General features: G+C 60.9%; 13 protein-coding genes and 3 long non-coding RNA genes across 28 annotated transcripts in view; 3 read left to right on the forward strand and 13 right to left on the reverse strand.

The window, feature by feature from the left end:
• Positions 1–4,427: 4,427 nt before the first annotated feature.
• On the reverse strand, positions 4,428–8,643 carry LOC136789202 (uncharacterized). Its single transcript, XM_066989179.1, has 16 exons — positions 8,508–8,643; positions 8,315–8,394; positions 8,095–8,229; positions 7,909–7,988; positions 7,668–7,779; positions 7,459–7,548; positions 7,030–7,134; positions 6,753–6,905; positions 6,495–6,649; positions 6,100–6,391; positions 5,837–6,013; positions 5,581–5,736; positions 5,395–5,496; positions 5,174–5,276; positions 5,016–5,075; positions 4,428–4,800 (listed from the first exon to the last, which is right to left on the reverse strand). The coding sequence occupies exons 1-16, from the start codon at positions 8,641–8,643 to the stop codon at positions 4,544–4,546; spliced, it is 2,193 nt and encodes a 730-aa protein (XP_066845280.1). The 3' UTR covers positions 4,428–4,543.
• A 3,845-nt stretch (positions 8,644–12,488) lies between these two features.
• On the reverse strand, positions 12,489–16,706 carry LOC136789203 (uncharacterized). Its single transcript, XM_066989180.1, has 16 exons — positions 16,571–16,706; positions 16,378–16,457; positions 16,158–16,292; positions 15,971–16,050; positions 15,730–15,841; positions 15,521–15,610; positions 15,092–15,196; positions 14,814–14,966; positions 14,556–14,710; positions 14,161–14,452; positions 13,898–14,074; positions 13,642–13,797; positions 13,456–13,557; positions 13,235–13,337; positions 13,077–13,136; positions 12,489–12,861 (listed from the first exon to the last, which is right to left on the reverse strand). The coding sequence occupies exons 1-16, from the start codon at positions 16,704–16,706 to the stop codon at positions 12,605–12,607; spliced, it is 2,193 nt and encodes a 730-aa protein (XP_066845281.1). The 3' UTR covers positions 12,489–12,604.
• Positions 16,707–23,883: 7,177 nt separating this feature from the next.
• Positions 23,884–28,940, reverse strand: LOC136789204 (uncharacterized). The gene is made up of 13 exons (XM_066989181.1): positions 27,821–28,940; positions 27,628–27,707; positions 27,408–27,542; positions 27,221–27,300; positions 26,981–27,092; positions 26,671–26,860; positions 26,367–26,470; positions 26,089–26,241; positions 25,831–25,985; positions 25,435–25,726; positions 24,511–25,348; positions 24,353–24,412; positions 23,884–24,140 (listed from the first exon to the last, which is right to left on the reverse strand). Exons 1-13 carry the CDS (start codon positions 27,954–27,956, stop codon positions 23,884–23,886), a joined length of 2,592 nt encoding a protein of 863 aa, XP_066845282.1. The 5' UTR covers positions 27,957–28,940.
• An 8,200-nt stretch (positions 28,941–37,140) lies between these two features.
• Positions 37,141–42,274, reverse strand: LOC136789241 (uncharacterized). Of its 2 annotated transcripts, XM_066989230.1 has the most exons (16): positions 41,177–42,272; positions 40,984–41,063; positions 40,764–40,898; positions 40,577–40,656; positions 40,336–40,447; positions 40,127–40,216; positions 39,742–39,846; positions 39,465–39,617; positions 39,208–39,362; positions 38,813–39,104; positions 38,550–38,726; positions 38,294–38,449; positions 38,108–38,209; positions 37,887–37,989; positions 37,729–37,788; positions 37,141–37,513 (listed from the first exon to the last, which is right to left on the reverse strand). In XM_066989230.1, exons 1-16 carry the CDS (start codon positions 41,445–41,447, stop codon positions 37,257–37,259), a joined length of 2,328 nt encoding a protein of 775 aa, XP_066845331.1. In that variant the 5' UTR covers positions 41,448–42,272; the 3' UTR covers positions 37,141–37,256. The 2 variants fall into 2 exon arrangements, with proteins under 2 accessions (XP_066845331.1, XP_066845332.1); XM_066989231.1 differs by lacking the exon at positions 40,127–40,216 and having other exon boundaries at positions 41,177–42,274.
• A 4,166-nt stretch (positions 42,275–46,440) lies between these two features.
• LOC136789242 (uncharacterized) lies at positions 46,441–51,571 on the reverse strand. 2 transcript variants are annotated; one of them, XM_066989232.1, is made up of 16 exons: positions 50,477–51,569; positions 50,284–50,363; positions 50,064–50,198; positions 49,878–49,957; positions 49,637–49,748; positions 49,428–49,517; positions 49,043–49,147; positions 48,765–48,917; positions 48,508–48,662; positions 48,113–48,404; positions 47,850–48,026; positions 47,594–47,749; positions 47,408–47,509; positions 47,187–47,289; positions 47,029–47,088; positions 46,441–46,813 (listed from the first exon to the last, which is right to left on the reverse strand). In XM_066989232.1, exons 1-16 carry the CDS (start codon positions 50,745–50,747, stop codon positions 46,557–46,559), a joined length of 2,328 nt encoding a protein of 775 aa, XP_066845333.1. In that variant the 5' UTR covers positions 50,748–51,569; the 3' UTR covers positions 46,441–46,556. The 2 variants fall into 2 exon arrangements, with proteins under 2 accessions (XP_066845333.1, XP_066845334.1); XM_066989233.1 differs by lacking the exon at positions 49,428–49,517 and having other exon boundaries at positions 50,477–51,571.
• An 8,226-nt stretch (positions 51,572–59,797) lies between these two features.
• Positions 59,798–65,891, reverse strand: LOC136789240 (uncharacterized). Of its 2 annotated transcripts, XM_066989228.1 has the most exons (16): positions 63,830–65,891; positions 63,637–63,716; positions 63,417–63,551; positions 63,231–63,310; positions 62,990–63,101; positions 62,781–62,870; positions 62,396–62,500; positions 62,119–62,271; positions 61,862–62,016; positions 61,467–61,758; positions 61,204–61,380; positions 60,948–61,103; positions 60,762–60,863; positions 60,541–60,643; positions 60,383–60,442; positions 59,798–60,167 (listed from the first exon to the last, which is right to left on the reverse strand). In XM_066989228.1, exons 1-16 carry the CDS (start codon positions 64,098–64,100, stop codon positions 59,911–59,913), a joined length of 2,328 nt encoding a protein of 775 aa, XP_066845329.1. In that variant the 5' UTR covers positions 64,101–65,891; the 3' UTR covers positions 59,798–59,910. The 2 variants fall into 2 exon arrangements, with proteins under 2 accessions (XP_066845329.1, XP_066845330.1); XM_066989229.1 differs by lacking the exon at positions 62,781–62,870.
• A 3,251-nt stretch (positions 65,892–69,142) lies between these two features.
• On the reverse strand, positions 69,143–71,443 carry LOC106029604 (maestro heat-like repeat-containing protein family member 7). The gene is made up of 8 exons (XM_048056553.2): positions 71,210–71,443; positions 70,815–71,106; positions 70,552–70,728; positions 70,296–70,451; positions 70,110–70,211; positions 69,889–69,991; positions 69,731–69,790; positions 69,143–69,515 (listed from the first exon to the last, which is right to left on the reverse strand). Exons 1-8 carry the CDS (start codon positions 71,242–71,244, stop codon positions 69,259–69,261), a joined length of 1,182 nt encoding a protein of 393 aa, XP_047912510.2. The 5' UTR covers positions 71,245–71,443; the 3' UTR covers positions 69,143–69,258.
• A 1,855-nt stretch (positions 71,444–73,298) lies between these two features.
• On the forward strand, positions 73,299–83,538 carry LOC136789261 (mucin-3A-like). 10 transcript variants are annotated; one of them, XR_010828111.1, is made up of 12 exons: positions 73,299–73,489; positions 78,654–78,970; positions 79,120–79,227; positions 79,308–79,435; positions 80,014–80,287; positions 80,374–80,442; positions 80,567–80,729; positions 80,812–80,964; positions 81,594–81,697; positions 81,801–81,860; positions 81,964–82,007; positions 82,146–83,538. XR_010828111.1 is itself a non-coding variant. In XM_066989294.1 (11 exons), the coding sequence occupies exons 2-10, from the start codon at positions 78,952–78,954 to the stop codon at positions 81,975–81,977; spliced, it is 1,032 nt and encodes a 343-aa protein (XP_066845395.1). In that variant the 5' UTR covers positions 74,965–75,104; positions 78,654–78,951; the 3' UTR covers positions 81,978–82,007; positions 82,146–83,538. The 10 variants fall into 10 exon arrangements, 3 of the variants coding, with proteins under 3 accessions (XP_066845395.1, XP_066845394.1, XP_066845396.1); XR_010828108.1 differs by lacking the exon at positions 73,299–73,489 and adding an exon at positions 74,865–75,099; XR_010828106.1 differs by lacking the exon at positions 73,299–73,489 and adding an exon at positions 74,870–75,104 and having other exon boundaries at positions 78,657–78,970.
• On the reverse strand, positions 74,257–75,959 carry LOC136789290 (uncharacterized). Its single transcript, XR_010828133.1, has 2 exons — positions 75,576–75,959; positions 74,257–75,013 (listed from the first exon to the last, which is right to left on the reverse strand). It is a non-coding gene; the product is annotated as an uncharacterized lncRNA (long non-coding RNA).
• Positions 83,539–86,080: 2,542 nt separating the features above from the next.
• Positions 86,081–88,975, forward strand: LOC136789256 (zinc finger HIT domain-containing protein 2-like). Its single transcript, XM_066989288.1, has one exon. It carries the CDS (start codon positions 86,272–86,274, stop codon positions 87,778–87,780), a length of 1,509 nt encoding a protein of 502 aa, XP_066845389.1. The 5' UTR covers positions 86,081–86,271; the 3' UTR covers positions 87,781–88,975.
• Positions 88,976–89,491: 516 nt separating this feature from the next.
• Positions 89,492–90,918, reverse strand: LOC136789289 (uncharacterized). The gene is made up of 2 exons (XR_010828131.1): positions 90,836–90,918; positions 89,492–89,846 (listed from the first exon to the last, which is right to left on the reverse strand). It is a non-coding gene; the product is annotated as an uncharacterized lncRNA (long non-coding RNA).
• A 182-nt stretch (positions 90,919–91,100) lies between these two features.
• LOC136789291 (uncharacterized) lies at positions 91,101–92,548 on the reverse strand. The gene is made up of 3 exons (XR_010828134.1): positions 92,483–92,548; positions 91,691–91,729; positions 91,101–91,156 (listed from the first exon to the last, which is right to left on the reverse strand). It is a non-coding gene; the product is annotated as an uncharacterized lncRNA (long non-coding RNA).
• Positions 92,549–93,810: 1,262 nt separating this feature from the next.
• On the forward strand, positions 93,811–102,394 carry LOC136789260 (zinc finger protein-like 1). Its single transcript, XM_066989292.1, is given in 9 exon segments — positions 93,811–93,963; positions 95,500–95,615; positions 95,707–95,774; positions 95,776–95,816; positions 98,752–98,796; positions 98,799–98,941; positions 99,902–99,983; positions 101,454–101,562; positions 102,021–102,394. Coding segments are annotated over 8 exon segments (759 nt in total). The 5' UTR covers positions 93,811–93,963; positions 95,500–95,513; the 3' UTR covers positions 102,190–102,394.
• A 1,429-nt stretch (positions 102,395–103,823) lies between these two features.
• Positions 103,824–114,699, reverse strand: LOC136789205 (EGF-containing fibulin-like extracellular matrix protein 2). Its single transcript, XM_066989182.1, has 13 exons — positions 114,696–114,699; positions 113,410–113,450; positions 111,743–111,887; positions 111,281–111,357; positions 110,861–110,909; positions 110,102–110,337; positions 109,043–109,160; positions 108,478–108,594; positions 107,721–107,840; positions 106,872–106,988; positions 106,104–106,235; positions 105,689–105,864; positions 103,824–104,526 (listed from the first exon to the last, which is right to left on the reverse strand). The coding sequence occupies exons 1-13, from the start codon at positions 114,697–114,699 to the stop codon at positions 104,299–104,301; spliced, it is 1,560 nt and encodes a 519-aa protein (XP_066845283.1). The 3' UTR covers positions 103,824–104,298.
• A 43-nt stretch (positions 114,700–114,742) lies between these two features.
• On the reverse strand, positions 114,743–124,899 carry LOC136789277 (acidic fibroblast growth factor intracellular-binding protein-like). The gene is given in 11 exon segments (XM_066989314.1): positions 114,743–115,684; positions 116,856–116,953; positions 117,828–117,914; positions 118,747–118,781; positions 118,784–118,809; positions 119,467–119,575; positions 120,560–120,704; positions 121,239–121,328; positions 121,577–121,703; positions 123,142–123,331; positions 124,756–124,899. Coding segments are annotated over 11 exon segments (1,062 nt in total). The 5' UTR covers positions 124,841–124,899; the 3' UTR covers positions 114,743–115,614.
• A 1,016-nt stretch (positions 124,900–125,915) lies between these two features.
• The window catches only part of LOC136789206 (collagen alpha-1(I) chain-like), an 11,771-nt gene continuing 7,703 nt past the window's right edge, over positions 125,916–129,983 (reverse strand). Inside the window, exons 12-16 of the mRNA XM_066989183.1 lie at position 129,983; positions 129,047–129,165; positions 128,012–128,162; positions 127,444–127,574; positions 125,916–126,054 (exon numbers count right to left, since the gene is read on the reverse strand). The exon at position 129,983 is cut by the window's right edge and continues 82 nt beyond it. Coding sequence (XP_066845284.1) covers positions 125,916–126,054; positions 127,444–127,574; positions 128,012–128,162; positions 129,047–129,165; position 129,983 — 541 coding nt within the window. The remainder of the gene's footprint in view (positions 126,055–127,443; positions 127,575–128,011; positions 128,163–129,046; positions 129,166–129,982) is intronic.

Here is a 129,983-nt window from a genome sequence, read left to right on the forward strand (position 1 = left end):
AAGCTCCAAACCTTCTTTTAATCTAGCCCTTTCTTTTTAATACCCCAAAGCCTCACTGCAGTCCTTAAACCTGACTTGGAAGCCTCAATGGAGGCTTTTAAAACCCTTTTTTTTTTTTTTCAGGTCTAAGCCCATTTGTGACGGCTTGAGGACAAGCCCAGAGTAAAACCTCCACCTCAAAGGGGGTTCTTTCCAACCTTAAAGATTTTATCAATTCAGGCTAAAAAAACCTTTTAAGGGACCACAAACTGGCCGCCCTCCCTGAGAGCCCCCTCAGCCTCCCTCCTGTGCCATGAGGGGGGAGCCGAGGCTGTGCCCCCCTTTTTGGGGTCTCCTCAAAAAGAAAAACGAAATTCTGGAGGACTGGGGGGGAAAGCAGTGTTTTGTGGTTGTAGAACACGCGGTAAACACAAGATTTCAAGGATTTGGGTGGTCAAAATGAGGGGTCACACCCCAGCCCCGTTTTGAGAGAAAAAAAGTTTTATTTTGGTAAATTTTGTTTTGAAAGGGGAAAGTTTTGAGCAGTTAAAGTTTATTTTGGTCAAGTTTCATTTGGGGAAAACCCACCCTTTTCAGACCAAAAGCACCGTTGGAGGTCAGAAAACCTCCTTAGACCGTGCCTGGAGGAGTTTAAAAGGTTTAGGGGCGTGCTTTCATGGGGGATTTCTCCAGATTAGGCTGAGAGATCTTTCCAGCCTTAAAGATTTTATCGTTTCAAGCTGAAAAAAAAACCTTTTTTAAGGGACCACAAAATGGCCGCCCTCCCTGAGGGCTCCCTCAGCCTCCCTGCTGGGCCCGGACTGTGCCGTGAGGGGGGAGCCGAGGCTGTGCCCCCCTTTTTGGGGTCCCCTCGAAAAAAAATCGAAATTCTGAAGGACTCGGGGGTGGAAAACGGGGTTTTGTAGTTTTATGGCACGCAGTAAAGAGCAAAAGTTCAAGGATTTGGGTGGACAAATGAGGGGTCACACCCCAGCCCCATTTTGAGAGGAGAGAGTTTTCTTTGGGTAAATTTTGTTTTGAGAGGAAAAACTTTTGATAGGACAAAGTTTACTTTGGTCAAGTTTTATTTTGGGAAAATCCACCCTTTTCAGCCCAAAAGCTCTGTTGGAGGTCAGAAAACCTCCTTGGAGGTCCAGAGTTTAAAAGGTTTAGGGGCGTGCTTTCATGGGGCATTTCTCCAAATTAGGTTGAGAGATCTTTCCAACCTTCAAGATTTTATAATTTCATGTGAAAAAAAAACTCTTTTTTTAAGGTCCAAACCCCACTTTTTTAAATCCAATCCTCCCTTTTCAAGACCCCAAATTCTCACTGCAGGATTAAACCTTCCTTTTTCACACCAAATCCCAATTTTCAGTGCTAGGGGACCCTGTCTTTAGGGTCCGAAGCCTCATTTTGGGGTTTTAAAACCTTTCCTTTCAGTTCTAAGTCCATTTGTGAGGGCTCAAGGCCGAGCCTGGGGGAAAACCTGCGCCCCATGGGGGGGGATTCTGCTGCCTTGGGTGGTTTGGGGGAGATTTAGGGGTTTTGGGGTGTTCTGGGAGGCTTTTAGGGGGGTTTTGAGGGGACCTTGTGAAACTTTATTTTCGGGGGGGGGGGGGGATCCTCGAGCATTGCGTTGAACCTCGAGTCCCACATTCAGATTTTGGGACCAGATGACCCTGGAGGTCTCTTCCAACCCTAACGACTGAGGACTGTAATTAGCAGAGCCCCCCCCGTTCCCAGAGCCCCCCCATTCCCTGACACGTCCCCGCGTCCCCCCCAGAAGCCACGGGCAGCCATCTCTCCTCAGCCCCTCTGTGCTCCGTGAGGGACCACAAAATGGCCGCCCTCCCTGAGGGCCCCTCAGCCTCCCTGCTGGGCCTGGCCTGCGCCGTGAGGGGGCAGCCGAGGCTGTGCCCCCCTTTTTGGGGTCTCCTCGAAAAAAAAAAGAAATTCTGAACGACTGGGGTGGAAAGCGGTGTTTTGTGGTTTTAGAGCACGTGGTAAAGAGCAAAATTTCAAGGATTTGGGTGGAAAAATGAGGGGTCACACCCCAGCCCCTTTCTGAGACGATAAAGTTTTTATTTTGGGTGGTAAAATCCACCCTTTTCAGACCAAAAGCACTGTTGGAGGTCAGAAAACCTCCTTAGACCGTGCCTGGAGGAGTTTGAAAGGTTTAGGGGCGTGCTTTCATGGGGGATTTCTCCAGATTAGGCTGAGAGATCTTTCCAACCTTCAAGATTTTATCATTTCAGGCTAAAAAAAAAAACTTTTTTAAGGGACCACAAAATGGCCGCCCTCCCTGAGGGCTCCCTCAGCCTCCCTCCTGTGCCAGGAGGGGGGAGCCAAGGCTGTGCCCCCCTTTTTGGCATCTCCATGGCCGGGGGGCTCTTCGTCACCCCGGGGGCTCCTCCTCACCCTGGGGGGCTCCCGACCAGACAGGATCTGCAAAGTGGGCACTGGCCAAGTGCTCCTGGCTGCAGCTCTGGGGTTTGGCACCCCCCCAGGAAAGCCCCGAGGCTCTAAAGCAAAGCTCTGAGCCCCGCAGGGAATCCCAAAGCCCCCAGTGGGAGCTCTGAGCCTTTTGTGTGGTGCAGCTGCCATTTTGTGTGGTGCGGCTGCCATTTTGTGTGGTGCGGCCGCCATTTTGTGAGGCGAGGCTGCCATTTTGCATCGCAATTCCAACTGCCCCCCCCTTAAATACTGGCCCCTCCCCTAATTACCACCCCCCTAATTACCCTTTCCCCACCCCAATTACTGTCCCAGGCAGTTGTGTAATGCCACAGAGCGGGGGATCGAGGGGTGCGGGGGTTTTCCTGCATCGAGACTGCTTGAGGTAGCTGAGGGAGCCGCCAGGTCCCAGCAGCCACAGAATCTCACAGAATGACAGAATCTCACAGAATGACAGAATTTGAGGGATCGGGAGGGGCCTCAAAAGACCATCTAGTCCAATCCGTGTCCCTGGTGGATGAGGGAAAGGCTGCTGATGTCGTCTGCTCAGCCTTCAGCGAGGCCTTTGGTGCGGTCTCCCACAATATTCTCCTGGAGAAGCTGCAGCCCAGGGCTTGGACAAGTACACTCCTTACAGAAAAAGAATGTTTTTCTTTAAAAATATGGTTAAAAACTGGCTGGAGGGCCCGGCCCAGAGAGTGGTGGTGGTGAAGGGAGAGAAATCGAGCTGGTCGTGAGTGGTGTTTGCCCAGTGGGGCCCACCCTCGTTAATAGCTTTATTAATTATTTGGATGAGGGAACTGAGGGAATTACCCTCAGGAAGGTTGCAAATGACACCATGTCCTGCCTCGGAGTACTGCATTCACCTCGGAGTACCGCGTCCAACCCCCGAGCACTGTGTTCAGATTTGGGCCCCTCGCTACCAGAAGGACATCGAGGCCCTGGAGCGTGGCCAGAGGCAGGGCAACAAAGCTGGGGAAGGTTCTGGAACACGTCCTGCGAGGAGTGGCCGAGGGAACCTGGGTTTGTTTGGCCTGGAGAAGGCTCCGGGGAGACCTCCTTGCTCTCTACAGCTCCCCGACTACGTTCTGGGATGGAGTCGAAGGATACGGTCCATGAACGCGTGGCTATGGGCCCGGTGCCTCAGGCAGGGCTTTGGGTTCTTTTTGGGGTCATCCGAGGCGCGGTGGGACAGCCCCCGTACGCCCAGCGTGCTCCTGCACGGGTTGATGTCCTTCTTGGGAGGACGAGGAGCGAGTAGAAGGTCTGGGGGTGAGAACTAAGGGGCAGGGGGATTTCAGTGACCCCGACGTCTCCTGGAAGGCCTACGCAGCCCAGGCGGTTCCTCTGGTTGACCGAGGACTCCAAGGCGCCAACGAGGAGAGGAGCTGCCGGGCCTCGTCCTCGCTAACGAGGGGCTCGCGGAGGCGGCAAAAGTTGCGGGCAGCGACCTCGGACTTCGGCAGGGTCGGACTTCGGCCTTTTCGAGCATTTCCCAGGGGAAATCCCACGGGACGAGGTACTCGAAGGCAGAGGATCGAGAGAGTTGGGTGGAATTCAAGGATCAGGGGCAGCGCGTCCCAGGGGGTGGGAGGCAGAGGACGGGGAGCTGCGGGGTTGGGCGGGGCCCACTCGAGGGGAAGAGGAGCGTCTGCGGAGGACAGAAGGAGAAGGAGCTGCTGGGCCAACCCGAGTGGCAGATGACCACAAGCCAGCACCGTGCCCCGCTGGCCTTCTTGGCCTTCGTCCTCTTCCTGGGGGTGCTCAGGAGGTCGGGAGAGGTCCTCGTCCTCCTCTGCTCTGCCCCGGCGAGGCCGCGTGGGGGACATCGCGTCCAGTTCCGGGCCCTGAGCTCCGGGAGGACGGGAGCTGCTCGAGGGAGGCTGGCGCGGAGCTGTGAGGATGATGGAGGCTGCGGAGCGCCTCCCTTAGGAGGAGAGGCCGAGGGGGTCTTTAGCTCGGAGGACGCCGAGGGGTGAACGCAGGAGGCACCGGACAAACATGGGGACGAAATTTATTTGTGGTGAGGGCGGCAAAACGTGGAGCAGGCTGCCCGGGGGGGGTGCGGAGGCTCCTCTGCAGGCATCCGAACCCCCTGCGGCCGTGAGGTGAGCTAGTCGTCCTTGCTCTGGCAGGGGGATGGGTCCTTGGACGTCCCTTCAGAGCCGGAACCTTCTGGGCTCTCCTCGGGCTGGGGCTCGGTCTTCGGCCTCTGGCGGCGCCTTCGAGGCCAGCAGCAGAGCGCCGCCAGCGGGTTCCACGGCACCGGCAGCCGCCGGAGCCACTTGCGATGCTGCAGCAGGGCCTGGATGGTGCGGGAGGTCTCCGCGCGCACCGAGGGCGCCGCGTCGTGCATCATGGGCTGCAGGACTGCGGGAGGACGGAGAGAGGCTGGAGCCTCCGCTCGGGCCGCGGAGACCCCTCCGGGAGCCCCCCAGCCGGGAGGAACGCGGGGAGCAGCCGCTCCGAGCGCCCCGCGGCCCCCCCGATTCGTTCCCCCCCCCAGCCTCCACCGCGCCTCCCCCGGGGCGGAGGCCCGGCCTCCAGTCCTCCCCCGCCCGGCCTCCAGTGCTCCCCTCACTCACTGTCGATGATTTCGCGCAGCTTCTCTTCGCTCTGGTCCTGGAGGAGCTCCGCGGCGAGCCCTAGGAGCAAAGCCGCCCGTCAGCCTCCGCCCCGGGCAGGGCGAGGGGAGGCCGCGGGGCCTCTTGCGGAGGCCGCTGGGGCAGGGAGGTGGCCTCACCGATGAACCTCACGGTCTCCTCGCGCACGGATGCCTGAGGGTCCTCCAGGTACGCCCGGCTCTGCTGTAGGCGCTTCTCTACCCGGTCTCGATCCTGCTGCAGCTGGAGAGGCCGCGAGGCTCGGTGAGCCTCCCCGGCCCCGTTTCTCCCCCCCCCACCCACCCACCTCGGGGAGCCCCCGAGAGCCCCCCGCCAGCCTCGCCGCGGAGGCCGCCCTCACCAGGCACGCTCTGATCCTCCAGGTCTGCTCCATGTGGGCCACGTCCTTCAGCTCATCCCACCACAAGAGCTCCGCCGCCGCCATGAGGGCTTCTTGGGAGGCCTGCGAGGCAGCGGAGGCACGGGGCTCGGCGCCGGCTCCTCGCGCCCTCCGGCCTCGCCGCGAGCCTCCGTCGCCGGCGCTTACCTTGGCCACGCTGTGGGTCTCGTCGCTCATGCGCAGGTAGAGCGGGACGAGGATCTTGCGCACCTTCTTCCACATCTGCGTCTTGTGCCTCCACAGCACGCGCTCCATGGCCGCCTTGAAGAGCTTCATGGAGCTCTCCCGCACCGCGGCGGCCTCCTGGGGAAGAGGAAGAGGAAGGGGGACGGGGCGTTTCGGCTGCGTGGCTCCGGCACGGGGCGGGCGCCGCGGGGCCGCGGAGGCTCGTCCTCCCGCTTACGTTGTCCAGGAGAGGCTTGACCACGTCGACCAGCTCGAGGGCGGTGAGGCTGGCCGCCTTCTTCTCCACGATGCCGAGGATGTTGCCGCAGACCGCCAGGGCCGCCGCCGTGATGTGGGGCTTGCCGAACTGCAGGGTCTCCAGCACGTCCGGCAGCAGGCACTGCCCTGCCTTGGCCTGCGCCGAAAACACCGGGGCGTGAGGAGGCCGCCGCGCCGCCAGCCGAGGCCGGGAGCGGGGAGGGGAAGAGGGCGGAGGCTCACCAGCTGCGGCCTCTCCATCAGCGCCGCCAGGCCTTTGAGCGCCAGCCAGAGCAGGTGGAAGTTGGCGGTCCTGAGGCAGCGCTGCAGGCACTCCACGTCCCGCAGCTCCTTGGGGACGGGGTCTTCGGGGCGCTGGGCGTAGAGGAGGCTGAGGCGGACGAGGCTGAGGTCCTCGGCCACCCCGAGGAACTCGCGGATGTTCCTGTCGTGCAGCAGCAGGTGGAGCTCGTGCAGGAGCCGCTTCGCCATGGCGGGCACGGCAAACATCACCTCCCACATGTCCATCGAGGCGCTGCGGGCACGGAGAGGGCGTTATCGGCGGGGGCCCCGCGGGGTTATCGGGGGAGCCCCGGGGGCTGCGGTTTGGGGTGCCCTGGAGGCTCGGGGGCCGGTACCTTTCTTGGGACGGGCAGATGAAGAGCACGGTCATGAGCACGGAGCGGGGGAAGCACTCCGTGAGGAGGACGAGCAGCTCCAGGAGCCTCTTCCGCACGTCGGGCGCCGGCTGCTTCTTCAGCGTTTTGAAGAAGAAGTTGACGAAGTGCGGGACCTGCCGGGGGGACGCGGGGGGGGTGAAAAGCGGCCTCCTTTCCTTCCCTGCCGGGGGGGGCGTCGAGGCCGGGGGAGGGGGCTCAGGGCGGGGGGGCTCTCACGTCCGCCAGCCAGCTGATGGGGTCTCGGGTGGTCGCGTCGAGCAGAAAGGAGACCCAGTGCTGGTCCTCGTCGCACACGCCTTCTGTCACAAGCTGCAGGCAGGTGAGGATGAGGTCCGTCCTCTGCGAGATCTTCAGGTACCTCCCGAAGGGCTGCGGAAGGCGAGGAGGAGGTTGAAGAGGAGGCCGGGGAGGGAGGAGGCCCCGGCCTCGAGGCTCTGGGGGCTGCGGGGAAAGGGGGGGGAACGACGCGGCCGGGGGTGGCCGAGCCGCTCACCTCCAGCGAGGAGCACTTGGCCAGGAACTCGCCCAGCTTGCAGACCCTTTCCATGGCTCTCCTGCGGGCGAGGGCGTTCGCGGAGGTGCAGAAACGCATCAGGGCCTGCGAGGAGAAAAGCGAGCTGCCGGCGGGGCTCGGGAGGGCTGGGGGCTGGGGGGGAGCCCCTCAGGGAGAAGGGGAGCCCCTCGGGGTGGGGGGGAGCCCCTCAGGGAGAAGGGGAGCCCCTCGGGGTGGGGGAGAGACCCTCAGAGAGAAGGGGAGCCCCTCGGGGTGGGGGGGAGCCCCTCAGGGAGAAGGGGAGCCCCTCGGGGTGGGGGGGAGCAACCTGGGGTGAGGAGGAGCCCCTCGGGGTGACGAGAAGCCCCCCAGGACGACGAGAAGCCCCCCAGGACGACGAGAAGCCCCCCAGCCGGGCGCGGGACAGACCTGCACGACGCTCTGCAGCTTCTCCGGGAGCTTGGTGGCCGGCGGGCTGAGCAGCAGCAGCTGCAGCATGCTGTCCACGGCGTGCATGGTCTGCGAGTGGGGGGGGAACGAGCGTGGGGTGAGCGTGGGGCTGGGGGCGCCCCGGGAAGGGCCCTGGGGAACCCCCCGGGGAGGGGAGGGAGGGGAGGGGAGGGGGCGCCGGCACCCACCATCACATAGAAGCGCGCGTTCAGCTTCTCCTTGGGGGGCAGCAGGAAGACGCTCTGGAAGCAGGTGTCGAGCAGCCGCAGCATCTCCCTCACCTTGATCACCTGCACCGTGCTGCGAGGAGAGGGGGGGGGAGTGAGGCCGCAGCTGAGGCCCGGCCTCGAGGAGAGGGCGCGAGGCGAGGCCCGGCCTCCCGAACCCAAGAACCCTCGGTCGAGGCCGGAGGCGGCCCCGGGCGCGTACCTCAAGGCGGCGACGGCCAGCATGGCTTGCTCTCGCACCGGAGACTGCAGCTGGTCCTGGGGCTCCGACGCCAGCACGATCTGCGGGAGGGGAGCGGGACGGGAGCTGGCACCCGGCCCCCAGCCCCCGGCGGCACCCAAGGTTGCAGCAGCCCCCCCCCGGCCGCCCGCCTCCCCCCCTTCTCACCTCGATGTGCCTGGCCACGTCGGTGCGGCGACAGAAGCAGTCGAGGCCCGCCGACAGCCCCTTCTCGCGGGCGGTGGTGCAGACGCTGCAGACGCTCTCCAGAAACTTCATTTTCTGCTCCTCGCTCAGGTGGCTCTGCGGGAGACCCCCGGTGAGGGGGGGGAGCCCCGGCCGGGAGCCCCCCCCCCAGCCCCCAAGCATCCACGGGGGTCGCCTTTACCTTTTGCTTGTTGGTTACAAAGGTGTCAATGGTGGTCACGGCCTCCTCTTCCTCCTGGTACACGGCCAGGTCGTCGAAGGCTGGGGGAGAGACAGCGAAGGGGGCCATGAGGGGAGAGCGGCGGCAGGGGCGGCGGCGAGCCCCCCCCCGGGGGAGCTCGGCGCATTCGTGGCGGGGGTTTCTCTGCACTCACGGCCCGGCAGCGGCACGACCTCCTCCTCCTCCTCCTCCTGCTTCACCTCGAGGAAGTCGGAGGATTCCTCAATGGGGGTGGCCCAGCTGTCCACCCAGGCCAAGCGGGGCCGCTCGGGGGGGGGTTTGTCTGCCATGGTGAGGGGGGCGCGAAGGGAGGGAATGAAGCTCCACGCGGGGTGGGTCTCCGGCTCGCTCCCTCTCGCTCCTGCCCTGTCCTGACAGGCACTGGGGGGGGCGGCGAGGCGGCAACGGCTTTTATGTCGTGACATGGCGCGGGTCACTAAGGGACCACCCCCAGGTCACAAAGGGACCCTAACAACAGCACCCGCCCGGCCATGAGACCCCAAAAAGGGGGGGGCACGGCCTCAGCTCCCCCACCCCACACCCTCGTCAGCCTCCCATAAAAGGCCCCAGAACACCCCAAAACCCCTAAATCTCCCCCAAACCACCCAAGGCAGCAGAATCCCCCCCATGGGGCGCAGGTTTTCCCCCAGGCTCGGCCTTGAGCCCTCACAAATGGACTTAGAACTGAAAGAAAAGGTTTTAAAACCCCAAAATGAGGCTTCGGACCCTAAAGACAGGGTCCCCTAGCACTGAAAATTGGGATTTGGTGTGAAAAAGGAGGGTTTAATCCTGCAGTGAGAATTTGGGGTCTTGAAAAGGGAGGGTTGGATTTTAAAAAGTGGGGTTTGCACCTTAAAAAAAGAGGTTTATAGCCAAAAATTACAAAATCTTTAAGGTTGGAAAGATCTCTTAACCTAATTTTGGAGAAATCCCCCATGAAAGCATGCCCTTAAACCTTTTAAAGTCCTCCAGGCATGGTCCAAGGAGGACCTCCAAGGAGGTTTTCTGGTCTCAAACAGAGCTTTTGGGCTGAAAAGGGTGGATTTTCCCAAAATAAAACTTGACCAAAATAAACTTTGTCCTCTCAAAACTTAATCCTCTCAAAACTTTATTCTCTCAAAACCAAATTTACCAAAATAAAACTTTATTCTCTCAAAACAGGGCTGGGGTGTGACCCCTCATTTTTCCACCCAAATCCTTGAACTTTTGCTCTTTACTGTGTGCCGTAAACCCACAAAACCCCGTTTTCCACCCCAGTCCTTCAGAATTTCGATTTGTTTTCGAGGCGACCCCAAAAAGGGGGGCACAGCCTCGGCTCCCCCCTCACGGCGCAGGCCGGGCCCAGCAGGGAGGCTGAGGGGCCCTCAGGGAGGGCGGCCATTTTGTGGTCCCTCACGGAGCACAGAGGGGCTGAGGAGAGATGGCTGCCCGTGGCTTCTGGGGGGGACGCGGGGACGTGTCAGGGAGTGGGGGGGCTCTGGGAACGGGAGGGCCTCTGCTAATTACAGTCCTCAGTCGTTAGGGTTGGAAGAGACCTCCAGGGTCATCTGGTCCCAAAAACTGAATGTGGGGCTCGAGGTTCAACGCAGTGCTCGAGGATCCCCCCCACCCCCGAAAATAAAGCTTCAAAAAGCACCCCCCCCCCAAAAAAAAGCACAAGGTCCCCTCAAAACCCCCATAAAAGGCCCCAGAACACCCCAAAACCCCTAAATCTCCCCCAAACCACCCAAGGCAGCAGAATCCCCCCCATGGGGCGCAGGTTTTCCCCCAGGCTCGGCCTTGAGCCCTCACAAATGGACTTAGAACTGAAAGGAAAGGTTTTAAAACCCCAAAATGAGGCTTCGGACCCTAAAGACAGGGTCCCCTAGCACTGAAAATTGGGATTTGGTGTGAAAAAGGAGGGTTTAATCCTGCAGTGAGAATTTGGGGTCTTGAAAAGGGAGGGTTGGATTTTAAAAAGTGGGGTTTGCACCTTAAAAAAAGAGGTTTATAGCCAAAAATTACAAAATCTTTAAGGTTGGGAAGGACTCTTAACCTAATTTTGGAGAAATCCCCCATGAAAGCATGCCCTTAAACCTTTTAAAGTCCTCCAGGCATGGTCCAAGGAGGACCTCCAAGGAGGTTTTCTGGTCTCAAACAGAGCTTTTGGGCTGAAAAGGGTGGATTTTCCCAAAATAAAACTTGACCAAAATAAACTTTGTCCTCTCAAAACTTAATCCTCTCAAAACTTTATTCTCTCAAAACCAAATTTACCAAAATAAAACTTTATTCTCTCAAAACAGGGCTGGGGTGTGACCCCTCATTTTTCCACCCAAATCCTTGAACTTTTGCTCTTTACTGTGTGCCGTAAACCCACAAAACCCCGTTTTCAACCCCAGTCCTTCAGAATTTCGATTTGTTTTCGAGGCGACCCCAAAAAGGGGGGCACAGCCTCGGCTCCCCCCTCACGGCGCAGGCCGGGCCCAGCAGGGAGGCTGAGGGGCCCTCAGGGAGGGCGGCCATTTTGTGGTCCCTCACGGAGCACAGAGGGGCTGAGGAGAGATGGCTGCCCGTGGCTTCTGGGGGGGACGCGGGGACGTGTCAGGGAATGGGGGGGCTCTGGGAACGGGGGGGGCTCTGCTAATTACAGTCCTCAGTCGTTAGGGTTGGAAGAGACCTCCAGGGTCATCTGGTCCCAAAAACTGAATGTGGGACTCGAGGTTGAACGCAGTGCTCGAGGATCCCTCCCCACCCCCCCCGAAAATAAAGCTTCACAAAGCACCCCCCCCCAAAAAAAAGCACAAAGCTCCCCTCAAAACCCCCCTAAAAGCCTCCCAGAACACCGCAAAACCCCTAAATCTCCCCCAAACCACCCAAGGCAGCAGAATCCCCCCCATGGGGCGCAGGGTTTCCCCCAGGCTCGGCCTTGAGCCCTCACAAATGGACTTAGAACTGAAAGGAAAGGTTTTAAAACCCCAAAATGAGGCTTCGGACCCTAAAGACAGGGTCCCCTAGCACTGAAAATTGGGATTTGGTGTGAAAAAGGAGGGTTTAATCCTGCAGTGAGAATTTGGGGTCTTGAAAAGGGAGGGTTGGATTTTAAAAAGTGGGGTTTGTACCTTAAAAAAAGAGTTTTTTTTTCACATGAAATTATAAAATCTTGAAGGTTGGAAAGATCTCTCAACCTAATCTGGAGAAATCCCCCATGAAAGCACGCCCCTAAACCTTTTAAACTCTGGACCTCCAAGGAGGTTTTCTGACCTCCAACAGAGCTTTTGGGCTGAAAAGGGTGGATTTTCCCAAAATAAACCTTGACCAAAGTAAACTTTGTCCTCTCAAAACTTTATCCTCTCAAAACAAAATTTACCCAAAGAAAACTCTCTCCTCTCAAAATGGGGCTGGGGTGTGACCCCTCATTTGTCCACCCAAATCCTTGAACTTTTGCTCTTTACTGCGTGCCATAAAACTACAAAACCCCGTTTTCCACCCCCGAGTCCTTCAGAATTTCGATTTCTTTTTCGAGGAGACCCCAAAAAGGGGGGCACAGCCTCGGCTCCCCCCTCACGGTGCAGGCGGGCCCAGCAGGGAGGCTGAGGGAGCCCTCAGGGAGGGCGGCCATTTTGTGGTCCCTTAAAGAGGTTTATTTTCAGCTTGAAACGATAAAATCTTTAAGGTTGGAAAGATCTCTCAGCCTAATTTGGAGAAATCCCCCATGAAAGCGCGCCCCTAAACCTTTCAAACTCCTCCAGGCACGGTCTAAGGAGGTTTTCTGACCTCCAGCGGTGCTTTTGGTCTGAAAAGGGTGGATTTTACCACCCAAAATGAAACGTGACCAAAATAAACTTTGTCCTATCAAAACCTTAACTGCTCAAATCTTAAAAAAAAAAAAGTGGGGTTTGGACCGTAAAAAAAAAAAAAAAGAGTAGGGTTTTTTTTTTTTTTTTCACATGAAATTATAAAGTCTTTAAGGTTGGGCTCCCCCCGTCTCCTTGGAGGCCACCTCAGCAGGCACCAAAGGAGGAGGCAGGGCACAGGAGGGAGGCCGGCGCGGAGCTGTGAGGATGATGGAGGCTGCGGAGCGCCTCCCTTAGGAGGAGAGGCCGAGGGGGTCTTTAGCTCGGAGGACGCCGAGGGGTGAACGCAGGAGGCACCGGACAAACATGGGGACGAAATTTATTTGTGGTGAGGGCGGCAAAACGTGGAGCAGGCTGCCCGGGGGGGGTGCGGAGGCTCCTCTGCAGGCATCCGAACCCCCTGCGGCCGTGAGGTGAGCTAGTCGTCCTTGCTCTGGCAGGGGGATGGGTCCTTGGACGTCCCTTCAGAGCCGGAACCTTCTGGGCTCTCCTCGGGCTGGGGCTCGGTCTTCGGCCTCTGGCGGCGCCTTCGAGGCCAGCAGCAGAGCGCCGCCAGCGGGTTCCACGGCACCGGCAGCCGCCGGAGCCACTTGCGATGCTGCAGCAGGGCCTGGATGGTGCGGGAGGTCTCCGCGCGCACCGAGGGCGCCGCGTCGTGCATCATGGGCTGCAGGACTGCGGGAGGACGGAGAGAGGCTGGAGCCTCCGCTCGGGCCGCGGAGACCCCTCCGGGAGCCCCCCAGCCGGGAGGAACGCGGGGAGCAGCCGCTCCGAGCGCCCCGCGGCCCCCCCGATTCGTTCCCCCCCCCAGCCTCCACCGCGCCTCCCCCGGGGCGGAGGCCCGGCCTCCAGTCCTCCCCCGCCCGGCCTCCAGTGCTCCCCTCACTCACTGTCGATGATTTCGCGCAGCTTCTCTTCGCTCTGGTCCTGGAGGAGCTCCGCGGCGAGCCCTAGGAGCAAAGCCGCCCGTCAGCCTCCGCCCCGGGCAGGGCGAGGGGAGGCCGCGGGGCCTCTTGCGGAGGCCGCTGGGGCAGGGAGGTGGCCTCACCGATGAACCTCACGGTCTCCTCGCGCACGGATGCCTGAGGGTCCTCCAGGTACGCCCGGCTCTGCTGTAGGCGCTTCTCTACCCGGTCTCGATCCTGCTGCAGCTGGAGAGGCCGCGAGGCTCGGTGAGCCTCCCCGGCCCCGTTTCTTCCCCCCCCACCCACCCACCTCGGGGAGCCCCCGAGAGCCCCCCGCCAGCCTCGCCGCGGAGGCCGCCCTCACCAGGCACGCTCTGATCCTCCAGGTCTGCTCCATGTGGGCCACGTCCTTCAGCTCATCCCACCACAAGAGCTCCGCCGCCGCCATGAGGGCTTCTTGGGAGGCCTGCGAGGCAGCGGAGGCACGGGGCTCGGCGCCGGCTCCTCGCGCCCTCCGGCCTCGCCGCGAGCCTCCGTCGCCGGCGCTTACCTTGGCCACGCTGTGGGTCTCGTCGCTCATGCGCAGGTAGAGCGGGACGAGGATCTTGCGCACCTTCTTCCACATCTGCGTCTTGTGCCTCCACAGCACGCGCTCCATGGCCGCCTTGAAGAGCTTCATGGAGCTCTCCCGCACCGCGGCGGCCTCCTGGGGAAGAGGAAGAGGAAGGGGGACGGGGGGTTTCGGCTGCGTGGCTCCGGCACGGGGCGGGCGCCGCGGGGCCGCGGAGGCTCGTCCTCCCGCTTACGTTGTCCAGGAGAGGCTTGACCACGTCGACCAGCTCGAGGGCGGTGAGGCTGGCCGCCTTCTTCTCCACGATGCCGAGGATGTTGCCGCAGACCGCCAGGGCCGCCGCCGTGATGTGGGGCTTGCCGAACTGCAGGGTCTCCAGCACGTCCGGCAGCAGGCACTGCCCTGCCTTGGCCTGCGCCGAAAACACCGGGGCGTGAGGAGGCCGCCGCGCCGCCAGCCGAGGCCGGGAGCGGGGAGGGGAAGAGGGCGGAGGCTCACCAGCTGCGGCCTCTCCATCAGCGCCGCCAGGCCTTTGAGCGCCAGCCAGAGCAGGTGGAAGTTGGCGGTCCTGAGGCAGCGCTGCAGGCACTCCACGTCCCGCAGCTCCTTGGGGACGGGGTCTTCGGGGCGCTGGGCGTAGAGGAGGCTGAGGCGGACGAGGCTGAGGTCCTCGGCCACCCCGAGGAACTCGCGGATGTTCCTGTCGTGCAGCAGCAGGTGGAGCTCGTGCAGGAGCCGCTTCGCCATGGCGGGCACGGCAAACATCACCTCCCACATGTCCATCGAGGCGCTGCGGGCACGGAGAGGGCGTTATCGGCGGGGGCCCCGCGGGGTTATCGGGGGAGCCCCGGGGGCTGCGGTTTGGGGCGCCCTGGAGGCTCGGGGGCCGGTACCTTTCTTGGGACGGGCAGATGAAGAGCACGGTCATGAGCACGGAGCGGGGGAAGCACTCCGTGAGGAGGACGAGCAGCTCCAGGAGCCTCTTCCGCACGTCGGGCGCCGGCTGCTTCTTCAGCGTTTTGAAGAAGAAGTTGACGAAGTGCGGGACCTGCCGGGGGGACGCGAGGGGGTGAAAAGCGGCCTCCTTTCCTTCCCTGCCGGGGGGGGGCGTCGAGGCCGGGGGAGGGGGCTCAGGGCGGGGGGGCTCTCACGTCCGCCAGCCAGCTGATGGGGTCTCGGGTGGTCGCGTCGAGCAGAAAGGAGACCCAGTGCTGGTCCTCGTCGCACACGCCTTCTGTCACAAGCTGCAGGCAGGTGAGGATGAGGTCCGTCCTCTGCGAGATCTTCAGGTACCTCCCGAAGGGCTGCGGAAGGCGAGGAGGAGGTTGAAGAGGAGGCCGGGGAGGGAGGAGGCCCCGGCCTCGAGGCTCTGGGGGCTGCGGGGAAAGGGGGGGGGAACGACGCGGCCGGGGGTGGCCGAGCCGCTCACCTCCAGCGAGGAGCACTTGGCCAGGAACTCGCCCAGCTTGCAGACCCTTTCCATGGCTCTCCTGCGGGCGAGGGCGTTCGCGGAGGTGCAGAAACGCATCAGGGCCTGCGAGGAGAAAAGCGAGCTGCCGGCGGGGCTCGGGAGGGCTGGGGGCTGGGGGGGAGCCCCTCAGGGAGAAGGGGAGCCCCTCGGGGTGGGGGGGAGCCCCTCAGGGAGAAGGGGAGCCCCTCGGGGTGGGGGAGAGACCCTCAGAGAGAAGGGGAGCCCCTCGGGGTGGGGGGGAGCCCCTCAGGGAGAAGGGGAGCCCCTCGGGGTGGGGGGGAGCAACCTGGGGTGAGGAGGAGCCCCTCGGGGTGACGAGAAGCCCCCCAGGACGACGAGAAGCCCCCCAGGACGACGAGAAGCCCCCCAGCCGGGCGCGGGACAGACCTGCACGACGCTCTGCAGCTTCTCCGGGAGCTTGGTGGCCGGCGGGCTGAGCAGCAGCAGCTGCAGCATGCTGTCCACGGCGTGCATGGTCTGCGAGTGGGGGGGGAACGAGCGTGGGGTGAGCGTGGGGCTGGGGGCGCCCCGGGAAGGGCCCTGGGGAACCCCCCGGGGAGGGGAGGGAGGGGAGGGGAGGGGGCGCCGGCACCCACCATCACATAGAAGCGCGCGTTCAGCTTCTCCTTGGGGGGCAGCAGGAAGACGCTCTGGAAGCAGGTGTCGAGCAGCCGCAGCATCTCCCTCACCTTGATCACCTGCACCGTGCTGCGAGGAGAGGGGGGGGGAGTGAGGCCGCAGCTGAGGCCCGGCCTCGAGGAGAGGGCGCGAGGCGAGGCCCGGCCTCCCGAACCCAAGAACCCTCGGTCGAGGCCGGAGGCGGCCCCGGGCGCGTACCTCAAGGCGGCGACGGCCAGCATGGCTTGCTCTCGCACCGGAGACTGCAGCTGGTCCTGGGGCTCCGACGCCAGCACGATCTGCGGGAGGGGAGCGGGACGGGAGCTGGCACCCGGCCCCCAGCCCCCGGCGGCACCCAAGGTTGCAGCAGCCCCCCCCCGGCCGCCCGCCTCCCCCCCCTTCTCACCTCGATGTGCCTGGCCACGTCGGTGCGGCGACAGAAGCAGTCGAGGCCCGCCGACAGCCCCTTCTCGCGGGCGGTGGTGCAGACGCTGCAGACGCTCTCCAGAAACTTCATTTTCTGCTCCTCGCTCAGGTGGCTCTGCGGGAGACCCCCGGTGAGGGGGGGGAGCCCCGGCCGGGAGCCCCCCCCCCAGCCCCCAAGCATCCACGGGGGTCGCCTTTACCTTTTGCTTGTTGGTTACAAAGGTGTCAATGGTGGTCACGGCCTCCTCTTCCTCCTGGTACACGGCCAGGTCGTCGAAGGCTGGGGGAGAGACAGCGAAGGGGGCCATGAGGGGAGAGCGGCGGCAGGGGCGGCGGCGAGCCCCCCCCCGGGGGAGCTCGGCGCATTCGTGGCGGGGGTTTCTCTGCACTCACGGCCCGGCAGCGGCACGACCTCCTCCTCCTCCTCCTCCTGCTTCACCTCGAGGAAGTCGGAGGATTCCTCAATGGGGGTGGCCCAGCTGTCCACCCAGGCCAAGCGGGGCCGCTCGGGGGGGGGTTTGTCTGCCATGGTGAGGGGGGCGCGAAGGGAGGGAATGAAGCTCCACGCGGGGTGGGTCTCCGGCTCGCTCCCTCTCGCTCCTGCCCTGTCCTGACAGGCACTGGGGGGGGCGGCGAGGCGGCAACGGCTTTTATGTCGTGACATGGCGCGGGTCACTAAGGGACCACCCCCAGGTCACAAAGGGACCCTAACAACAGCACCCGCCCGGCCATGAGACCCCAAAAAGGGGGGGGCACGGCCTCAGCTCCCCCACCCCACACCCTCGTCAGCCTCCCATAAAAGGCCCCAGAACACCCCAAAACCCCTAAATCTCCCCCAAACCACCCAAGGCAGCAGAATCCCCCCCATGGGGCGCAGGGTTTCCCCCAGGCTCGGCCTTGAGCCCTCACAAATGGACTTAGAACTGAAAGGAAAGGTTTTAAAACCCCAAAATGAGGCTTCGGACCCTAAAGACAGGGTCCCCTAGCACTGAAAATTGGGATTTGGTGTGAAAAAGGAGGGTTTAATCCTGCAGTGAGAATTTGGGGTCTTGAAAAGGGAGGGTTGGATTTTAAAAAGTGGGGTTTGCACCTTAAAAAAAGAGGTTTATAGCCAAAAATTACAAAATCTTTAAGGTTGGAAAGATCTCTTAACCTAATTTTGGAGAAATCCCCCATGAAAGCATGCCCTTAAACCTTTTAAAGTCCTCCAGGCATGGTCCAAGGAGGACCTCCAAGGAGGTTTTCTGGTCTCAAACAGAGCTTTTGGGCTGAAAAGGGTGGGTTTTCCCAAAATAAAACTTGACCAAAATAAACTTTGTCCTCTCAAAACTTAATCCTCTCAAAACTTTATTCTCTCAAAACCAAATTTACCAAAATAAAACTTTATTCTCTCAAAACAGGGCTGGGGTGTGACCCCTCATTTTTCCACCCAAATCCTTGAACTTTTGCTCTTTACTGTGTGCCGTAAACCCACAAAACCCCGTTTTCCACCCCAGTCCTTCAGAATTTCGATTTGTTTTCGAGGCGACCCCAAAAAGGGGGGCACAGCCTCGGCTCCCCCCTCACGGCGCAGGCCGGGCCCAGCAGGGAGGCTGAGGGGCCCTCAGGGAGGGCGGCCATTTTGTGGTCCCTCACGGAGCACAGAGGGGAGCACAGAGAGGTTTTAAAACCCCAAAATGAGGCTTCCGACCCTAAAGACAGGGTCCCCTAGCACTGAAAACTGGGATTTGGTGTGAAAAAGGAGGGTTTAATCCTGCAGTGAGAATTTGGGGTCTTGAAAAGGGAGGGTTGGATTTTAAAAAGTGGGGTTTGCACCTTAAAAAAAGAGGTTTATAGCCAAAAATTACAAAATCTTTAAGGTTGGAAAGATCTCTCAACCTAATCTGGAGAAATCCCCCATGAAAGCACGCCCCTAAACCTTTCAAACTCCTCCAGGCACGGTCTAAGGAGGTTTTCTGACCTCCAACGGTGCTTTTGGTCTGAAAAGGGTGGATTTTCCCAAAATGAAAATTGACCAAAATAAACTTTGTCCTATCAAAACTTTAACTGCTCAAAACTTTCTCCTCTCAAAACAAAATTTACCAAAATAAAACTTTATTCTCTCAAAACGGGGCTAGGGTTCGACCCCTCATTTTGACCACCCAAAATCCTTGAAATTTTGTGTTTACCGCGTGCTCTACAACCACAAAACCCCGCTTTCCACCACAGTCCTTCAGAATTTCGATTATTTTTCGAGGAGACCCCAAAAAGGGGGGCACAGCCTCGGCTCCCCCCTCACGGCGCAGGCCGGGCCCAGCAGGGAGGCTGAGGGGCCCTCAGGGAGGGCGGCCATTTTGTGGTCCCTCACGGAGCACAGAGGGGCTGAGGAGAGATGGCTGCCCGTGGCTTCTGGGGGGGACGCGGGGACGTGTCAGGGAATGGGGGGGCTCTGGGAACAGGGGGGGGCCTCTGCTAATTACAGTCCTCAGTCGTTAGGGTTGGAAGAGACCTCCAGGGTCATCTGGTCCCAAAAACTGAATGTGGGACTCGAGGTTCAACGCAGTGCTCGAGGATCCCCCCCACCCCCGAAAATAAAGCTTCAAAAAGCACCCCCCCCCCAAAAAAAAGCACAAGGTCCCCTCAAAACCCCCATAAAAGGCCCCAGAACACCCCAAAACCCCTAAATCTCCCCCAAACCACCCAAGGCAGCAGAATCCCCCCCATGGGGCGCAGGTTTTCCCCCAGGCTCGGCCTTGAGCCCTCACAAATGGACTTAGAACTGAAAGGAAAGGTTTTAAAACCCCAAAATGAGGCTTCGGACCCTAAAGACAGGGTCCCCTAGCACTGAAAATTGGGATTTGGTGTGAAAAAGGAGGGTGTAATCCTGCAGTGAGAATTTGGGGTCTTGAAAAGGGAGGGTTGGATTTTAAAAAGTGGGGTTTGCACCTTAAAAAAAGAGGTTTATAGCCAAAAATTACAAAATCTTTAAGGTTGGGAAGGACTCTTAACCTAATTTTGGAGAAATCCCCCATGAAAGCATGCCCTTAAACCTTTTAAAGTCCTCCAGGCATGGTCCAAGGAGGACCTCCAAGGAGGTTTTCTGGTCTCAAACAGAGCTTTTGGGCTGAAAAGGGTGGATTTTCCCAAAATAAAACTTGACCAAAATAAACTTTGTCCTCTCAAAACTTAATCCTCTCAAAACTTTATTCTCTCAAAACCAAATTTACCAAAATAAAACTTTATTCTCTCAAAACAGGGCTGGGGTGTGACCCCTCATTTTTCCACCCAAATCCTTGAACTTTTGCTCTTTACTGTGTGCCGTAAACCCACAAAACCCCGTTTTCCACCCCAGTCGTTCAGAATTTCTTTTTTTTTTCGAGGAGACCCCAAAAAGGGGGGCACAGCCTCGGCTCCCCCCTCACGGCGCAGGCCGGGCCCAGCAGGGAGGCTGAGGGGCCCTCAGGGAGGGCGGCCATTTTGTGGTCCCTCACGGAGCACAGAGGGGCTGAGGAGAGATGGCTGCCCGTGGCTTCTGGGGGGGACGCGGGGACGTGTCAGGGAATGGGGGGGCTCTGGGAACGGGAGGGCCTCTGCTAATTACAGTCCTCAGTCGTTAGGGTTGGAAGAGACCTCCAGGGTCATCTGGTCCCAAAAACTGAATGTGGGTCTCGAGGTTCAACGCAGTGCTCGAGGATCCCCCCCACCCCCGAAAATAAAGCTTCAAAAAGCACCCCCCCCCCCAAAAAAAAAGCACAAGGTCCCCTCAAAACCCCCATAAAAGGCCCCAGAACACCCCAAAACCCCTAAATCTCCCCCAAACCACCCAAGGCAGCAGAATCCCCCCCATGGGGCGCAGGTTTTCCCCCAGGCTCGGCCTTGAGCCCTCACAAATGGACTTAGAACTGAAAGGAAAGGTTTTAAAACCCCAAAATGAGGCTTCGGACCCTAAAGACAGGGTCCCCTAGCACTGAAAATTGGGATTTGGTGTGAAAAAGGAGGGTGTAATCCTGCAGTGAGAATTTGGGGTCTTGAAAAGGGAGGGTTGGATTTTAAAAAGTGGGGTTTGCACCTTAAAAAAAGAGGTTTATAGCCAAAAATTACAAAATCTTTAAGGTTGGGAAGGACTCTTAACCTAATTTTGGAGAAATCCCCCATGAAAGCATGCCCTTAAACCTTTTAAAGTCCTCCAGGCATGGTCCAAGGAGGACCTCCAAGGAGGTTTTCTGGTCTCAAACAGAGCTTTTGGGCTGAAAAGGGTGGATTTTCCCAAAATAAAACTTGACCAAAATAAACTTTGTCCTCTCAAAACTTAATCCTCTCAAAACTTTATTCTCTCAAAACCAAATTTACCAAATAAAACTTTATTCTCTCAAAACAGGGCTGGGGTGTGACCCCTCATTTTTCCACCCAAATCCTTGAACTTTTGCTCTTTACTGTGTGCCGTAAACCCACAAAACCCCGTTTTCCACCCCAGTCGTTCAGAATTTCTTTTTTTTTTCGAGGAGACCCCAAAAAGGGGGGCACAGCCTCGGCTCCCCCCTCACGGCGCAGGCCGGGCCCAGCAGGGAGGCTGAGGGGCCCTCAGGGAGGGCGGCCATTTTGTGGTCCCTCACGGAGCACAGAGGGGCTGAGGAGAGATGGCTGCCCGTGGCTTCTGGGGGGGACGCGGGGACGTGTCAGGGAATGGGGGGGCTCTGGGAACGGGAGGGCCTCTGCTAATTACAGTCCTCAGTCGTTAGGGTTGGAAGAGACCTCCAGGGTCATCTGGTCCCAAAAACTGAATGTGGGTCTCGAGGTTCAACGCAGTGCTCGAGGATCCCCCCCACCCCCGAAAATAAAGCTTCAAAAAGCACCCCCCCCCCAAAAAAAAAGCACAAGGTCCCCTCAAAACCCCCATAAAAGGCCCCAGAACACCCCAAAACCCCTAAATCTCCCCCAAACCACCCAAGGCAGCAGAATCCCCCCCATGGGGCGCAGGTTTTCCCCCAGGCTCGGCCTTGAGCCCTCACAAATGGACTTAGAACTGAAAGGAAAGGTTTTAAAACCCCAAAATGAGGCTTCGGACCCTAAAGACAGGGTCCCCTAGCACTGAAAATTGGGATTTGGTGTGAAAAAGGAGGGTTTAATCCTGCAGTGAGAATTTGGGGTCTTGAAAAGGGAGGGTTGGATTTTAAAAAGTGGGGTTTGCACCTTAAAAAAAGAGGTTTATAGCCAAAAATTACAAAATCTTTAAGGTTGGGAAGATCTCTTAACCTAATTTTGGAGAAATCCCCCATGAAAGCATGCCCTTAAACCTTTTAAAGTCCTCCAGGCATGGTCCAAGGAGGACCTCCAAGGAGGTTTTCTGGTCTCAAACAGAGCTTTTGGGCTGAAAAGGGTGGATTTTCCCAAAATAAAACTTGACCAAAATAAACTTTGTCCTCTCAAAACTTAATCCTCTCAAAACTTTATTCTCTCAAAACCAAATTTACCAAAATAAAACTTTATTCTCTCAAAACAGGGCTGGGGTGTGACCCCTCATTTTTCCACCCAAATCCTTGAACTTTTGCTCTTTACTGTGTGCCGTAAACCCACAAAACCCCGTTTTCCACCCCAGTCCTTCAGAATTTCGATTTGTTTTCGAGGCAACCCCAAAAAGGGGGGCACAGCCTCGGCTCCCCCCTCACGGCGCAGGCCGGGCCCAGCAGGGAGGCTGAGGGGCCCTCAGGGAGGGCGGCCATTTTGTGGTCCCTCACGGAGCACAGAGGGGCTGAGGAGAGATGGCTGCCCGTGGCTTCTGGGGGGGACGCGGGGACGTGTCAGGGAATGGGGGGGCTCTGGGAACGGGGGGGGCTCTGCTAATTACAGTCCTCAGTCGTTAGGGTTGGAAGAGACCTCCAGGGTCATCTGGTCCCAAAAACTGAATGTGGGACTCGAGGTTGAACGCAGTGCTCGAGGATCCCTCCCCACCCCCCCCGAAAATAAAGCTTCACAAAGCACCCCCCCCCAAAAAAAAAGCACAAAGCTCCCCTCAAAACCCCCCTAAAAGCCTCCCAGAACACCGCAAAACCCCTAAATCTCCCCCAAACCACCCAAGGCAGCAGAATCCCCCCCATGGGGCGCAGGGTTTCCCCCAGGCTCGGCCTTGAGCCCTCACAAATGGACTTAGAACTGAAAGGAAAGGTTTTAAAACCCCAAAATGAGGCTTCGGACCCTAAAGACAGGGTCCCCTAGCACTGAAAATTGGGATTTGGTGTGAAAAAGGAGGGTTTAATCCTGCAGTGAGAATTTGGGGTCTTGAAAAGGGAGGGTTGGATTTTAAAAAGTGGGGTTTGTACCTTAAAAAAAGAGTTTTTTTTTCACATGAAATTATAAAATCTTGAAGGTTGGAAAGATCTCTCAACCTAATCTGGAGAAATCCCCCATGAAAGCACGCCCCTAAACCTTTTAAACTCTGGACACTCCAAGGAGGTTTTCTGACCTCCAACAGAGCTTTTGGGCTGAAAAGGGTGGATTTTCCCAAAATAAACCTTGACCAAAGTAAACTTTGTCCTCATCAAAACTTTATTGACCTTAAAAAAAAAAAAAAAAGAGTAGTTTTTTTGTTTGTTTGCTTGTTAGCCTGAAATGATAAAATCTTGAAGGTTGGAAAGATCTCTCAACCTAATCTGGAGAAATCCCCCATGAAAGCACGCCCCTAAACCTTTTAAACTCTGGACCTCCAAGGAGGTTTTCTGACCTCCAACAGAGCTTTTGGGCTGAAAAGGGTGGATTTTCCCAAAATAAACCTTGACCAAAGTAAACTTTGTCCTCTCAAAACTTTATCCTCTCAAAACAAAATTTACCCAAAGAAAACTCTCTCCTCTCAAAATGGGGCTGGGTGTGACCCCTCATTTGTCCACCCAAATCCTTGAACTTTTGCTCTTTACTGCGTGCCATAAAACTACAAAACCCCGTTTTCCACCCCCGAGTCCTTCAGAATTTCGATTTCTTTTTCGAGGAGACCCCAAAAAGGGGGGCACAGCCTCGGCTCCCCCCTCACGGTGCAGGCGGGCCCAGCAGGGAGGCTGAGGGGGCCCTCAGGGAGGGCGGCCATTTTGTGGTCCCTTAAAGAGGTTTATTTTCAGCTTGAAACGATAAAATCTTTAAGGTTGGAAAGATCTCTCAGCCTAATTTGGAGAAATCCCCCATGAAAGCGCGCCCCTAAACCTTTCAAACTCCTCCAGGCACGGTCTAAGGAGGTTTTCTGACCTCCAGCGGTGCTTTTGGTCTGAAAAGTGTGGATTTTACCACCCAAAATGAAACGTGACCAAATAAACTTTGTCCTATCAAAACTTTAACTGCTCAAAACTTACAAAAAAAAAAAGTGGGGTGTTGGACCGTAAAAAAAAAAAAAAGAGTAGGGTTTTTTTTTTTTTTTTCACATGAAATTATAGAGTCTTTAAGGTTGGGCTCCCCCCGTCTCCTTGGAGGCCACCTCAGCAGGCACCAAAGGAGGAGGCCGGGCACAGGAGGGAGGCCGGCGCGGAGCTGTGAGGATGATGGAGGCTGCGGAGCGCCTCCCTTAGGAGGAGAGGCCGAGGGGGTCTTTAGCTCGGAGGACGCCGAGGGGTGAACGCAGGAGGCACCGGACAAACATGGGGACGAAATTTATTTGTGGTGAGGGCGGCAAAACGTGGAGCAGGCTGCCCGGGGGGGTGCGGAGGCTCCTCTGCAGGCATCCGAACCCCCTGCGGCCGTGAGGTGAGCTAGTCGTCCTTGCTCTGGCAGGGGGATGGGTCCTTGGACGTCCCTTCAGAGCCGGAACCTTCTGGGCTCTCCTCGGGCTGGGGCTCGGTCTTCGGCCTCTGGCGGCGCCTTCGAGGCCAGCAGCAGAGCGCCGCCAGCGGGTTCCACGGCACCGGCAGCCGCCGGAGCCACTTGCGATGCTGCAGCAGGGCCTGGATGGTGCGGGAGGTCTCCGCGCGCACCGAGGGCGCCGCGTCGTGCATCATGGGCTGCAGGACTGCGGGAGGACGGAGAGAGGCTGGAGCCTCCGCCGGGCCGCGGAGACCCCTCCGGGAGCCCCCAGCCGGGAGGAACGCGGGGAGCAGCCGCTCCGAGCGCCCCGCGGCCCCCCCGATTCGTTCCCCCCCCAGCCTCCACCGCGCCTCCCCCGGGGCGGAGGCCCGGCCTCCAGTCCTCCCCCGCCCGGCCTCCAGTGCTCCCCTCACTCACTGTCGATGATTTCGCGCAGCTTCTCTTCGCTCTGGTCCTGGAGGAGCTCCGCGGCGAGCCCTAGGAGCAAAGCCGCCCGTCAGCCTCCGCCCCGGGCAGGGCGAGGGGAGGCCGCGGGGCCTCTTGCGGAGGCCGCTGGGGCAGGGAGGTGGCCTCACCGATGAACCTCACGGTCTCCTCGCGCACGGATGCCTGAGGGTCCTCCAGGTACGCCCGGCTCTGCTGTAGGCGCTTCTCTACCCGGTCTCGATCCTGCTGCAGCTGGAGAGGCCGCGAGGCTCGGTGAGCCTCCCCGGCCCCGTTTCTTCCCCCCCACCCACCCACCTCGGGGAACCCCCGAGAGCCCCCCGCCAGCCTCGCCGCGGAGGCCGCCCTCACCAGGCACGCTCTGATCCTCCAGGTCTGCTCCATGTGGGCCACGTCCTTCAGCTCATCCCACCACAAGAGCTCCGCCGCCGCCATGAGGGCTTCTTGGGAGGCCTGCGAGGCAGCGGAGGCACGGGGCTCGGCGCCGGCTCCTCGCGCCCTCCGGCCTCGCCGCGAGCCTCCGTCGCCGGCGCTTACCTTGGCCACGCTGTGGGTCTCGTCGCTCATGCGCAGGTAGAGCGGGACGAGGATCTTGCGCACCTTCTTCCACATCTGCGTCTTGTGCCTCCACAGCACGCGCTCCATGGCCGCCTTGAAGAGCTTCATGGAGCTCTCCCGCACCGCGGCGGCCTCCTGGGGAAGAGGAAGAGGAAGGGGGACGGGGGTTTCGGCTGCGTGGCTCCGGCACGGGCGGGCGCCGCGGGGCCGCGGAGGCTCGTCCTCCCGCTTACGTTGTCCAGGAGAGGCTTGACCACGTCGACCAGCTCGAGGGCGGTGAGGCTGGCCGCCTTCCTTCTCCACGATGCCGAGGATGTTGCCGCAGACCGCCAGGGCCGCCGCCGTGATGTGGGGCTTGCCGAACTGCAGGGTCTCCAGCACGTCCGGCAGCAGGCACTGCCCTGCCTTGGCCTGCGCCGAAAACACCGGGGCGTGAGGAGGCCGCCGCGCCGCCAGCCGAGGCCGGGAGCGGGGAGGGGAAGAGGGCGGAGGCTCACCAGCTGCGGCCTCTCCATCAGCGCCGCCAGGCCTTTGAGCGCCAGCCAGAGCAGGTGGAAGTTGGCGGTCCTGAGGCAGCGCTGCAGGCACTCCACGTCCCGCAGCTCCTTGGGGACGGGGTCTTCGGGGCGCTGGGCGTAGAGGAGGCTGAGGCGGACGAGGCTGAGGTCCTCGGCCACCCCGAGGAACTCGCGGATGTTCCTGTCGTGCAGCAGCAGGTGGAGCTCGTGCAGGAGCCGCTTCGCCATGGCGGGCACGGCAAACATCACCTCCCACATGTCCATCGAGGCGCTGCGGGCACGGAGAGGGCGTTATCGGCGGGGGCCCCGCGGGGGTTATCGGGGGAGCCCTGGGGGCTGCGGTTTGGGGTGCCCTGGAGGCTCGGGGGCCGGTACCTTTCTTGGGACGGGCAGATGAAGAGCACGGTCATGAGCACGGAGCGGGGGAAGCACTCCGTGAGGAGGACGAGCAGCTCCAGGAGCCTCTTCCGCACGTCGGGCGCCGGCTGCTTCTTCAGCGTTTTGAAGAAGAAGTTGACGAAGTGCGGGACCTGCCGGGGGGACGCGGGGGGGTGAAAAGCGGCCTCCTTTCCTTCCCTGCCGGGGGGGGCGTCGAGGGCCGGGGGAGGGGGCTCAGGGCGGGGGGGCTCTCACGTCCGCCAGCCAGCTGATGGGGTCTCGGGTGGTCGCGTCGAGCAGAAAGGAGACCCAGTGCTGGTCCTCATCGCACACGCCTTCTGTCACAAGCTGCAGGCAGGTGAGGATGAGGTCCGTCCTCTGCGAGATCTTCAGGTACCTCCCGAAGGGCTGCGGAAGGCGAGGAGGAGGTTGAAGAGGAGGCCGGGGAGGGAGGAGGCCCCGGCCTCGAGGCTCTGGGGGCTGCGGGGAAAGGGGGGGGGAACGACGCGGCCGGGGGTGGCCGAGCCGCTCACCTCCAGCGAGGAGCACTTGGCCAGGAACTCGCCCAGCTTGCAGACCCTTTCCATGGCTCTCCTGCGGGCGAGGGCGTTCGCGGAGGTGCAGAACGCATCAGGGCCTGCGAGGAGAAAAGCGAGCTGCCGGCGGGGCTCGGGAGGGCTGGGGGCTGGGGGCTGGGGGGGCTGGGGGGGAGCCCCTCAGGGAGAAGGGGAGCCCCTCGGGGTGGGGGAGAGACCCTCAGAGAGAAGGGGAGCCCCTCGGGGTGGGGGGGAGCCCCTCAGGGAGAAGGGGAGCCCCCTCGGGGTGGGGGGGAGCAACCTGGGGTGAGGAGGAGCCCCTCGGGGTGACGAGAAGCCCCCAGGGTGACGAGAAGCCCCCCAGGACGACGAGAAGCCCCCCAGCCGGGCGCGGGACAGACCTGCACGACGCTCTGCAGCTTCTCCGGGAGCTTGGTGGCCGGCGGGCTGAGCAGCAGCAGCTGCAGCATGCTGTCCACGGCGTGCATGGTCTGCGAGTGGGGGGGGGAACGAGCGTGGGGTGAGCGTGGGGCTGGGGGCGCCCCGGGAAGGGCCCTGGGGAACCCCCCGGGGAGGGGAGGGAGGGGAGGGGAGGGGGCGCCGGCACCCACCATCACATAGAAGCGCGCGTTCAGCTTCTCCTTGGGGGGCAGCAGGAAGACGCTCTGGAAGCAGGTGTCGAGCAGCCGCAGCATCTCCCTCACCTTGATCACCTGCACCGTGCTGCGAGGAGAGGGGGGGGGAGTGAGGCCGCAGCTGAGGCCCGGCCTCGAGGAGAGGGCGCGAGGCGAGGCCGGCCTCCCGAACCCAAGAACCCTCGGTCGAGGCCGGAGGCGGCCCCGGGCGCGTACCTCAAGGCGGCGACGGCCAGCATGGCTTGCTCTCGCACCGGAGACTGCAGCTGGTCCTGGGGCTCCGACGCCAGCACGATCTGCGGGAGGGGAGCGGGACGGGAGCTGGCACCCGGCCCCCCAGCCCCCGGCGGCACCCAAGGTTGCAGCAGCCCCCCCCCGGCCGCCCGCCTCACCCCCTTCTCACCTCGATGTGCCTGGCCACGTCGGTGCGGCGACAGAAGCAGTCGAGGCCCGCCGACAGCCCCTTCTCGCGGGCGGTGGTGCAGACGCTGCAGACGCTCTCCAGAAACTTCATTTTCTGCTCCTCGCTCAGGTGGCTCTGCGGGAGACCCCCGGTGAGGGTGGGGAGCCCCGGCCGGGAGCCCCCCCCCCAGCCCCCAAGCATCCACGGGGGTCGCCTTTACCTTTTGCTTGTTGGTTACAAAGGCGTCAATGGTGGTCACGGCCTCCTCTTCCTCCTGGTACACGGCCAGGTCGTCGAAGGCTGGGGGAGAGACAGCGAAGGGGGCCATGAGGGGAGAGCGGCGGCAGGGGCGGCGGCGAGCCCCCCCCCGGGGGAGCTCGGCGCGTTCGTGGCGGGGGTTTCTCTGCACTCACGGCCCGGCAGCGGCACGACCTCCTCCTCCTCCTCCTCCTGCTTCACCTCGAGGAAGTCGGAGGATTCCTCAATGGGGGTGGCCCAGCTGTCCACCCAGGCCAAGCGGGGCCGCTCGGGGGGGGGTTTGTCTGCCATGGTGAGGGGGGGCGCGAAGGGAGGGAATGAAGCTCCACGCGGGGTGGGTCTCCGGCTCGCTCCCTCTCGCTCCTGCCCTGTCCTGACAGGCACTGGGGGGGGCGGCGAGGCGGCGACGGCTTTTATGTCGTGACATGGCGCGGGTCTCAAAGGGACCCTAACAACAGCACCCGCCCGGCCATGAGACCCCAAAAAGGGGGGGGCACGGCCTCAGCTCCCCCACCCCACACCCTCGTCAGCCTCCCATAAAAGCCCCCAGAACACCCCAAAACCCCTAAATCTCCCCCAAAATCTTTAAGGCTGGAAAGATCTCTCAACCTAATCTGGAGAAATCCCCCATGAAAGCGCGCCCCTAAACCTTTCAAACTCCTCCAGGCACGCTCTAAGGAGGTTTTCTGACCTCCAACGGAGCTTTTGAGTTGAAAAGGGTGGATTTTCCCAAAATAAAAATTTGCCAAAGTAAAACCATGTCTTCTGAAAACTTTGTCCTCTCAAAACTTTATCCTCTCAAAACAAAATTTACCAAAATAAAACTTTCTCCTCTCAAAATGGGTTAGGGGTTCGACCCCTCATTTTGACCACCCAAATCCTTGAACTTTTGTGTTTCCCACGTGCTCTACAACCACAAAACCCCATTTTTCACTCCCCAGTCCTTCAGAATTCCGATTTTTTTTCGAGGAGACCCCAAAAAGGGGGGCACAGCCTCGGCTCCCCCCTCACGGCGCAGGCCGGGCCCAGCAGGGAGGCTGAGGGGCCCTCAGGGAGGGCGGCCATTTTGGGGTCCCTCACGGAGCACAGAGGGGAGCACAGAGAGGTTTTAAAACCCCAAAATGAGGCTTCCGACCCTAAAGACAGGGTCCCCTAGCACTGAAAATTGGGATTTGCTGTGAAAAAGGAGGGTTTAATCTTGCAGTGAGAATTTGGGGTCTTGAAAAGGGAGGGTTGGATTTTAAAAAGTGGGGTTTGCACCTTAAAAAAAGAGGTTTATAGCCAAAAATTACAAAAAGGTTGGAAAGATCTCTTAACCTAATTTTGGAGAAATCCCCCATGAAAGCATGCCCTTAAACCTTTTAAAGTCCTCCAGGCATGGTCCAAGGAGGACCTCCAAGGAGGTTTTCTGGTCTCAAACAGAGCTTTTGGGCTGAAAAGGGTGGGTTTTCCCAAAATAAAACTTGACCAAAATAAACTTTGTCCTCTCAAAACTTAATCCTCTCAAAACTTTATTCTCTCAAAACCAAATTTACCAAAATAAAACTTTATTCTCTCAAAACAGGGCTGGGGTGTGACCCCTCATTTTTCCACCCAAATCCTTGAACTTTTGCTCTTTACTGTGTGCCGTAAACCCACAAAACCCCGTTTTCCACCCTAGTCCTTCAGAATTTCGATTTGTTTTCGAGGCGACCCCAAAAAGGGGGGCACAGCCTCGGCTCCCCCCTCACGGTGCAGGCCGGGCCCAGCAGGGAGGCTGAGGGGGCCCTCAGGGAGGGCGGCCATTCTGTGGTCCCTCACGGAGCACAGAGGGGAGCACAGAGAGGTTTTAAAACCCCAAAATGAGGCCTCGGACCCTAAAGACAGGGTCCCCTAGCACTGAAAATTGGGATTTTTTGTGAAAAAGGAGGGTTTAATCCTGCAGTGAGAATTTGGGGTCTTGAAAAGGGAGGGTTGGATTTTAAAAAGTGGGGTTTGCACCTTAAAAAAAAAAAAAAAAGAGTAGTTTTTTTGGTTTGTTTGTTTGTTTGTTTTTCACATGAAATTATAAAGTCTTTAAGGTTGGGCTCCCCCCGTCTCGTTGGAGGCCACCTCAGCAGGCGCCAAAGGAGGAGGCCGGGCACAGGAGGGAGGCTGAGGGAGCCCTCAGGGAGGGTGGCCATTTTGTGGTCCCTTAAAAAGATTTTTTTTAGCCTGAAATGATAAAATCTTTAAGGTTGGAAAGATCTCTCAACCTAATCTGGAGAAATCCCCCATGAAAGCGCGCCCCTAAACCTTTCAAACTCCTCCAGGCACGGTCTAAGGAGGTTTTCTGACCTCCAACGGTGCTTTTGGTCTGAAAAGGGTGGATTTTCCCAAAATGAAAATTGACCAAAATAAACTTTGTCCTATCAAAACTTTAACTGCTCAAAACTTTCTCCTCTCAAAACGAAATTTACCAAAATAAAACTTTATTCTCTCAAAACGGGGCTGGGGTTTGATCCCTCATTTGTCCACCCAAATCCCTGAACTTTTGTGTTTCCCACGTGCTCTACAACCACAAAACCCCATTTTTCACTCCCCAGTCCTTCAAAATTTCGATCTTTTTTGAAGAAGACCCCAAAAAGGGGGGCACAGCCTCGGCTCCCCCCTCACGGCGCAGGCCGGGCCCAGCAGGGAGGCTGAGGGGGCCCTCAGGGAGGGCGGCCATTTTGTGGTCTCTCAGAGCTTTGCTCTGGGGACTTGGGGCTTCCCTGGGGGGCTCGGAGCCCTTGCCCCGCAGCCACGAGCACTTGGCCAGGAACTCGCCCACTTTGCAGATCCTTTCCACGGCTCTCCTGCAGGCAAGGGCCTCAGAGAGAAGGGGAGCCCCTCGGGGCGGTGGGGGGACCGTCGGAGTGATGGGGAGCAACGTGGGGTAAGCAGGAGCCCCCCAGGGTGGTGGGGAGCTCCTCGGGGAATGGTCGGGAGCCCCTGGGGTTTGTGGGGAGCCCATGGGGTGGTGAGAAGCCCCTCAGAGTGATGGGGAGACCCCCAGGGTGGTGGGGAGCACTTCGGGGTGATGGGGAGCAACGTGGGGTAAGAAGGAGCCCCCCACGGTGAGCGGGGGCCCCGAGGGTGCTGCGGAGCTCCTTGGGGTGGTGAGAAGCCCCTCAAAGTGAAGGGGAGACCCCCGGGGTGGTGGGGGGCCCCTCGGGGTGAGGATGAGCCCCTCAGGGCGATGGGGAGCAATGTGGGGCAAGGAGGAGCCCCCCAGGGTGAGGGGGTCCCCAGCATTGGGGTGGGTGATCCTTGGGAGGTACCTTCAGATCCCAAACTTTTTGGGGTCCTTTGAGGCTGGGACTCCGGCCAGAGCTCTGTTTGGGGGGGTCTCCGGCTCGCTCCCTCTCGCTCCTGCCCTGTCCTGACAGGCACTGGGGGGGGCGGCGAGGCGGCGACGGCTTTTATGTCGTGACATGGCGCGGGTCTCAAAGGGACCCCAACGACAGCACCCGCCTGGCCATGAGACCCCAAAAAGGGGGGGCACAGCCTCAGCTCCCACACCCCACACCCTCGTCAGCCTCCCATAAAAGGCTCCAGAACACCTCAAAACCCCTAAATCTCCCCCAAACCACCCAAGGCACCAGAATCCCCCCCCATGGGGCGCAGGTTTTCCCGCAGGCTCGGCCTTGAGCCCTCACAAATGGACTTAGAACTGAAAGGAAAGGTTTTAAAACCCCAAAATGAGGCTTCGGACCCTAAAGACAGGGTCCCCTAGCACTGAAAATTGGGATTTGGTGTGAAAAAGGAGGGTTTAATCCTGCAGTGAGAATTTGGGGTCTTGAAAAGGGAGGGTTGGATTTTAAAAAGTGGGGTTTGCACCTTAAAAAAAGAGGTTTATAGCCAAAAATTACAAAATCTTTAAGGTTGGAAAGATCTCTTAACCTAATTTTGGAGAAATCCCCCATGAAAGCACGCCCTTAAACCTTTTAAAGTCCTCCAGGCATGGTCCAAGGAGGACCTCCAAGGAGGTTTTCTGGTCTCAAACAGAGCTTTTGGGCTGAAAAGGGTGGGATTTCCCATAATAAAACTTGACCAAAATAAACTTTGTCCTCTCAAAACTTAATCCTCTCAAAACTTTATTCTCTCAAAACCAAATTTACCAAAATAAAACTTTATTCTCTCAAAACAGGGCTGGGGTGTGACCCCTCATTTTTCCACCCAAATCCTTGAACTTTTGCTCTTTACTGTGTGCCGTAAACCCACAAAACCCCGTTTTCCACCCCAGTCCTTCAGAATTTCAATTTGTTTTCGAGGCGACCCCAAAAAGGGGGGCACAGCCTTGGCTCCCCCCTCACGGCGCAGGCCGGGCCCAGCAGGGAGGCTGAGGGGGCCCTCAGGGAGGGCGGCCATTTTGTGGTCCCTCACGGAGCACAGAGGGGCTGAGGAGAGATGGCTGCCCGTGGCTTCTGGGGGGGACGCGGGGACGTGTCAGGGAATGGGGGGGCTCTGGGAACAGGGGGGGGCCTCTGCTAATTACAGTCCTCAGTCGTTAGTGTTGGAAGAGACCTCCAGTGTCACCTGGTCCCAAAAACTGAATGTGGGACTCGAGGGTCAGCGCAGTGCTCGAGGACCCACCCCCCCAAATAAAATTTCACAAAGCTCCCCTCAAAACCCCCCTAAAAGCCCCCAGAACACCCCAAAACCCCTAAATCTCCCCCAAACCACCCAAGGCAGCAGAATCCCCCCCATGGGGCGCAGGTTTTCCCCCACGCTCGGCCTTGAGCCCTCACAAATGGACTGAGAACTGAAAGGAAAGGTTTTAAAACCCCAAAATGAGGCTTCGGACCCTAAAGACAGGGTCCCCTAGCACTGAAAATTGGGATTTGGTGTGAAAAAGGAGGGTTTAATCTTGCAGTGAGAATTTGGGGTCTTGAAAAGAGAGGGTTGGATTTAAAAAAGTGGGGTTTGGGCCTTAAAAAAAAAAAGAGTAGTTTTTTTGGTTTGTTTGTTTGTTTGTTTTTCACATGAAATTATAAAGTCTTTAAGGTTGGGCTCCCCCCGTCTCGTTGGAGGCCACCTCAGCAGGCACCAAAGGAGGAGGCCGGGCACAGGAGGGAGGCTGAGGGAGCCCTCAGGGAGGGCGGCCATTTTGTGGTCCCTTAAAAAGATTTTTTTTAGCCTGAAATGATAAAATCTTGAAGGTTGGAAAGATCTCTCAACCTAATTTGGAGAAATCCCCCACGAAAGCACGCCCCTGAACCTTTTAAACTCCTCCAGGCACGGTCTAAGGAGGTTTTCTGACCTCCAACGGTGCTTTTGGTCTGAAAAGGGTGGATTTTCCCAAAATGAAAATTGACCAAAATAAACTTTGTCCTATCAAAACTTTAACTGCTCAAAACTTTCTCCTCTCAAAACAAAATTTACCAAAATAAAACTTTATTCTCTCAAAACGGGGCTGGGGTTTGATCCCTCATTTGTCCACCCAAATCCTTGAACTTTTGTGTTTCCCACGTGCTCTACAACCACAAAACCCCATTTTTCACTCCCCAGTCCTTCAAAATTTCGATCTTTTTTGAAGAAGACCCCAAAAAGGGGGGCACAGCCTCGGCTCCCCCCTCACGGCGCAGGCCGGGCCCAGCAGGGAGGCTGAGGGGGCCCTCAGGGAGGGCGGCCATTTTGTGGTCCCTCACGGAGCACAGAGGGGCTGAGGAGAGATGGCTGCCCGTGGCTTCTGGGGGGACGCGGGGACGTGTCAGGGAATGGGGGGGCTCTGGGAACAGGGGGGGGCCTCTGCTAATTACAGTCCTCAGTCGTTAGTGTTGGAAGAGACCTCCAGGGTCACCTGGTCGCAAAAACTGAATGTGGGACTCGAGGTTCAACGCAATGCTCGAGGATCCCCCCCCCCCCGAAAATAAAGCTTCAGAAAGCACCCCCCCCCAAAAACACAAGGTCCCCTCAAAACCCCCCTAAAAGCCCCCAGAACACCCCAAAACCCCTAAATCTCCCCCAAACCACCCAAGGCAGCAGAATCCCCCCCATGGGGCGCAGGGTTTCCCCCAGGCTCGGCCTTGAGCCCTCACAAATGGACTTAGAACTGAAAGGAAAGGTTTTAAAACCCCAAAATGAGGCTTCGGACCCTAAAGACAGGGTCCCCTAGCACTGAAAATTGGGATTTGGTGTGAAAAAGGAGGGTTTAATCCTGCAGTGAGAATTTGGGGTCTTGAAAAGGGAGGGTTGGATTTTAAAAAGTGGGGTTTGTACCTTAAAAAAAGAGTTTTTTTTTCACATGAAATTATAAAATCTTGAAGGTTGGAAAGATCTCTCAACCTAATCTGGAGAAATCCCCCATGAAAGCGCGCCCCTAAACCTTTTAAACTCCTCCAGGCACGGTCTAAGGAGGTTTTCTGACCTCCAACGGTGCTTTTGGTCTGAAAAGGGTGGATTTTACCACCCAAAATGAAACGTGACCAAAGTAAACTTTGTCCTATCAAAACTTTAACTGCGCAAAACTTTAAAAAAAAGTGGGGTTTGGACCTTAAAAAAAAAAAAAAAAAGAGTAGTTTTTTTTGTTTGTTTGCTTGTTAGCCTGAAATGATAAAATCTTGAAGGTTGGAAAGATCTCTCAAGCTAATTTGGAGAAATCCCCCATGAAAGCACACCCCTAAACCTTTTAAACTCTGGACCTCCAAGGAGGTTTTCTGACCTCCAACAGAGCTTTTGGGCTGAAAAGGGTGGATTTTCCCAAAATAAACCTTGACCAAAGTAAACTTTGTCCTCTCAAAACTTTATCCTCTCAAAACAAAATTTACCCAAAGAAAACTCTCTCCTCTCAAAATGGGGCTGGGGTGTGACCCCTCATTTGTCCACCCAAATCCTTGAACTTTTGCTCTTTACTGCGTGCCATAAAACTACAAAACCCCGTTTTCCACCCCCGAGTCCTTCAGAATTTCGATTTCTTTTTCGAGGCGACCCCAAAAAGGGGGGCACAGCCTCGGCTCCCCCCTCACGGTGCAGGCGGGCCCAGCAGGGAGGCTGAGGGGGCCCTCAGGGAGGGCGGCCATTTTGTGGTCCCTTAAAGAGGTTTATTTTCAGCTTGAAACGATAAAATCTTTAAGGTTGGGAAGATCTCTCAACCTAATTTGGAGAAATCCCCCATGAAAGCGCGCCCCTAAACCTTTCAAACTCCTCCAGGCACGGTCTAAGGAGGTTTTCTGACCTCCAGCGGTGCTTTTGGTCTGAAAAGGGTGGATTTTACCACCCAAAATGAAACGTGACCAAAATAAACTTTGTCCTATCAAAACTTTAACTGCTCAAAACTTTCTCCTCTCAAAACAAAATTTACCAAAATAAAACTTTATTCTCTCAAAACGGGGCTGGGGTTTGATCCCTCATTTGTCCACCCAAATCCTTGAACTTTTGTGTTTACCACGTGCTCTACAACCACAAAACCCCATTTTTCACTCCCCAGTCCTTCAAAATTTCGATCTTTTTTGAAGAAGACCCCAAAAAGGGGGGCACAGCCTCGGCTCCCCCCTCACGGCGCAGGCCGGGCCCAGCAGGGAGGCTGAGGGGGCCCTCAGGGAGGGCGGCCATTTTGTGGTCCCTCACGGAGCACAGAGGGGCTGAGGAGAGATGGCTGCCCGTGGCTTCTGGGGGGGACGCGGGGACGTGTCAGGGAATGGGGGGGCTCTGGGAACGGGGGGGGCTCTGCTAATTACAGTCCTCAGTCGTTAGGGTTGGAAGAGACCTCCAGGGTCACCTGGTCGCAAAAACTGAATGTGGGACTCGAGGTTCAACGCAATGCTCGAGGATCCCCCCCCCCCCGAAAATAAAGCTTCAGAAAGCACCCCCCCCCAAAAAACACAAGGTCCCCTCAAAACCCCCCTAAAAGCCCCCAGAACACCCCAAAACCCCTAAATCTCCCCCAAACCACCCAAGGCAGCAGAATCCCCCCCATGGGGCGCAGGGTTTCCCCCAGGCTCGGCCTTGAGCCCTCACAAATGGACTTAGAACTGAAAGGAAAGGTTTTAAAACCCCAAAATGAGGCTTCGGACCCTAAAGACAGGGTCCCCTAGCACTGAAAATTGGGATTTGGTGTGAAAAAGGAGGGTTTAATCCTGCAGTGAGAATTTGGGGTCTTGAAAAGGGAGGGTTGGATTTTAAAAAGTGGGGTTTGTACCTTAAAAAAAGAGTTTTTTTTTCACATGAAATTATAAAATCTTGAAGGTTGGAAAGATCTCTCAACCTAATCTGGAGAAATCCCCCATGAAAGCGCGCCCCTAAACCTTTTAAACTCCTCCAGGCACGGTCTAAGGAGGTTTTCTGACCTCCAACGGTGCTTTTGGTCTGAAAAGGGTGGATTTTACCACCCAAAATGAAACGTGACCAAAGTAAACTTTGTCCTATCAAAACTTTAACTGCGCAAAACTTTAAAAAAAAGTGGGGTTTGGACCTTAAAAAAAAAAAAAAAAAGAGTAGTTTTTTTTGTTTGTTTGCTTGTTAGCCTGAAATGATAAAATCTTGAAGGTTGGAAAGATCTCTCAAGCTAATTTGGAGAAATCCCCCATGAAAGCACACCCCTAAACCTTTTAAACTCTGGACCTCCAAGGAGGTTTTCTGACCTCCAACAGAGCTTTTGGGCTGAAAAGGGTGGATTTTCCCAAAATAAACCTTGACCAAAGTAAACTTTGTCCTCTCAAAACTTTATCCTCTCAAAACAAAATTTACCCAAAGAAAACTCTCTCCTCTCAAAATGGGGCTGGGGTGTGACCCCTCATTTGTCCACCCAAATCCTTGAACTTTTGCTCTTTACTGCGTGCCATAAAACTACAAAACCCCGTTTTCCACCCCCGAGTCCTTCAGAATTTCGATTTCTTTTTCGAGGCGACCCCAAAAAGGGGGGCACAGCCTCGGCTCCCCCCTCACGGTGCAGGCGGGCCCAGCAGGGAGGCTGAGGGGGCCCTCAGGGAGGGCGGCCATTTTGTGGTCCCTTAAAGAGGTTTATTTTCAGCTTGAAACGATAAAATCTTTAAGGTTGGGAAGATCTCTCAACCTAATTTGGAGAAATCCCCCATGAAAGCGCGCCCCTAAACCTTTCAAACTCCTCCAGGCACGGTCTAAGGAGGTTTTCTGACCTCCAGCGGTGCTTTTGGTCTGAAAAGGGTGGATTTTACCACCCAAAATGAAACGTGACCAAAATAAACTTTATCCTATCAAAACTTTAACTGCTCAAAACTTAAAAAAAAAAAAGTGGGGTTTGGACCGTAAAAAAAAAAAAAAGAGTAGGGTTTTTTTTTTTTTTTCACATGAAATTATAAAGTCTTTAAGGTTGGGCTCCCCCCGTCTCCTTGGAGGCCACCTCAGCAGGCACCAAAGGAGGAGGCTGGGCACAGGAGGGAGGCCGGCGCGGAGCTGTGAGGATGATGGAGGCTGCGGAGCGCCTCCCTTAGGAGGAGAGGCCGAGGGGGTCCTTAGCTCGGAGGACGCCGAGGGGTGAACGCAGGAGGCACCGGACAAACATGGGGACGAAATTTATTTGTGGTGAGGGCGGCAAAACGTGGAGCAGGCTGCCCGGGGGGGGTGCGGAGGCTCCTCTGCAGGCATCCGAACCCCCTGCGGCCGTGAGGTGAGCTAGTCGTCCTTGCTCTGGCAGGGGGATGGGTCCTTGGACGTCCCTTCAGAGCCGGAACCTTCTGGGCTCTCCTCGGGCTGGGGCTCGGTCTTCGGCCTCTGGCGGCGCCTTCGAGGCCAGCAGCAGAGCGCCGCCAGCGGGTTCCACGGCACCGGCAGCCGCTGGAGCCACTTGCGATGCTGCAGCAGGGCCTGGATGGTGCGGGAGGTCTCCGCGCGCACCGAGGGCGCCGCGTCGTGCATCATGGGCTGCAGGACTGCGGGAGGACGGAGAGAGGCTGGAGCCTCCGCTCGGGCCGCGGAGACCCCTCCGGGAGCCCCCCAGCCGGGAGGAACGCGGGGAGCAGCCGCTCCGAGCGCCCCGCGGCCCCCCCGATTCGTTCCCCCCCCCAGCCTCCACCGCGCCTCCCCCGGGGCGGAGGCCCGGCCTCCAGTCCTCCCCCGCCCGGCCTCCAGTGCTCCCCTCACTCACTGTCGATGATTTCGCGCAGCTTCTCTTCGCTCTGGTCCTGGAGGAGCTCCGCGGCGAGCCCTAGGAGCAAAGCCGCCCGTCAGCCTCCGCCCCGGGCAGGGCGAGGGGAGGCCGCGGGGCCTCTTGCGGAGGCCGCTGGGGCAGGGAGGTGGCCTCACCGATGAACCTCACGGTCTCCTCGCGCACGGATGCCTGAGGGTCCTCCAGGTACGCCCGGCTCTGCTGTAGGCGCTTCTCTACCCGGTCTCGATCCTGCTGCAGCTGGAGAGGCCGCGAGGCTCGGTGAGCCTCCCCGGCCCCGTTTCTTCCCCCCCCACCCACCCACCTCGGGGAACCCCCGAGAGCCCCCCGCCAGCCTCGCCGCGGAGGCCGCCCTCACCAGGCACGCTCTGATCCTCCAGGTCTGCTCCATGTGGGCCACGTCCTTCAGCTCATCCCACCACAAGAGCTCCGCCGCCGCCATGAGGGCTTCTTGGGAGGCCTGCGAGGCAGCGGAGGCACGGGGCTCGGCGCCGGCTCCTCGCGCCCTCCGGCCTCGCCGCGAGCCTCCGTCGCCGGCGCTTACCTTGGCCACGCTGTGGGTCTCGTCGCTCATGCGCAGGTAGAGCGGGACGAGGATCTTGCGCACCTTCTTCCACATCTGCGTCTTGTGCCTCCACAGCACGCGCTCCATGGCCGCCTTGAAGAGCTTCATGGAGCTCTCCCGCACCGCGGCGGCCTCCTGGGGAAGAGGAAGAGGAAGGGGGACGGGGGGTTTCGGCTGCGTGGCTCCGGCACGGGGCGGGCGCCGCGGGGCCGCGGAGGCTCGTCCTCCCGCTTACGTTGTCCAGGAGAGGCTTGACCACGTCGACCAGCTCGAGGGCGGTGAGGCTGGCCGCCTTCTTCTCCACGATGCCGAGGATGTTGCCGCAGACCGCCAGGGCCGCCGCCGTGATGTGGGGCTTGCCGAACTGCAGGGTCTCCAGCACGTCCGGCAGCAGGCACTGCCCTGCCTTGGCCTGCGCCGAAAACACCGGGGCGTGAGGAGGCCGCCGCGCCGCCAGCCGAGGCCGGGAGCGGGGAGGGGAAGAGGGCGGAGGCTCACCAGCTGCGGCCTCTCCATCAGCGCCGCCAGGCCTTTGAGCGCCAGCCAGAGCAGGTGGAAGTTGGCGGTCCTGAGGCAGCGCTGCAGGCACTCCACGTCCCGCAGCTCCTTGGGGACGGGGTCTTCGGGGCGCTGGGCGTAGAGGAGGCTGAGGCGGACGAGGCTGAGGTCCTCGGCCACCCCGAGGAACTCGCGGATGTTCCTGTCGTGCAGCAGCAGGTGGAGCTCGTGCAGGAGCCGCTTCGCCATGGCGGGCACGGCAAACATCACCTCCCACATGTCCATCGAGGCGCTGCGGGCACGGAGAGGGCGTTATCGGCGGGGGCCCCGCGGGGTTATCGGGGGAGCCCTGGGGGCTGCGGTTTGGGGTGCCCTGGAGGCTCGGGGGCCGGTACCTTTCTTGGGACGGGCAGATGAAGAGCACGGTCATGAGCACGGAGCGGGGGAAGCACTCCGTGAGGAGGACGAGCAGCTCCAGGAGCCTCTTCCGCACGTCGGGCGCCGGCTGCTTCTTCAGCGTTTTGAAGAAGAAGTTGACGAAGTGCGGGACCTGCCGGGGGGACGCGGGGGGGTGAAAAGCGGCCTCCTTTCCTTCCCTGCCGGGGGGGGCGTCGAGGCCGGGGGAGGGGGCTCAGGGCGGGGGGGCTCTCACGTCCGCCAGCCAGCTGATGGGGTCTCGGGTGGTCGCGTCGAGCAGAAAGGAGACCCAGTGCTGGTCCTCATCGCACACGCCTTCTGTCACAAGCTGCAGGCAGGTGAGGATGAGGTCCGTCCTCTGCGAGATCTTCAGGTACCTCCCGAAGGGCTGCGGAAGGCGAGGAGGAGGTTGAAGAGGAGGCCGGGGAGGGAGGAGGCCCCGGCCTCGAGGCTCTGGGGGCTGCGGGGAAAGGGGGGGGAACGACGCGGCCGGGGGTGGCCGAGCCGCTCACCTCCAGCGAGGAGCACTTGGCCAGGAACTCGCCCAGCTTGCAGACCCTTTCCATGGCTCTCCTGCGGGCGAGGGCGTTCGCGGAGGTGCAGAAACGCATCAGGGCCTGCGAGGAGAAAAGCGAGCTGCCGGCGGGGCTCGGGAGGGCTGGGGGCTGGGGGCTGGGGGGGCTGGGGGGGAGCCCCTCAGGGAGAAGGGGAGCCCCTCGGGGTGGGGGAGAGACCCTCAGAGAGAAGGGGAGCCCCTCGGGGTGGGGGGGAGCCCCTCAGGGAGAAGGGGAGCCCCTCGGGGTGGGGGGGAGCAACCTGGGGTGAGGAGGAGCCCCTCGGGGTGACGAGAAGCCCCCCAGGACGACGAGAAGCCCCCCAGCCGGGCGCGGGACAGACCTGCACGACGCTCTGCAGCTTCTCCGGGAGCTTGGTGGCCGGCGGGCTGAGCAGCAGCAGCTGCAGCATGCTGTCCACGGCGTGCATGGTCTGCGAGTGGGGGGGGAACGAGCGTGGGGTGAGCGTGGGGCTGGGGGCGCCCCGGGAAGGGCCCTGGGGAACCCCCCGGGGAGGGGAGGGAGGGGAGGGGAGGGGGCGCCGGCACCCACCATCACATAGAAGCGCGCGTTCAGCTTCTCCTTGGGGGGCAGCAGGAAGACGCTCTGGAAGCAGGTGTCGAGCAGCCGCAGCATCTCCCTCACCTTGATCACCTGCACCGTGCTGCGAGGAGAGGGGGGGGGAGTGAGGCCGCAGCTGAGGCCCGGCCTCGAGGAGAGGGCGCGAGGCGAGGCCCGGCCTCCCGAACCCAAGAACCCTCGGTCGAGGCCGGAGGCGGCCCCGGGCGCGTACCTCAAGGCGGCGACGGCCAGCATGGCTTGCTCTCGCACCGGAGACTGCAGCTGGTCCTGGGGCTCCGACGCCAGCACGATCTGCGGGAGGGGAGCGGGACGGGAGCTGGCACCCGGCCCCCAGCCCCCGGCGGCACCCAAGGTTGCAGCAGCCCCCCCCCCGGCCGCCCGCCTCCCCCCCTTCTCACCTCGATGTGCCTGGCCACGTCGGTGCGGCGACAGAAGCAGTCGAGGCCCGCCGACAGCCCCTTCTCGCGGGCGGTGGTGCAGACGCTGCAGACGCTCTCCAGAAACTTCATTTTCTGCTCCTCGCTCAGGTGGCTCTGCGGGAGACCCCCGGTGAGGGTGGGGAGCCCCGGCCGGGAGCCCCCCCCCCAGCCCCCAAGCATCCACGGGGGTCGCCTTTACCTTTTGCTTGTTGGTTACAAAGGCGTCAATGGTGGTCACGGCCTCCTCTTCCTCCTGGTACACGGCCAGGTCGTCGAAGGCTGGGGGAGAGACAGCGAAGGGGGCCATGAGGGGAGAGCGGCGGCAGGGGCGGCGGCGAGCCCCCCCCCGGGGGAGCTCGGCGCGTTCGTGGCGGGGGTTTCTCTGCACTCACGGCCCGGCAGCGGCACGACCTCCTCCTCCTCCTCCTCCTGCTTCACCTCGAGGAAGTCGGAGGATTCCTCAATGGGGGTGGCCCAGCTGTCCACCCAGGCCAAGCGGGGCCGCTCGGGGGGGGGTTTGTCTGCCATGGTGAGGGGGGCGCGAAGGGAGGGAATGAAGCTCCACGCGGGGTGGGTCTCCGGCTCGCTCCCTCTCGCTCCTGCCCTGTCCTGACAGGCACTGGGGGGGGCGGCGAGGCGGCGACGGCTTTTATGTCGTGACATGGCGCGGGTCTCAAAGGGACCCTAACAACAGCACCCGCCCGGCCATGAGACCCCAAAAAGGGGGGGGCACGGCCTCAGCTCCCCCACCCCACACCCTCGTCAGCCTCCCATAAAAGCCCCCAGAACACCCCAAAACCCCTAAATCTCCCCCAAAATCTTTAAGGCTGGAAAGATCTCTCAACCTAATCTGGAGAAATCCCCCATGAAAGCGCGCCCCTAAACCTTTCAAACTCCTCCAGGCACGCTCTAAGGAGGTTTTCTGACCTCCAACGGAGCTTTTGAGTTGAAAAGGGTGGATTTTCCCAAAATAAAAATTTGCCAAAGTAAAACCATGTCTTCTGAAAACTTTGTCCTCTCAAAACTTTATCCTCTCAAAACAAAATTTACCAAAATAAAACTTTCTCCTCTCAAAATGGGTTAGGGGTTCGACCCCTCATTTTGACCACCCAAATCCTTGAACTTTTGTGTTTCCCACGTGCTCTACAACCACAAAACCCCATTTTTCACTCCCCAGTCCTTCAGAATTCCGATTTTTTTTCGAGGAGACCCCAAAAAGGGGGGCACAGCCTCGGCTCCCCCCTCACGGCGCAGGCCGGGCCCAGCAGGGAGGCTGAGGGGCCCTCAGGGAGGGCGGCCATTTTGTGGTCCCTCACGGAGCACAGAGGGGAGCACAGAGAGGTTTTAAAACCCCAAAATGAGGCTTCCGACCCTAAAGACAGGGTCCCCTAGCACTGAAAATTGGGATTTGCTGTGAAAAAGGAGGGTTTAATCTTGCAGTGAGAATTTGGGGTCTTGAAAAGGGAGGGTTGGATTTTAAAAAGTGGGGTTTGCACCTTAAAAAAAGAGGTTTATAGCCAAAAATTACAAAAAGGTTGGAAAGATCTCTTAACCTAATTTTGGAGAAATCCCCCATGAAAGCATGCCCTTAAACCTTTTAAAGTCCTCCAGGCATGGTCCAAGGAGGACCTCCAAGGAGGTTTTCTGGTCTCAAACAGAGCTTTTGGGCTGAAAAGGGTGGGTTTTCCCAAAATAAAACTTGACCAAAATAAACTTTGTCCTCTCAAAACTTAATCCTCTCAAAACTTTATTCTCTCAAAACCAAATTTACCAAAATAAAACTTTATTCTCTCAAAACAGGGCTGGGGTGTGACCCCTCATTTTTCCACCCAAATCCTTGAACTTTTGCTCTTTACTGTGTGCCGTAAACCCACAAAACCCCGTTTTCCACCCTAGTCCTTCAGAATTTCGATTTGTTTTCGAGGCGACCCCAAAAAGGGGGGCACAGCCTCGGCTCCCCCCTCACGGTGCAGGCCGGGCCCAGCAGGGAGGCTGAGGGGGCCCTCAGGGAGGGCGGCCATTCTGTGGTCCCTCACGGAGCACAGAGGGGAGCACAGAGAGGTTTTAAAACCCCAAAATGAGGCCTCGGACCCTAAAGACAGGGTCCCCTAGCACTGAAAATTGGGATTTTTTGTGAAAAAGGAGGGTTTAATCCTGCAGTGAGAATTTGGGGTCTTGAAAAGGGAGGGTTGGATTTTAAAAAGTGGGGTTTGCACCTTAAAAAAAAAAAAAAAAGAGTAGTTTTTTTGGTTTGTTTGTTTGTTTGTTTTTCACATGAAATTATAAAGTCTTTAAGGTTGGGCTCCCCCCGTCTCGTTGGAGGCCACCTCAGCAGGCGCCAAAGGAGGAGGCCGGGCACAGGAGGGAGGCTGAGGGAGCCCTCAGGGAGGGTGGCCATTTTGTGGTCCCTTAAAAAGATTTTTTTTAGCCTGAAATGATAAAATCTTTAAGGTTGGAAAGATCTCTCAACCTAATCTGGAGAAATCCCCCATGAAAGCGCGCCCCTAAACCTTTCAAACTCCTCCAGGCACGGTCTAAGGAGGTTTTCTGACCTCCAACGGTGCTTTTGGTCTGAAAAGGGTGGATTTTACCACCCAAAATGAAACGTGACCAAAGTAAACTTTGTCCTATCAAAACTTTAACTGCGCAAAACTTTAAAAAAAAGTGGGGTTTGGACCTTAAAAAAAAAAAAAAAAGAGTAGTTTTTTTTGTTTGTTTGCTTGTTAGCCTGAAATGATAAAATCTTGAAGGTTGGAAAGATCTCTCAAGCTAATTTGGAGAAATCCCCCATGAAAGCACACCCCTAAACCTTTTAAACTCTGGACCTCCAAGGAGGTTTTCTGACCTCCAACAGAGCTTTTGGGCTGAAAAGGGTGGATTTTCCCAAAATAAACCTTGACCAAAGTAAACTTTGTCCTCTCAAAACTTTATCCTCTCAAAACAAAATTTACCCAAAGAAAACTCTCTCCTCTCAAAATGGGGCTGGGGTGTGACCCCTCATTTGTCCACCCAAATCCTTGAACTTTTGCTCTTTACTGCGTGCCATAAAACTACAAAACCCCGTTTTCCACCCCCGAGTCCTTCAGAATTTCAATTTCTTTTTCGAGGCGACCCCAAAAAGGGGGGCACAGCCTCGGCTCCCCCCTCACGGTGCAGGCGGGCCCAGCAGGGAGGCTGAGGGGGCCCTCAGGGAGGGCGGCCATTTTGTGGTCCCTTAAAGAGGTTTATTTTCAGCTTGAAACGATAAAATCTTTAAGGTTGGGAAGATCTCTCAACCTAATTTGGAGAAATCCCCCATGAAAGCGCGCCCCTAAACCTTTCAAACTCCTCCAGGCACGGTCTAAGGAGGTTTTCTGACCTCCAGCGGTGCTTTTGGTCTGAAAAGGGTGGATTTTACCACCCAAAATGAAACGTGACCAAAATAAACTTTGTCCTATCAAAACTTTAACTGCTCAAAACTTTCTCCTCTCAAAACAAAATTTACCAAAATAAAACTTTATTCTCTCAAAACGGGGCTGGGGTTTGATCCCTCATTTGTCCACCCAAATCCTTGAACTTTTGTGTTTCCCACGTGCTCTACAACCACAAAACCCCATTTTTCACTCCCCAGTCCTTCAAAATTTCGATCTTTTTTGAAGAAGACCCCAAAAAGGGGGGCACAGCCTCGGCTCCCCCCTCACGGCGCAGGCCGGGCCCAGCAGGGAGGCTGAGGGGGCCCTCAGGGAGGGCGGCCATTTTGTGGTCCCTCACGGAGCACAGAGGGGCTGAGGAGAGATGGCTGCCCGTGGCTTCTGGGGGGGACGCGGGGACGTGTCAGGGAATGGGGGGGCTCTGGGAACGGGGGGGGCTCTGCTAATTACAGTCCTCAGTCGTTAGGGTTGGAAGAGACCTCCAGGGTCACCTGGTCGCAAAAACTGAATGTGGGACTCGAGGTTCAACGCAATGCTCGAGGATCCCCCCCCCCCCGAAAATAAAGCTTCAGAAAGCACCCCCCCCCAAAAAACACAAGGTCCCCTCAAAACCCCCCTAAAAGCCCCCAGAACACCCCAAAACCCCTAAATCTCCCCCAAACCACCCAAGGCAGCAGAATCCCCCCCATGGGGCGCAGGGTTTCCCCCAGGCTCGGCCTTGAGCCCTCACAAATGGACTTAGAACTGAAAGGAAAGGTTTTAAAACCCCAAAATGAGGCTTCGGACCCTAAAGACAGGGTCCCCTAGCACTGAAAATTGGGATTTGGTGTGAAAAAGGAGGGTTTAATCCTGCAGTGAGAATTTGGGGTCTTGAAAAGGGAGGGTTGGATTTTAAAAAGTGGGGTTTGTACCTTAAAAAAAGAGTTTTTTTTTCACATGAAATTATAAAATCTTGAAGGTTGGAAAGATCTCTCAACCTAATCTGGAGAAATCCCCCATGAAAGCGCGCCCCTAAACCTTTTAAACTCCTCCAGGCACGGTCTAAGGAGGTTTTCTGACCTCCAACGGTGCTTTTGGTCTGAAAAGGGTGGATTTTACCACCCAAAATGAAACGTGACCAAAGTAAACTTTGTCCTATCAAAACTTTAACTGCGCAAAACTTTAAAAAAAAGTGGGGTTTGGACCTTAAAAAAAAAAAAAAAAAGAGTAGTTTTTTTTGTTTGTTTGCTTGTTAGCCTGAAATGATAAAATCTTGAAGGTTGGAAAGATCTCTCAAGCTAATTTGGAGAAATCCCCCATGAAAGCACACCCCTAAACCTTTTAAACTCTGGACCTCCAAGGAGGTTTTCTGACCTCCAACAGAGCTTTTGGGCTGAAAAGGGTGGATTTTCCCAAAATAAACCTTGACCAAAGTAAACTTTGTCCTCTCAAAACTTTATCCTCTCAAAACAAAATTTACCCAAAGAAAACTCTCTCCTCTCAAAATGGGGCTGGGGTGTGACCCCTCATTTGTCCACCCAAATCCTTGAACTTTTGCTCTTTACTGCGTGCCATAAAACTACAAAACCCCGTTTTCCACCCCCGAGTCCTTCAGAATTTCGATTTCTTTTTCGAGGCGACCCCAAAAAGGGGGGCACAGCCTCGGCTCCCCCCTCACGGTGCAGGCGGGCCCAGCAGGGAGGCTGAGGGGGCCCTCAGGGAGGGCGGCCATTTTGTGGTCCCTTAAAGAGGTTTATTTTCAGCTTGAAACGATAAAATCTTTAAGGTTGGGAAGATCTCTCAACCTAATTTGGAGAAATCCCCCATGAAAGCGCGCCCCTAAACCTTTCAAACTCCTCCAGGCACGGTCTAAGGAGGTTTTCTGACCTCCAGCGGTGCTTTTGGTCTGAAAAGGGTGGATTTTACCACCCAAAATGAAACGTGACCAAAATAAACTTTATCCTATCAAAACTTTAACTGCTCAAAACTTAAAAAAAAAAAAGTGGGGTTTGGACCGTAAAAAAAAAAAAAAGAGTAGGGTTTTTTTTTTTTTTTCACATGAAATTATAAAGTCTTTAAGGTTGGGCTCCCCCCGTCTCCTTGGAGGCCACCTCAGCAGGCACCAAAGGAGGAGGCTGGGCACAGGAGGGAGGCCGGCGCGGAGCTGTGAGGATGATGGAGGCTGCGGAGCGCCTCCCTTAGGAGGAGAGGCCGAGGGGGTCCTTAGCTCGGAGGACGCCGAGGGGTGAACGCAGGAGGCACCGGACAAACATGGGGACGAAATTTATTTGTGGTGAGGGCGGCAAAACGTGGAGCAGGCTGCCCGGGGGGGGTGCGGAGGCTCCTCTGCAGGCATCCGAACCCCCTGCGGCCGTGAGGTGAGCTAGTCGTCCTTGCTCTGGCAGGGGGATGGGTCCTTGGACGTCCCTTCAGAGCCGGAACCTTCTGGGCTCTCCTCGGGCTGGGGCTCGGTCTTCGGCCTCTGGCGGCGCCTTCGAGGCCAGCAGCAGAGCGCCGCCAGCGGGTTCCACGGCACCGGCAGCCGCTGGAGCCACTTGCGATGCTGCAGCAGGGCCTGGATGGTGCGGGAGGTCTCCGCGCGCACCGAGGGCGCCGCGTCGTGCATCATGGGCTGCAGGACTGCGGGAGGACGGAGAGAGGCTGGAGCCTCCGCTCGGGCCGCGGAGACCCCTCCGGGAGCCCCCCAGCCGGGAGGAACGCGGGGAGCAGCCGCTCCGAGCGCCCCGCGGCCCCCCCGATTCGTTCCCCCCCCCAGCCTCCACCGCGCCTCCCCCGGGGCGGAGGCCCGGCCTCCAGTCCTCCCCCGCCCGGCCTCCAGTGCTCCCCTCACTCACTGTCGATGATTTCGCGCAGCTTCTCTTCGCTCTGGTCCTGGAGGAGCTCCGCGGCGAGCCCTAGGAGCAAAGCCGCCCGTCAGCCTCCGCCCCGGGCAGGGCGAGGGGAGGCCGCGGGGCCTCTTGCGGAGGCCGCTGGGGCAGGGAGGTGGCCTCACCGATGAACCTCACGGTCTCCTCGCGCACGGATGCCTGAGGGTCCTCCAGGTACGCCCGGCTCTGCTGTAGGCGCTTCTCTACCCGGTCTCGATCCTGCTGCAGCTGGAGAGGCCGCGAGGCTCGGTGAGCCTCCCCGGCCCCGTTTCTTCCCCCCCCACCCACCCACCTCGGGGAACCCCCGAGAGCCCCCCGCCAGCCTCGCCGCGGAGGCCGCCCTCACCAGGCACGCTCTGATCCTCCAGGTCTGCTCCATGTGGGCCACGTCCTTCAGCTCATCCCACCACAAGAGCTCCGCCGCCGCCATGAGGGCTTCTTGGGAGGCCTGCGAGGCAGCGGAGGCACGGGGCTCGGCGCCGGCTCCTCGCGCCCTCCGGCCTCGCCGCGAGCCTCCGTCGCCGGCGCTTACCTTGGCCACGCTGTGGGTCTCGTCGCTCATGCGCAGGTAGAGCGGGACGAGGATCTTGCGCACCTTCTTCCACATCTGCGTCTTGTGCCTCCACAGCACGCGCTCCATGGCCGCCTTGAAGAGCTTCATGGAGCTCTCCCGCACCGCGGCGGCCTCCTGGGGAAGAGGAAGAGGAAGGGGGACGGGGGGTTTCGGCTGCGTGGCTCCGGCACGGGGCGGGCGCCGCGGGGCCGCGGAGGCTCGTCCTCCCGCTTACGTTGTCCAGGAGAGGCTTGACCACGTCGACCAGCTCGAGGGCGGTGAGGCTGGCCGCCTTCTTCTCCACGATGCCGAGGATGTTGCCGCAGACCGCCAGGGCCGCCGCCGTGATGTGGGGCTTGCCGAACTGCAGGGTCTCCAGCACGTCCGGCAGCAGGCACTGCCCTGCCTTGGCCTGCGCCGAAAACACCGGGGCGTGAGGAGGCCGCCGCGCCGCCAGCCGAGGCCGGGAGCGGGGAGGGGAAGAGGGCGGAGGCTCACCAGCTGCGGCCTCTCCATCAGCGCCGCCAGGCCTTTGAGCGCCAGCCAGAGCAGGTGGAAGTTGGCGGTCCTGAGGCAGCGCTGCAGGCACTCCACGTCCCGCAGCTCCTTGGGGACGGGGTCTTCGGGGCGCTGGGCGTAGAGGAGGCTGAGGCGGACGAGGCTGAGGTCCTCGGCCACCCCGAGGAACTCGCGGATGTTCCTGTCGTGCAGCAGCAGGTGGAGCTCGTGCAGGAGCCGCTTCGCCATGGCGGGCACGGCAAACATCACCTCCCACATGTCCATCGAGGCGCTGCGGGCACGGAGAGGGCGTTATCGGCGGGGGCCCCGCGGGGTTATCGGGGGAGCCCTGGGGGCTGCGGTTTGGGGTGCCCTGGAGGCTCGGGGGCCGGTACCTTTCTTGGGACGGGCAGATGAAGAGCACGGTCATGAGCACGGAGCGGGGGAAGCACTCCGTGAGGAGGACGAGCAGCTCCAGGAGCCTCTTCCGCACGTCGGGCGCCGGCTGCTTCTTCAGCGTTTTGAAGAAGAAGTTGACGAAGTGCGGGACCTGCCGGGGGGACGCGGGGGGGTGAAAAGCGGCCTCCTTTCCTTCCCTGCCGGGGGGGGCGTCGAGGCCGGGGGAGGGGGCTCAGGGCGGGGGGGCTCTCACGTCCGCCAGCCAGCTGATGGGGTCTCGGGTGGTCGCGTCGAGCAGAAAGGAGACCCAGTGCTGGTCCTCATCGCACACGCCTTCTGTCACAAGCTGCAGGCAGGTGAGGATGAGGTCCGTCCTCTGCGAGATCTTCAGGTACCTCCCGAAGGGCTGCGGAAGGCGAGGAGGAGGTTGAAGAGGAGGCCGGGGAGGGAGGAGGCCCCGGCCTCGAGGCTCTGGGGGCTGCGGGGAAAGGGGGGGGGAACGACGCGGCCGGGGGTGGCCGAGCCGCTCACCTCCAGCGAGGAGCACTTGGCCAGGAACTCGCCCAGCTTGCAGACCCTTTCCATGGCTCTCCTGCGGGCGAGGGCGTTCGCGGAGGTGCAGAAACGCATCAGGGCCTGCGAGGAGAAAAGCGAGCTGCCGGCGGGGCTCGGGAGGGCTGGGGGCTGGGGGCTGGGGGGGCTGGGGGGGAGCCCCTCAGGGAGAAGGGGAGCCCCTCGGGGTGGGGGAGAGACCCTCAGAGAGAAGGGGAGCCCCTCGGGGTGGGGGGGAGCCCCTCAGGGAGAAGGGGAGCCCCTCGGGGTGGGGGGGAGCAACCTGGGGTGAGGAGGAGCCCCTCGGGGTGACGAGAAGCCCCCCAGGACGACGAGAAGCCCCCCAGCCGGGCGCGGGACAGACCTGCACGACGCTCTGCAGCTTCTCCGGGAGCTTGGTGGCCGGCGGGCTGAGCAGCAGCAGCTGCAGCATGCTGTCCACGGCGTGCATGGTCTGCGAGTGGGGGGGGAACGAGCGTGGGGTGAGCGTGGGGCTGGGGGCGCCCCGGGAAGGGCCCTGGGGAACCCCCCGGGGAGGGGAGGGCGGGGAGGGGAGGGGGCGCCGGCACCCACCATCACATAGAAGCGCGCGTTCAGCTTCTCCTTGGGGGGCAGCAGGAAGACGCTCTGGAAGCAGGTGTCGAGCAGCCGCAGCATCTCCCTCACCTTGATCACCTGCACCGTGCTGCGAGGAGAGGGGGGGGGAGTGAGGCCGCAGCTGAGGCCCGGCCTCGAGGAGAGGGCGCGAGGCGAGGCCCGGCCTCCCGAACCCAAGAACCCTCGGTCGAGGCCGGAGGCGGCCCCGGGCGCGTACCTCAAGGCGGCGACGGCCAGCATGGCTTGCTCTCGCACCGGAGACTGCAGCTGGTCCTGGGGCTCCGACGCCAGCACGATCTGCGGGAGGGGAGCGGGACGGGAGCTGGCACCCGGCCCCCAGCCCCCGGCGGCACCCAAGGTTGCAGCAGCCCCCCCCCGGCCGCCCGCCTCCCCCCCTTCTCACCTCGATGTGCCTGGCCACGTCGGTGCGGCGACAGAAGCAGTCGAGGCCCGCCGACAGCCCCTTCTCGCGGGCGGTGGTGCAGACGCTGCAGACGCTCTCCAGAAACTTCATTTTCTGCTCCTCGCTCAGGTGGCTCTGCGGGAGACCCCCGGTGAGGGTGGGGAGCCCCGGCCGGGAGCCCCCCCCCCAGCCCCCAAGCATCCACGGGGGTCGCCTTTACCTTTTGCTTGTTGGTTACAAAGGCGTCAATGGTGGTCACGGCCTCCTCTTCCTCCTGGTACACGGCCAGGTCGTCGAAGGCTGGGGGAGAGACAGCGAAGGGGGCCATGAGGGGAGAGCGGCGGCAGGGGCGGCGGCGAGCCCCCCCCCGGGGGAGCTCGGCGCGTTCGTGGCGGGGGTTTCTCTGCACTCACGGCCCGGCAGCGGCACGACCTCCTCCTCCTCCTCCTCCTGCTTCACCTCGAGGAAGTCGGAGGATTCCTCAATGGGGGTGGCCCAGCTGTCCACCCAGGCCAAGCGGGGCCGCTCGGGGGGGGGTTTGTCTGCCATGGTGAGGGGGGCGCGAAGGGAGGGAATGAAGCTCCACGCGGGGTGGGTCTCCGGCTCGCTCCCTCTCGCTCCTGCCCTGTCCTGACAGGCACTGGGGGGGGCGGCGAGGCGGCGACGGCTTTTATGTCGTGACATGGCGCGGGTCTCAAAGGGACCCTAACAACAGCACCCGCCCGGCCATGAGACCCCAAAAAGGGGGGGGCACGGCCTCAGCTCCCCCACCCCACACCCTCGTCAGCCTCCCATAAAAGCCCCCAGAACACCCCAAAACCCCTAAATCTCCCCCAAAATCTTTAAGGCTGGAAAGATCTCTCAACCTAATCTGGAGAAATCCCCCATGAAAGCGCGCCCCTAAACCTTTCAAACTCCTCCAGGCACGCTCTAAGGAGGTTTTCTGACCTCCAACGGAGCTTTTGAGTTGAAAAGGGTGGATTTTCCCAAAATAAAAATTTGCCAAAGTAAAACCATGTCTTCTCAAAACTTTGTCCTCTCAAAACTTTATCCTCTCAAAACAAAATTTACCAAAATAAAACTTTCTCCTCTCAAAATGGGTTAGGGGTTCGACCCCTCATTTTGACCACCCAAATCCTTGAACTTTTGTGTTTCCCACGTGCTCTACAACCACAAAACCCCATTTTTCACTCCCCAGTCCTTCAGAATTCCGATTTTTTTTCGAGGAGACCCCAAAAAGGGGGGCACAGCCTCGGCTCCCCCCTCACGGCGCAGGCCGGGCCCAGCAGGGAGGCTGAGGGGCCCTCAGGGAGGGCGGCCATTTTGTGGTCCCTCACGGAGCACAGAGGGGAGCACAGAGAGGTTTTAAAACCCCAAAATGAGGCTTCCGACCCTAAAGACAGGGTCCCCTAGCACTGAAAATTGGGATTTGCTGTGAAAAAGGAGGGTTTAATCTTGCAGTGAGAATTTGGGGTCTTGAAAAGGGAGGGTTGGATTTTAAAAAGTGGGGTTTGCACCTTAAAAAAAGAGGTTTATAGCCAAAAATTACAAAAAGGTTGGAAAGATCTCTTAACCTAATTTTGGAGAAATCCCCCATGAAAGCATGCCCTTAAACCTTTTAAAGTCCTCCAGGCATGGTCCAAGGAGGACCTCCAAGGAGGTTTTCTGGTCTCAAACAGAGCTTTTGGGCTGAAAAGGGTGGGTTTTCCCAAAATAAAACTTGACCAAAATAAACTTTGTCCTCTCAAAACTTAATCCTCTCAAAACTTTATTCTCTCAAAACCAAATTTACCAAAATAAAACTTTATTCTCTCAAAACAGGGCTGGGGTGTGACCCCTCATTTTTCCACCCAAATCCTTGAACTTTTGCTCTTTACTGTGTGCCGTAAACCCACAAAACCCCGTTTTCCACCCTAGTCCTTCAGAATTTCGATTTGTTTTCGAGGCGACCCCAAAAAGGGGGGCACAGCCTCGGCTCCCCCCTCACGGTGCAGGCCGGGCCCAGCAGGGAGGCTGAGGGGGCCCTCAGGGAGGGCGGCCATTCTGTGGTCCCTCACGGAGCACAGAGGGGAGCACAGAGAGGTTTTAAAACCCCAAAATGAGGCCTCGGACCCTAAAGACAGGGTCCCCTAGCACTGAAAATTGGGATTTTTTGTGAAAAAGGAGGGTTTAATCCTGCAGTGAGAATTTGGGGTCTTGAAAAGGGAGGGTTGGATTTTAAAAAGTGGGGTTTGCACCTTAAAAAAAAAAAAAAAAGAGTAGTTTTTTTGGTTTGTTTGTTTGTTTGTTTTTCACATGAAATTATAAAGTCTTTAAGGTTGGGCTCCCCCCGTCTCGTTGGAGGCCACCTCAGCAGGCGCCAAAGGAGGAGGCCGGGCACAGGAGGGAGGCTGAGGGAGCCCTCAGGGAGGGTGGCCATTTTGTGGTCCCTTAAAAAGATTTTTTTTAGCCTGAAATGATAAAATCTTTAAGGTTGGAAAGATCTCTCAACCTAATCTGGAGAAATCCCCCATGAAAGCGCGCCCCTAAACCTTTCAAACTCCTCCAGGCACGGTCTAAGGAGGTTTTCTGACCTCCAACGGTGCTTTTGGTCTGAAAAGGGTGGATTTTCCCAAAATGAAAATTGACCAAAATAAACTTTGTCCTATCAAAACTTTAACTGCTCAAAACTTTCTCCTCTCAAAACGAAATTTACCAAAATAAAACTTTATTCTCTCAAAACGGGGCTGGGGTTTGATCCCTCATTTGTCCACCCAAATCCCTGAACTTTTGTGTTTCCCACGTGCTCTACAACCACAAAACCCCATTTTTCACTCCCCAGTCCTTCAAAATTTCGATCTTTTTTGAAGAAGACCCCAAAAAGGGGGGCACAGCCTCGGCTCCCCCCTCACGGCGCAGGCCGGGCCCAGCAGGGAGGCTGAGGGGGCCCTCAGGGAGGGCGGCCATTTTGTGGTCTCTCAGAGCTTTGCTCTGGGGACTTGGGGCTTCCCTGGGGGGCTCGGAGCCCTTGCCCCGCAGCCACGAGCACTTGGCCAGGAACTCGCCCACTTTGCAGATCCTTTCCACGGCTCTCCTGCAGGCAAGGGCCTCAGAGAGAAGGGGAGCCCCTCGGGGCGGTGGGGGGACCGTCGGAGTGATGGGGAGCAACGTGGGGTAAGCAGGAGCCCCCCAGGGTGGTGGGGAGCTCCTCGGGGAATGGTCGGGAGCCCCTGGGGTTTGTGGGGAGCCCATGGGGTGGTGAGAAGCCCCTCAGAGTGATGGGGAGACCCCCAGGGTGGTGGGGAGCACTTCGGGGTGATGGGGAGCAACGTGGGGTAAGAAGGAGCCCCCCACGGTGAGCGGGGGCCCCGAGGGTGCTGCGGAGCTCCTTGGGGTGGTGAGAAGCCCCTCAAAGTGAAGGGGAGACCCCCGGGGTGGTGGGGGGCCCCTCGGGGTGAGGATGAGCCCCTCAGGGCGATGGGGAGCAATGTGGGGCAAGGAGGAGCCCCCCAGGGTGAGGGGGTCCCCAGCATTGGGGTGGGTGATCCTTGGGAGGTACCTTCAGATCCCAAACTTTTTGGGGTCCTTTGAGGCTGGGACTCCGGCCAGAGCTCTGTTTGGGGGGGTCTCCGGCTCGCTCCCTCTCGCTCCTGCCCTGTCCTGACAGGCACTGGGGGGGCGGCGAGGCGGCGACGGCTTTTATGTCGTGACATGGCGCGGGTCTCAAAGGGACCCCAACGACAGCACCCGCCTGGCCATGAGACCCCAAAAAGGGGGGGCACAGCCTCAGCTCCCACACCCCACACCCTCGTCAGCCTCCCATAAAAGGCTCCAGAACACCTCAAAACCCCTAAATCTCCCCCAAACCACCCAAGGCACCAGAATCCCCCCCCATGGGGCGCAGGTTTTCCCGCAGGCTCGGCCTTGAGCCCTCACAAATGGACTTAGAACTGAAAGGAAAGGTTTTAAAACCCCAAAATGAGGCTTCGGACCCTAAAGACAGGGTCCCCTAGCACTGAAAATTGGGATTTGGTGTGAAAAAGGAGGGTTTAATCCTGCAGTGAGAATTTGGGGTCTTGAAAAGGGAGGGTTGGATTTTAAAAAGTGGGGTTTGCACCTTAAAAAAAGAGGTTTATAGCCAAAAATTACAAAATCTTTAAGGTTGGAAAGATCTCTTAACCTAATTTTGGAGAAATCCCCCATGAAAGCACGCCCTTAAACCTTTTAAAGTCCTCCAGGCATGGTCCAAGGAGGACCTCCAAGGAGGTTTTCTGGTCTCAAACAGAGCTTTTGGGCTGAAAAGGGTGGGATTTCCCATAATAAAACTTGACCAAAATAAACTTTGTCCTCTCAAAACTTAATCCTCTCAAAACTTTATTCTCTCAAAACCAAATTTACCAAAATAAAACTTTATTCTCTCAAAACAGGGCTGGGGTGTGACCCCTCATTTTTCCACCCAAATCCTTGAACTTTTGCTCTTTACTGTGTGCCGTAAACCCACAAAACCCCGTTTTCCACCCCAGTCCTTCAGAATTTCAATTTGTTTTCGAGGCGACCCCAAAAAGGGGGGCACAGCCTTGGCTCCCCCCTCACGGCGCAGGCCGGGCCCAGCAGGGAGGCTGAGGGGGCCCTCAGGGAGGGCGGCCATTTTGTGGTCCCTCACGGAGCACAGAGGGGCTGAGGAGAGATGGCTGCCCGTGGCTTCTGGGGGGGACGCGGGGACGTGTCAGGGAATGGGGGGGCTCTGGGAACAGGGGGGGGCCTCTGCTAATTACAGTCCTCAGTCGTTAGTGTTGGAAGAGACCTCCAGTGTCACCTGGTCCCAAAAACTGAATGTGGGACTCGAGGGTCAGCGCAGTGCTCGAGGACCCACCCCCCCAAATAAAATTTCACAAAGCTCCCCTCAAAACCCCCCTAAAAGCCCCCAGAACACCCCAAAACCCCTAAATCTCCCCCAAACCACCCAAGGCAGCAGAATCCCCCCCATGGGGCGCAGGTTTTCCCCCACGCTCGGCCTTGAGCCCTCACAAATGGACTGAGAACTGAAAGGAAAGGTTTTAAAACCCCAAAATGAGGCTTCGGACCCTAAAGACAGGGTCCCCTAGCACTGAAAATTGGGATTTGGTGTGAAAAAGGAGGGTTTAATCTTGCAGTGAGAATTTGGGGTCTTGAAAAGAGAGGGTTGGATTTAAAAAAGTGGGGTTTGGGCCTTAAAAAAAAAAAGAGTAGTTTTTTTGGTTTGTTTGTTTGTTTGTTTTTCACATGAAATTATAAAGTCTTTAAGGTTGGGCTCCCCCCGTCTCGTTGGAGGCCACCTCAGCAGGCACCAAAGGAGGAGGCCGGGCACAGGAGGGAGGCTGAGGGAGCCCTCAGGGAGGGCGGCCATTTTGTGGTCCCTTAAAAAGATTTTTTTTAGCCTGAAATGATAAAATCTTGAAGGTTGGAAAGATCTCTCAACCTAATTTGGAGAAATCCCCCACGAAAGCACGCCCCTGAACCTTTTAAACTCCTCCAGGCACGGTCTAAGGAGGTTTTCTGACCTCCAACGGTGCTTTTGGTCTGAAAAGGGTGGATTTTCCCAAAATGAAAATTGACCAAAATAAACTTTGTCCTATCAAAACTTTAACTGCTCAAAACTTTCTCCTCTCAAAACAAAATTTACCAAAATAAAACTTTATTCTCTCAAAACGGGGCTGGGGTTTGATCCCTCATTTGTCCACCCAAATCCTTGAACTTTTGTGTTTCCCACGTGCTCTACAACCACAAAACCCCATTTTTCACTCCCCAGTCCTTCAAAATTTCGATCTTTTTTGAAGAAGACCCCAAAAAGGGGGGCACAGCCTCGGCTCCCCCCTCACGGCGCAGGCCGGGCCCAGCAGGGAGGCTGAGGGGGCCCTCAGGGAGGGCGGCCATTTTGTGGTCCCTCACGGAGCACAGAGGGGCTGAGGAGAGATGGCTGCCCGTGGCTTCTGGGGGGACGCGGGGACGTGTCAGGGAATGGGGGGGCTCTGGGAACAGGGGGGGGCCTCTGCTAATTACAGTCCTCAGTCGTTAGTGTTGGAAGAGACCTCCAGGGTCACCTGGTCGCAAAAACTGAATGTGGGACTCGAGGTTCAACGCAATGCTCGAGGATCCCCCCCCCCCCGAAAATAAAGCTTCAGAAAGCACCCCCCCCCAAAAACACAAGGTCCCCTCAAAACCCCCCTAAAAGCCCCCAGAACACCCCAAAACCCCTAAATCTCCCCCAAACCACCCAAGGCAGCAGAATCCCCCCCATGGGGCGCAGGGTTTCCCCCAGGCTCGGCCTTGAGCCCTCACAAATGGACTTAGAACTGAAAGGAAAGGTTTTAAAACCCCAAAATGAGGCTTCGGACCCTAAAGACAGGGTCCCCTAGCACTGAAAATTGGGATTTGGTGTGAAAAAGGAGGGTTTAATCCTGCAGTGAGAATTTGGGGTCTTGAAAAGGGAGGGTTGGATTTTAAAAAGTGGGGTTTGTACCTTAAAAAAAGAGTTTTTTTTTCACATGAAATTATAAAATCTTGAAGGTTGGAAAGATCTCTCAACCTAATCTGGAGAAATCCCCCATGAAAGCGCGCCCCTAAACCTTTTAAACTCCTCCAGGCACGGTCTAAGGAGGTTTTCTGACCTCCAACGGTGCTTTTGGTCTGAAAAGGGTGGATTTTACCACCCAAAATGAAACGTGACCAAAGTAAACTTTGTCCTATCAAAACTTTAACTGCGCAAAACTTTAAAAAAAAGTGGGGTTTGGACCTTAAAAAAAAAAAAAAAAAGAGTAGTTTTTTTTGTTTGTTTGCTTGTTAGCCTGAAATGATAAAATCTTGAAGGTTGGAAAGATCTCTCAAGCTAATTTGGAGAAATCCCCCATGAAAGCACACCCCTAAACCTTTTAAACTCTGGACCTCCAAGGAGGTTTTCTGACCTCCAACAGAGCTTTTGGGCTGAAAAGGGTGGATTTTCCCAAAATAAACCTTGACCAAAGTAAACTTTGTCCTCTCAAAACTTTATCCTCTCAAAACAAAATTTACCCAAAGAAAACTCTCTCCTCTCAAAATGGGGCTGGGGTGTGACCCCTCATTTGTCCACCCAAATCCTTGAACTTTTGCTCTTTACTGCGTGCCATAAAACTACAAAACCCCGTTTTCCACCCCCGAGTCCTTCAGAATTTCGATTTCTTTTTCGAGGCGACCCCAAAAAGGGGGGCACAGCCTCGGCTCCCCCCTCACGGTGCAGGCGGGCCCAGCAGGGAGGCTGAGGGGGCCCTCAGGGAGGGCGGCCATTTTGTGGTCCCTTAAAGAGGTTTATTTTCAGCTTGAAACGATAAAATCTTTAAGGTTGGGAAGATCTCTCAACCTAATTTGGAGAAATCCCCCATGAAAGCGCGCCCCTAAACCTTTCAAACTCCTCCAGGCACGGTCTAAGGAGGTTTTCTGACCTCCAGCGGTGCTTTTGGTCTGAAAAGGGTGGATTTTACCACCCAAAATGAAACGTGACCAAAATAAACTTTGTCCTATCAAAACTTTAACTGCTCAAAACTTTCTCCTCTCAAAACAAAATTTACCAAAATAAAACTTTATTCTCTCAAAACGGGGCTGGGGTTTGATCCCTCATTTGTCCACCCAAATCCTTGAACTTTTGTGTTTCCCACGTGCTCTACAACCACAAAACCCCATTTTTCACTCCCCAGTCCTTCAAAATTTCGATCTTTTTTGAAGAAGACCCCAAAAAGGGGGGCACAGCCTCGGCTCCCCCCTCACGGCGCAGGCCGGGCCCAGCAGGGAGGCTGAGGGGGCCCTCAGGGAGGGCGGCCATTTTGTGGTCCCTCACGGAGCACAGAGGGGCTGAGGAGAGATGGCTGCCCGTGGCTTCTGGGGGGGACGCGGGGACGTGTCAGGGAATGGGGGGGCTCTGGGAACGGGGGGGGCTCTGCTAATTACAGTCCTCAGTCGTTAGGGTTGGAAGAGACCTCCAGGGTCACCTGGTCGCAAAAACTGAATGTGGGACTCGAGGTTCAACGCAATGCTCGAGGATCCCCCCCCCCCCGAAAATAAAGCTTCAGAAAGCACCCCCCCCCAAAAAACACAAGGTCCCCTCAAAACCCCCCTAAAAGCCCCCAGAACACCCCAAAACCCCTAAATCTCCCCCAAACCACCCAAGGCAGCAGAATCCCCCCCATGGGGCGCAGGGTTTCCCCCAGGCTCGGCCTTGAGCCCTCACAAATGGACTTAGAACTGAAAGGAAAGGTTTTAAAACCCCAAAATGAGGCTTCGGACCCTAAAGACAGGGTCCCCTAGCACTGAAAATTGGGATTTGGTGTGAAAAAGGAGGGTTTAATCCTGCAGTGAGAATTTGGGGTCTTGAAAAGGGAGGGTTGGATTTTAAAAAGTGGGGTTTGTACCTTAAAAAAAGAGTTTTTTTTTCACATGAAATTATAAAATCTTGAAGGTTGGAAAGATCTCTCAACCTAATCTGGAGAAATCCCCCATGAAAGCGCGCCCCTAAACCTTTTAAACTCCTCCAGGCACGGTCTAAGGAGGTTTTCTGACCTCCAACGGTGCTTTTGGTCTGAAAAGGGTGGATTTTACCACCCAAAATGAAACGTGACCAAAGTAAACTTTGTCCTATCAAAACTTTAACTGCGCAAAACTTTAAAAAAAAGTGGGGTTTGGACCTTAAAAAAAAAAAAAAAAAGAGTAGTTTTTTTTGTTTGTTTGCTTGTTAGCCTGAAATGATAAAATCTTGAAGGTTGGAAAGATCTCTCAAGCTAATTTGGAGAAATCCCCCATGAAAGCACACCCCTAAACCTTTTAAACTCTGGACCTCCAAGGAGGTTTTCTGACCTCCAACAGAGCTTTTGGGCTGAAAAGGGTGGATTTTCCCAAAATAAACCTTGACCAAAGTAAACTTTGTCCTCTCAAAACTTTATCCTCTCAAAACAAAATTTACCCAAAGAAAACTCTCTCCTCTCAAAATGGGGCTGGGGTGTGACCCCTCATTTGTCCACCCAAATCCTTGAACTTTTGCTCTTTACTGCGTGCCATAAAACTACAAAACCCCGTTTTCCACCCCCGAGTCCTTCAGAATTTCGATTTCTTTTTCGAGGCGACCCCAAAAAGGGGGGCACAGCCTCGGCTCCCCCCTCACGGTGCAGGCGGGCCCAGCAGGGAGGCTGAGGGGGCCCTCAGGGAGGGCGGCCATTTTGTGGTCCCTTAAAGAGGTTTATTTTCAGCTTGAAACGATAAAATCTTTAAGGTTGGGAAGATCTCTCAACCTAATTTGGAGAAATCCCCCATGAAAGCGCGCCCCTAAACCTTTCAAACTCCTCCAGGCACGGTCTAAGGAGGTTTTCTGACCTCCAGCGGTGCTTTTGGTCTGAAAAGGGTGGATTTTACCACCCAAAATGAAACGTGACCAAAATAAACTTTATCCTATCAAAACTTTAACTGCTCAAAACTTAAAAAAAAAAAAGTGGGGTTTGGACCGTAAAAAAAAAAAAAAGAGTAGGGTTTTTTTTTTTTTTTCACATGAAATTATAAAGTCTTTAAGGTTGGGCTCCCCCCGTCTCCTTGGAGGCCACCTCAGCAGGCACCAAAGGAGGAGGCTGGGCACAGGAGGGAGGCCGGCGCGGAGCTGTGAGGATGATGGAGGCTGCGGAGCGCCTCCCTTAGGAGGAGAGGCCGAGGGGGTCCTTAGCTCGGAGGACGCCGAGGGGTGAACGCAGGAGGCACCGGACAAACATGGGGACGAAATTTATTTGTGGTGAGGGCGGCAAAACGTGGAGCAGGCTGCCCGGGGGGGGTGCGGAGGCTCCTCTGCAGGCATCCGAACCCCCTGCGGCCGTGAGGTGAGCTACTCGTCCTTGCTCTGGCAGGGGGATGGGTCCTTGGACGTCCCTTCAGAGCCGGAACCTTCTGGGCTCTCCTCGGGCTGGGGCTCGGTCTTCGGCCTCTGGCGGCGCCTTCGAGGCCAGCAGCAGAGCGCCGCCAGCGGGTTCCACGGCACCGGCAGCCGCCGGAGCCACTTGCGATGCTGCAGCAGGGCCTGGATGGTGCGGGAGGTCTCCGCGCGCACCGAGGGCGCCGCGTCGTGCATCATGGGCTGCAGGACTGCGGGAGGACGGAGAGAGGCTGGAGCCTCCGCTCGGGCCGCGGAGACCCCTCCGGGAGCCCCCCAGCCGGGAGGAACGCGGGGAGCAGCCGCTCCGAGCGCCCCGCGGCCCCCCCGATTCGTTCCCCCCCCCAGCCTCCACCGCGCCTCCCCCGGGGCGGAGGCCCGGCCTCCAGTCCTCCCCCGCCCGGCCTCCAGTGCTCCCCTCACTCACTGTCGATGATTTCGCGCAGCTTCTCTTCGCTCTGGTCCTGGAGGAGCTCCGCGGCGAGCCCTAGGAGCAAAGCCGCCCGTCAGCCTCCGCCCCGGGCAGGGCGAGGGGAGGCCGCGGGGCCTCTTGCGGAGGCCGCTGGGGCAGGGAGGTGGCCTCACCGATGAACCTCACGGTCTCCTCGCGCACGGATGCCTGAGGGTCCTCCAGGTACGCCCGGCTCTGCTGTAGGCGCTTCTCTACCCGGTCTCGATCCTGCTGCAGCTGGAGAGGCCGCGAGGCTCGGTGAGCCTCCCCGGCCCCGTTTCTTCCCCCCCCACCCACCCACCTCGGGGAGCCCCCGAGAGCCCCCCGCCAGCCTCGCCGCGGAGGCCGCCCTCACCAGGCACGCTCTGATCCTCCAGGTCTGCTCCATGTGGGCCACGTCCTTCAGCTCATCCCACCACAAGAGCTCCGCCGCCGCCATGAGGGCTTCTTGGGAGGCCTGCGAGGCAGCGGAGGCACGGGGCTCGGCGCCGGCTCCTCGCGCCCTCCGGCCTCGCCGCGAGCCTCCGTCGCCGGCGCTTACCTTGGCCACGCTGTGGGTCTCGTCGCTCATGCGCAGGTAGAGCGGGACGAGGATCTTGCGCACCTTCTTCCACATCTGCGTCTTGTGCCTCCACAGCACGCGCTCCATGGCCGCCTTGAAGAGCTTCATGGAGCTCTCCCGCACCGCGGCGGCCTCCTGGGGAAGAGGAAGAGGAAGGGGGACGGGGGGTTTCGGCTGCGTGGCTCCGGCACGGGGCGGGCGCCGCGGGGCCGCGGAGGCTCGTCCTCCCGCTTACGTTGTCCAGGAGAGGCTTGACCACGTCGACCAGCTCGAGGGCGGTGAGGCTGGCCGCCTTCTTCTCCACGATGCCGAGGATGTTGCCGCAGACCGCCAGGGCCGCCGCCGTGATGTGGGGCTTGCCGAACTGCAGGGTCTCCAGCACGTCCGGCAGCAGGCACTGCCCTGCCTTGGCCTGCGCCGAAAACACCGGGGCGTGAGGAGGCCGCCGCGCCGCCAGCCGAGGCCGGGAGCGGGGAGGGGAAGAGGGCGGAGGCTCACCAGCTGCGGCCTCTCCATCAGCGCCGCCAGGCCTTTGAGCGCCAGCCAGAGCAGGTGGAAGTTGGCGGTCCTGAGGCAGCGCTGCAGGCACTCCACGTCCCGCAGCTCCTTGGGGACGGGGTCTTCGGGGCGCTGGGCGTAGAGGAGGCTGAGGCGGACGAGGCTGAGGTCCTCGGCCACCCCGAGGAACTCGCGGATGTTCCTGTCGTGCAGCAGCAGGTGGAGCTCGTGCAGGAGCCGCTTCGCCATGGCGGGCACGGCAAACATCACCTCCCACATGTCCATCGAGGCGCTGCGGGCACGGAGAGGGCGTTATCGGCGGGGGCCCCGCGGGGTTATCGGGGGAGCCCCGGGGGCTGCGGTTTGGGGTGCCCTGGAGGCTCGGGGGCCGGTACCTTTCTTGGGACGGGCAGATGAAGAGCACGGTCATGAGCACGGAGCGGGGGAAGCACTCCGTGAGGAGGACGAGCAGCTCCAGGAGCCTCTTCCGCACGTCGGGCGCCGGCTGCTTCTTCAGCGTTTTGAAGAAGAAGTTGACGAAGTGCGGGACCTGCCGGGGGGACGCGGGGGGGTGAAAAGCGGCCTCCTTTCCTTCCCTGCCGGGGGGGGCGTCGAGGCCGGGGGAGGGGGCTCAGGGCGGGGGGGCTCTCACGTCCGCCAGCCAGCTGATGGGGTCTCGGGTGGTCGCGTCGAGCAGAAAGGAGACCCAGTGCTGGTCCTCGTCGCACACGCCTTCTGTCACAAGCTGCAGGCAGGTGAGGATGAGGTCCGTCCTCTGCGAGATCTTCAGGTACCTCCCGAAGGGCTGCGGAAGGCGAGGAGGAGGTTGAAGAGGAGGCCGGGGAGGGAGGAGGCCCCGGCCTCGAGGCTCTGGGGGCTGCGGGGAAAGGGGGGGGAACGACGCGGCCGGGGGTGGCGGAGCCGCTCACCTCCAGCGAGGAGCACTTGGCCAGGAACTCGCCCAGCTTGCAGACCCTTTCCATGGCTCTCCTGCGGGCGAGGGCGTTCGCGGAGGTGCAGAAACGCATCAGGGCCTGCGAGGAGAAAAGCGAGCTGCCGGCGGGGCTCGGGAGGGCTGGGGGCTGGGGGCTGGGGGGGCTGGGGGGGAGCCCCTCAGGGAGAAGGGGAGCCCCTCGGGGTGGGGGAGAGACCCTCAGAGAGAAGGGGAGCCCCTCGGGGTGGGGGGGAGCCCCTCAGGGAGAAGGGGAGCCCCTCGGGGTGGGGGGGAGCAACCTGGGGTGAGGAGGAGCCCCTCGGGGTGACGAGAAGCCCCCCAGGACGACGAGAAGCCCCCCAGCCGGGCGCGGGACAGACCTGCACGACGCTCTGCAGCTTCTCCGGGAGCTTGGTGGCCGGCGGGCTGAGCAGCAGCAGCTGCAGCATGCTGTCCACGGCGTGCATGGTCTGCGAGTGGGGGGGGAACGAGCGTGGGGTGAGCGTGGGGCTGGGGGCGCCCCGGGAAGGGCCCTGGGGAACCCCCCGGGGAGGGGAGGGCGGGGAGGGGAGGGGGCGCCGGCACCCACCATCACATAGAAGCGCGCGTTCAGCTTCTCCTTGGGGGGCAGCAGGAAGACGCTCTGGAAGCAGGTGTCGAGCAGCCGCAGCATCTCCCTCACCTTGATCACCTGCACCGTGCTGCGAGGAGAGGGGGGGGGAGTGAGGCCGCAGCTGAGGCCCGGCCTCGAGGAGAGGGCGCGAGGCGAGGCCCGGCCTCCCGAACCCAAGAACCCTCGGTCGAGGCCGGAGGCGGCCCCGGGCGCGTACCTCAAGGCGGCGACGGCCAGCATGGCTTGCTCTCGCACCGGAGACTGCAGCTGGTCCTGGGGCTCCGACGCCAGCACGATCTGCGGGAGGGGAGCGGGACGGGAGCTGGCACCCGGCCCCCAGCCCCCGGCGGCACCCAAGGTTGCAGCAGCCCCCCCCCGGCCGCCCGCCTCACCCCCTTCTCACCTCGATGTGCCTGGCCACGTCGGTGCGGCGACAGAAGCAGTCGAGGCCCGCCGACAGCCCCTTCTCGCGGGCGGTGGTGCAGACGCTGCAGACGCTCTCCAGAAACTTCATTTTCTGCTCCTCGCTCAGGTGGCTCTGCGGGAGACCCCCGGTGAGGGGGGGGAGCCCCGGCCGGGAGCCCCCCCCCCAGCCCCCAAGCATCCACGGGGGTCGCCTTTACCTTTTGCTTGTTGGTTACAAAGGCGTCAATGGTGGTCACGGCCTCCTCTTCCTCCTGGTACACGGCCAGGTCGTCGAAGGCTGGGGGAGAGACAGCGAAGGGGGCCATGAGGGGAGAGCGGCGGCAGGGGCGGCGGCGAGCCCCCCCCCGGGGGAGCTCGGCGCGTTCGTGGCGGGGGTTTCTCTGCACTCACGGCCCGGCAGCGGCACGACCTCCTCCTCCTCCTCCTCCTGCTTCACCTCGAGGAAGTCGGAGGATTCCTCAATGGGGGTGGCCCAGCTGTCCACCCAGGCCAAGCGGGGCCGCTCGGGGGGGGGTTTGTCTGCCATGGTGAGGGGGGCGCGAAGGGAGGGAATGAAGCTCCACGCGGGGTGGGTCTCCGGCTCGCTCCCTCTCGCTCCTGCCCTGTCCTGACAGGCACTGGGGGGGGCGGCGAGGCGGCGACGGCTTTTATGTCGTGACATGGCGCGGGTCACTAAGGGACCACCCCCAGGTCACAAAGGGACCCTAACAACAGCACCCGCCCGGCCATGAGACCCCAAAAAGGGGGGGGCACGGCCTCAGCTCCCCCACCCCACACCCTCGTCAGCCTCCCATAAAAGCCCCCAGAACACCCCAAAACCCCTAAATCTCCCCCAAAATCTTTAAGGCTGGAAAGATCTCTCAACCTAATCTGGAGAAATCCCCCATGAAAGCGCGCCCCTAAACCTTTCAAACTCCTCCAGGCACGCTCTAAGGAGGTTTTCTGACCTCCAACGGAGCTTTTGAGTTGAAAAGGGTGGATTTTCCCAAAATAAAAATTTGCCAAAGTAAAACCATGTCTTCTGAAAACTTTGTCCTCTCAAAACTTTATCCTCTCAAAACAAAATTTACCAAAATAAAACTTTCTCCTCTCAAAATGGGTTAGGGGTTCGACCCCTCATTTTGACCACCCAAATCCTTGAACTTTTGTGTTTCCCACGTGCTCTACAACCACAAAACCCCATTTTTCACTCCCCAGTCCTTCAGAATTCCGATTTTTTTTCGAGGAGACCCCAAAAAGGGGGGCACAGCCTCGGCTCCCCCCTCACGGCGCAGGCCGGGCCCAGCAGGGAGGCTGAGGGGCCCTCAGGGAGGGCGGCCATTTTGTGGTCCCTCACGGAGCACAGAGGGGAGCACAGAGAGGTTTTAAAACCCCAAAATGAGGCTTCCGACCCTAAAGACAGGGTCCCCTAGCACTGAAAATTGGGATTTGCTGTGAAAAAGGAGGGTTTAATCTTGCAGTGAGAATTTGGGGTCTTGAAAAGGGAGGGTTGGATTTAAAAAAGTGGGGTTTGCACCTTAAAAAAAAAAAAAAAGAGTAGTTTTTTTGCTTTGTTTGTTTGTTTGTTTTTCACATGAAATTATAAAGTCTTTAAGGTTGGGCTCCCCCCGTCTCGTTGGAGGCCACCTCAGCAGGCGCCAAAGGAGGAGGCCGGGCACAGGAGGGAGGCTGAGGGAGCCCTCAGGGAGGGTGGCCATTTTGTGGTCCCTTAAAAAGATTTTTTTTAGCCTGAAATGATAAAATCTTTAAGGTTGGAAAGATCTCTCAACCTAATCTGGAGAAATCCCCCATGAAAGCGCGCCCCTAAACCTTTCAAACTCCTCCAGGCACGGTCTAAGGAGGTTTTCTGACCTCCAACGGTGCTTTTGGTCTGAAAAGGGTGGATTTTCCCAAAATGAAAATTGACCAAAATAAACTTTGTCCTATCAAAACTTTAACTGCTCAAAACTTTCTCCTCTCAAAACAAAATTTACCAAAATAAAACTTTATTCTCTCAAAACGGGGCTGGGGTTTGATCCCTCATTTGTCCACCCAAATCCTTGAACTTTTGTGTTTCCCACGTGCTCTACAACCACAAAACCCCATTTTTCACTCCCCAGTCCTTCAAAATTTCGATCTTTTTTGAAGAAGACCCCAAAAAGGGGGGCACAGCCTCGGCTCCCCCCTCACGGTGCAGGCGGGCCCAGCAGGGAGGCTGAGGGGGCCCTCAGGGAGGGCGGCCATTTTGTGGTCTCTCAGAGCTTTGCTCTGGGGACTTGGGGCTTCCCTGGGGGGCTCGGAGCCCTTGCCCCGCAGCCACGAGCACTTGGCCAGGAACTCGCCCACTTTGCAGATCCTTTCCACGGCTCTCCTGCAGGCAAGGGCCTCAGAGAGAAGGGGAGCCCCTCGGGGCGGTGGGGGGACCGTCGGAGTGATGGGGAGCAACGTGGGGTAAGCAGGAGCCCCCCAGGGTGGTGGGGAGCTCCTCGGGGAATGGTCGGGAGCCCCTGGGGTTTGTGGGGAGCCCATGGGGTGGTGAGAAGCCCCTCAGAGTGATGGGGAGACCCCCAGGGTGGTGGGGAGCACTTCGGGGTGATGGGGAGCAACGTGGGGTAAGAAGGAGCCCCCCACGGTGAGCGGGGGCCCCGAGGGTGCTGCGGAGCTCCTTGGGGTGGTTTGAGCCCCTCAAAGTGAAGGGGAGACCCCCGGGGTGGTGGGGGGCCCCTCGGGGTGAGGATGAGCCTCTCAGGGCGATGGGGAGCAATTTGGGGCAAGGAGGAGCCCCCCAGGGTGAGGGGGTCCCCAGCATTGGGGTGGGTGATCCTTGGGAGGTACCTTCAGATCCCAAACTTTTTGGGGTCCTTTGAGGCTGGGACTCCGGCCAGAGCTCTGTTTGGGGGGGTCTCCGGCTCGCTCCCTCTCGCTCCTGCCCTGTCCTGACAGGCACTGGGGGGGCGGCGAGGCGGCGACGGCTTTTATGTCGTGACATGGCGCGGGTCTCAAAGGGACCCCAACGACAGCACCCGCCCGGCCATGAGACCCCAAAAAGGGGGGGCACGGCCTCAGCTCCCACACCCCACACCCTCGTCAGCCTCCCATAAAAGCCCCCAGAACACCCCAAAACCCCTAAATCTCCCCCAAACCACCCAAGGCAGCAGAATCCCCCCCCATGGGGCGCAGGTTTTCCCGCAGGCTCGGCCTTGAGCCCTCACAAATGGACTTAGAACTGAAAGGAAAGGTTTTAAAACCCCAAAATGAGGCTTCGGACCCTAAAGACAGGGTCCCCTAGCACTGAAAATTGGGATTTGGTGTGAAAAAGGAGGGTTTAATCCTGCAGTGAGAATTTGGGGTCTTGAAAAGGGAGGGTTGGATTTTAAAAAGTGGGGTTTGCACCTTAAAAAAAAAAAAAGAGTAGTTTTTTTTGTTTGTTTGCTTGTTTGTTTTTCACATGAAATTATAAAGTCTTTAAGGTTGGGCTCCCCCCGTCTCGTTGGAGGCCACCTCAGCAGGCGCCAAAGGAGGAGGCCGGGCACAGGAGGGAGGCTGAGGGAGCCCTCAGGGAGGGCGGCCATTTTGTGGTCCCTTAAAAAGATTTTTTTTAGCCTGAAATGATAAAATCTTTAAGGTTGGAAAGATCTCTCAACCTAATCTGGAGAAATCCCCCATGAAAGCGCGCCCCTAAACCTTTCAAACTCCTCCAGGCACGGTGTAAGGAGGTTTTCTGACCTCCAACGGTGCTTTTGGTCTGAAAAGGGTGGATTTTCCCAAAATGAAAATTGACCAAAATAAACTTTGTCCTATCAAAACTTTAACTGCTCAAAACTTTCTCCTCTCAAAACAAAATTTACCAAAATAAAACTTTATTCTCTCAAAACGGGGCTAGGGTTCGACCCCTCATTTTGACCACCCAAAATCCTTGAAATTTTGTGTTTACCGCGTGCTCTACAACCACAAAACCCCGCTTTCCACCCCAGTCCTTCAGAATTTCGATTTTTTTTCGAGGAGACCCCAAAAAGGGGGGCACAGCCTCGGCTCCCCCCTCACGGCGCAGGCCGGGCCCAGCAGGGAGGCTGAGGGGCCCTCAGGGAGGGCGGCCATTTTGTGGTCCCTCACGGAGCACAGAGGGGCTGAGGAGAGATGGCTGCCCGTGGCTTCTGGGGGGGACGCGGGGACGTGTCAGGGAATGGGGGGGCTCTGGGAACGGGAGGGCCTCTGCTAATTACAGTCCTCAGTCGTTAGGGTTGGAAGAGACCTCCAGGGTCACCTGGTCGCAAAAACTGAATGTGGGGCTCGAGGTTGAACGCAGTGCTCGAGGATCCCCCCCACCCCCGAAAATAAAGCTTCACAAAGCACCCCCCCCCAAAAAAAAGCACAAAGCTCCCCTCAAAACCCCCATAAAAGGCCCTAGAACACCCCAAAACCCCTAAATCTCCCCCAAACCACCCAAGGCAGCAGAATCCCCCCCATGGGGCGCAGGTTTTCCCGCAGACTCGGCCTTGAGCCCTCACAAATGGACTTAGAACTGAAAGGAAAGGTTTTAAAACCCCAAAATGAGGCTTCGGACCCTAAAGACAGGGTCCCCTAGCACTGAAAATTGGGATTTGGTGTGAAAAAGGAGGGTTTAATCCTGCAGTGAGAATTTGGGGTCTTGAAAAGGGAGGGTTGGATTTTAAAAAGTGGGGTTTGGACCTTAAAAAAAGAGGTTTTTTTTCACATGAAATTATAAAATCTTGAAGGTTGGAAAGATCTCTCAACCTAATTTGGAGAAATCCCCCATGAAAGCACGCCCCTAAACCTTTTAAACTCTGGACCTCCAAGGAGGTTTTCTGACCTCCAACAGAGCTTTTGGGCTGAAAAGGGTGGATTTTCCCAAAATAAACCTTGACCAAAGTAAACTTTGTCCTCTCAAAACTTTATCCTCTCAAAACAAAATTTACCCAAAGAAAACTCTCTCCTCTCAAAATGGGGCTGGGGTGTGACCCCTCATTTGTCCACCCAAATCCTTGAACTTTTGCTCTTTACTGCGTGCCATAAAACTACAAAACCCCGTTTTCCACCCCCGAGTCCTTCAGAATTTCGATTTCTTTTTCGAGGAGACCCCAAAAAGGGGGGCACAGCCTCGGCTCCCCCCTCACGGTGCAGGCGGGCCCAGCAGGGAGGCTGAGGGGGCCCTCAGGGAGGGCGGCCATTTTGTGGTCCCTTAAAGAGGTTTATTTTCAGCTTGAAACGATAAAATCTTTAAGGTTGGGAAGATCTCTCAACCTAATTTGGAGAAATCCCCCATGAAAGCGCGCCCCTAAACCTTTCAAACTCCTCCAGGCACGGTCTAAGGAGGTTTTCTGACCTCCAGCGGTGCTTTTGGTCTGAAAAGGGTGGATTTTACCACCCAAAATGAAACGTGACCAAAATAAACTTTGTCCTATCAAAACTTTAACTGCTCAAAACTTAAAAAAAAAAAAGTGGGGTTTGGACCGTAAAAAAAAAAAAAAGAGTAGGGTTTTTTTTTTTTTTTCACATGAAATTATAAAGTCTTTAAGGTTGGGCTCCCCCCGTCTCCTTGGAGGCCACCTCAGCAGGCACCAAAGGAGGAGGCCGGGCACAGGAGGGAGGCCGGCGCGGAGCTGTGAGGATGATGGAGGCTGCGGAGCGCCTCCCTTAGGAGGAGAGGCCGAGGGGGTCCTTAGCTCGGAGGACGCCGAGGGGTGAACGCAGGAGGCACCGGACAAACATGGGGACGAAATTTATTTGTGGTGAGGGCGGCAAAACGTGGAGCAGGCTGCCCGGGGGGGGTGCGGAGGCTCCTCTGCAGGCATCCGAACCCCCTGCGGCCGTGAGGTGAGCTAGTCGTCCTTGCTCTGGCAGGGGGATGGGTCCTTGGACGTCCCTTCAGAGCCGGAACCTTCTGGGCTCTCCTCGGGCTGGGGCTCGGTCTTCGGCCTCTGGCGGCGCCTTCGAGGCCAGCAGCAGAGCGCCGCCAGCGGGTTCCACGGCACCGGCAGCCGCTGGAGCCACTTGCGATGCTGCAGCAGGGCCTGGATGGTGCGGGAGGTCTCCGCGCGCACCGAGGGCGCCGCGTCGTGCATCATGGGCTGCAGGACTGCGGGAGGACGGAGAGAGGCTGGAGCCTCCGCTCGGGCCGCGGAGACCCCTCCGGGAGCCCCCCAGCCGGGAGGAACGCGGGGAGCAGCCGCTCCGAGCGCCCCGCGGCCCCCCCGATTCGTTCCCCCCCCCAGCCTCCACCGCGCCTCCCCCGGGGCGGAGGCCCGGCCTCCAGTCCTCCCCCGCCCGGCCTCCAGTGCTCCCCTCACTCACTGTCGATGATTTCGCGCAGCTTCTCTTCGCTCTGGTCCTGGAGGAGCTCCGCGGCGAGCCCTAGGAGCAAAGCCGCCCGTCAGCCTCCGCCCCGGGCAGGGCGAGGGGAGGCCGCGGGGCCTCTTGCGGAGGCCGCTGGGGCAGGGAGGTGGCCTCACCGATGAACCTCACGGTCTCCTCGCGCACGGATGCCTGAGGGTCCTCCAGGTACGCCCGGCTCTGCTGTAGGCGCTTCTCTACCCGGTCTCGATCCTGCTGCAGCTGGAGAGGCCGCGAGGCTCGGTGAGCCTCCCCGGCCCCGTTTCTTCCCCCCCCACCCACCCACCTCGGGGAGCCCCCGAGAGCCCCCCGCCAGCCTCGCCGCGGAGGCCGCCCTCACCAGGCACGCTCTGATCCTCCAGGTCTGCTCCATGTGGGCCACGTCCTTCAGCTCATCCCACCACAAGAGCTCCGCCGCCGCCATGAGGGCTTCTTGGGAGGCCTGCGAGGCAGCGGAGGCACGGGGCTCGGCGCCGGCTCCTCGCGCCCTCCGGCCTCGCCGCGAGCCTCCGTCGCCGGCGCTTACCTTGGCCACGCTGTGGGTCTCGTCGCTCATGCGCAGGTAGAGCGGGACGAGGATCTTGCGCACCTTCTTCCACATCTGCGTCTTGTGCCTCCACAGCACGCGCTCCATGGCCGCCTTGAAGAGCTTCATGGAGCTCTCCCGCACCGCGGCGGCCTCCTGGGGAAGAGGAAGAGGAAGGGGGACGGGGGGTTTCGGCTGCGTGGCTCCGGCACGGGGCGGGCGCCGCGGGGCCGCGGAGGCTCGTCCTCCCGCTTACGTTGTCCAGGAGAGGCTTGACCACGTCGACCAGCTCGAGGGCGGTGAGGCTGGCCGCCTTCTTCTCCACGATGCCGAGGATGTTGCCGCAGACCGCCAGGGCCGCCGCCGTGATGTGGGGCTTGCCGAACTGCAGGGTCTCCAGCACGTCCGGCAGCAGGCACTGCCCTGCCTTGGCCTGCGCCGAAAACACCGGGGCGTGAGGAGGCCGCCGCGCCGCCAGCCGAGGCCGGGAGCGGGGAGGGGAAGAGGGCGGAGGCTCACCAGCTGCGGCCTCTCCATCAGCGCCGCCAGGCCTTTGAGCGCCAGCCAGAGCAGGTGGAAGTTGGCGGTCCTGAGGCAGCGCTGCAGGCACTCCACGTCCCGCAGCTCCTTGGGGACGGGGTCTTCGGGGCGCTGGGCGTAGAGGAGGCTGAGGCGGACGAGGCTGAGGTCCTCGGCCACCCCGAGGAACTCGCGGATGTTCCTGTCGTGCAGCAGCAGGTGGAGCTCGTGCAGGAGCCGCTTCGCCATGGCGGGCACGGCAAACATCACCTCCCACATGTCCATCGAGGCGCTGCGGGCACGGAGAGGGCGTTATCGGCGGGGGCCCCGCGGGGTTATCGGGGGAGCCCCGGGGGCTGCGGTTTGGGGTGCCCTGGAGGCTCGGGGGCCGGTACCTTTCTTGGGACGGGCAGATGAAGAGCACGGTCATGAGCACGGAGCGGGGGAAGCACTCCGTGAGGAGGACGAGCAGCTCCAGGAGCCTCTTCCGCACGTCGGGCGCCGGCGGGCGCCAGGGTCATCTGGTCCCAAAAACTGAACGTGGGACTCGAGGTTCAGCGCAGTGCTCAAGGACCCCCCCCCCACTTCCGAAACTAAAATTTCACAAAGCTCTCCTCAAAACCCCCCTAAAAGCCCCCAGAACACCCCAAAACCCCTAAATCTCCCCCAAACCACCCAAGGCAGCAGAATCCCCCCCATGGGGCGCAGGTTTTCCCCCAGGCTCGGCCTTGAGCCCTCACAAATGGACTTAGAACTGAAAGGAAAGGTTTTAAAACCCCAAAATGAGGCTTCGGACGCAAAAGACAGGGTCCCCCAGCACTGAAAATTGGGATTTGGTGTGAAAAAGGAGGGTTTAATCTTGCAGTGAGTATTTGGGGTCTTGAAAAGGGAGGGTTGGATTTTAAAAAGTGGGGTTTGGACCTTTAAAAAAGAGGTTTTTGAGCCTGGAATGATAAAATCTTTAAAGTTGGAAAGATCTCTCAACCTACTCTGGAGAAATCCCCCATGAAAGCGCGCCCCTAAACCTTTTAAACTCCTCCAGGCACGGTCTAAGGAGATTTTCTCACTTCCAAGGGAGCTTTTGGTCTGAAAAGGGTGGATTTTACCACCCAAAATGAAACTTCATCTTCTCAGAACAGGGCTGGTGTGTAACCCCTCATTTTTCCACCCAAATCCTTAAAATTCCCCCCTTCTAGGGGCTCCTCTGGAGACAGCCAAACCCGCTGGGACAGCGCTGCAGGACAGGACCGAGGGGCTCCTGCTGTGGCAGGAGGATGGGCCCGGGTGACCGTTGGGGGTCCCTCCCGATCCCCAAAATTCTGTCATTCTCTGTGATTCTGTCATTCTGCGAGATTCTGTGGTGGCCGGGCCCTGGCGGCTCCCTCAGCTGCCTCAATGCCGGAAAACCCCCGCACCCCTCGATCCCCCGCTCCGGGGCATTGCACAACTGCCTGGGACGATAATTGGGAGAGGGCTGGGGCGGAAGGAGCCGGGGGGGCTGTGAGGGTTTTGGGGGGCTGTGGATGGGCTTCGGGAAGGGTCTCCGAGGGGTTGGGGGGATTTGGGGGGGTCTGTGAAGGGTTGAGGGGTGTGGGGGGGAGGTCTCTGGGGCCTGTGAAGGTTTGGGGGGCTTGAGGGGGGATCTGGGGGGGCTGGGGTCGCTTGGGGGGGGCTGTGAGAGGTTTGGGGGGCTTAGGGGTTGGGGGCTCCGTGGGAGCTTTAGGGGGGGTCTGTGAAGGTTTGGGGGGGCTTGAGGGAGGATCGGGGGGGTTGGGGTCTCTTAGGGGGCTCTGTGAGGGGTTTGGGGCGCTCTGCGGGGGCTTTAGGGGGGTTCTGTGAGGGTTGGGGGGGCTTAGGGGGGTCTGTGAGCCCTTGGGGGTCCTCTGAAGCTTTTGGCGAGGGGTCTGCGAGGCCTTCGGGTGATGTCAGGGGGAGCCACGAGGACTTTGGGGAGATTTGGGGGGTTGTGGAGACCTTTGGGGGGATTTTGGGGGTCTCCGTGAGGCCTTGGGGGTCCTGTGAAGACTTCAGGAGGGGGCGAAGGGTTATGGGGTGGGGGCGTCGTGCTTGAACCCGGCAGCCAGCCGGTAAATGCGTCTGGGGGCCCCTCGGGGCGTTAATGAGCGGTAATGAGCCGGAAAATGCAGCTTCGTGTTAATTAGCGGCGGGGGGTTAATGATAACGAGGCGGGGGCAGCGCAGGGCTGGGCCGGGAGGCGAGGGGAGGGGGGGGAGAGCCGAGCGCTGACGGAAAAGGCCGAAGAAACCCGAGCGCGTCCGCAGGGGGCGGGGCTGGGGCGGAAGGAGCCGAGCGCTGACGGCGGGGGCGGGGCGCCGACGGAAATAGCCGAGCGCCGACGGAAAGAGCCGAGCGCCGGCCGCGTTCGGAAAGGGCACCCCGCGAGGGGGCGTGGCCTCGATCCCCACCCCCCTGCCCGACCCAATCCGGAAAGAGCCGAAGCGTTCCGAGCGCGCTCCGGAAGCCGCCGAACGCTTCCGGAAACAGCCGAGCGCCCCGCCTTCGGAGCAGCCAAGATGGCGGCGCCCATGCCCCCGTGCGGGCGGTGCGGGGCCGCCGCCGCTCCGTACACCTGCCCCCGCTGCAACCGCCGCCTCTGCTCCCTCGGCTGCTACCGGGGCCACGGGGCCTGCGCCGAGGCCTTTTACCGGGAGCAGGTGCTGCAGGCCCTGGCCGCCGAGCGCGGGGTCCCTCCTCCGGGCCGAGGCCGGGTCCGGGCCGCCCTCGGGCGGCTGCGGGAGCTACGCGAGGGCGGGGACAGCGACAGGGCAGGGGGCCCACCGCCATTTGGGGTGTCTCACCCCGGTACCGCTCCTTCAGGAGAGCTTCCTCCTGGAGCAGGCCGGGCGCAGGAGGGAGGCTGAGGGAGCCCTCAGGGAGGGCGGCCATCTTGTGGTCCCTTAAAGAGTTTTTTTTTTTTTTAGCTTGAAATCTCCCCCAAATCCCTCCCAAGGCAGCAGAATCCCCCCCACAGGGCGTGGATTTTCCTCCAGGCTTGGTTTCGAGCCCTCACAAACGAGCTCGGAACTGAAAAAAAGTTTTAAAACCCTGAAATGAGGCTTCCAACCCCAAACACGGGGTCCCCGAGTGCTGAAAAATGGGGTTTGGGGTGAAAAAGGAGGGCTTAAGGCCTGCAGTGAGGTTTTGGGGTCTTAAAAAAGGAGAGTTGGATTTAAAAAAGGGGAGTTTGGACCTTTAAGAAGAGTTTTTCCAGCCTGAAATGATAAAATCTTTAAGGTTGGAAAGATCTCTCAGCCTAATCTGGAGAAATCCCCCATGAAAGCACGCCCCTAAACCTTTCAAACTCCTCCAGGCACGGTCTAAGGAGGTTTTCTGACCTCCAGCGGTGCTTTTGGTCTGAAAAGGGTGGATTTTACCACCCAAAATGAAACGTGACCAAAATAAACTTTATCCTCTCAAAACGAAATTTACCAAAATAAAACTTTATTCTCTCAAAACGGGGCTGGGGTTCGACCCCTCATTTGTCCACCCAAATCCTTGAAATTTTGTGTTTACCATGTGCTCTAAAGCTCTAAACCCACAAAACCCCGCTTTCCACCCCCAGTCCTTCAGAATTTCGATTTCTTTTTCGAGGAGACCCCAAAAAGGGGGGCACAGCCTCGGCTCCCCCCTCACAGCGCAGGCCGGGCCCAGCAGGGAGGCTGAGGGGGCCCTCAGGGAGGGCGGCCATTTTGGGGTCCCTCACGGAGCACAGAGGGGCTGGGGAGCGACAGCGACAGGGCAGGGGGCCCACCCCCATTTGGGGGTCTCACCCCGGTCCCTCTCCTTCAGGCCCTGCAGGCAGTCGCTCCACCAGTCTGTCTCCCGCTCACACTCCCTGAGGGTTACAGACGTTCTCGCGAGAGCGCTCTGCCTGGCGTAGGCCATCCCGGCCCAGCTAGCGGTCGCCAGACGTCAGAGGACTTGTTCGTATGGGTGGGTGGGGGGGAAGTCTGCCCTCTCCGCCCTCCCTGCCTGCCCTGCCTGCGCGAACTGCGGCTCCCCACCCTGCTGACATGCCACACGCTGCTTGCTCTCCGTGGTCGCCGCGCTCCTGGTCGCTCGTGCTCCCTAGGGGCTGCTTTTGAGCGTCCGGGGAGGGGGTGCCGCTGCCTCCGCCTTCAGCTCGTCAGCCTCCATCTCTTGGGCTCCCGGCGGCTCCCTTGGGTGCTTCGAGCGGCCTCGACGCCGAAAAAAAAAAAAGCCCTGCCCGTCCCGATCCCCCGCTCCGCTGCAGAACACGCCGGCCCCGGAGCCGATCGCCCCGGCAAGGCAACTGGGGGCTGGGATGGAGGGGATTTGGGGGGGTGGGGGATATAAGGTGTGGGGTGGGGGTTACGGGGAGAGATACGGGGCTGGGCTGGGGGGATAGGGGGCGAGATATGGGGAAAGGGGGGGGATAGGGGGTGGGATACGGGGTGTGGGGCGTGATATGGGGGGAAACGTGGGGCTGGGCTGGGGATATGGGGGGGTACGGGGGGCTATGGGGCAGGGCAGGGGCTGTGGGGGGGGCTGTGGGGGGAAATGGGGGACTGTTGGGCGGGGGGGCTATGGGGTGGGATATGAGGGGGCTGTGGGGTGGGGGCGGGGCCGTGGGGCCGGGGAGCGAGGGGCTGTGCCCCCCTCTGCACGTGACCCCCCCCTCCAGGTGACCTCCCCCTTCCCACGAGACCTTCCCCCCCCCCCCCCACCTGATGTCCCCCCCCCTCCCGCCGCCTCAGCCCCGGCCCCGCGGCCGCTCACCATGGCGCCGCTTCCTGTCCTCTCCCCGCTCGGTGCCGCTTCGAGTCCTGGCCCCCGCTACCGCTTCCGGTGGGCTCGGCAGCCGCTGCTGCCATGGCAAGTGGACAGAGGCCGGGGCGGGCCTGGGCCCACATCCATGGGGCCTGGGCCCACATCTATGGGGCTGAGACCCCCCAGGCCCACACCTATGGGGCACAAACCCCTCCCAGACCCACATCTATGGGGCCAAAATCCCCCAGACCCAGATCTGTGGTGCCAAGACCCCCCAGACCCACGCCCATGCGGCCTAGACCCACATCCATGGGGCACAAACCCCTCCCAGACCCACATCTATGGGACTGAGAGCCCCCAAACCCAAATCTAAGGGGCCGAGACCCCCCCAGACCCACATCCATGGGGCCTAGACCCCCACCCATGGGGCACAAACCCCTCCCAGACCCACATCTATGGAGACGAGACCCTCTCCAGACCCAAATTTATGGGGCCGAGACCCCCCAGACCCAAATTTATGGGGCCGAGACCCCCCAGACCCATGTCCATGGGGCCTAGACCCACATCCATGGGGCACAAACCCCTCCCAGACCCACACCTATGGGGTCGAGACCCACATCTATGGGGCCGAGAACCCCTGAAGTCCAACTTTCCGCAAATTGGGGTGGTTGGAGCCCGGCTTCCTTCCCGCGAGGTCCCGGCCTCCGCCATCCCACGGTCGCTGCAGCCGAGGTCTCCAGCTCGTCCTTCGTCTCCCCGTTGGCTCCTCCGCCGCCTGTGTGGTGGAGAAACATCTTGAGATGGTGATCGTGGTCATCGACGCCCTGCAGGAACCTCCTGGACGGTTTGTGCCTCGCTGTTTGGTCTTCCCAGCAGGTATCGGGGTGGTTGAAGTGCTCCAGGAGAACCAGGGAGACCGAGAGGCTGCTTGGAGCTGTGTGAAGACTTCCCCTCCTCCTCTTCCTCATCTGGTGGCCGTGGTATCGACAGTGGATGTCTGCCCTTTAATCCGTACCCCTGAGCTCTCAGTCTCCAGGAGGAACCAGAAACAATTTGGGAAGAGCTGGCTGGGAGCGGAGAAGATTTGAGAGGCCGCAACCTTGGCTGGAAGGGACCTGAGAAGACCCAAGAATCGATCCAGGAAGACCTGGCCGTAGTTGAAACTGGTCTGAGAGGACACAATGGTGGTCGGAAATGATCTTGGAAGACCCAGTGATGGTTGGGATCAATCGAGGAGGATCCAACAGTCATTTGAAACAAACTTGGAGGACCCAATGGTGGTTGAAAGTGATCTTGGAAGACCTGGCCATGGTTGAAAATTGTGTGAGAAGACCCAACGATGGTTGGAATCCATCTGGGAGGACCCGAAGATGGTTGGAATTGATCTTAGGGGACCGAAAGATGGTTGGAAATGATCTTGGAGGACCCAGTGGTGGTTGGAAGTGATCTTGGAAGACCTGGCCATGGTTGAAAATGGTCTAAGAAGACCCAACAGTGGTTGGAAATGATCTTGGAGGACGCAGCGGTGGATGGAATCTAACCCAGGGGACCCAATGATGGTCGGAATCAACCTGGGAGGACCCAACGATGGTTGGAATTGATCTTAGGGCACCCAACAATGGTTGGAAATGATCCTGGAGGACCCAATGGTGGTTGAAAGTGATCTAGGAACACCTGGCCATGGTTGAAAACGGTCTGAGAAGACCCAGCAATGGTCGGAATCGATCTTGGGGGACCCAATCATGATTGGAAGTGACCTTGGGGACCCAACGATGGCAGGAATCGATCTTAGAAGATCCAACAATGGTCGGAAATGATCTTGGACAACCCAGCGATGGTTCAAATGATCTTGGAGGACCCAGCAATGACTGGAGTTGATCTTGGGGGACACAACAATGGTTGAAAATGATCTTGGACCACCCAACGTGGTTGGAATTAATCTTGGAGAACTCAACGATGGTTGGGCACGACCTGGGAAGACCCCACAATGGCTGGAATCAACCTACGATCCCCCAACCCCAACCCCCACTTCCCAATTTGGGTCAGATTCACCCCAAACAGGAAGAAACACCCCCTCCCCGGGACACCGTGATACCCCCAGGGTGGCAATATCGGGGAGGGGGCCGTCGTGGTTGTCCCCGATAACGGGGAGGGGACCGTCACGTTTGTCCCCACGGTCACGGTGCCCACGATTGGGCCGGGCACGGCCCGTCCCCCAACCACCACCCACCCCGGGGATGGGCAGCTCCTCCCCGCAGAGGGGCAAAGTTCCCCACCGCCACTCCTGCCCTGGGCATGCCTCCGCACCGGGATGCTGCTGGCAGCGCCGCGGGGCTGGGGGGCACCAAGATGGGGGCTTGCATCCGGGCCTTCCTCCTCCTCTTCCTCCTCCTCCTCCTCCGCGGGGATGTGGTAGGAGAGTGGAGCCCGGCCAGGGGACACCGAAATGCAGATGTGGGGGGCAGGAGGGAGCGGCCTCCCCTGGGGCATCTCCTCAGGGTGCGCTGGGGAGGCTGAGGGGGGAATCGGCCTCCACGGCCCAAGGTGGCACTGTCCTGGTGGGAACGGGGACAGGGATACTGGGGAGGGGGACAGGGACACTGGGGAGGGGGACGGGGACAAGGACAGGGATGGGGACACTCCACAGCCCCCCACCCCGCGATGATGGCACTGACGAGGGCCAGCGGAGGCCAAAATTGGGGCAGGGGAGACCACAAATCGGGGCAGTGCAGATGATGAATTGGGAGCGGTGGAGGCCAGAATTGGGACAGCGGAGGCCAGAATTGGGACAGGGGAGGCCATGAACTTGGGCAGAAGAGACCACAAATTGGGACAGCAGAGGCCACGTCCTCCCGTGCGGCCTCTGCGCCACCCATCCCACGGATGTGTGAACGGGAGCAAGACGAGGGTCAGATGAAAGCACAAGTGAGGGAGAGGCCGGGGGAGGGGTGTGGCGGGAAGGCCGGGGGCGAGGCCGGAGGGTACAAAGGGGGAAGGTGCGGGACGGGGCGGCCGCCACAAAGCACAAAGCCTCCAAAGGTGCTGACGGCAGCCCCAGGATTAACTCCAGATTTCTCATCTCCATAGCAGGGAATACCGTGATATTTCCGGACGATGAAGGAAATTGCTCCGTGAAACCTCCACACCGCTGGTCTCCACAGAAGCGTCTCCCTACACAGAAACGACCTCCGGGCTCTCCCCCCCCACTGAGGAAACCTCATCTGGTGACACCCCCACACCAGTGACCTCTACCAATTCAGGAACCTCTTTCCCTGCCTCAGCCACCACTGGGCCAGTAACCACCAGTACAGCTCCAGTGACCACCACCACCTCCCCAGCCACCACCCCAACCACCACCACCATAATCACCACCATAATCACCACCATGATCACTGTTCTTGCAGGTCAGCCTCCACCTCTTTCCCATCCTCCCTCCTCTCGCCCTCCTCCCTCCTCCCAGGCCTCCATCGCTGCACCTCGCCCCCATCCTCCCCGGGGTCTCCTCACGGGACCCCCACCCCTGGGTGCCCCCTGACCTCCACTCTCCCCCCAGTGGTCTGCCAGAACGGTGGCACCTACAATAGTGCCAAGTGCATCTGCCTCTCCGACTTCTACGGCCCCTTGTGCGAGTTCTCCAGGGACTCCATCACCACCGAGCTCCGTAAGTGCGGCCTCCCCCCGGCCCACGGCCTCCACCCAGCCCTGGTCCCCCTGCGCTCACCCCGCTCCTGCCTCCCGCAGCCATCGAGGGGACAATCTTGGTCAACACGGAGGTGGTGGTGACCATCACCAACTTCGACTACACGGAGGAGCTGCAGGACCGCCGCTCGGAGGCCTATGAGAGCTTCGCGAGGCATTTCCAGCAGGAGGTGAGGCCAGGGTGTGCAAGGGGAGGCTGGGAGCACGAGGGGAGGCCAGGCTACATGATGGGAGGTTGGAACGCAATGGGAAGCTGGGAACAGGAGGGGAGGCTGGGCTGCGTGATGGGAGGCTGGGAGTACAAGGGGAGACCAGGAGCACAAGGGGAGGCCAGGCTGTGCGAGAGGCGGCTGGAAGCACAAAGGGAGGCAGGGAGCTCAAAGGGAGGCTGGGAGCATGAGGGGAGGCCTGGAGCGTGAGAGGAGGCTGGGCTACACGATGGGAGGCCGGATTCTGTGAGGGGAGGCTAGGAGCGAGAGGGGAGGCCGGACTGCAATGAGGGAAGGTTGGGCTGCACGAGGGGAGGCCGGATTGTGTGAGGGGAGGCCGGGCTGTGCGAGGGGAGGCTGGAAGCACAATGGGAGGCTGGGAGCACGACGGGAGGCCAGGCCGCGTGAGGGGAGACCGGGCTGTGCCAGGGGAGACCAGGAACGTGAGAGGAGCTTGGGAGCACAAGGGAAGGCTGCGCACCACAAGGGGAGGCTGGGCTGCACTGGACCCGTCCTCACAGCGCCCCTCACCCTGGCAGATGGCCAAGATCTATGGCTCCGTGCCCGGCTACGAGGGCATGAAGATCCTCCGCATCAGGCCGGTGGCCTCCAGCAGGCGGGGAGCCCGGGTGCGCAGGGCCAGGGGAGCCTCCGTGTCCTCCCCTGTGGGCGCCAGCCTCAGCGTGGACCACAAGGTCATCTTCAGAACCACCGCCAGCCCCAACCTGACCGAGGAGTTCCAGAACAAGACGCAGGAGCTGGTGCAGAAGCTTCGGGAGATTGCTGACAGCCAGAGCAACTGCGAGAACAACTGTGGGTGTCCCGTCCTCCCCCCTCACCCCCCGACCCCTCGGGGAGGCCCCGGAGAAGGGTCCCTGACAGCCTCTCTCTCCCCACAGTCATAGTCTGCTTCAGGGTGCCACCCAGTCCCATCATCAAGAACATGACGAAGTCCACTTCATTTGACGGTGAGGCCTGGGTGGCTGGGGTGCCCCCACGGAGCCCCATGTGCCCCCTGAGCCCCCTATGCACCCCACCAACCCCTACGCACCCCACCACCCCATTTGACCCCCTCCCGTGCCCCTTCCTCAGCACTGTGCCAGCAGCGGGCGCCCGTCGGCTACCAGGACTACTACTACGCGCTGAACACGAGCAGCACCATCCGCTGCGTCACCAACTGCACGGCCAACACGCCCGGCACCATCGACTGCCACCATGGAGAGTGCCGCGTCACCCGCGCCGGGCCACAGTGCTTGTGAGTGACACCACGCGTCCCGCTGTGCGCACCCCCCCAGCCCCCTGGGACCACCGGGCCTGACCTTTCCTTGTCCCTGCAGCTGCCCGGATGAATCGCTCTACTGGTACACGGGCACCCAGTGCTCCGGGCGCGTCAGCAAGGTGGCCACCGGCCTGTGGGGGGTGGCCATGGTGGTGCTTGCCTGCATCACCTTTGCTGTGCTGCTGGTGATCCGGAGGAAGCGCAGGAAGAGGTAGAGGGGCAGGGATGGTTGGGGCAGATTAGATTGGGTTGTTTGGGGTGGTTGGGTTGAGGTGAGTTGGGTTATGGTGAGTTGGGGTGGTTTGGTTTGGATGGGTTGGGTTGGTTAGGTTGGGTTTAGTAGGATTGGATGGGTTTGGGTCTTTTGGGTTGGATGGGATGGGATGGGATGGGATGGGATGGGATGGGATGGGATGGGGTGGGATGGGATGGGATGGGTTGGGTTGGGATGCGATGGGATGGGTTGGGTTGGGTTGGGTTTAATTGGGCTGGATGGTCAGGGGTCTTTTGGGTTGGTTGGGTTGGGGTGGTTTGGGTTGAGTTGAGTTGAGTTGGGTTGGTTTGGTTAGGTTGGATGGGTTGGGTTGGGTTGGGTTGGGTTGGGTTGGGTTGGTTGGGCTGGGTTTAATTGGGTTGGTTGGGCTGGGTTTAATTGGGTTGGATGGTCTGGGGTCTCTTCGGTTGGTTGGTTGTTGACGGACACGTGGGCTGGTGGCAGACACCTGGGCTTGGTTGGGGTTCAGAATGGGGTTGTTGGTGGACATCTGGGCAGGCTTGGGGGGGGGACAGCCCCTCCTCTGTCCTTCTGCCCCCTCCGAGCCCCCTGGTGCTGCCCCCCAGGAACACTCCGGCCACCGTTGAGGCGAGCCGGTACAAGAACGAAGGTGGCACCTGTACGGCATCCGATGGCTTCGTCCTCAACAACAGCAACACCACCAACCCAGGTCGGGAGGGCTCCGGGGGGCAGCACTGGGGGGGCGGTGGGACCACAGCTGCTCCCCCAGCCCCACCACTCACCCCATCGCCCCCCACCCATGTCAACAACAGGCGGCAGCCTACGGAGCTTCACAGCTTCGCTGTAACGGGTCAACACCGACATCCCGGAGTGTGCCCCCAAGACCCCTCCCCCCCCACACCCCCCCCCACACCCCTCAGCCCCCCCGGACCCATCTCACCTCTGTCCCCTTCTCCTTTCTCTCCAACCTCCCAGATGCAGATTGCTAGACCCTCGCTGCGGCCCCAGTTGTGACCCAGGTACTGTGAGATGTGGGGCAGGGGAATGTGGGAGCACAGGGTGTGGGGCTGGGGTGGGGTCAGGGGGATGTGGGGCAGAGTGCTGTGGGGCAGGGGGATGTGGGAGCCAAGAATCTTCTCAATGATGCTGCTTCCAAGGACAATGTTGCTTCCTGCTCACCTCATTGCCCACCAGCACTTCCAGGACCTTCTCAACGACGCTGCTTCCAAGGTCATCGTTGCCTCCTGCTCACCTCATTGCCCACCAGCACTTCCAGGACCTTCTCAACGACGCTGCTTCCAAGGTCATCGTTGCCTCCTGCTCACCTCATTGCCCACCAGCACTTCCAGGACCTTCTCAACGACGCTGCTTCCAAGGTCATCGTTGCCTCCTGCTCACCTCATTGCCCACCAGCACTTCCAGGACCTTCTCAACAACACTGCTTCCAAGGTCATCGTTGGCTCCTGCTCACCTCATTGCCCACCAGCACTTCCAGGACCTTCACAACGACACTGATTCCAAGGTCATCGTTGGCTCCTGCTCACCTCATTGCCCACCAGCACTTCCAGGACCTTCTCAACGACGCTGATTCCAAGGTCATCGTTGGCTCCTGCTCACCTCATTGCCCACCAGCACTTCCAGGACCTTCTCAGCGACGCTGATTCCAAGGTCATCGTTGGCTCCTGCTCACCTCATTGCCCACCAGCACTTCCAGGACCTTCTCAACGACGCTGCTTCCAAGGTCATCGTTGGCTCCTGCTCACCTCATTGCCCACCAGCACTTCCAGGACCTTCTCAACGACACTGATTCCAAGGTCATCGTTGGCTCCTGCTCACCTCATTGCCCACCAGCACTTCCAGGACCTTCTCAACGACACTGATTCCAAGGTCATCGTTGGCTCCTCCTTACCTCATTGCCCACCAGGACCTCCAGGACCTTCTCAACGATGCTGCTTCCAAGGTCATCGTTGGCTCCTCCTCACCGTGGTGCCCACAGAAGTAATCTGGGAAAAAGCAGATGGGGCTGGGAACAATTTGGGAAGACTCGGTGTCCTGGTTCCACAGGACAGAGTTAATTTTCCTCCTAGTAGCTGGTAGGGTGCTATGTTTTGGATTGGGATGAGAAGAGCGCTGATAACATGCTGATGTTTTAATTGTCGCAGAGCAGTGCTTACACCAAGCCAAGGACTTTTCAGCTTCTCGCTCTGTCCTGCCAGCGGGCAGGCTGGGGGTGCAGCGGGAGCTGGGAGGGGACAGACCCAGGACAGCTGACCCAAACTGGCCAAAGGGGTATTCCATACCATCTGACGTCATGCTAAACAATATATAGGGGTGGCTGGCCGGGGTGGGGGGGCCGGCTGCTCGGGAATAGGCTGGGCATCGGTCAGCAGGTGGTGAGCAATTGCACTGTGCATCACTTGTTTCTTACACATTATTATTATTAATACTATTACCATTATCACTATTATTATTATTGTTATTATTATTATTATTATTATTATTATTATTATTATTATTATTTTCCTGTCTTAATAAACTGTCTTTATCTCAGCTCGCAGGCTTCACTTTCCCGTTTCTCTCCCCCATCCCAGAGAGGGAGGGGGGAGGGTGAGCGAACGGCTGTGTGGTGTTTAGCTGCCGGCCGGGTTAAACCACAACAGTCCCTTTTGTGCTCTAAAACCACACAACCCCGTTTTCCACCCCCAGTCCTTCAGAATTTCGATTTTTTTTCGAGGAGACCCCAAAAAGGGGGACACAGCCTCGGCTCCCCCCTCACGGCGCAGGCCGGGCCCAGCAGGGAGGCTGAGGGGGCCCTCAGGGAGGGCGGCCATTTTGTGGTCCCTCACGGAGCACAGAGGGGCTGAGGAGAGATGGCTGCCCGTGGCTTCTGGGGGGGACGCGGGGACGTGTCAGGGAATGGGGGGGCTCTGGGAACGGGGGGGGCTCTGCTAATTACAGTCCTCAGTCGTTAGGGTTGGAAGAGACCTCCAGGGTCACCTGGTCCCAAAAACTGAATGTGGGACTCGAGGTTCAACACAATGCTCGAGGATCCCCCCCCCCCGAAAATAAAGCTTCACAAAGCACCCCCCCCCCAAAAAAAAGCACAAAGCTCCCCTCAAAACCCCCCTAAAAGCCCCCAGAACACCCCAAAACCCCTAAATCTCCCCCAAACCACCCAAGGCAGCAGAATCCCCCCCATGGGGCGCAGGTTTTCCCCCAGGCTCGGCCTTGAGCCCTCACAAATGGACTGAGAACTGAAAGGAAAGGTTTTAAAACCCCAAAATGAGGCTTCGGACCCTAAAGACAGGGTCCCCTAGCACTGAAAATTGGGATTTGGTGTGAAAAAGGAGGGTTTAATCCTGCAGTGAGAATTTGGGGTCTTGAAAAGGGAGGGTTGGATTTAAAAAAGTGGGGTTTGGACCTTAAAAAAAGAGGGGTTTTTTTTGCGTCTGGAGTTATAAAATGTTTAAGGTTGGAAAGATCTCTCAGCCTAATTTGCAGAAATCCCCCATGACAGCGCGCCCCTAAACCTTTCAAACTCCTCCAGGCAAGGTCTAAGGAGGTTTTCTCACCTCCAACGGAGCTTTTGGGCTGAAAAGGGTGGATTTTACCACCCAAAATAAAACTTTCTCCTCCCAGAACAGGGCTGGGGTGTAACCCCTCATTTTTCCACCCAAATCCTTAACATTTTTCACTTTACCGCTTGCTCTACAACCACAAAACCCTGTTTTTCACTCCCCACTCCTTCAAAATTTTGATTTATTCTTTTGAGGAGACCCAAAAAGGGGGGCACAGCCTTGGCTTCCCCCTCATGCCCTCATCAGGCACCCTCACGAGGGAAGAAGAAGAAGAGGAGGCTGAGGGCTACCCTCATTAACGTTAATTAATAAATTTCCTGGTGGTGAGGGTGATAGAACATGGAACAGGGCCCAGGGGTGGAGGGGGGGCCTCCTCTGGAGACAGCCAAACCCGCTGGGACAGCGCTGCAGGACAGGACCGAGGGGCTCCTGCTGTGGCAGGAGGATGGGCCCGGGTGACCGTTGGGGGTCCCTCCCGATCCCCAAAATTCTGTCATTCTCTGTGATTCTGTCATTCTGCGAGATTCTGTGGTGGCCGGGCCCTGGCGGCTCCCTCAGCTGCCTCAATGCCGGAAAACCCCCGCACCCCTCGATCCCCCGCTCCGGGGCATTGCACAACTGCCTGGGACGATAATTGGGAGAGGGCTGGGGCGGAAGGAGCCGGGGGGGCTGTGAGGGTTTTGGGGGGCTGTGGATGGGCTTCGGGAAGGGTCTCCGAGGGGTTGGGGGGATTTGGGGGGGTCTGTGAAGGGTTGAGGGGTGTGGGGGGGAGGTCTCTGGGGCCTGTGAAGGTTTGGGGGGCTTGAGGGGGGATCTGGGGGGGCTGGGGTCGCTTGGGGGGGGCTGTGAGAGGTTTGGGGGGCTTAGGGGTTGGGGGCTCCGTGGGAGCTTTAGGGGGGGTCTGTGAAGGTTTGGGGGGGCTTGAGGGAGGATCGGGGGGGTTGGGGTCTCTTAGGGGGCTCTGTGAGGGGTTTGGGGCGCTCTGCGGGGGCTTTAGGGGGGTTCTGTGAGGGTTGGGGGGGCTTAGGGGGGTCTGTGAGCCCTTGGGGGTCCTCTGAAGCTTTTGGCGAGGGGTCTGCGAGGCCTTCGGGTGATGTCAGGGGGAGCCACGAGGACTTTGGGGAGATTTGGGGGGTTGTGGAGACCTTTGGGGGGATTTTGGGGGTCTCCGTGAGGCCTTGGGGGTCCTGTGAAGACTTCAGGAGGGGGCGAAGGGTTATGGGGTGGGGGCGTCGTGCTTGAACCCGGCAGCCAGCCGGTAAATGCGTCTGGGGGCCCCTCGGGGCGTTAATGAGCGGTAATGAGCCGGAAAATGCAGCTTCGTGTTAATTAGCGGCGGGGGGTTAATGATAACGAGGCGGGGGCAGCGCAGGGCTGGGCCGGGAGGCGAGGGGAGGGGGGGGAGAGCCGAGCGCTGACGGAAAAGGCCGAAGAAACCCGAGCGCGTCCGCAGGGGGCGGGGCTGGGGCGGAAGGAGCCGAGCGCTGACGGCGGGGGCGGGGCGCCGACGGAAATAGCCGAGCGCCGACGGAAAGAGCCGAGCGCCGGCCGCGTTCGGAAAGGGCACCCCGCGAGGGGGCGTGGCCTCGATCCCCACCCCCCTGCCCGACCCAATCCGGAAAGAGCCGAAGCGTTCCGAGCGCGCTCCGGAAGCCGCCGAACGCTTCCGGAAACAGCCGAGCGCCCCGCCTTCGGAGCAGCCAAGATGGCGGCGCCCATGCCCCCGTGCGGGCGGTGCGGGGCCGCCGCCGCTCCGTACACCTGCCCCCGCTGCAACCGCCGCCTCTGCTCCCTCGGCTGCTACCGGGGCCACGGGGCCTGCGCCGAGGCCTTTTACCGGGAGCAGGTGCTGCAGGCCCTGGCCGCCGAGCGCGGGGTCCCTCCTCCGGGCCGAGGCCGGGTCCGGGCCGCCCTCGGGCGGCTGCGGGAGCTACCTGAGGCCGGGGATCCGCAGGCCGCGCTAGGCCGCGGGCTGTGGGGGCGGCTGAGCCGGGCCGAGCGGGCCGAGTTCGGGAGGCTGGTGCGGAGCGGGGAGGCGCTGGGGCTGCTGCCCCCGTGGAGGCCGTGGTGGTGGCGGAGGGGCCGGCCGGAGGGGCTGGTGGAGGAGCTGGGGCCGGGGGAGGGCGAGGAGGCCGAAAAGGAGGCCGAAAAGGTCCGAAAAGTGGACAGAGAGGCCAAAAAGGCTGAAGAAGTGGACGAAAAGGACAAGGGAGACCATGAGGAGGACGAGAGGGACGTGGGGGATGAGGAGGAGGCCAGAAAGGACAAAATGACCAAAAAGGAGGCCAAAATGGCCAAAAAATCGGACAGAGAGGCCAAAAAGGCCAAAAAAGAGGACAAAAAGGACAAGGGAGACCACAAGGAGGACATGGAGGCCAAAAAGGAGGCCAAAATAGCCAAAAAGGAGGCCAAAATAGCCAAAAAGGAGGCCAAAATGGCCAAGGGAGACTGGAAGGACGAGGAGGAGGACGTGGAGGATGAGGAGGACAATGGAGACGAGGAGGAGGACGAGGACAACAGGGGCATGGAGGTCAACGAGGAGGACGACGACGAAGGCCTGGCCGGCCCCATGCCGCCTCTCCCCGCCGCCGTGCCTCCCCTGCGCAGCCTCTGCGCTGCGCCGCCCTCGCCCCTGCTCCGCTTCCAGCTGCCCAACGTCCTCTACGGCTACGCCTTCGCCCTCAGCCTCCACCACGGCGACGAGGCCCTGCTCCCCGAGATGGCCGCCGCCGCCCTGGCCTCCGCCGCCAGCCTCCGCTGCCGCCGCCCCTTCGCCTCCACCGCCGAGGCCCTCCACGACGCCCGGCGCGAGGCCGAGGCCGCCGGCTACCCGCGGTGCCCGCTGGGCAGCGCCGGCACCGTGCTGGCCGTGGCCCAGCTCCTGCGAGGCCGCAGCCGGCGCCGGCCCGCCGAGGACGCAGAGGCCGCCCTGCACCACCTGGGGAGGCTGCTGGGGGCGGCGCGGCGGAGGCTGCGGGGCGAGGACGAGGAGCGAGGCCGCCTGGGGAGGGCGAGGAAGAAGTGCCTCTACCTGCTGGCCTGGAGCCGGGAGCGCGGCGGTGAGCTGGCGGCGCTGGCCGAGGAGGCCCGCCAGGTCCACGCCGAGGTGGCCGCCGCCGAGGCCGAGGTGGAGGCCCTGCGGAGGAGGCTGGAGGGCAGCTGGGGGGGGCCCCGGCCTCCGGCGGCGCGGGTGATGGTGGAGGAGCTGCCGTGAGGGGGGGACGAGAGGTGGGGGCGGGTTTGGCCTCAACATGGCTGCTCGTTAAGCACTGAGGGCTAACGAGGGAGTTATGGCCTCAACATGGCCGCTTGTTAAGGACTGGGAGCTAATGAGTGATGGGAGGAGGACATGGCCTCAACATGGCTGCTCGTTAAGGACTGGGGGCTAACGAGCAGTTGGAGGGCCCTGGACTAATAAAGAGAAATTAATAAGAAATGGCGGTGGGAGGGGCCGCTCGTTAAGGTTAATGAACACACAGGGAGGGGAGGTGTCATGAAGAAGGGTTAACGAGCTGGATTAATGAACCGGATTAACGAACTGGATTAAAGAAGTGGGTTAGCAATCCAGATTGACAAAGTGGATCATTGAACTGTGTTAATGAGCTGGGTTAACAAACCGGATTAATGACCTGGATGAGTGAACCAGGTTAATGAACCGGATTAATTAACTGGATTATGAACTGGATTAACAAACCAGGTCCATGAACCTGGCCAACAAACGCAATCAATAAACCGGATTAACGAGCTGGATTAAAGAACTGGGTTAGCAATCTGGATTAATAAACCGGATTAATAACATGTATTAATGAAGCGGGTTAACGAACCAGATTAACGAAGTGGGCTATCAAACTGGATTAGTGAACTCAGTTAACAAACTGGATTAACGAACCAGGTTAACAAACCAGATTAACAAACCAGGTAAACAAACCCAATTAATGAACTGGATTAACAACCCAGTTTAATGAATGGGGTTAATGAACCAGATTAATAAACCAGGGTAAGAAACCCGATTAACGGACTGGATTAATGAACCGGGTTAATGAACGGGGTTAATAAACCAGGTTAACAAACCGGATTAAAGAACTGGATTAACAAACGGTGTTAGTAGACCTGATTAATGAGCTGGATTATTGAACCAGGTTAACGAACCGGATCAACAATCGGATTAATGAACTGGGTTAACAATCTGGATTAACGAACCAGGTTAACAAACTGGATTAACAAAATGGATTAAGGAACTGGGTTAACAAACCAGCTCTACCATCCAATTAATGACCTGGATTAATGAACCGGATTAACGAACCAGGTTAACAAACTGGTTTGATGGACCGGATCAATGAACCAGATTAATGAAGCAGGTTAATGAAGTGGATTAACGAGCCAGGTTAATAAAGCGGATTAACGAACCAGATCAACAACCCCGATTAATGAACTGGGTTAACAAACTGAATTAATGAACTGGGTTAATGAGCCGGGTTAACAAACCAGATTAATGGCCAGGTTAACAAACTGGATTAATGAATTTGGTTATCAAACCAGATTAATGAACTCGGTTAATGAACCGGATTAAGAAACCGGATTAACGAACTGGACTAATGAATCTGGTTAACAAAGTGGATCAACAAGTGGGATTAATGAACTGGATTAACAACGCTGGTTAACAAGCTGGATTAATGAGCCAGATTAACGATTGGGATTAATGAGCGAGATTAACGGTCCAGATTAACAGACTGGATTAACAATCCAGATTAGGGAATGTCCGGACGAGGAACGGAGCTGCTGCGGCTGCTCGTTAGGGAATGAGGCTGATGACTAACGAAGAGCCCAGGCGGGGGGGGGGGGGGGGCACAAAACTGGGGGGGGGGGGTCAGAATTTGGGGGGGGGTCACAAAGTGACATCATCGATGACATCATCACCCAGAAAAGCAAGCAAACAGCGGCCCAAAGCTCTTTTAATGGGGGGGGGGCGCATGGGGGGGCCCCCCAAAATGGGGGGGGGCCCCAAAAAAGGTGGGGGGGGCCCAAATTGTGAGGGGGGGAGCCCCCAAATTGCGGGGGGGAGCCCCCAAATTTTGGGGGAGGCCCCCAGATTGCAGGGGGGGAGCCCCCAAAGTTTGGGGGGGCCCCAAATTTTTTTTGGGGGGGGCCCCCGAATTGTGAGGGGGGGGCCCCAAATTGGGGGGGGGGGTCCCGGGGGGGTCACTCGACGACGAGGCGGAAGCGCTCGGCCTCCTCGAACTGCGCGTTCATGCGGGCGGCCCAGGCCTCCAGCTCCCCCGCCTGCGGGGGGGGCACAGGGGGGTTAATTTTTTTTGGGGGGGGAGGGGGGGGTATAAAAAAAATAAAAAAAAAAAGGGGGTTGGGGGGTAAAGGGGGGGTTTGGGGGGGTGTGAAAAGGGGTTGGGGGGCGGGGGGGGGTTGGAAATGGGGGGGGGCTTGGGGAGGGGGTCCTGGGGGTATGGGGGGGGGCAATGAAAATATGGAGGGGGGCGGGGGGGGGTTAGGAATATTTGGGGGGGGACACTAAAGATACGGGGGGGTCTTTTGGGGCGGGGGGGGGTCAGGAATATTGGGGGGGGTCCTGGGGAGATTGGGGGGGCACTAAAACTATGGGGGGGGTCCTTTGGGGCTGGGGGGGGGGTCAGGAATATTTGGAGGGGGGGTCCTGGGGAGATTGGGGGGGGCACTAAAAATATGGGGGGGGGTCAGGAATATTTGGGGGGGAGCACTTTAAGATACGGGGGGGTCTTTTGGGGCGGGGGGGGGTCAGGAATATTGGGGGGGTCCTGGGGAGATTGGGGGGCACTAAAACTATGGGGGGGGTCCTTTGGGGCTGGGGGGGGGTCAGGAATATTTGGGGGGGGCACTAAAAATACAGGGGGGTCTTTTGGGGCTGGGGGGGGTCAGGAATATTTTGGGGGGGTCCTGGGGGGGGGGTCCTGGGGGCATTGGGGGGGGGCACTAAAAATATGGGGGGGTCCTTTGGGGCTGGGGGGGGCCAGGAATATTTGGGGGGGGTCTTTTGGGCATTGGGGGGGGCACTAAAAATATGGAGGGGTCCTTTGGGAATGGGGGGGTCAGGAATATTTGGGGGGGGCAGGAGTTTTTGGGGGGGGGCCGGGGGGGGGTCAGGAATATTTGGGGGGTCCTGGGGAGATTGGGGGGCACTAAAAATATGGGGGGGTCCTTTGGGGCTGGGGGGGGTCAGGAATATTTGGGGGGGGGGGGGTCAGGAATATTTGGGGGGGGGGTCCCGGGGGGGCACTCACGTCGATGGGCGCCACCTTCCTCTTCCTCCTGCGCTCGGGGCCGGGGCCGATGCCGGGGAGGGGCCGGGGGGGAGCCGGGGGGGCGGCGGCGGCGGGGGGGGCGACGATGGGGGACAGGGGGCCCCCCCGGGCCGCGCGGGGAGGGGGGGGGGGGCAGCGGGGAGGGGGGGGCGGCGCCTCCAGGCGGCTGTAGGAGCGGCGGAAGCGGGGGGGGCGCGGGGGGGGCAGGAACGGGGAGGGGGGGAGGCCGGGCGGGGGGGGGGGCGGGGGCGAGGGGGGGGCGAGGGGGGGGGCGGGGACGTTCTCCTTCTGCCCGCGGAGCTGGGGGGGGGGGGGAAAAAAGGGGGGGGGCCGTTAATAGGGACCCCCCCCAATTTGTGGGGACCCTCCCCCAATTTTGTGGGACCCCCCCATTATTTATGGCCCTCCCCCAGTTGATTGGGACCCCCCAATATTTATGGGACCCCCCCCATTTTCTGCCCCCCCCCCCCCCCCATTTTGTGACCCCCCCCCCCTTATTTATGGGACCCCACCCATCATTTTTAGGGCCCCCTCATTTTTTGGGGACCCCCCCAATTTGTGCCCCCCCATTTTGGGGACCCCCTTTTAAACCCCCGTCTTTAAGACCCCCATTTTTGTGCCCCCCCCTTATTTATGCCCCCCCAATTTTGTCCCCCCCCATTTTGGGACCCCCCCCTTTAAACACCCCCTTTAAGACCCCCCATTTACCCCCCCCTTTTTGTGCCCCCCCATTTTATGGCTCCCCCTCCCCCATTTTGCCCCCCAATTTTTCTGCCCCCCCCCCCCCCCATTTTTGTGCCCCCACCCCCAATTTTTGCCACCCCCCCCACTCACCCGGGGGCTGCGTCGCGGCGCCGCTTTCTCACTGATCTCCTGGGGGGGGCTCAATTTTGGGGGGCCCAGAATTTTTGCCCCCCCCCCCCCCATTATTGAGCCCCCCCCATTTTTAAACTCCCCCCTAACATTTACCCCCCTTTATTTACAGAGACCCCCTCCCTTTTAGGGACCCCCCCGGGTATTTGAGACCCCCTGGATTTTTAGGGACCCCCCCCCCCAAAAATACTGAGACCCCCCCCAAATCTCCCCCCCCCATTTTTACCCCCCCCATTTTTAAGGGCTCCCCCCCACACTTTCGGGGACCCCCCAAAATTTTAGTGCCCCCCCATTTTTAGGAACCCCCCCCAAGAATTTTTGGGGGCCCCCAAATTTTTAAGTCCCCTTCCCAAATTTCTAGGCCCCCCAAAGTTTTAGCATCCCCCCCATTTTTGGGTACCCCCTAATTTTTAAGGACCCCCCCAATTTTTAGCACCCCATTTTTGGGGACCCCCCTCCAAATTTTTAGTGCCCCCATTTTGGAGCCCCCCAGTTTTTAAGCCCCCCCCCCAATTTTTAGCACCCCCATTTTTGGGGACCCCCTAATTTTTAAGGCCCCCCCCCCATTTTTGGGGTCCCCCTGATTTTTAAGCCCCCCATTTTTGGGCACCCCCCAATTTTTAAGGACCCCTCAAATTTTTAGTGCCCCCCCCCCCGTTTTTGTGGCCCCCCGATTTTTAAGGACCCCCCCCAAATTTTTAGCGCCCCCATTTTTGGGGACCCCCTCCCATTTTAAGCTCTCCCCCTCCTTACCCCTTGCGGGGGGGCCGCCATCTCCTCCAGCACCCGCGTCGCCAGGGGGGCACCTGCAAGATTTTTTTATGGGGGGGGGTCCCCAAATGGGTGGGGGGGGGGGCCAGGATACCCCTCCTCATTGCCCCCCCCCCAAAATCCCCCCCTCCACTTACCGGGGTGCCGGGGGGCGCCGGGGGAGGCGCATGGGGGGGCCCTGAGCTGCGGCGGCCTGGGGGGGACGCATTTATGGGGGGGGGGGGGGACACAGACCCCAAAACGCCCTCCCGCCGCCTCAGAGCCCCCCATTACCCCAGAACCCCCCCAAATTCCCCCATAGCCCCCCCAAAACACCCCATTACCCCCCAGCCCCCCTAATTACCCCCCAGCCCCCCCTTTTATCCCATAGCCCCCCCATAGCCCCCCCCATATTACCCCATAGCCCCCCATTACCCCCCCACAGCCCCCCCAAGGCCCCCATAATACCCCATAACCCCCATAGCCCCCCCCCCACCCCACCCCATTACTCCCCCCCCCAGCCCCCCCAATTATCCCCCAGCCCTCCTATTTTACCCCATAGCCCCCCCATAGCCCGCCACAGCCCCCCCAATATTACCCCATAGCCCCCACATTTGACCCCATTGCCCCCCCATACCCCCCAACCCCCATAACCTCCCCATTTTACCCCTGGCCCCCCAATACCCCCAAATCCCCCGCATTTTACCCCAAATCCCCCCATAGCCCCCCACTGATCCCATTACCCCCCCATATTACCCCACAGCCCCCCCCACTTTACCCCATTGCCCCCCAATACCCCCAAATCCCCGCATTTTACCCCAAATCCCCCCATAGCCCCCCCACTGATCCCATTACCCCCCCATATTACCCCACAGCCCCCCCCACTTTACCCCATTGCCCCCCAATTCCCCCAAATCCCCCCATTTTACCCCAAATCCCCCCATAGGCCCCCCATGACCTCCCCAATGACCCCACAGGCCCCCCATATTGCCCCGCAGCCCCCCAATGACCCCATAACCCACTCACATTACCCCATAGCCCCCCCATTTTACCCATAGCCCCCCCAAATCCCCCCCGCCCCCCCGTTTCCCCCTCACCCCCCGACCGCCGCCCGCCGCCGTCTCCCGCCATCTCCTTCGAACGGCCGGAAGTGACGCCACCAAACAGGAAGGGCAGGGCCATGCCCCGAGCCCGCCGACGGCCGCCGCGCGGCGCCATCTTGGGTGCGGCTCCCGGCGCCATCTTGGGTGCGGCGCTCGCCGCCATCTTGGGTGCGGCACCCGGCGCCATCTTGGGTGCGGCGCTCGCCGCCATCTTGGGTGCGGCGCTCGCCGCCATCTTGGGTGCGGCTCCCGGCGCCATCTTGGGTGCGGCGCCGCGCTGCGGGGCGGGCGCTTCCGGGAGGAGCGGCGGAAGTGACGGCATCGCACGGCGACGGGCCCGGAAGCGCCGTGCCAGCGGGGCAGCGCGTCGCCATAGGAACGGTGAGGGGGGGCGAGGGGGGCTCCGGGGGTCCGGGGGGCCCTATGGGGTCCTTGTGGGGGCCCTATGGGGCCCTTATGGGGTCTCTGTGGGGCGATAGCGGGGCCTGTAGGGCCTCTGTGGGGCGGGTGGGGGCCGGGAGGGGTCTCTGGGGGGTCTCTGGGGGTCTCTGGGGGTTGGGGCGGCCTACGGGGTCCTTGGGGGTCCCTACGGGTCCCTACGGGGTCATGGGGCCTTTGTAGGGTCTTTATAGGGCCTCTGTGGGGCGAGTGGGGGCCGTTGGGGGACTATGGGGGCTATGCGGGGTTATGGGGGGTTGGGAGGGGCTACGGGGTCTTTATGGGGCCCCTATGGGGTCATAGGGCCTTTATAAGGTCTCTATGGGGCGAATGGGGGCGAGATGGGGGCCGTTTGGGGTTTCTGGGGGGCTATGGGGGGGTTGGGGGGCCTACGGGGTCCTTATGGGGCCCCTATGGGGTCATGGGGCCTTTGTAGGGTCTTTAAAGGGCCTGTATGAGGCGAATGGGGGCCGTGGGGGTTATTGGGGGGTTGGGAGGGGCTATGGGGTCCTTATGGGGTTCCTACGGGGTCATGGGGCCTTTGTAGGGTCTTTATAGGGCCTCTGTGGGGCGGGTGGGGGCCGTTTGGGGTCTCTGGGGGGCTATGGGGGTTGGGGGTCCTTATGGGATCCCTATGGGGTCATGGGGCCTTTGTAGGGTCTTTATAGGGCCTCTATGGGGCGGGTGGGGGCCGTTTGGGGGCGCTTTGTGGTCTCCATGGGGCGATCGTGGGCCTGGGGGGCTATGGGGGGGGTTGGGGGGGCTATGGGGTCCTTGTGGGATCCCTATGGGGTCTTTATAGGGCCGCTATGGGGAGATAGCGGGGTCTGTGGGGTCCCAATAGAGCGAATGGGGGCTGTGTGGGGCCTCTGTGGGGCCCCTATGGAGTCACTGGGGGTCCCTGGGGGTCAGGGGGCCCTCTGGGGTCTCTGTGGGCCCCTTATGGGGCCACTATGGGGCCACTATGGGGCCACTATGGGGCCACTATGGGGCCACTATGGGGCCACTATGGGGCCATGGGGCCTTTATAGGGCCTTTATAGGGCCTCTATAGGGCGATAGGGGGTCTGTGGGGCCCTATGGGGCGGACGGGGGCCTTGTGGGATCTCTGTGGGGCGCCTGCAGGGTAAGGGGGGTCTCCGTGGGGTGACAGAGGGGTCTTTGGGGTGGCGGGGGGGGGTTACGGGGTCTCTGGGGGGCAGTGGGGGGAGTTGTGGGGGCAGTGGGGGGGGGGGGGTTGTGGGGGCAGTGGGGGGGGGTTGTGGGGGCAGTGGGGGGGTTGTGGGGCCTCTATGGGGTCGGGGGCGGGGGGGTCTCTGTGGGCTCCCTGTGGGGTCCTTTTAGGCCCAGCACCAAAACGAGACCCCAAAACCCCTCCCCAACTCCCCCTGTGTGGCTCCCCTTGACCCCCTCTGACACCATCACCCCGATGACGTCACGCCCCCTGATGACGTCACGCCCCCGATGACGTCGCCCCCAGCCCCCCCAGCCGCCATGGGGCTGTGCAAGTGCCCCAAGCGCAAGGTGACGACGCTCTTCTGCTTCGAGCACCGCGTCAACGTCTGCGAGAGCTGCCTGGTGGCCGCCCACCCCAAGGTCGGTCCCCGCGGTTTCGGGGTGCGGGGGGGCCCCCCCGACCCCCCGGACCCCCTGACCCCACAAACTCTTTTTTTGGGGGCGGGAGCAGTGCGTGGTGCAGTCCTACCTGCGCTGGCTGCAGGACAGCGACTACGAGGCCAGCTGCCGGCTCTGCGCCGCCCCTGGCGCAGGGCGACACCGTGCGGCTCATCTGCTACGGTGAGCGGGGGGGGCTATTTGTGGGGTGGGGGGTCGGGGGGGGGATTTGGGGGCTCGGGGGGTCAAAGGGGCTTTTGGGGCGGGTTAGGGGCCTTAAACGGCTCCTTTTGGGGGTTGGGGGGCTCAAAGGGGCTTTTTTGGGGGCTGGGGGGCTCAAAGTGGAGTTTTTAGGGGTTGGGGGGTCACAGGGGCTTTTTTTGGGGGTTGGGGGGCCACAGGGTTTTTTTTGGGGGGGTTGGGGTCAAAGGGGCTTTTGGGGTGGGTTAGGGGGCCTTAAATGCCTTCTTTTGGGAGCTGGGGGGCTCAAAGGGGCTTTTTTGGGGGCCGGGGGGCTCAAAGTGGAGTTTTTAGGGGCTGGGGGGTCACAGGGTTTTTTGGGGGGGGTTGGGGGGTTTTGGGGGGTTGGGGGCTTAAAGGGGCTTTTGGGGTGGGTTAGGGGCCCTTAAACGGCTCCTTTTGGGAGCTGGGGGTCTCAAAACTCCTTTTTGGGGGGCTGGGGGGGCTAAAGGGGCTTTTTAGGGGTTGGGGGGGTGAAAAGGGCTTCTTTTGGGGGCTGGGGGGCTCAAAGTGGAGGTTTTAGGGGTTGGGGGTCACGGGGGTTTTTTGGGGGGGGTTGGGGGGGTTTTGGGGGCTTGGGGGGGGGGTCACGGGGTTTTTCTGGGGGGTTGGGGGGGTCAAAGGGGCTTTTGGGGCGGGTTAGGGGGCCTTAAGCGGCTCCTTTTGGGGGCTGGGGGCTCAAAGGGGCTTTGATGGGGGCTGAGGGGGCTCAAAGTGGAGTTTTTAGGGGCTGGGGGTCATGGGGGGATTTGGGGGGTTGGGGGCGGTCACAGGGGCTTTTTGGGGGGTTTGGGGGTCAAAGGGGCTTTTGGGGTGGGTTATGGGGCCTTAAACTGCTCCTTTGGGAGCTGGGGGGCTCAAAGGGGCTTTTTTGGGGGCTGGGGGAGCTCAAAGTGGAGTTTTTAGGGGCTGGGGGGTCACGGGGGCTTTTGGGGGGGGTTGGGGGGTTTTGGGGGGGTTGGGGGGTCAAAGGGGCTTTTGGGGTGGGTTAGGGGGCCTTAAACGGCTTCTTTTGGGGGCTGGGGGGCTCAAAGTGGAGTCTTTAGGGGCTGGGGGTCACGGGGGCTTTTTGAGGGGCTGGGGGGCTTGAAACCTCCCTGGGAGGACCTCGAAACCCCTATTTTTGGGGGGGGCACCCTAAAAAGCACCGTTTTGGGTTGGAAAACCTCCTTTCGGGCAGCCCTGGGGTGTCTCGAAACTGCTTTTTTTTAGGGGGGCATCCTCGAAACCGCCTTTTTGGGGCAGAAAACCTCCCGGGGGGGCTTGAAACCCCTTTTTTTGGGGGGGGTGTCCTCGAAACCACCATTTTGGGGTATTAAAATCTCCCGGGGGGCCTTGAAACACCTTTTTTTTGGGGGGGGGGGTATCCTCGAAACCACCATTTTGGGTCAGAAAACCTCCCCGGGGAGCCCCGAAACCATTGTTTTTCGGTGCGGGGAGCCCCAAAACCGCCGTTTTTCGGTGCGGGGAGCCCCGAAACCGCCGTTTTCGGTGCGGGGAGCCCCGAAACCACCATTTCGGGTCGGAAAACCTCCCTTTGGGCGGCCCCAGGGAGCTGCGAAACTGCCGGTTTTTGGTGCGGGGAGCCCCCAAACCGCCATTTTTTGGTGCGGGGAGCCCTGAAACCGCCTTTTTGGGTTGGCAAACCTCCCTGGGGGCCTTGAAACCCCTTTTTTTGGGGGGTGTCCTCGAAACCACCACTTCGGGTCAGAAAACCTCCCTTTGGGTCGCCCTGGGAGCCCCGAAACTGCCGTTTTTTGGTGCGGGGTGCTCCAAAACTGCCATTTTTCAGTGCGGGGTGCACCGAAACCGTTGTTTTTTGGTGCAGGGTGCCCCGAAACTTGTTTTTCGGTGTGGGGAGCCCCAAAACTGCCATTTTTCGGTGTGGGGATCCCTGAAACCACCATTTTGGGTTGTAAACCTCCCTTTGGGCAGCCCCAGGGTGCCCTGAAACTGCCGTTTTTTGGTGCGGGGAGCCCCAAAACCGCCATTTTTCAGTGTGGGGAGCCCCGAAACCACCATTTCGGGTCAGAAAACCTCCCTTTGGGTGGCCCTGGGGAGCCCCAAAACTGCCGTTTTTTGGTGCAGGGAGCCCCGAAACCGCCGTTTTTCAGTGCAGGGTGCCCCGAAACTGCCATTTTTCAGTGCAGGGTGCCCCGAAACCGCCATTTTTTGCTGTGGGGAGCCCTGGAAACCACCATTTTGGGTCAGAAAACCTCCCTTCGGGTGGCCCCGGGGAGCCCTAAAACCGCCGTTTTTTGGTGCGGGGAGCCCCGAAACTGCCATTTTCGGTCAGAAAACCTCCCTTTGGGCAGCCCCAGGGTGCCCCGAAACCGCCGTTTTTCAGTGCAGGGAGCCCCAAAACCACCGTTTTTCAGTGCAGGGAGCCCCGAAACCGCCATTTTCAGTCAGAAAACCTCCCTTTGGGCAGCCCCGGGGTGCACCGAAACCGCCGTTTTTCGGTGTGGGAGCCCCGAAACCGCCGTTTTTCAGTGCAGGGAGCCCCGAAACCGCCATTTTTGGTCAGAAAACCTCCCTTTGGGCGGCCCTGGGGAGCCCCAAAACCGCCGTTTTTCGGTGCGGGGAGCCCCAAAGCCGCCGTTTTTCGGTGCGGGGTGCCCCGAAACTGCCGTTTTTCAGTGCGGGGTGCACCGAAACTTGTTTTTTGGTGCGGGGAGCCCCAAAACACCCACTTTTCGGTGCGGGGAGCCCTGAAACCACCATTTTGGGTCGGAAAACCTCCTTTTGGGCGGCCCCGGGGAGCCCCGAAACCGCCGTTTTCGGTGCGGGGAGCCCCGAAACCGCCTTTTCTGGGGGCGGGGCTCTCTGGGGCTCCTCCCCCGAGGGGGCGTGGCCTTGACCCCCCCGTCCCCCCCAGACGTGTTCCACTGGCCGTGCCTGGCGGCCTGGGCCCGGGCGCTGCCCCCCGCACGGCCCCCGCCGGGTTCCGGTGCCCCTCGTGCCGGGGGCCGCTCTTCCCCCCCAACCTCGAGGGCCCCCTGGCCCACGCCCTCCGCGCCCGATTGGCCGAAGCCCCCTGGGCCCGCCCCGGCCTCGGCCTCCCATTGGTGAGTGGACGATGCCCCGCCCCCCCTCGTGTCCCGCCCCCCAAATAGCCCAAAAATGAGCCCAAAATGGCCCCAAATCCCACCCAGAATCCCACCCCCAAATGGCCCCAAATCCCTCAGAATGGCCCCAAATCCCACCCAAAAAGACCACAAAATGACCCCCAAAACCCCCAAAGGGCCCCAGAAGGATCCCAAATACCCCCAAAAGGGCCCCAAATTCCACCCAGAGACCACAAAATGACCCCAAAACAACCAAAAATGACCCCAAGAGGACCCTAAATCCCCCCAAAGGGCCCCATATCCCACCCAACGACCACAAAGTGACCCCAAATACCCACAGAATGGCCCCAAATCCCGCAGAATGACCCCAAATCCCACCCAAAAAGACCACAAAATGACCCCAGAATGTCACGAAATACATCCAGAATGGCCCAAAATCCCACAAAATGACCCCAAAATGGCCCCAAATCCCCCAAAATTACCCTAGGATGACGCCAAATCTCCCCCAAAATTCCCCAAATTCCACCCAAAGACCACAAAATGACCCCAAAACCCCCAAAACGCCCCCAGAAGGACCCCAAGTACCCCAGAATGGCCCCAAATCCCCCAAAAGGACCCTAGATTCCCACAAAATGACCCCAAAAGGACCCCAGGTACCCCAAAACAACCCCGAATCTGCCCCCAAAGGACCCCCAAAACCCCAAATCCCACAAAAAGACCCTGAAATCCCCCCCCCCCCCCCCAGTTTCCCCCAAATCCCCTCTTAGACCCCCCAGGACCCCTCCAACAACCCCAAAATGACCCCAAATCCCCCCAAAATGACCCCAAATCCCCTCTTAGACCCCCAGGACCCCTCCAACAATCCTAAAATGACCCCAAATCCCCCCAAAATGACCCCAAATCCCCTCTTAGACCCCCTAGGACCCCCCATTTACCTCCCCCCCAATTTTTGCCCCCCAGATCGAAGGCGTGGACCCGGACCCCGACCCCGAGCCCGATCCCGAAACGGAGGCGGCCGAGAGCAGCTGGGGCAGCTTCAGCGGTGAGGCGGGGGCAAACCCCCAAATCCCCCCCCCCCCAAAAAAAAAATCCCAGATCCTCCCCAAATCCCACGAAAACCCCGAATTCCACCCCAAAACCCCCAAATTCCACTCCAGAAAAAAACAAATCCCACCCCCAAAAAACCCCAACCCCCAAATCCTACCCCAAATTCTCCCCTGAGCCCCCGGAACCCACCCCAAAACCCCAAATCCTCCCCCAGGATCCTCAAATCCTCCCCCGAGACCCCCAAATCCTCCCCAAACCCCACCCCATTCCTCCTCCAACCCCCCCAAATCCTCCCCAAAACCCCCACCCCCCCCCAAATCCCCCCCAACCCCAAATCCCACCCCGTTACTCTCCCAAATCCCCCAAATTGTCCCCCAAATCGTCCCCAAATACCCCCAAAAACCCCAAATCCCACCCCAAAACCCCCAATCCCACCCCATTACTCCCCCAAATCCCCTAAATCCTCCCCCAAATCCCCCCAAACGCCCAAATCCCCCCAATTGCCCCCAAACCCCAAATCCCTCCCTATTACTCCCCCAAAACCCCAAATCCCACCCCAAATCTCCCCCAAATCCCCCCGAATGCCCCCCAAATCCCCTCCCAAATCCCAAATCCCACCCAAAATTGCCCCCAAAACCCCCAAATCCCCCCAAATTACCCCCAAATCCCCCAAATTGCCCCCAAACCCCAAATCCCTCCCTATTACTCCCCCAAAACCCCAAATCCCACCCAAAATTGCCCCCAAATCCCCCCAATTTCCCCCAAAATCCCCCCAAATCCCTCAAATCCCCCCAAAGCCCCCCCAAAGCCCCCCCAAAGCCCCCAATTTCCCCCCAAATCCCCAATTTCCCCCAATTTCCCCCAAATCCCCCCAATCCCCCCAAATCCCCCCCAACTCCCCCCCAAATCCCCCAACCCCCCCCCCATCCCCCTCTCTCCCCCCAGCCCCCCGGCCGCCCCCGAGCCCCCCGAGCCCCCCCCCGGCCCACGCCGTCGTCAACATGGGGGGGGGGCCCTGACCCTGCACGCGGGTGAGTGGGGCCGGGGGGGCTCTATGGGGTGGGGGGGCCTTATGGGGCTGGGGGTGCTATGGAGCCGGGGGGGCTATGGGGTTTGGGGGTCGTTATGGGGCTGGGGGGTCCTGTTATGGGGCTGGGGGGGCCCTTATGGGGCCGGGGGTGCTATGGGGCCGGGGGAGCCCTTATGGGGCTTTGGGAGCTCTATGGGGCCGGGGGGGGGGGCTATGGGTCTTGGGGGTCACTATGGGGCTGGGGGGGCCGTTATGGGGCTGGGGGGCCGCTATGAGGCTGGGGGGGCTATGGGGTTTGGGGGGTCACTATGGGGTGGGGGGGGCTCTGGGGCTGGGGGGGCCCTTATAGTGCTGGGGGGCTATGGGGTTTGGGGGGTCGCTATGGGGCTGGGGGTTCCCGCTATGGGGCCGCCCCCCCCGACGCCCCCTTTGTAGGCTCGGGGCCCCGCAAGCCCCTGGGGGCCGCGAGAGCCGGGCCCCCCCGACCGCGACGAGGACAAATACCGGCGGCGGCCCCCCTCGCCTGGCTGCCCCCCGCCCTCAGGTGGGGGTGGGTATGGGGCGGGGGGGGCTGTGGGGCTGGGTATGGGGTGGGGGGGTGGTTATGGGGAAGGGGGGGGGCCACTATGGGGCCGGGGGGGTGGGTATGGGGGTGGGGGGGCTATGGGGCTGGATATGGGGTGGGGGGGGGGGGTATGGGGCGGGGGGGGCTGTGGGGCTGGTTATGGGGCGGGGGGTGGGTATGGGGGTGGGGGGGGGCTGTGGGGCGGGGGGGTGGTTATGGGGCGGGGGTTGGGTATGGGGGTGGGGGGGGGCTGTGGGGCTGGCTATGGGGTGGGGGGTGGTTATGGGGGCGGGGGGCCGCTATGGGGCGCGGTGGGGCAGCCCCCCCCCCCCCCGTTGTTAACCCCATTAAGGGGGGGGGCAATTAGGGGCCAATTCCCCGGGGCAATTAACGCGGGGGGGGCACTAACCCCACCCCCTCCCCCTTCTCCCCCCCAGGTGCCGGCTCCGCGCCCCCCCCCGCCCCCCCCCCCGCTGGTGCTGCTGCTGGGGGGGCCGTGGCCTTCCTCGGCCTCCTCCTCCTCCTCGCCCGGCTCGGGCGGGCGGCGGCGGGGGGACCCGGCCCTGGAGCCCCCCGGGGGGGGCCCCGCTGCGGGTGGGGCGCTGACCCCGCCCCCGGGCAGGCCACGCCCCTCCTGGGACAGGCCCCGCCCCCTCCTGGGACAGGCCACGCCCCCTCCTGGGACAGGCCACGCCCCCGGACAGGCCACGCCCCCCGGACAGGCCACGCCCCCGTCGGACCAAGCCCCGCCCCCCCCGTGGGGGGGGTCCCCGGTTAAATAAAGGCCCCCCCGCGGGGTGATTGGAGGGAGTGTGCACCCAGTGTCCCCCAGTTCCTCCCAGTGACTCCCAGTAACTCCCAGTTCCCCCCAGCACCCCTCCAGCAGCATCCCAGTGTCCCCCGGTTCCTCCCAGTAGCCCCCCGCGTTCCTGTACCCCCCAGTATCTTCCCAGTGACTCCCAGTTCCTCCCAGTAGCCCCCCGTTCCTGTACCCCCCAGTATCTTCCCAGTGACTCCCAGTTCCTCCCAGTAACTCCCAGTTCCCCCCAGTGCTCCCCCAGTAGCATCCCAGTGTCCCCCAGTTCCTCCCAGTAGTTCCCCGTTCCTGTAGCCCCCCCAGTATCTTCTCAGTGCTCCCAGTTCCTCCCAGTAGCCCCCCCCCCAGTTCCTGTACCCCCCCCAGTGTCCCCCAGTTCCTCCCAGTTCCCCCAGTGCTCCCCCAGCAGCATCCCAGTGTCCCCCAGTTCCTCCCAGTAGACCCTCCCCCGCTCCTGTAGCCCCCCCCAGTATCTTCCCAGTGTCCCCCAGTTCCTCCCAGTTCCTCCCCAGTGCTCCCCCAGTAGTGTCCCAGTGTCCCCCAGTTCCTCCCAGTAGCCCCCCCGTTCCTGTACCCCCCCAGTATCTTCCCAGTGACTCCCAGTTCCTCCCAGTTCCCCCCCAGTGCTCCCCCAGTAGCATCCCAGTGACTCCCTCCCAGTAGCCCCCCCCCCCCCGTTCCTGTAGCCCCCCCAGTATCTTCCCAGTGCTCCCAGTTCCTTCCAGTAGCCCCCCTGCTCCTGTAGCTCCCCCCCGGTATCTTCCCAGTAACCCCCAGTTCCTCCCAGTTCCCCCCCCCGTATTGCTGCAGCACCCCAGTATCCTCCCAGTAACCCCCAGTTTCCCCAGCATCATCCCAGTACCCCCTCCCCCATTCCTGTAGCCTCCTCCCAGTGCTCCCAGTACTCTCCCAGTGTTCCCAGTAACCTTCCAGCGCACCCACCAGCCTCTCCCGGTGCTCCCTGTTCCTCCCAGTAGCCCCCCAGTTCCTTCCAGTGCCCCCCAGAACCCCTCCCAGTCCCCCCCCGGACCCCTCCCAGTCCCTCCCAGTGCTCCCAGTCCCCACCAGCACAGGACCCAGCTCAGCACCACGAGCTCTGTTTCGCCCCCCCCGCAGTGTTTTGGGGTCCCCGCCTCGGTCCGGCCTCGGCGCTCACTGGGGGGGGCACGGGGGGGGGGGGGCTGTGGGGCGCTATGGGGCTGGGCTGTGGGGTTATGGGGGGGCTATGGGGCAGGGCTGTGGGGCGCTATGGGGCAGAGCTATGGGGCGCTGTGGAGTGCTATGGGGCTCTATGGGGCTCTATGGGGCTCTGTGGGACTCTATGGGGCTCTATAGGGCTCTATGGGGCTCTATGGGGCTCTGTGGGACTCTATGGGGCTCTATGGGGCTCTATAGGTCTCTATGGGGCTCTATGGGCTCTATAGGGCTCTATGGGGCTCTGTGGGACTCTATGGGGCTCTATGGGGCTCTGTGGGACTCTATGGGGCTCTATAGGGCTCTATAGGGCTCTATGGGGCTCTATGGGGCTCTGTGGGGCTCTGTAGGGCTCTATAGGGCTCTATAGGGCTCTATGGGGCTCTGTGGGGCTCTGTAGGGCTCTATAGGGCTCTATAGGGCTCTATGGGGCGCTATGGGGCTCTATGGGGCTCTGTGGGGCTCTGTGGGGCTCTATAGGGCTCTATGGGGCTCTGTGGGGCTCTGTGGGGCTCTATAGGGCGCTATGGGGCTCTATGGGGCGCCGTGGGGCTCTGTGGGGCTCTGTGGGGCTCTATGGGGCTCTCTGGGGCTCTGTGGGGCTCTGTGGGGCTCTGTGGGGCTCTATAGGGCTCTATAGGGCACTATGGGGCTCTCTGGGGCTCTGTGGGGCTCTATGGGGCTCTATGGGGCTCTATGGGGCTCTATGGGGCTCTGTGGGGCTCTATAGGGCTCTGTGGGGCGCCGTGGGGCGCCGTGGCCCCTAGAAGGGGTGCTCCCCCACGTACACCGCCAGGCGCAGCACCGCCAGCGGCCGCCCGGGGGCCTCGCGGCGGCCCCGCCCCCCCCCGCAGCTCCAGCTCCAGGCGCAGCTCCCGGGGGCCCCGCAGCGGCCGCCTCAGCTCCAGCAGCGCGCTCTCACCGGACAGCTCCTGCTGGGGGGGGGGGACGCCGGAGGACACCCCCGGGACGGACCCCCCCGTGCCCCCCCCCCCATAACCCCCCGTGCCCCCCCCATAACCCCCCGGTGCCCCCCCATAACCCCCGTGCCCCCCCCATAACCCCCGGAGCCCCCCCCCCACCCCATAACCCCACCCCCCCCCCGCCCCATAGCCCCCCATACACCCCATAACCCCTTCACCCCCCCCCACACCCCCCAGCCCCAGAACCCCCCCCCAGAACCCCCCCCGTACCCCTCCGTACCCCCCATACTGCCCCAGAACCCCCCTTTAAACCCCCCAGCCTCCCATAACCCCCCCACCCCACAACCCCCCATACCCCCCCATAACCCCCCCCCCCACAACCCCCCATAGCCCCCCCACCCCATAACCCCCCATACCCCCATACCCCCCATAGCCCCCCCATAACCCCCCCACAACCCCCCATAGCCCCCCCACCCCATAACCCCCCATACCCCCATACCCCCCTATAACCCCCCCATAACCCCTCCCTACCTCTCCACCCCATAACCCCCCCACAACCCCCCCATAACCCTATAACCCGCCCCATTCCCCCCACCCTATAACCCCCCCACAACCCCATGACCCCCCATAACCCCCCCACAATCCCCCCCTCACCCCCCCATAACCCTATAACCCCCCGTAACCCAAACCCCCCCCATAACCCCATAATCCACCCATAACCCCCCTAACCCCCCCCCCACCCCACAACCCCCCACAACCCCCCCCCTCACCCCCCCATAAACCTATAACCCCCCCATACCCCCCCACCCCATAACCCCCCCATAGCCCCCCATAACCCCCCCACCCCATAACTCCCCCATAACCCCCCCATAACCCTATAACCCCCTTGCCCCATACGCCCCCATAACCCCCCCATAACCCCCCACCCCATAACCCCCCACCCCATAACCCCCCACCCCATAACCCCCCCCAATAACACCATAACCCCCCCCATAACCCCCCCACCCCACAACCCCCCCATAACCCCCCTCACGCCCCCATAACCCTATAACCCCCCCATAACCCCATAAGCCCCCATAACCCCATAACCCCCATAACCCCCCCACCCAATAACTCCCCCATAACCCCCCACCCCATAACCCCATGCCCCCCCCCCCATGCCCCCCCGTACCCGCAGGAGGAAGGCCCCGGGGGCCCCCCCGGAGGCGCAGGGTGCGGGGGGCCCGGGGGGCGCCGCAGCTGGAAGAGGCCGGCGGGGGTCGGGGGGCGCTGGGCAGGGCCACGGAGCGCAGCAGCAGCCGGGGGGGAGCAGGGAGCAGGCGGGGACCCCCGGGGCAGGAGCACGTCCTGGGGGGGGGCACGGGGGGGTTATGGGGGGATTTGGGGGGTAAGGGGGGTTATGGGGGGTAATTGGGGGGGTAATGGGGGGTATGGGGGTTTGGGGGTTAATGGGGGGTTTGGGGGTAGGGGGGTTTGGGGGGTTGGGGGTGTAAGGGGGGGTTGGGGGGGTCGGGGGGGGTATGTGGGGGTTGGGGGGGATTTGGGGCCGGGGGGGTCCCGGGGTGGTCCCGGGCGGGGGTCCGTACCTGTCCCTGCCGGGCACGGGCACGTAGGGGGGGCGCAGGGCTGCCGGGGCTCGCAGCGGTGCCCCCCGAAGGTGTTGAAGCAGCGCTGGGCCTCCGAGCACCCGTGGGTGCCCTCGGCGCACTCGTCCACGTCTGGGGGGGGGGTGTCTCAGGACCCCCCCAAACCCCCGCTGCCCCCCCCCGCTGCCCCCAGCCCCCCAAAATGCTCCTGCGGGGCCCAGCTGCCCCCCAGCAGCCCCAGAGCCCCCCCCATCCCCCTGCCCCCCGTTCTCCCACAAACGCCCCCACAGCCCCCATAACCCCCCCAATACCCCATATGACCCCCCCATTACCCCCCCCCACCCCCCTGCACCCCCATAACCCCCCCATGACCCCCCCATGACCCCCCCATGACCCCCCAACCCCCCCCATAACCCCCCTGTACCCCCCCAGCACTCCCATACACCCCCATAACCCCAATGACCCCCCCATATCCCCCCATACCCCCCCAAATCCCCCCAACCCCCCCATAACCCCCTGTACCCCCCATAGCCCCCCAACCCCCCCCCATTACCCCCATAACCCCCCCCAACCCCCCCAAATCCCCCCATTACCCCCATAACCCCCCCCCCCCCCCCCAACCCCCCCCCCATTACCCCCATAACCCCCCCCCAACCTCCCCCAAATCCCCCCATTACCCCCATAACCCCCCCAAACCCCCCTTAGCCCCCCCCCCCCCATACCCCCCCCCCCCAACCCCCCCCCCCCCCCCCCCTGCCCCCCCGTTACCCTGGCAGCGGCGCCCCCCCGCAGGCGGTACCCGGGGGGCAGAGGCAGCCGAACCCCCCTCCCGGTTCTGGCAGCGGTGCTGGCACCTGGCCAGGCCCAGGCGGCACTCGTCCACGTCTGGGGGCGGGGCCAGAGACGGGGGGCGGGGCCAGAAAGGGGGCGTGGTCACGGGGGGCGTGGCCACAGGGGGCGTGGCCAAGGAGGGGCGTGGTCAATGGGGGCGTGGCCACGGGGGTGAGGCTGGGAGGGGTCAGGGTGGGGCTGGGGCGGGGAGCCAGGGGCGTGGCCTTAGCGAGGGGGCGGGGCTTGGAGGGGCGGGGCCTCGGTGGAGAGGGCGTGGCCTGACAAGGGGCGTGGCCCGGGAGGGCGGGAGCCATGGCGGGGCACCGGGGGCGGGGCTGGGGGCAGGGGCGGGGCCAGCTGTAAAACGAAGGGGGCGTGGTTTGGGTGGGGGCGTGGCCTTGAGAGGGGGCGTGGTCTAGAGAAAGGGGCGTGGCCTGGAGGAGGGGGCGTGGCCTCACCCCGCCCATGTGGATGGAGAGGGGTGGGGGGGGCACAGGCTGGGGCGCGGCCTAAAAGAGGGGGCGTGGCCAGAGAGAGGGGGCGTGGTTTAGTGGGAAGGGGCGTGGCTCGAGGAAAAGTGGGCGTGGCCTTTGGGGTGGGGGGCGTGGCCTCCCCGCCCAGCCCCAGCCCTCAGGGGTCGGGGGGAAGGGGGAGATGTGCAGGGGGGGCGTGGTTACAGGGAAGGGGCGTGGTTAAAGAAAAGGGGGCGTGGTTAAAGGGAAGGGGCGTGGTTAATGGGAAGGGGGCGTGGCCAGGGGGCGTGGCCACCCGGGGGGCGTGCCCTACCGTCACAGCCCAGCCCGTCGGCGCTGAGGGCGAAGCCGGGCCGGCAGCGGCAGCGGAAGGAGCCGAAGGTGTTGAGGCAGCGCTGGGCGCAGCGGGCGCCCATCGAGCACTCGTCCACGTCTGGGGGGGGGGGGCACGAGGGGCGGGGTTACGGGGGGGGGGGCACCCAGGGACACCCCCCCCCCCCCATGGGAACCTCCCCCACCCGGAATGGGAGCTGTAAATGGGGGGGGGGGGCACTGAAATGGGGGGTACTTTGGTGGGGGGGTGGGAAATGGGGGGCACAGTAATGGGGGGAGATTGGAAATGGGGGGGGGGGGGCTCAATACTGCGGGGGGAGCAGTAATGGGGGGCCTGGCAATGGGGGGTCCCAGAAATGGGGGGACACTGGGGGGGGGGTCCAAGAACTCGGGGGGGGGGGGAGTGATGGGGGCCAAGGGGGGGGGAGTCCCACTTTTTGGGGGAGGGGGTCCGGGGGGTGGGGGTCCCTGGAATTGTGGGCGGTCACTGGGGGGAGGGGGGTCAGGAATCGGGGGGGGGTCACTGGGGGAGCGAGGAATTGGGGGGGTCACTGGGGAGGGGGCAGGAATTGGGGGGTGGAGGTCCCAGGAATTGTGGGGGGTCACTGGGGGGGTCCAAGGAATTGGGGGGGGTCCCGGTAATGGGGGGAGGTCCCGGGGGGGGTCCCAGGAATCGGGGGGGGGGGGTCCCGGGGGGGGGTCCCAGGGATCGGGGGGGTTCCCGGGGGGGCGCAGACCGAGGCAGGAGCGGTTGTTGGGGGCCAGGCGGAAGCCGGGGTGGCAGCGGCAGGAGAAGGAGCCGGGGGAGTTGGCGCAGGCGTGCTGGCAGAACCGCAGGCGGCACTCGTCCTCGTCTGCCCCACAGCGCCGTCAGCACGGCCCCACGGCGCCCCACGGCTGCCCCATGGCTGCCCCATGGCTGCCCCATAACTGCCCCATGGCTGCCCCACAACACCCCATTTCCATACAAGCCCGCACCCCATAACCCCCACATAAGCCCCCATAGCCACCCCCAATCACCCCATAGCCCTCCCATAACCCCCCCACGACCCCATAGGCCCCCCACTGACCCCATAACCCCCCTTAGCCTCCCCACTGACCCCATAACCCCCCCATAGCCCCCCACGACCCCATAGCCCCCCCAACCACCCCATAGCCCCCCCATACCCCCCACTGACACCATAGCCCCCCCCATACCCCCCATCACCCCATAGCCCCCCCATACCCCCCCACTGACACCATAGCCCCCCCCCCATACCCCCCCCCATCACCCCATAGCCCCCCCCCAGCCCCCCCACTGACCGACGCACTCGGTGCGCACGTTGCGGTACCCGGGGGGCAGCGGCACTCGAACCCCCCGGGACGTTGACGCAGTCCTGGCTGGGCCGGCAGGGGGGGGGGCCCAGGCACTCGTCCACATCTGGGGGGGGGGGGGGGGGCACCTTGTCACCCCCCCGAACCCCCAAAGACCCCCCTGAACCCCCAAAGACCCCCCCCCCAAATCCCAAAGATGCCCCCAGCCCCCCAACCCCAAAGAGCCCCCCAATCCCAAAGCCCCCCCAAAGCCCCACCCAAATCCCAAAGACCCCCCCAAAGACCCCCACCGCCCCCCAAAACCAAAGCCCCCCCAATCCCAAAGCCCCCCCAATGCCCCCCAATCTAAGACCCCCCATCTCAAAGACCCCCCAATCCCCCCAAACCCAAAGACCCCCCCAAATCCCAAAGATGCCCCCAGCCCCCCAACCCCAAAGCCCCCCCAATCCCAAAGCCCCCCAAGCCCCCCCACATCCCAAAGCCCCCCCCCAAAGACCCCCCAGCCCCCCAATACCAAAGAACCCCCCAATCCCAAAGCCCCCCAGAGCCCCCCCAAACCCAAAGCCCCCCAAATCCCCCCCCAGCCCCCACAAACCCCAAAGACCCCCCAAAGACCCCCCAGACCCAAAGACCCCCCCAAATCCCAAATCCGCCCCCAAATCCCCCCAACCCCCCCATCCTGAGCCCCCTCCAGGCCCCGCCCCTGTTTTTAACCCCCTCCCCAGCCCTTAGCCCCGCCCACAAATCCATAGCCCCGCCCCCAAGCCCTTAGCCCCTCCCAACCCAGCCCTTAGCCCCGCCCCTCCCTTAGCCACGCCCCCTCCCTTAGCCCCGCCCTCACCCCTTGCCCTGGTCCCTTAGCCCCGCCCACCCATAGCCCCGCCCACCCCCGTAGCCACGCCCTCCCTTAGCCCCGCCCCAACCGTTTGCCCCCTCCCTTGGCCCCGCCCACCTCCCTTAGCCCCGCCCACCCCCTTAGCCCCGCCCACCCCTTAGCCCCACCCACCCCCTTAGCCCCGCCCCCTCCCTTTAAGCCCCGCCCCTCACCTTGGCAGGTGCCGTCGGGGGCGGGGCCGTAGCCGGGGGGCAGCGGCCGCCGTGGGGCGGGGCCACGGCGAGGGGCGGGGCGAGGGGAGGGGGCGGGGCGAAGGGAGGGGGCGGGGAGAGGGGCGGGGCCGCGGTGATGAGGGCGGCGCCGGGCGGGAGGCAGAGGAAGCCCCCGAAGTGGTTCAGGCACCGCAGGGCCCCCGGGCACGGGGGGCGCGCCCGGCACTCGTCCACGTCTGGGGGGGGGGGGGGGGGCACGGGGGGTCAGGGGGAGGGGGGGACCCCAGATATCTGGGAGAGCCCCCCCAAAAAAATCTAGGCCCCCCCCCCCCAAAAACTTGGGAGGCCCCCCCGAAACCTGGGACCCCCTCCCCAATATTTGGGACCCCCCCAATATTTGTGACCCCCCCAAAAAATCTGGGCCCCCCTCCAAAACCTGTGACCCCCCCCCCCCAGTATTTGGGACACCCCCCAAAGCCTAGGACCCCCCCCAACATCTGCCCCCCCTCCAAAAAAACTGGGACACCCCCCCCCCAAAAATTTGGGACCCACCCCCAAAATCTGAGACCCCCCCCCCCAACATCTGCCCCCCCTCCGAAAAAACTGGGGACCCCCCGATATTTGGGACCCCCCCCCCCAAAAATCTGGAACCCCCTCCAACATCTGCCCCCCCTTCAAAAAATCTGGGGACCCCCCCCAATGTTTGGGACTCCCCCCAATACCTGGGACCCCCCCCCCCAGATCTGCCCCCCCCCCCACCTTTGCAGTGCTCGGTCTCGGGGTCCCACTCGTAGCCGTCCATGCACTCCTGGGGGGGGAGGGGGGCGGTGTCCCCATGTGCCCCCCCCCTCAGGGCCCCCCGGCCCCCCCATGACCCCCCCCATGCCCCCCCATCCCCCTTAGAGACCCCCCTTCCCCATACAGCCCCCCATTCTGTCCCCCCGTCCCATAGAGCCCCCCCAGCCCCATAGAGCCCCCCATCCCTATAGAGCCCCCCATGCCCCCCCCCCATCCCTATAGAGACCCCCCAATCCCTCCCATACCCATTAAATCCCCCCCCGGCCCCATAGAGCCCCCCAATGCCCCCCCCCACCCCCATAAAGACCCCCCGCGGCCCCATAGCCCCCCCCCGTGCCCCCCCACCCCATAACACCCCCCCATATCCCCCCCCCCCCGCACCGCGTAGTCCTCCTCCAGCTGCGGGGGCGGCGGCCGCCAGCAGGGCGAGCAGGAGGCAGCCCAGGGGCCCCATGGCGCTGCGGGGGGCACCACGTTGGGGGGGGGCACCGCGACCCCCCAGGACCCCCCTGTAAATGACCCCCCCCCTTTAAATGACCCCCCCCCTTTAAATGACACCCCCCCCCCCCTTTAACCGCCCCCCCGACCCCCATAAACCATGCAGGACTTTGAGGGGGGGGGCACAAATTATAGCCCCCCCCCCCCAAAAAAAAAATCCATGCGGGGGGGGGGAGTTTTTGGGAGGGGGGGACAAACTTCGGCCAACGTGGACGGGATGGAGGGGGGTGGGGAAGGAGGGGGGACGGACCCGGAAGGGAGCGGGAAGGGGCTGGGGACCCCCGGACCCCCCCCCCATTTTGTGCCCTCCCCCCCCCCCCCCGCGCCCCCCCCGGCCCCACTCACCCCGCTCCGCGCCCCCCCCCCGCGGGAAAAAGCGCGCGGGGAGCCGCGGGGTGGCCACGCCCCCAAGGGGGAGGCCACGCCCCCAGGGGAGGCCACGCCCACAGGGGAGGCCACGCCCCCAGGGGGAGGCCACGCCCCCAGCCCTCTGGGCCACACCCCCCCAAAATCGGCCTCGGGGCCCCCCCCCCCCCCCAAATAAAACGGCTGGGGCAGGCCCCTTGTGACCCCCCCCCCCATAGGAAACGGGGCCTGGGAGCGCCCCCCCCCCCCCCATTTTGCCCCCCCAATATTTGGGACCCCCCCAATATTTGGGACCCCACCTCCAATATTTTGGCCCCCACCCCCAATATTTGGGCCCTCACCCCCAATATTTGGGCCCCCACCCCCAATATTTGGGCTCCCACCTCCAATATTTGCCCCCCCAATATTTGGGCCCCCACCCCCAATATTTGGGACCCCCCTCCCAATATTTGGGACCCCACCCCCAATATTTTGGCCCCCAATATTTGGGACCCCCCCCAATATTTGCCCCCCCGCAATATTTGGGATCCCCCCTGTACCTGGGACCCCCCCACCCCCAATATCTGGGACCCCACCCCAATAGTTGGGACCCCCCCCCCGTTATTTGGGAATTCCCCCCAATATTTGGGACCTCCCCAGTATTTGGGACCCCCTCCTCAATATCTAGACACCCCCCCCCCCCAATATCTGGACCCCCCCCCCAGTATCTGGGGCATTTTTGAATTAAAAACATAGGTTTTAGGCCCCAAAATGGGGCCTCAAGCCCCAAAATGGGGATTTTTGACTGAAAAATGAGGTTTTAGGACCAAAAAATGGGACCTCGAGCCCCCAAATGGGGCTTTTGAGTGAAAAAAATGAGGTTTTAGGCCCCAAAATAAAGCCTCCAGCCCCCAAAATGGGACTTTTCAGTGGAAAAATGAGGTTTTAGGCCCTGAAATGAGGCTTTGAGACCCAAAAAAAGGGACTTTTGAGTGAAAAAAAGAGGTTTTAGGCCCCGAAATGAGGCCTCGATTCCCTGAAATGTTTTTTTCAATGAAAAAAGGAGCCTTTGGCCCCCAAAATGGGGCTTTTCCATGAAATAAAAGAGGTTTTAGGTCCCAAAACGGGGCCTCAAGCCCCGAAATGTGGCTTTTGAGTGAAAAAGGGAGGATTTGGGCCCTGAAAATTGTGGTTTTGGATGTAAAAATGAGGCTTTGGGTCCTGACAGGAAGTGCTGAGGCCTCAAAATGGGGTTTTGGGCCTCAAAATGGGGAGGAAAGAAGGGTTTCAAGTCCCGAAATGGTGCTTTGGGCCGTGAAGTTTCGGGATTTTGACTGAAGCGGGAGATTTTTATGGCATGCAGCCAGGCTACGGGCCCTTAAATGGGGGGATTAGTAAAAGGGACCCTAAAACGAGGCTTTTTCATCCCAAAATGAGACTTTCTGACCTCAAAATGGGGTTTGGGGCTGAAAAGGGCAGATTTGGGCCCTGAAAATCGGGGATTTGGACTGAAAAATGAGATTATTTTTATTTTTATTTTTAAGGCCTGCAGTGAGGCTTTGGGCCCTTAAATGGGGAGGGATGAGGGGGACCAATAAAAGGGACCCTAAAAGGCGGCTTTTCACGCCAAAATGAAACACAAACTCTTCAAAATAAGGCTCTCTTACCTCAAAACGGGGTTTGTGGCTGAAAAGCGTGGATTTGGGCCCTGAAAATTGGGGATTTTGACTGAAAAAGGAGACTCTTACGGCCTGCAGCAAGGCTTTGGGCCCTAAAACAGGGGAGATTATTTTTTTTAGGGTCCCTAAAACAAGGCTTTTTAACCCCAACATGAGAATCCGACTCTCTAAAATGAGCCTTTCTGACCTCAAAACAGGGTTTGGGGCTGAAAAGGGCAGATTTGGGCCCTGAAACATGGGGATTTTCACTGAAAAATGAGACTTTTAAGGCCTACAGCGAGGCTTTGGGTCCTTAAACAGGGAGGGGATTAATAAAAGAGACCCTAAAAAAAGGTTTTTTAACCCCAAAATAGGACTCAAACTCTTTAAAATGAGGCTTTCTGACCTCAAAATGGGGTTTGGGGCTGGAAAAGGCAGTTTTGGGCCCTGAAAATTGGGGATTTTGACTGAAAAAGGAGATTTTTACGGTCTGCAGTGACGCTTTGGGCCCTTAAACAGGGGAATTAATAAAAGGGACCCTAAAGTAAGTCTTTTTAACCCCAAAATGAGACTCAGACTGAAATTAGGTTTTCTGACCTCAAAATGGTTTTGGGGTCTGAAAAAGGCAGACTTGGGCCCTGAAAATTGGGGATTTTGACTGAAAAAAGAGACTTTTAAGGCCTGCAGCAAGGCTTTGAGCCCTTAAACGGGGGGGATTATTTTTTTAGGGTCCCTAAAACGAGGCTTTTTAACCCCAACATGAGAATCTGACTCTCTAAAATGAGCCTTTCTGACCTCAAAATGGGGTTTGGGGCTGAAAAGGGCAGTTTTGGGCCCTGAAAAATGGGGATTTTGACTGAAAAGGAGATTTTAAGGTCTGCAGCGACGCTTTGGGCCCTTAAACAGGGGAATTAATAAAAGGGACCCTAAAGTAAGTCTTTTTAACCCCAAAATGAGACTCAGACTGAAATTAGGTTTTCTGACCTCAAAATGGTTTTGGGGTCTGAAAAAGGCAGACTTGGGCCCTGAAAACTGGGGATTTTGTCTGAAAAAGGAGACTTTTGAGGCCTGCAGCACAGGAAGGGGGATTAATAAAAGAGACCCCCCCCAAAAAAGGCTTTTAACCCCAAAATGAGACTGACTTCAAAACAGGGTTTGGGGCTGAAAAGGGCAGTTTTGGGCCCTCAAAATTGGGGGGGGGGGGGGGCTGGAGTGTGTGTGGGTGCACGCTGGGCCCTCTCCCAACCCCTCCCAGTTCTCCCAGTTCCCTCCCAGTGCTCCCAGTTGCCCCCCACCCATGATTTTGGGGTCCCCCCTTCAATCCGGGGGGGCCACAAGCAGCTCAGCTTCCAATGTGTTTATTCCTCCGTTGCCCCGTTCTGGGGTTCCCCCCCAAAAAAATTGGGGACCCCCCCCAATAGGGGGCATCCCAGGTGTCCCCTTTTAGGGCAATTGGGGGGGGGGCACCCCATTTTTGTTGCTTTCGGGGCCTCTGTGGGTTTTTGGGGTGGCTCATTTTGGGGGGGGGGCACTGCCAGTCTCCTGGGACCCCCCTCTTTTTTGGGGGGATCCTGGTTTCGGGGGTTCCTGCTTTTTTGGGGTGTCCCCATGATGGCTTGGTTTTGGGGTGTCCCCGTTTTGGGGTGCCCCACTTCTGGGGTGCTCCAGTTTGGGGATTCTTCTTGGTGAAGGATGGGGGTCCAAAATGCCCCAGTTTTTTGGGGGTGCCAGTTTTTGGGGTGCCCCGTTTTCAGGGTGCCACAGTTTTGGGGTCGCTCCATTTCAGGGTGCCACTCTTTCGGGGTGCCGCTCCTTTGGGGTTCTTCTCTGTGAAGGGGGGGGCAAAATGCTCCAGTTTCGGGGTGCCACAGTTTTTGGGGTGCCCCATTTTTGGGGTGCTCCGGTTTTGGGGTCCTGCTCTTTTGGGCTGCCCCAATTTTGGGGTTCTTCTTGCGAAGGGAGGATTCCAAAATGTCCCAGTTTTGGGGTGCCACAGTTTTTGGGGTGCCACAGTTTTTGGGGTGTCCCCGTTTTTGGGGGTGCCAGTTCTGGGGTTCTTCTTGGTGAAGGGGGATCCCAAACCGCTCCGGTTTCGGGGCGCCCCCGCTGCCGTCTCCTCCTCTCTCGCCGCGTCGGGGGGGGGGTTTTGGGGTGTCCCCTTTTCGGGGTGCCCCTTTTCGGGTGCCCCCTTTTGGGGTGCCCCCTTTTTGGGGTTCAGTCGTGGTACATGCGCAGCAGGCAGGCGCTGACGGCCGCCATGTACCGGTCCCACAGCGCCTGGTGCCTGCACCCCAAAAAAATTGGGGGTTCGGGGGGAGACCCCACTTTGTCCCCCTCCCCATCACATTTCGGGGTGCGGGAGCCCGGTTTTGGGGTGAGATCGCCCTGGTTTGGGGTCGCTCGAAGAAGCTTGGGGGTGGGGTCACAGGATTTGGGGTCCCCTGTGAGGATTTGGGGGTCCAGGGCAGGAATTTGGGGATCAAGGCCAGGGTTTTGGGATTGAGGTCAGGGTTTTTGGGGTCCAGAGCAGGGTTTTGGGGGACGTGGGTAGAATTTGGGTGTTTGGGGCAGGATTTCGGTGTCAGGGACAGGATTTGGGGGCTCAGGGCAGGATTTTGGGGGTCAAGGACAAGATTTTGGGATCCAGGGCAGGAATTTGGGGTCCAAGGGAGGACTTTGGGGTCAGGGTCATGAATTTTGGGATCAAGGTCAGGATTTGGGGATCCAGGCCAGGATTTTGGGGTTTTAGGGTCAGGGATTTGGGGGTTTTAGGGTAGGATTTTGGGATCAAGGTCAGGATTTTGGGATTTTAGGGTCAGGATTTTGGGGTTCAGGGTAGGATTTTGGGGTCAGGGTCAGGATTTTGGGGTTTTAGGGTCAGGATTTCGTGGTTTTAGGGTCAGGATTTGGGGATCAATGTCAGGATTTTGGGCTCCAGGCCAGGATTTTGGGGTTTTAGGGTCAAGATTTTGGGGTTCAGGGTAGGATTTTGGGGTTCAGGGTAAGGATTTGGGGGTTTTAGGGTCAGGATTTGGGGATCAATGTCAGGGTTTTGGGGTTCCGGGCAGGATTCTGGGGTTTTAGGGTCAGGATTTTGGGGTCAGGGTCAGGATTTCAGGGTTTTAAGGTCGGGATTTTGAGGTTCAGGTTAGGATTTTGGTGTTTTAGTGTCAGGGATTTAGGGATTTGGGGTTTTTAGGTCAGGATTTTAGTGATCTAGGTCAGGATTTCATGGTTTTAGGGTCAGGATTTTGGGGTTCAGGGTAGGATTTTGGGGCCTTTAGGGTCAGGGATTTGGGGGTTTTAGGGTAGGATTTTGGGATCAAGGTCGGGATTTTCGGCTTCCGGGCTGGATTTGGGGGTTTTAGGGTAGGATTTTGGGGTCCTGGGCAGGATTTTGGGGTTTTAGGGTCAGGATTTGGGGGTTTAGGGCCAGGATTTTGGGGTCCCCTCACCGGAAGCCTTCCAGCGCGTGCGCGGCCGCCCCGTACTGGGCCAGGAAGAGCTGCAGGTCGCGGGGGCTCCACTTGTCGGCCTTGCAGGGCTCGATCACCTGGGGGGCACCGCTCAGGGACCCCCCCCAAAACCCAGGGAACACCCCCAAATCCCACAGACGCCCCCAAAACCCCACAGACGCCCCCAAAACCCAGGGACATCCCCAAAATCCCCGGGGATCACCCCAAAACCCCAAGGAAATCCCCAAACCCCAAAGACACCCCCAAACCCCAGAGACCCCCCCCAAACCCCAGGGAACCCCCCCCAAATCCTACAGACACCCCCAAAACCCAGGGACACCCCCCAAATCCCCAGGGATCACCCCAAAACCCCAAGGAAATCCCCAAACCCCAAGGAAATCCCCAAACCCCAAACCCCAAAGACACCCCCAAACCCCAAAGACCCCCCCCCCAAACCCCAGGGAACCCCCCAAATCCCACAGACACCCCCCAAAACCCAGAGACCCCCCCCCAAATCCCAAAGACCCCCCAATCCCAATCCTCCCCTAATCCCACAGACTGCCCCCAAACCCCAAGGACGCCCCCCAAATCCCACAGACATTTGGGGTCCTTTTTGGGGTCTCATTGGGGGGGGGGCCCATTTTGGGGTCCCATTTGGGGGTTCCCTTTGGGGGTTCCCCTTTTGGGGTCCCAGTTTGAAGGATCCCCATTTGGGGTCCCCATTTTTAGGGCCCCATTTGGGGGTCCCATTGGGGGGGGTCCCTTTGGGGTGCCCGTTTTTGGGGTGCCCCCTTTTGGGGTCCCATTTGGGGGGGTTCCTTTTGGGGTCCTCACTTTGGGGTCCCAGTTTGAAGGATTCCCCATTTGGGGTCCCCATTTTTAGGGCCCCATTTGGGGGTTCCCTTTGGGGGTCCCGCGGGGGGGGTCCCTTTGGGGTGCCTGTTTTTGGGGTGCCCGTTTTTGGGGTGCCACCTTCTCGACCAGGTCGACGAAGAAGTCCCGCGCGTCCTTGGCGTGCGCCACCTTGGCGGCCACGTGCACCAGCGCCCGCGACAGGTTCTGGGGGGGGGCGGAGGGGGGGCACCTCAGAGCCCCCCCCGGGACCCCCAAATCCCCCCCGGGACCCCCAAATCCCTTCCCAGGCCCCCCAAATCCCCTCTAAGACCCCCAAATCCCCCCAAAGGCCCCCAAATCCTCCCCCCCAAACCCCCTCCCAGCACCCCCAAATCCCCCCCAGCCCCCCCAAATGCCCCCCAATCCCCCGAAACCCCTCCCAGCCCCCCCATACCCCCCAAATCCCCCCCAATCCCCTCTAAGACCCCCCAAATCCCCCCACCCCCCCCCCCAGCCCCGCAACCTCCCCCCAAATTCCTCAACCCCCCCCAAATCCCCCCAAACCCCCTCCCAGCCCCCCAAATCCCCCCCCCCAGCCCCCCAGCCCCCCCAATCCCCCAAATCTCCTCCAAGACCCCCCAAACCCCTTCCTAGCCCCCCAAATCCCCCCCCCAAATCCGTTCCCAGCCCCCCAAATCCCCCTTAGCCCCCCCAAACCCCCCAACCCCCCCCCAAATCCCCTCAGCCCCCCCAAATCCCCCCAACACCCCCCCCAGTCCCCTAAATCCCCTCCCAATCTCCTCTAAGCCCCCCCAAACCCCCCCAAACCCCTTCCTAGCCCCCAAATCCCTCCCAGCCCCCCCAAATCCTCTCTCTGACCCCCGAGTCCCCCCAAATCCCCCCCAAAACCCCCCAAACCCCCTCCCAGCCCCCTAAATCCCCTCCAAATCCCCCCAGCCCCCCAAACCCCCTCCTAGCCCCCCCAAATCCCCCCAACCCCCTCCCTGACCCCCAAATCCCCCCCCCCAACCCCCCTCGCCCCCCCCGGCCCCCCCACCTTGAAGCTGGCCTCCATCTCCCCGTACACGGAGATTTTCCCCGCAGCGCCGTGCACACCAGGCTGGGGGGGACATGGGGGGGGACGACACCCCGCTGTCACCTCGCTGTTCCCCCCCCCCCCACGGGGGGGTCACGGCCCCCAGGGGACACCAGGGGGTGGTCGGGGGGGTCAGGGAGGTGTTGGGGGGTCAAGGGGGGGTCATGGGGGGTCGAGGGGGGGTCAGGGGGCTGGGGGGTTATGGGGCCCGGGGGTGGGTTCGGGGGGGTCGGGGGGTCAGGGAGGGTCAAGTGGGGGGGTTAGGGGGTCGGGGGTCAAGGGGGGGGTTGGGGATGGTCAGGGGTGGGTCGTGGGTGGGGGTGGGGGGCTTGGGGGGGTCAGGGGGTGTTGGGGGGTCAAGGGGGGTCTGGAGGTTCAAGGGGGGGTGGGGGGTCAAGTGGGGGGTCAGGGGGGTCAATGGGGGTCGGGGGGGTTGGGGGTGTCAGGGGGTCAGGGGGTCAGGGGGATTGGGGGGGTTAGGGGGGTTGGGGGGTCGGGGGGTCAGGAGGGGAGTTGGGGGGGTTGGGGGGTCAGGGGAGGTCAATGGGGGTCAGGGGGGTCAGGAGGGGGATTGGGGGGTTATGGGGCTGTCGGGGGGATCATGGGGGGTTGGGGGGTTTCGGGGGTTGGGGGGTCAGGGGGATTGGGGGGTTATGGGGGGGTCGGGGGTTCGGGGGGCACCTCTTGTGCAGGTCCAGCAGGTCCTTGTCGCTCACCAGCACCTTCAGCTCCTTCAGGTCCTGCAGGAACGAGCGCGGCACCTCCCCGTCCGGCTCGGCCGCCTCGGGCGCTGCGGGGGGGCGTTGGGACACCGGGGGGGCTGGGGGCATGGGGGGCACAGGGGGGGGGGCTCCGGGGGCGTGGGGGACACCGGGGGGGCTCCGGGGCGTGGGGGCGCGGGGGGTTGGGGACATGGGGGGATTTGGGGCATTGGGGGCGTTGGGGAAATGGGCTTGGGGGGTCCCCAAATAGCCCCCAGGAGCCTCCCAACGTCCCCAAACGCCCCAAAATGTCCCCAAATGCCCCCAGGTGCCCCCAAATGCCCCCCAAATTCCCCCAAACGCTCTGAAATGTCCCCAAATGCCCCCAGGTGCCCTTGAGTGCCCCCAGGCATCCCCAAATGCCCCAAAATGCCCTGAAACGCCCCGAAATTCCCCAAAATGTCCCCAAATGCCCCCAAATGTCCGCAGACGCTCCCAGGTGTCCCCTAATTCCCCCAAATCCCCCGAAATGCCCCAAAATGCCTCGTGGTGTCCCCAGAATGCCCCAAAATGTCCCCAAATGCCCCCGAGTGTCCCCAGGCATCCCCAGGTGCCCCCAAATGCCCCAAAAATGCCCCGAAATGCCCCCAGATGTCCCAAACTGCCCCCAATTGCCCCCAAATTCCCCGAAATGCCCCCAAATGCCTCGTGGTGTCCCCACATGACCCAAAATGTCCCCAGATGCCCCCAGGCACCCCCAAATGCCCAAAAATGTCCCCAAATGTCCTAAACTGTCCCCAATTGCCCCAAAACTCCCCGAAATGCCCCGAAATGCCTCGTGGTGTCCCCAAACACCCCAAAATGTCCCCAAATGTCCCAAACTGTCCCCAATTACCCCAAAATTCCCCAAAATGCCCCAAAATGCCTTGTGGTGTCCCCAAATGCCCCAAAACGTCCCCAAATGCCCCCAGGTGCCCTTGAGTGCCCCCAGGTGTCCCCAGGTGCCCCCAAATGCCCCAAAATGCCCCCAAATGTCCCCAAAATGCCCCAAATTTGCCCCGAAGCGCCCTCACCCAGGGCGCCCTGCGTCCAGTGCTGCATCAGGTGCTGGGCGCAGGCAGCGAAGTCCCCGAAGGTGAGGAACTGCAGGCGCCGCTTCCCCGTCTCGAAGCGCCCGTTGGCGAAGAAAACCACGGCCGCGTAGTCCCTGAGGGCGCCCTGCAGCTGCCCCATGGCTGCCCCATAACTGCCCCACGGCTGCCCCATAACCGCCCCATAACTGCCCCATAACTGCCCCATAACTGCCCCATAGCACCCATGGGAACCCAGAGCCCCTCCATGGCCCCTCCCCCCCCCCCCCCAGCACCCCTAGGACCCCATAACCCCATAGCCACCTCCCCCAGCACCCATGGGTGCCCTGTCCTATCCCCCCTGGGTGCCCCCCCCCGCCCACCTGGGTGTCCCCCCCACCCCCCAGCACCCATGGGTGCTCCCCCCATCCCCTCCCCCAGCACCTATGGGTGCCCCCCAGCCCCCCTGGGTGCTCCCCCCTGCCCCCCTGCCCCCCTGGGTGCTCCCCCCAACCCCCCAGCACCCATGGGTGCTCCCCGCCCCCCCAGGTGATCCCCCTGCCCCCCCGGCACCCATGGGTGCTCCCCCGCCCCCCAGCCCCCTGGGTGCTCCCCCTGCCCCCCCAGCACCCATGGGTGCCCCCCCGCCCCCCGAGCACCCCTGGGTGCTGACCGCGCCAGCGGGGGGCAGCAGGAAGAGCTGCTGGATGTTGTCGGCCAGGGGCCCCCGCAGCTCCTCCACCGCCTTGAAGACGCGCTTGAAGTTGTCAAACTGGGGGGGGGGGGCACACGGAAAGAGGGGGGGGGTCACATCCGAGGGGACCCCCCGGGGTGTGGGGGGGCACCCCAAAACCAGCCCCCCCCCTCCCCCCCATTTTACCCCCCATTCCCCCACCTGCTGGGCCCCATCCAGCTCCTCCTCGGTGCCCCCCCCTGCACCCCCATACCCCTGTGACCCCCCAGGAACCCCCGGCCCCCCCGTGCCCCCCCCCCCCAATTTTTGCCCCCCCCGGCCCCCACCTGGCGGCGGCAGCTCCGGACGTGCACCCCGCTGCGGGCGCTGACCTCGTCCAGCTCCTTCTTGGTGCCTTTGCTCAGCTTCCGCCCCAGCAGCTCGCGGGCGAACGGCTCGTCGAAGGCGTAGTACCTGGGGGGGGGGGGCACTAACGGGGGGGGCAATTAACGGGGGTAATTAACCGGGGGGAATCACCCCTACAGCCCCGCTCCCCGTACCCCTCTACGAGCCCCCTGTGACCCCCCATTTCCCCTCTATTAGGCCCCAATCCCCCCATTGCCCCCCAACCCCCCCATAATCCCCCTTAATCCCCCCTTATTACCCCCTAATCCCACTTTATTACCCCCCAATCCCCCTTATTACCCCCAATCCCTCCTTATTTCCCCCTAATCCCCTTTATTACCTCCTAATCCCCCCTTTATTACCCCCTAATCCCCCTTTATTATCCCCAATCCCTTATTTCTCCCCTAATCCCCCTAATCCTTCATTATTACCCCCTAATCCCCCCTTATTACTCCCTAATCCCCCCTTTATTATCCCCAATCCCTTCTTATTTCTCCCCTAATCCCCCTAATCCTTCATTATTACCCCCTAATCCCCCCTTATTACCCTCTAATCCCCCATAACCCCATTACCCCCCAAATCCCCCAACCCCCCGTTACTCCCATATTACCCCCCAAGCCCCCCATAATCTCCCCACCCCTCTAATTCCCCCCTAATCCCCCATAACTCCCTTTAATCTTCCTTGTTACCCCCATTCCCCCCCCCAATCCCCCCATTACCCCATAATCCCCCCCTATTACTCCCCTAATTCCTGTCCAGGACCCCCCAATTGCACCCCATACCCTCCTAATCCCCCCCATACCCCCCAACGCCCCCAAAACCCCCTCTAACCCCCCCAAATCCCCCCTAACCCCCCAAAATCCCCCCCAAGCCCCCTATAACCCCCCCAAATCCTCCCCAGCCCCCCCCAAATTCCCCCATAATCCCCCCAAATCCCCCTGAATCCTCTTCTAACACCCCCAACCCCCCCCAAATCCCCCCATAACCCCCCCCAAATCCCCCCAACACACCCAAATCCCCCCAAAACCCCCTCTAACCCTCATAAATCACCTCAACCCCCCCCAAATCCCCCCAAACCCCCATAACCCCCCAAATCCCCCCAACACACCCAAATCCCCCCAAAACCCCCTCTAACCCTCATAAATCACCCCCGAACCCCCCCCCCAAATCCCCCACTAACCCCCCCAACCCCCCCAAATCATCCTAACCCCCCCAAATGCCCCCGACCCCCCCAATAACCCACTAACCCCCCCCATAACCCCCACTAACCCCCATAACCCCCCCAAATCCCCCTATAACGCCCCCAAATCCCCCTCTAAACCCCCCAAATTCCCCCATAACCCCCCCAAATTCCCCCATAACCCCCCATAACGCCCATAACCCCCCAAATCCCCCCATAGCCCCCCAAAACCCCCTGTAACCCTCCTAAATCCCCCCCCAACCCCCCCCCCAAATCCCCCCAAACCCCCCATAACCCCCCCAACCCCCCCCCCAGCCCCCCCCGCACCGCTGGACGAGCACGGCCTGCCGGGGGGGGATCTGGAAGAGCAGCTGCTGCAGGAGCCGGGGGGCGTGCAGCAGCCGCTCGAGCATCTGGAAGGTGCGGAAGTGGTCGCGGGTGTCGCTCTGCAGCACCGCCACCGAGGCCCCCGCCCGCTCCAGGACCCCCCGCAGCCGCCGGGCCACCGCCTCCGCCACTGGGGGGACACGGGGATGTCAGGGGGCGGGGGGCACCGGGGGACACGGGGGCACTGGGGGACATTATAAGGCATGGGGACATTATGGGGTGGGGGGCACTGGGGGACATGGGGACATTGGGGGACAGTGGGACGTTATAAGGCATGGGGACATTATGGGGCCGTTATGGGGTGGGGGGTGTTATGGGGTGGGGGGCCTTGGGGGACATGGGGACACTGGGGGACAGGGGGGCATTGGGGGACATTATAAGGCATGGGGGCATTATGGGGTGGGGGGTGTTATGGGGTGGGGGGGCACTGGGGGACATGGGGACATTATGGGGTGGGGGGGGACACTGGGGGACACGGGGACATTATGGGGTATGGGGACATTGGGGGACAGGGGGCATTATGGGGTATGGGGGTGTTATGGGGACATTATGGGGTGGGGGGTGTTATGGGGTATGGGGGCACTGGGGGACATGGGGACATTGGGGGACATGGGGACATTATGGGGTGGGGGGCACTGGGGGACATGGGGACATTGGGGGACATGGGGCCGTTATGGGGTGGGGGGGGCACTGGGGGACATGGGGACATTGGGGGACAGTGGGACGTTATAAGGCATGGGGACATTATGGGGCTGTTATGGGGTGGGGGGTGTTATGGGGTGGGGGGCCTTGGGGGACATGGGGACACTGGGGGACAGGGGGGCATTGGGGGACATTATAAGGCATGGGGATGTTATGGGGACTTTATGGGGTGGGGGGCATTGGGGGACATGGGGACATTATGAGGTGGGGGGGACACTGGGGGACACGGGGACATTATAAGGTATGGGGGCGTTATGGGGGCGTTATGGGGTGGGGGGCATTGGGGGACATGGGGACACCGGGGGACATGGGGACGTTATGGGGTGGGGGGCACTGGGGGAGATGGGGACGCTGGGGGGACACCGGGCATTAGGGGGTGGGGGGGCACTGGGGGACACGGGGACATCATGGGGAGGGGGGCGTTGTGGGGTCAGGGGGCGTCATGGGGGGCCTGGGGACATTATGGGACAGGGGGGGGGGGGGCAGGGGGACCCCGGGGGGATGTGGGGACATCACGGGGTGCGGGGGGTGCGCTGGGGGAGAGGGGGACGCTGGGGGGGAACGGGGGGGGGGCACGGGGACACCGCGGGGGCGGGGACACTGGGGGGCGGGGAGGGGGCGGGTGCCAGCCCCGTGATGCCCCCATGACCCCCCCATGTCCCCCCAATACCCCCCACGACCCCCCCGATCCCCCCCCGTGCCCCCCCCACCCCCTCAATGACCCCCCAGGCCCCTCCAATGACCCTCCCCCACCCCCCATCCCCCCATACCCCCCCGTGACCCCCCGTACCGCCTCCATGACCCCTCCTATCCCCCCCACGACCCCCCCCTTGCCCCCCGTGCCCCCCGTACCCGAGTGCCCGTCGAGCCAGAGCTGCAGCACCTCCTCGTCGATCAGCGTCGTGTTCCCCACGAACACGTCCAGCTCCCCCGCCATGGCGCCGCGCCGTGACGTCACCGCGCGGCCCCGCCCACACCCCCTGGCCCCGCCCCCAAACCCTTCCGGACCCAGGCGGAGCCGCGGCGCGCGCCGAGACCACGCCCCCTTCCCCATAGACCGCGCACCTTCCCCTAGGCCACGCCCCCTCCCGAGGCCACGCCCCCTCCAGCCCCGTAGCGCGAGCCCCGCCCCCTCCCATCCAGCCCCCAACCGCAGCCTAAGCCCTGGCCCCGCCCCCTCAACCCAAGGCCACGCCCCCCGGCCAGGCCACGCCCCCTTTCGCTACCCCGTGTCTCTGGCCCCGCCCCCTCCTCCCAGGCCCCGCCCCCTCCTCCCAGGCCCCGCCCCTCCCCCCAGGCCCCGCCCCCTCCTCCCAGGCCCCGCCCCCTCCCGCCCCCCAGCTCTCCACGGTTGCTCCCTCAAGTGCTGCCCCCCCCCGAGGTCACGTGGTGCCCCCCGCTGACGTCACCCCCCGCTGACGTCACGCCCCCCCCCCCGCGCCTGCTGACGTCACGCGGTGTCCCCGTTGTCCCCCGTTGTCCTTTAATGGCACCGAGCGTCACCCCACTGCCCCCCCCCCCCCATTGTCCCCGGGGTGTCCCCAAGGGGGTGGCGCCGAGTCCCCAAGGGGCCCCCCCCGATGTCCCCAGGGGGTCCCCAAGGTGCCCGGGGGGGGCTCCCGTCCCCTGATTGTCCCCCGACGTCCCCGAGGTGTCCCCAAGGCACTTGGGGGGGCCCTCTTGTCCCCTCGGTGTCCCCAAGGGGGTGGCGCGCTGTCCCCCGATGTCCTTGGGGTGTCCCCCGACGTCCCCCCCCCGGGGGTGGCGCTGTCCCCTGATTGTCCCCGGGGCGTCCCCCGACGGCTCCGCGGTGTCCCCAAGGGGGGTGGCGCGATGTCCCCCGATGTCCCCAGGGGGTGGCACGATGTCCCCCGATGTCCCCAGGGGGTGGCACGATGTCCCCGGGGTGTCCTTCGATGTCCCCCGATGTCCCCACGGGGGTCACGATGTCCCCGGGGTGTCCCTCGCTGTCCCCTCGCTGTCCCCAGCCCCCGCGGGGGGGGCGGGGGGGGTCACGGTGCCCCCGGTCGTCCCCGCGCCCCCCCTCCGTGTCCCCCGCCGGGGGGCGGTCGCTGGCCCCTGGGGGGGCGCCGCTGGCCCCCGCTGGCCCCGGGGGGGCGGGGCTCGTCCTCGGGGTGACGCCGGGGGGTACTGGGGGGGACAGGGGAGAAGGGGGGTGTACTGGGATGTACTGGGAGCACCCCCGACCCGCAACTGGGCCATACTGGGAGCCCTAAAGCCACCCCCCAACCATACTGGGAGCCCCTGACCTGTAACTGGGCCACACTGGGAGCCCTCCAGCCCCCCCAGACCATACTGGGAGCCCCCCGACACATAACTGGGCCGTACTGGGAACTCTCCAGGCCCCCTAACCGTACTGGGAGCCCCCTGCCCCCGCGCTGGGCCATACTGGGAGCCCTAAAGCCCACCGTAACCATACTGGGAGCCCCCTGACCTGTAACTGGGCCATGCTGGGAGCCCCCGACACATAACTGGGCCATACTGGGAGCCCTAAAGCCCCCACAACCATACTGGGAGTCCCCCAGCCCGCAACTGAGCCATACTGGGAGCCCCCTGACCTGTAACTGGGCCATACTGGGAGCCCTAAAGCCTCCCACAACCATACTGGAAGACCCCTGCTTCCGCACTGGGCCATACTGGGAGCCCTAAAGCCTCCCCCAACCATACTGGGAGCCCCCTGACCCGCAATTGGGCCATACTGGGAGCCCTAAAGCCTCCCCCAACCATACTGGGAGCCCCCTGACCCGCAACTGGGCCATACTGGGAGCCCTAAAGCCACCCCCCAACCATACTGGGAGCCCCCTGACCTGTAACTGGGCCATACTGGGAGCCCTCCAGCCCCCAGACCATACTGGGAGCCCCCGACACATAACTGGGCCGTACTGGGAACTCTCCAGGCCCCCCTAACCGTACTGGGAGCCCCCTGCCCCCGCGCTGGGCCATACTGGGAGCCCTAAAGCCCACCGTAACCATACTGGGAGCCCCCTGACCTGTAACTAGGCCATGCTGGGAGCCCCCGACACATAACTGGGCCATACTGGGAGCCCTAAAGCCCCCACAACCATACTGGGAGTCCCCCAGCCCGCAACTGGGCCATACTGGGAGCCCCCTGACCTGTAACTGGGCCATACTGGGAGCCCTAAAGCCCCCGCCAACCATACTGGGAGCCCCCCTGCTTCCAACTGGGCCATACTGGGAGCCCCTAAAGCCCCCCCAACCATACTGGGAGCCCCCCAACACATAACTGGGCCATACTGGGAGCCCTAAACCCCCCTGACCATACTGGGATCCCTAAAGCTCTCCCCCTAACCATACTGGGAGCCCCCAGCCTGCAACTGGGCCATACTGGGAGCCCTAAAACTCCCCACAACCATACTGGGAGCCCCCTTACTTCTAACTGGGCCATACTGGGAGCCTCCAGCCCCCCCGACCATACTGGGAGCCCCTGCCCCCGCACTGGGCCATACTGGGAGCCCCCCAGCCCCTCCCCCAGCCTCCCCAGGCCGTACTGCCCCATACTGGCCTGTACTGGTCCGTAATGGTCCGTACTGGTGCTCACCTGGCGGAGGCCGGCGGGTGCAGCGGGGAGGGCCCGGAGGGGCCGGGGGGGCCGGGGGGGCCACAAGCTCGTACAGGGCCTCGGCCAGCGCCTGGGGGGGGCAGCGTTGGGGGGAGGGGGGCTTTTGGGGGGGGGGGCGAGGGGTTTGGGGGTCCCAGGGGGGTTGGGGGGCCCTGGGGATGTTGGGGGGTCCCGGGGGTCCCATTGGGGGGGGGGGGCCATGGGGGGGTCCCATTGGGGGGTCCCATGGGGGGGTCCCTTTGGGGGTCCCAGAGGGGGGGTCCCATTGGGGGGTCCCAAGGGGGGGTCCCATGGGGGTCCCATAGGGGGGTCCCTTTAGGGGGTTCCCTTTGGGGGGGGATCCCATGGGGGGTCCCTTGGGGGGGTCCCATGGGGGTCCCTTTAGGGGTTCCCTTTGGGGGTCCCACGGGGGGGGGGTCCCATTTGGGGGTGTCCCACAGTGGGGTCCCATGGGGGGTTCCCGGGGGTCCCGGGGGGTCCCGGGGGGGGTCCCGGGGGGGCTCTCACCTGCAGGGCGCGCAGCAGGCGGGCGCCGAGCCCGATGGCGGCGGAGGCCGAGGAGGCCCCGAGGGCGGCCACCCCCGGCGCACCCCCCGGGCCCCCCCCGCCTCCAGCAGCGGCGCCAGCGGCAGCGCCAGCAGGTCCCGCAGCGAGCGCCCTGGGGGGCACGGGGGGGTCACGGGGGGATGGGGGAATGGGGGGACGGGGGGGACATGGGGGCAGGTTGGGGACATGGGGGGGCAGATTGGGGGCGGGGGGGGCATGGGGACATGTTGGGGGCACCTTGGGGACACCTTGGGGACACCTTGGGGACAGGTTGGGGACATGCTGGGGACATGTTGGGGACATTTTGGGGACAGGTTGGGGACACATCGGGGACTCTTTGGGGACACGTTGGGCATATTTTGGGGACACGTTGGGGACAGGTTGGGGACACTTTGGGGACACTTTGGGGACATTTTGGGGACAGGTGGGGACACATTGGGAACATGTTGGGGACTTTATGGGGACAGGTTGGGGACACTTTGGGGACTCTTTGGGGACACATTGGGGACACCTTGGGGACACGCTGGGGACAGGTTGGGGACAAGCTGGGGACAGGTTAGGGACATGTTGGGGACACCTTGGGACAGGTTGGGGACAGGTTGGGGACACACTGGGGACTCTTTGGGGACACGTTGGGCATATTTTGGGGACAGGTTGGGGACAGGTTGGGGACATGTTGGGGACACCTTGGGGACAGGTTGGGGACAGGTTGGGGATATTTTGGGGACACCTTGGGGACAGGTTGGGGACACGCTGGGGACTCTTTGGGGACACGTTGGGCATATTTTGGGGACAGGTTGGGGACACCTTGGGGACAGGTTGGGGACACCTTGGGGACAGGTTGGGGACACGTTGGGGACACGTTGGGGATATTTTGGGGACAGGTTGGGGACACATCGGGGACTCTTTGGGGACATGCTGGGGACACGTTGGGGACACGTTGGGGACACGTTGGGGACACGTTGGGGACATTTTGGGGCCAGCTGGGGCACTCACAGAGGCGCAGCACGGCGCTGACGGGCGCCACCCCCAGCAGCCCCGGCAGTTGGTGGCGCCGGATGTCCCCGAGCCACTCGGCCACCGCGAAGCTCAGCACCCGGCCCAGCCCCAGCAGCCTGCGGGGGGGACACGGGGACATCGGGGGGCACGGGGGGACACGGGGACATCGGGGGGCACGGGGGACACGGGGACATCGGGGGGGACACGGGGACATCGGGGGACATCGGGACATTGGGGGGACACGGGGACATCGGGGGACACGGAGGGGACACGGGGACATCGGGGGACATCGGGACATTGGGGGGACACGGGGACATCGGGGGACACGGGGGGACACGGGGACATCGGGGACATCAGAGACACAGGGGGGACACGGGGACATTGGGGACATCGGGGACGTTGGGGACATCGGGACATTGGGGGGACACGTCCCCAATACCCCCATGTCCCCCCACGTCCCCAGCCCCCTCCCCATGTCCCCAAGCCCCCGAGCCCCCACCCGCGTCCCCCAGCCCCCCCATGTCCCCAGCCCCCCGTGTTCCCAGCCCCCCCCATGTCCCCAAGCCCCTCCATGTCCCCAATCCCCCAAATGTCCCCCACCCCCCAGCCCCCCCATGTCCCCAATGTCCCCAACGTCCCCAATCCCCCAAATGTCCCCAATCCCCCCAGCCCCCCCCATGTCCCCAATACCCCAAATGTCCCCAAGCCCCCCCCCAGTGTCCCCCCAGCCCCCCCATGTCCCCAAGCCCCCCGTGTCCCCAAGCCCCCCCCATGTCCCCAATGTCCCCAACGTCCCCAATCCCCCAAACGTCCCCAATCCCCCCAGCCCCCCCCACGTCCCCAATCCCCCAAATGTCCCCCAGCCCCCCCATGTCCCCAAGCCCCCCCCGTGTCCCCAAGCCCCCCGCCCCCCCCGTGTCCCCCGGCCCCCACC

The sequence above is a fragment of the Anser cygnoides genome, unplaced genomic scaffold, assembly GCF_040182565.1.
Source record: "Anser cygnoides isolate HZ-2024a breed goose unplaced genomic scaffold, Taihu_goose_T2T_genome scaffold_43_1, whole genome shotgun sequence".
Taxonomy (NCBI): Eukaryota; Metazoa; Chordata; class Aves; order Anseriformes; family Anatidae; genus Anser; species Anser cygnoides.

Bases quoted from the DNA above. Each gene is read 5' to 3' on its own strand.
- LOC136789202 (XM_066989179.1), bottom strand. From the start codon at position 8,643: ATGGCAGACAAACCCCCCCCCGAGCGGCCCCGCTTGGCCTGGGTGGAC. The intron at 8,230-8,314 runs GTAAAGGCGACC...GGTCTCCCGCAG, and splicing joins TTGTAACCAACAAGCAAAAG to AGCCACCTGAGCGAGGAGCA. The intron at 7,989-8,094 runs GTGAGAAGGGGG...CCCCTCCCGCAG, and splicing joins ACGTGGCCAGGCACATCGAG to ATCGTGCTGGCGTCGGAGCC.
- LOC136789203 (XM_066989180.1), bottom strand. From the start codon at position 16,706: ATGGCAGACAAACCCCCCCCCGAGCGGCCCCGCTTGGCCTGGGTGGAC. The intron at 14,967-15,091 runs GTGAGCGGCTCG...CGCCTTCCGCAG, and splicing joins CCAAGTGCTCCTCGCTGGAG to CCCTTCGGGAGGTACCTGAA. The intron at 14,075-14,160 runs GTGAGCCTCCGC...TTTTCGGCGCAG, and splicing joins TGATGGAGAGGCCGCAGCTG to GCCAAGGCAGGGCAGTGCCT.
- LOC136789204 (XM_066989181.1), bottom strand. From the start codon at position 27,956: ATGGCAGACAAACCCCCCCCCGAGCGGCCCCGCTTGGCCTGGGTGGAC. The intron at 26,242-26,366 runs GTGAGCGGCTCG...CGCCTTCCGCAG, and splicing joins CCAAGTGCTCCTCGCTGGAG to CCCTTCGGGAGGTACCTGAA. The intron at 24,413-24,510 runs GTGAGGCCACCT...CTTTGCTCCTAG, and splicing joins GGAGACCGTGAGGTTCATCG to GGCTCGCCGCGGAGCTCCTC.
- LOC136789241 (XM_066989230.1), bottom strand. From the start codon at position 41,447: ATGTCACGACATAAAAGCCGTCGCCGCCTCGCCGCCCCCCCCAGTGCC. The intron at 40,448-40,576 runs GTACGCGCCCGG...CTCTCCTCGCAG, and splicing joins CTGGCCGTCGCCGCCTTGAG to CACGGTGCAGGTGATCAAGG. The intron at 39,105-39,207 runs GTACCGGCCCCC...CCGTGCCCGCAG, and splicing joins ATCTGCCCGTCCCAAGAAAG to CGCCTCGATGGACATGTGGG.
- LOC136789242 (XM_066989232.1), bottom strand. From the start codon at position 50,747: ATGTCACGACATAAAAGCCGTCGCCGCCTCGCCGCCCCCCCCAGTGCC. The intron at 49,958-50,063 runs GTGAGAAGGGGG...CCCCTCCCGCAG, and splicing joins ACGTGGCCAGGCACATCGAG to ATCGTGCTGGCGTCGGAGCC. The intron at 49,148-49,427 runs GTCTGTCCCGCG...TTCTCCTCGCAG, and splicing joins AGCTGCAGAGCGTCGTGCAG to GCCCTGATGCGTTTCTGCAC.
- LOC136789240 (XM_066989228.1), bottom strand. From the start codon at position 64,100: ATGTCACGACATAAAAGCCGTCGCCGCCTCGCCGCCCCCCCCAGTGCC. The intron at 63,552-63,636 runs GTAAAGGCGACC...GGTCTCCCGCAG, and splicing joins TTGTAACCAACAAGCAAAAG to AGCCACCTGAGCGAGGAGCA. The intron at 63,311-63,416 runs GTGAGAAGGGGG...CCCCTCCCGCAG, and splicing joins ACGTGGCCAGGCACATCGAG to ATCGTGCTGGCGTCGGAGCC.
- LOC106029604 (XM_048056553.2), bottom strand. From the start codon at position 71,244: ATGACCGTGCTCTTCATCTGCCCGTCCCAAGAAAG. The intron at 71,107-71,209 runs GTACCGGCCCCC...CCGTGCCCGCAG, and splicing joins ATCTGCCCGTCCCAAGAAAG to CGCCTCGATGGACATGTGGG. The intron at 70,452-70,551 runs GTAAGCGGGAGG...CCTCTTCCCCAG, and splicing joins TCAAGCCTCTCCTGGACAAC to GAGGCCGCCGCGGTGCGGGA.
- LOC136789261 (XM_066989294.1), top strand. The intron at 80,443-80,566 runs GTGAGGCCTGGG...CCCCTTCCTCAG, and splicing joins GAAGTCCACTTCATTTGACG to CACTGTGCCAGCAGCGGGCG. The intron at 80,965-81,593 runs GTAGAGGGGCAG...GCTGCCCCCCAG, and splicing joins CGGAGGAAGCGCAGGAAGAG to GAACACTCCGGCCACCGTTG.
- LOC136789256 (XM_066989288.1), top strand. From the start codon at position 86,272: ATGGCGGCGCCCATGCCCCCGTGCGGGCGGTGCGGGGCCGCCGCCGCT.
- LOC136789205 (XM_066989182.1), bottom strand. The intron at 111,888-113,409 runs GTAAGAGAGCCT...GGTGTGGCCCAG, and splicing joins GCCACAAACCCCGTTTTGAG to AGGGCTGGGGGCGTGGCCTC. The intron at 107,841-108,477 runs GTCTGCGCCCCC...CCCCCCCCCCAG, and splicing joins CAACAACCGCTCCTGCCTCG to ACGTGGACGAGTGCTCGATG.